Genomic DNA, 144,179 nt, shown 5'->3' on the forward strand with positions numbered 1-144,179 from the left:
GTCAACACCCACGTCCATCTCGCAACCAACCAACCGACCTGAAGCAGTGGTGAAACTATCACTCATGCCACCCCAACATTAAACACCCAAAATGAAGCCACTGATTGTTTTTCCGAGCACCCAAGAAAACCGTTAGGAAACTGGAGAAGAAACACTAGACGTTAATGTAGCTTTTTCACCCCAGGAACAAAAGTTCGACACAACTGAAAGAATGAAGATGCAAGTCTGTGTAACATTATGTGCCAACGGCCGCAATGGGTTATGTATGAGATGAAAGGATCTAGAAATGACAAGGAAAAGAACACGGACAAAGTACAGGGATAATGGTCTCATGATATCATATTTACACCTTTCCCGTTTAATATTCAAAGTCTTTGTGTATAACTCGTATTTATTTTTTCTTTGTTTACTACGCTTCGTTCAGTATATCCATTCATTATCCTCTAGCTGTTATCACCCACAATCACTCATTCCTCCTTCTTTCAACAGATTCCGAGTTGTATTTGCACGATATACTCCGTGTTACTCTTATAAACTACACTATATATTCCTAATTTAGTCACTAAACTTGTTTTCTTTACTTTCACAAATACATTCCATACATGTATCATGACTCCAGAGATTCCACCGCGCACTCCCAGTTCATGCACGTGGTCACAAGTCAACCCGATGTATGTTGTTTCAGTGCAGCGAGATAAGAAACCAGCATGTTTGGTATGATACGCAATGTCGTCACTCACAGTGGTAAATACATATTCGCTCTATAAATTTGGTTTAATAACTCCATTACAAATCTGACAGACTACAAAATAAAAAATAAGTGCAACGGTGTGACTCGTTTAATAATAATGACTTGTAAGTAAAAAAACAAACAAATAAAGAATTAATAGAATCAAGGTCAAATGTATCAAAGTTTTAGAAGGTGATTAAACAAGTGCGCACAAAGCATGCAGTAACTGCACGATCTCGTGCTATCAATGGTATGAATACTTCAGATCGTTACTGAATTGTAGTGACTCAGAAACTTTCCATTGTTCCAATTTTATGACTGAAGCCTCTGATGATATTTTTCAAACTTCTATCTTGATGTTGAAGGGGTGTGTGTGTGTGTGTGTGTGTGATTTGGATTTTAAACGTAGCTTTAAATATATTTAAGTCCACGGAAGTTTACGATATCTGCAGTGCGGCAGTTTATAGTGATGGTCTAGTACTGGGGCATCATGCCGCAGACATGGAACATGATGTCCCACCCAGTCACATTATCCTGACACCAGGCTGAACATTCTAACACAAACCTCTTAATGTTGAGCGCCTATCGAGGCAGCTGTTAGTACAATTTTTCTAAGACTTTGGTATGACTCGGCTGGGGTTCGAACCCGCGAGGTACTTAAGTTCTAAGTGGTATCCGAACCCTAAAATGCCAAACAATACTACTCCAAATAAATGTCTTAATTTAGTCAAATTACTTGACGCGATATCTCACACCGGGCACTGTCCTAAACAACGGGGTGAAAGCATTTTCTTTCCGTTACACAAAAGGTATCTTCAAATGACTCTAATAAGTACAGGGGTATCTCTCTTTTTGATATCTTGAATACAATTTTTTACCAATATTTTAAATCATTCAATGATGCAAAGATAATAACAAAATTGAAAAAGCTCAGGCCGGATTCCTGAAAGGCTACTCAGCAATTGATAATGTTATTTCACTTCGAAAACATTGTTTTAGTAATACTCGAGTAAAAATGAGGTATTTTTTATTGTCGACTGTAGACTTTTTTCAAGGCTTTAGACTGTATCGATAATGTAAAATTAATGTCTTGATTAGTCAACACAGTATCGGCGAAAAGCTGTTTAAGTTTGTTGACTCAATGTACAAAAACCTACATTCATGTCATGGGCACCCAAGCCCCACGATTTCATGACTGGTTCATCCGTGCAGTTGAAAGGGCAATATACAGAATTCTTCGCCTGTAATATTGGCACTGTACAAGACTGAGTATTACTCTCTCTTCTGTTCGATCTTTTCATAAATGATTTAGTATCAGACTTCAGATGAAATTGTCATAATAGCATCTTTATTGCAGAAGAAATATCTGACATCATTGCGCTCCTATCTGCTGATGACGTTCCAGATTGTGCAGATTACAGTCGATTCTTTGCAAAAGCAAATTAATTTTGTGCAGACAGTTCGGAAAACAGTAAAATGTGTGTTAATTTAGATAAAACTTAAACTATTGTGTTCGGAAATGGTGCATTTTTGAGGAGTAACGGAAAGTGGTATAACAAGGATAAAAATATACAAACCTTGTCCGGGTGAAAATGCATGGTATTATATTTCACCCCTAAACTTATATGGGCGAAAGCAGTTCAAGAAAGTCAAGTCTATATACAGTGAGGATTATTCAAAATGTGTTGGGGATATTTTCTGTGACAGGAACTTTCAAACTATTTGATGCTATGAACACACCTATAGTAACGTATGCCGCTGAAAATTGGGTTATAAATATTCGCATATAATTGAAAGGTACATGGTAGAGTCTGCGCAAGACTTCTTAACCTTCTAAGACATATATACTCCCTCTGCAACAAGGAGAATGTCGAAGACTACGTCTTTGGTTTGATTTTTATTGAAAATGTGTTCAATAGTAGATAAGGTTGATTAAAATGGGCGATAACCGATATCCAAGACAATGTTATATTATGCTGAAAGAAATGGACGAGTCGGGTAAGATTGCAGGTTTCGAAAGTTTCTTTATATTCGGTTCGAAAGGATGTAGGAGATATAAAAGTATTTTTTGTTGAATTTTAGACAACGACTTAAGGACAGTTGAAATCAAGACTGCAATTCAGCCGTAAAAAATCACACAAGGCATATCACTATAGTAAATTGTATGATACCTTGACGTTCAGCTTTATAGAACCATTACTTTAACTACCCATCTAAAAATATATATTAAGTAGACTTCGTTGTTCCGCTCGTAACTTCGCTCCAGCGGAAGAACATCATAATGGCATCTCCCCAAATCAAAGTACGTGTATGTTATGTGATAAAAGGCCAAATAGAAGATGGATATCACTTTGTTTCACAATGCCCCTTTTATGTAGGTCTTAAAAACAGATTCAAACCAACAATATTTAGCGAAAACGTCCATATGAAGACATCTTCCATTCGCTGATGAAAACAACGAATCATGTTGTAATGTCTCAACTTACACAATACGTCTTTTCAGCATTCAACAGAGATGAAATGAATGCGTAACTAACTTATTTTATTTTCTTTATTTGTCCCTACTACTCGTTGAAAGTTTCTAGGAAGCAACTTGATTCAACAGTAAGAAAAGTTCAAAGAAAATTATTTGATTCGATCTTGATAAATAATTAACTAAATGTAAGGGAGGTATAACAAAACACAAAAAGATTACCCTTAAATCCATATGTGGATCATACAGTGTGTGCCTAAAAAACGATTTTGACGTGAATCGTTTTTTTTAAATATCTGATATTTAGCGATAGACCACCAAGAGGAGCAATGGCACATTTCGAGAATAGCAATGAGAGAAAACGGAGGGTACTTGTGGATATCAACAATATCAAGCTGGTATTGTGTTGATCCTAACCTTGTGACGTGCAAATTAATACCGAGGGAGGTCTACTGGGTTCAATGTTTGAACCGATCTCGATAAAAAAGGGACTAAACATATGAAATGTAAAACACAAGCAGCATGGGGATTAGAATTTACGTTTAGAGTCCCTATTATATAGGAAGTATAATAATAGTTCTGACCATTGTTTGACATTTATACAATTGGCTCAAAAAAGAAGTCTTGTTGAAATTCGTCAAGAGGAAATAAGGTGCAGATTAAGAATAACGAGCATGAATAACACTTAAGTTGTCAATCGATTCTGGCAATACTTTGTACTAAGCGAACCCTGCTTAGAGGATTTCGATCTTAATGCCTCTTAGACACTTGTTAGTTATTTAATTTGTTCCAACATTATGCAAAGTTGGAGACAAATGTGTCAATCATATTACCAGAATGAGGGAGCTCAATATATTTTAGGTATAACAAAGCAAACGGACTTTCGTTGATCTTGTTCGGCTCGAGTTGCGAGGACTACAGCCGATGGTGCCTGATAGTCGACACAGTGACCCTAGCCTTGAGAATCGTTGAAGGCATTCTCATTGCAGTCGAGTCAACAATGTCCCCTCTGTAGCTAAACTCCCTTATCCGCAACAGACAGGCGGTTCTCGCCCTTTCAAAGTTGTTTAGTCTTACCTTTTACCACAAAAAGTGAGCTGATAATCAAATCTCAGACTCCTGCACTCCAACACGGGCAGTCTGCTAATATACTTGGAAACGAAGGACCTGTACTAGAACATGGCAAAGGATGTGAGACACGAATGGCTAACCAGCTGGTCACTTCCGACGCAACGACGCCAACATAAAGGTATTGGCAATGTCAATGATGAATGCAATGGCACTCAAATAGCCGAAATGTTCTCGATCATGTGGGCCGACAGGACTATAGTCATGAAATCCATTTGGGTGACACAGGTCACGCTTTAGCCTGATCATCAGATACGACCTATAGGGCTAATGTCGCTGTGGAAAATAGTTCAGACATGCCATGGCCACCAGTCACATCAACCATATCAGTGTAAGGGTGTTCCGACCCGCTGATGCGAACCTTACTCTTCCCTTCTTTGTCAAACAAGAAATTGGTTTGCACCAAACTGAGTAAAAATCATCTCATATGGCCACTTCATGCTAACCAAGGAGCTGCACGGGCACCTTAACTAGTGCCTTTCAGGAGCTGTACGGGGACCTTAACGACTCCTTCATTTAGTTCAGAACGTCCACAATATCAAGAGGCATAACTTGTTGCTCATTTATAACGATCCCTTCTAATGAATGGTTCACGGAGAGCTGACCCAAGATGTCAAACTGCTTAGCCAGGCCGCGTGTTTCAGGCGACCGCTCGGGGTAATAGCGTGACCCACCCTCGATCTTTCCAGGCATGTATAAATGCCTTACCATGTCCCGTGAGCCAAGGTGTGGCCTCACCAACCTCCAAAGGTGCGCTGCATATTCAACAATGGAGACACGTATGGTGCAGACTGACAGTGTGCTTGCAAGTCAGGTACCCCCCCCCCCCCTCTTTTAAGATAGACATTATAGCCGGCAGCAGTCAAGCAAAATTGACGCTCCACCGACCACCACCGCTCGAGGAAGTCTGCAAAGTAACAGTTCTTGCTAGCGACGATGCCCAAATAGCTGCACAGTTAGGGTACCAAGATGCCCTGTGAAATGTGTATGCACTCCTTTTGCCGGTTGCAGTTCTTGGATCCAAAAATATGCTAGATCGTTCTGCATCACGTGTCATCCATACGGTTAAAGGAGATTTCTATGAGCACGGGGCGGACGTAGTTGTCTAGCCTGATGTCTAACATCTCGCCAGGTACACATTACTTGTGCCGTGGTAGGCACTTATCCCCAGCTTACATGCTCTACGGCGGTCTTGACGGTTTCCTGAGGCTATCCACGATGAGGACACCGTAATCCCTACATGCCTTCGTGGGCTTGTTTTCTCCGCAGACCTCTCAGAGTCTTCAGAGTTGGTATATTTCACTGGCACCGAGAGAAAAGAGCAGGTCATTTTAGTAATTTGCTTGAAAATCAGGTAGAACGTGGATATTTTGGAACTTGTCTCTAGCAGTTGACTTAGTCTGCTTGCTGTCGCTTGTCCAGCCCGGTGGCGAGAAGACACAGTTGCTTGAATACCCTGACGCAAATGATGAGGTTCAGTAAGGTTAAGGTGGATGCGTCAAGTGCCCACGACCAGAAATCCTATGACCTGGTTTGACAAATCAATATCGTATACTGTCAAAGAACAGGGTGATATGCTGAACCTCACTAATCCATACACCCATATCCCGAAGTAGATATTGATAAGGCAAACAATGTTGTTCTCTCTTCCGGGACCGAATCTGAGCGCCCTGTGGAGCCGTTGACAGTGACGTTTGTTCCACCCTTTTATGAATGAGGCTATGACCCATCACTACCACATACCTTGTTATTGTGGATCAGACAAGCAGTGGCTCAGCGAATATTTTAACAAACGTAGATATAACGCAAAGAAATTAAAACACGTCGGTGTCTGCCTTTTTGTTGAAAAGTCTTTCGAAAACATGACAAGTATGGTGGACAAGATAGAATACCGGAGGGGCAATCTGATCGCTGTATACTAAATTCAGCCAGAAATACTTGGCTGGCCTTCGCCCGATCATCCAAACCAGCCTTGAGAACTTCGACCCGGTCAAGCCGTCCGTTGTGTATATGTTTTCCAAGGCCTTCATCGGGCGCAGTCCAACCTTAGACAATAAGGACGTCTCCGTCATCCTCACAGACAAAACGATGTTGTTCGATGGTTATGTATATAATGAATGTGGTCCAAACCCCTATCAAATTTGAAATCCATCCACGCCACACACAAGCACACGATGTAAACAAATATACAATTACACCATCGATTAGCTGACAAAATCTGGTAGGCCGTCCTGTGTGCCAAGCTGAGGTTTGGCTCTTCTGACCTTTACGGGCATCACCAAGTCATTACACACATAAGGTGACTCGCAATATAATGTGCGGTATCGACTTTCATTACTTGTCTATGTTCGTGACAGCTCCACAGATTGAAAGCGGATTTTTCCTGTGCTCTCTGGTTGCCCTTATGTCTCTATCGATTACGGACAGGGCGCAGATGACCGAGGCCCATGCGGCCAACGTCACAGCAGGGGAGCTTGGCGTGCCAGCACTGATGGCCATTTAGAAGTCCGAAAGGTTATGGCTCCAGCCCAAGAAACAGCTATGGCGTTGGGTTGGTGCGGCGTTGAGGGACATATCCAATATTCACCGGCTGTGCATCGGCAACCACCTAAAGCACATGCATGGTGTTCGTATACATGAAGAGCATGGTGCCTTGCCCGGAAGATGTGGACAAGAGGTCGGCATTATCAACCTAGACACTGCTAAACCTGCTTTATGCTAGCCTTCTCTACTTTGGCTCATGTGTCACGGCATATACCTCTGCCAGGCCTGCGATGTTGGCCCTCAGTTTATGCTCCTGTGTAAAAAGGGCACATTTGCCTTTTTTGCTTGCAACTGTCTGTACAGATACTGAAGGCATTGAAAAGCTATACCACACTCGGTGAGTTGCTACGGGTGGTACCATCACTGGGCCGCCATTAATTGGAAACCGATCGGATCACTGCATGCATGCCATGCTTATGGACCACTTCAGACGCTCAGTACGTAACTATGGCCGAGCTAAACGCCTACAGCAACGATTTCAACAAATCAGATCTGGATGAATGGTTATTGTTCATCGAATCCTCCAGGAACCTACAATTATCTGGCATATATATTTTTCGGGCAGGTAGGCGTGGAGGCGTCAGGCATGCTCGCTTTTATAAACGGCAACAGATGGTCCGTGTTTGGGAGGCAATGAAGGATGGCAGGCGGGTCCTTGGCAGTGTAGCTGATCCATATATGTCGTAACGGGCCACCGCAAAAAGATCTGTTAATCATCGGGACAATACCGCAAAGATGTGTGGAAACAACCAAGACGGGATTAGAAAGTTATATCTCGTAACAACGATCGAGAGATTATGCAAAATAGCAACAATGTATATAGACGGGTAAGGCGTTTTAAAAGTTAACTAGGCTGGAGACAGCATGTCCAGTGACTTAAACAATACGGCAAATTACATTAAAAATAATCACAGTCCTGGCGGTCTGAACAGGAGTAACAATGTAGCTAGAAAATAATACCTTGACCCTGCAGTTTTTACCTTAGAAGAATATGTGAACCGCCATTTCGCAATCAAGGCTACCTAGGGCGAGGATGTCATTGTCAGCTCCCTGGATATGGACACAAATCTAATCATAAATTTGTCCTAAATCCACAGCCCGCAAAACGTGGTTAAAAAGGCATATGTCGAGAAAGTTACGTGACCCGCAAACTTCGCAATCATCTTCATGACATAACATGCTTACGCTGACAAAAAGATATTCTGGTAAAAGCACTCATGTTTTCTATGCTTTTCGAATGTAGCCAACGTGATTTCTACATGTCCATCCAGACACCAATTGACGGACTTCCTAAAGCCCGACGCGAGAAAATATGGAGTTCTCAAAAAACAGCTCGCAATATGCCTGTGGACATATATGGTGCTAACAATGTTCCGTCCCTCGCCACGTGATTTCGTCCAGTGCGCTACTAAAGTCGACTTCGCAACTTTTACAACTAATGGATTCCCAGGTGTAACAACTGTCTGCTTCACAGACAGTTCCGTCATGGTGGTTGTAGCTACGATATCAAAAGCATCGGTTTTGTTTCTAGATGGAATGCAACGCAGCCCTTTAGTGATTTCGTCCCAAGTAACAACGCCGACACTTTCAAAATCACTGGCGCAGGCTTCTGTTTATAAAACTCCATAGGGGCCGCCTCGATAGGCCATGGGAGTGTATACCATACACTTGAGCTGGGACCTGTATTGCCCAAAATGAAAGAAGCATCGGATAAACAGCTTCACGACCAGCTATGCGTCCACGCTCAGCGTAGTGGACGCAATTCGGTGATTTGGCCTGAACGTCTACTCGCAGGTAACCGCCTATTTTGGCAATCTAGATGCTTTTGGTCTCTGCAATAAACATTTGTCAGAGCGGCCACATACTGTGATAACGACGTGCTGTCGAAACTATAAAAATAGGCACCAATATTGGCAGGGGTAAAATGCTGTTGGTGCATGAGTACCTTTGTCAATACAGCGAGTATCATTTCCGGCTACGGAAAGACTAGACCGCTGTCCAGATCAACATCGAGCAGTAAGGCTATTGCGACCACTGGAATCCAATCCAAGTTCAGCTGGATGTATTCGCCCACTTCCTACAGACAAATGTGTCTCATTCGCGGTTACTTTGAGGGCACGATTATCACTACAATCACAGCGCATATTTTTTCAAAGAACTATGAAAGTCAAAATATTTTACGGGTAAACTGTAGGGTGCACATATCAAATAGAAAGGTAATCCCCTTGTGGGCATTGTTGTACCTATCATATCTTGAGATTCTATTTCTCGAAATCAGCTCGACGAATTTTCTTCAAACGCTTCTGACTGTTGGAAGAGATCTCTTGCTACAATCTGTCTAAGAAGCGTTGAAACACATGACATAAATGTAAGGAGTTTAGCTAGTACAAAATATTTATATAATGATTCATATTATTGTATGTGTTGTCTGGAATCTGTACCTGTAGGCTAACGCTAATTACGATGATTCTTCCGGACAAACTTTACTAAGACCTCTTTCGTGGCTCTAAAATGTCCCTGGAATTAACATTCTCAAAGAAGGGTCCATGTCAAAGCTGTCTAAATAGGGGATGTTAGGACACATGTGCAAATGCACTATTTAACCTGCCTGTCGCCTGTGTAACCCCATCCATATAGTTAGCCTCCAATTTCTCTAAGTCGCCTCCATGAATCTTTTATTAACGTTGTCAGTTATTTGAACAGATCCCTAATTTATAACTGTCAACTGTTGGCTGAAATCAAAATGCTCTTTGTGGGTTCACCACACGTCAGTAAGTATGACTTCAATCTAACCAAAGATTAATGGTTCAAAACTGCCAGTATCCGTCAAGATCCTCCCGGTTCTCCGATTGACCTCGACAAACTTCGCCATTATATATTTTGGAAGTCCAATGCCTGACTGGCAAAGCAAATGCAGGTAAATATCATTTTAGAGGTGAACTGTGTTGAGCACACGTGATCTGGAAAGGTTATCTCTGTCTGGGCTAGTTATTCCTACCATATATTGAGCTCCATATTTAGACGAATTACATTGTTATTCTGATATAAGATGTCCCTACCAAGACACGTTCCAAGGCCATGCCACACAAAAGTAAAATATTTTCCTAACAATCTCCAATGGTTCTGGCTTCTGCAGATGGTAATGGAAGGTTTTGTTGAATGCTATATCCCTAAACACAAATACATAACAGCTGATATACTACTATGTGAAATACAAATTAGTTTTGGTATAAACGTAACTGATGGATAGACCAATGTTTAGAACTCATCAGATCACATCAGAAGAACTATATCAAGGACTTATCTCTATAATAGCAGTATCTTATTATGTCTTGTAGATTTGTGTACCATCCATAATATCACATGTCAATGGATTTTACAATGTTAATGCACATTTTGCTTTATTCTGATCGTTATTTAACGTATTTCCTTTTTATTATCTGGCTAGTATTTTTCTCATCTCACACTCCTCCAATGTGGGTATGTGAGAAAGCTTGCCAATAGCTTCTCGTGGGTCGGTGGTTCTTCCCGATGTTTTCCCGGGTTCTTCCTCCACCATTAATACTGGCCGCTATGCATAGCCTATCGCATACTGAAAAATGGCGTTAAAGCCCACAACAACAACAACAACAACAACATCTCGCACCCCTATGTTGGTATGCTTCTCTCCAAAATGACTTGCTGAGTATATGCAAGATATCAAGGTCCAACCCACTTTCTCAAATCTGGAACTATTTATAGAATACACCAGGTATCACCAACACGTTTGGCATAGGGATTCAGCACTAGGATTACGAAATAGATACACCACAGTATCCCTTTCCAGGAGTATGTAATATGAATCAATATTAACTCATAATGTTCCAAAGATGAAAGAGTAAGTTTGTATGCACAAATTTGAATCCGCCTCAACCTGATTATTCAATAAAGTTGTAAAAATGCACTAGTAAGTTCATACAGGCTTATATTTTGGGATAGCTCTAGTAAAACAAATAAGAATATCAATCACTTGACAAGTGAATGTAAGATCATGGCACAAAAAAGTTATGTATCCAAGCTACAAATTCATAAATGTATTTTTCAGGTCTGACAGTCAATTTTTAAACAAGGTGATGGTCACAGTGTCAGTAAAAGCACAGTTCTTCTGTGATAAGTTCAAAGAGCAGTGTGCACTACAAAAAAAAAAAAAAAACACAATGCAGTTCAGAATAGTTGTCATCCTGGCAGTTTTTGAGATATTCTGATTGTCTTGTACCAACATGTGTACAACTGTGGTTGGCTGGCTCCGCTTCCTATCCGATATTGGTATTTCACTGTCTACATATTCAGAAAGTATGGCAGGTGTACATATTTATTTCCATTTCAGAAAAAGGCAGAAACCATCTAATTTGCAAATATATCCATAGCTTTATTCATAAAAGCTTAACAATCTGAAGCCCATGGTTGGCATGGTTGAATAACTTATAGCATCTCACTCTGTCTCTCTCTGTCTCCCTGTCTCTATCCCCCTCTCTCGCTCTCTCTGTCTCTCTCTTTTTGTCTCTCTCGCTCTGTCTCTCTCTTTGTCTCTCTCTCTTTCTCTCTCTCTTACGATAAAGTTATTGTTTTTCCCAAATACATATGCAGCTGACAACCGTATAAATTGAAAGTATTTTAGAAATCCCGACCTTCTTGATAATTTTATAGCTATAACCATATATGTGTAATTGTATTAATAGTAATCGTTAAAAAAGATAACTGCACATTTTCTTCACTTGTCACAGAACTAGCTTGTTATATAGAGCAAGACTGGGATTACCCTTTCAAACAAGTGGACACGTAAGCGAAACAAAATCAATTTGAAGAAATAAGTCGCTTAACAGCATCTTGGTGTCCTCACAGGTGTGTATCGTCATGAGCTTTAAAGCATACTGGTGAAATACAACAAACTTTTTCTACATGTTTCAATATGTTCTAATATGCAGGAATAAATAAATAAGATGTAGCGGTAGATAAAGTAAAAATATAGCAATCTCTTTTCGCTATGCGATATAATTATTTGGCATGGGTTATTTTCACAAACGTCTCGGTTGTGTACGCAAATACGAACAATGCAACGCTCAATGTACCACCTTATTCTACCATTTTGTTTCCCAAACAAACCTTTGTCAATACCATTTCACGACAAAAACCTGATTTAGTCGTCGAGAAGGATATTTACTTCATCTAAATGCCACATGGATTATACTTTAATTTAAGTGCCCCTAAAGCACGAAAAGATAAAGGTGGAAGTTCCCTGGCTTGTATAGAAAGACCAAATAGTAAAATTGAACAACAATCATACATATTGCTATCAAATAGAATCGGGGTTATTTCTAACAAACATATATAATTGTGATTTTTAAAAAATATTTTGTACATCTTGAAAAAGTATTTAAGGACATTGATCTTCATAGCACAATATCAGTTACGGAATTCAAATTTCATGGCATGTGTAATATACCAAAACTTTGGAGCTTTGTTATTAATAATCTTCGATAGTAGTTCCGATAAAATGATTTAATATGTATCAAATAACTTCACGTGTGTGCATGCATAACGCATATGAATGTATTTGTACCTTTCCCTGCCTCAAATAATACACGGTTTAAGTCATTATATTTTCAGCTGTTTGTTTCTTTGTCTGGATTTGGATTTCTTGCATATGTCTCGGTTTGGAGGTGTGACCATGTGTCTAAATATGGAGGTTTGAATTCTGAGATGTAACTGTGGCTGTATTGCCAATAACGGTGATGTAGAGTCGTAGTATTTGGTGGGTTCCTGTATAACTCATGTGCTCCTGTCTTTGATGCCGTTGACTCTGAGGAAGATAGTGGTCATCTAATGTTGAGGGACCACGGCTTCGGAACCAACAGCTCTCCAATGAACATGCAGACCTCTCCTTGTATCCTTCAGCAGACTGGATGTAGTGGGACATGCATGATGGCTTCTTTATCATCCGACAGAGCGGTAGGACTCAATATGCTTTGCTTTTGCCGAATCAAAGCAACGTTGCATTTTTTAAACATTTACCAGTATCACATATATTTGTAAACATCCAACTTGTAGATCAAATATTACGAGCATTTGCACAAATTCCATACTTTATTCACCACTGGTGAATAACCGCCACATTTACATAACTGCGTAACTTCGTATTTTGAGACCCTGACAGGTAAATGTAACACTTGATTTTATGTTAATTTATAAACATTTATCACCCATAGTGATAAATCCATAAGTCAATCAGTTTTTGTAATATTTTCTCTTCATTAACTATTGTAGATCGCTTGTTTAAGTTGCGTGTTATGATTCGTTCCGTTTAGAAACAACATTATTTTCCTTATATTAGTTGTGTAGCTCAGTGCGCGCCATTTGCAAAATCCATTCTTGGATTTTATGCGCACGAGGTTGGTGTCAGATTTAATCATTTTAAATCACAGTATAATAAACATCTCATTCACGATTTTTTTTTAGTGTTTATGCTGTAATCTAGCCCTAACTATAATCATCATTTTGCAATGGTGTCGGAAGTGGGGTCAAATTAAATGAAATACTAACGTTATTTTACATGTCTTAAATGCTTTTCTTGTGTTTCAGACTAAGTCCTTCCTGACAAGATATAATGTGGTATTTGAATAATCGTCTCGTGTACCTTGGTTATTAACTATGGTTGTGATATACATTGTAAATAAATGTGGTGTCCTCGTTGATTGAATATACGTATTATTTGTACAATTCCATATTTGTATACTTTCGCATGGTAGTACGCTTAAAATTGGACATAACATCAACTGGATAAAACATATCTTTACTAAAAGATCTGATGAAGATGCGCAAGACATTTTAGAAGGAGTCCCTTAAAGTCGTACAGGAAGGGCAGGCTCGTGAACTGTAGCATAGGATAAAGGGGAAGGATATAGAAACTGAAACATTAGAGACAGAGCTGTATACGGAGAGGGAAATAAAGGAATACGAGGAAAGTAAGATGACGTTCGAGAATTATACGATATCATTAGAGAAGCTGGCAGAGAAAGAGAAATGTAATTAGATAAGTAGATGGCATTAGATTAGAAGGCAGAGAAGGGACAATGGCGATGAGAAAAGGGACAAAGAAGGATATGATAGATCAAGTAAGGGTGTAGATGAAAGGAAGTTAGGAAAAACTAGGCAAATATAGAATCCTAAGAGTTAGAAGACCGAAATATGGATAAGGAGCATACAAGAATGTTTGATTTATTATATGCGAAGAGGGAGGGCAGACGCAATTCTAATCTGGGGCAGTTAAATGTCCCAAAACTACCCAAACTTAAAGACAAAAAGGATAACAGGGACAGTTATTTCAATGGGTTTGGAACGTATGCCACTGTCCAGAAGTGGAAAAGGAAAGATTGGTTGCTCCACCTCAGTACATTACTAAAGGTAAAGCGCTAGATGTGCATTCTCGTCTACCTGCGAACGACGCACTATGACATCACTCATTAAGAGGTACGAGCTAACCGAGCAAGGGTTTTGCAAGATGCTTAAGCACAGCAAATCTGAGAGGGGAGAGACATTCACCTCTTTTGTCAGTAGAGTGAGTCCGATGATAGTTGTAGCAATGCCAAAATTACAAACATGCTTCGAGTTCTTTTCCATCGATAAAATGACGTACGTTGTCAGCAAATCTAACTTTTTACCGCGGTCGTAATTAGTATTAGCATGAGCGTTTTGCAAAAGGTTTCTACACATTTCTAAGAGAACTTTACAAGGAAGGAAATGCCGATACGGGTACAAATAATACTTCAAATTGTTGTTGCATTGCTCTATCTGCAAAGGCGCGACCATATCAAAAACGGAATTAGATATTGTTTCATATATTGCCATCAAAGTTTTTAATGTTATCAACGACTCGCAATGCTTTTAGTTTAGCGATCAGTGTAGCGAGTGACGAAACGTCTGTGAGAACCTTTAGTGCGCCTGCAAAATGATCCCTGGACAACATCCGCAAGACCAGAACCGTAATATATCATTCAAACAGGTTTTCTCCTGTTAGTAATATGTTCTTGTACCATGTTTCCCGGTATGATCGGCATTATATCCTGTCGATTTCTAACGTAGTTATATTGTCAGGGTATACCCGTGCAGATCAAGAATGTGCCTGGCTTCGCCTATAAGAGTAAAACTAGGAATTGTGGCATGGATGATGCACGGAGAATTTGTTGATTTTCGAAAGTATCTTTGGGTCAAACAAAAACGTCTCTAAATAACGACTGTCTAATCTTACCAATATTTTGCAGTATATCATTCCAGATGCCAGAGCTGAATATGGGCTCGTAGTAACGGATTAAACTTTTAGAGTCTTTACCAGTAACCCAAAACATCCTTCGTCAGACCTCATCATTGATTAGTTCAATGACGTACGTAGCTGTGGGAAGTTCTACCTTACCCCCAGGTTAGCCACCGTCTGGGTAGACCACCCATGTTTTGATTATTTGACCGGATCAGACTTGATGTGTTCGAAAACTTGCGTTGCTGATAACGACATTCCAAATCTTTTGCAATAACAACCGGTCTACGTCTTTCGCCTTTCTGATGCTATTATTATCATAAACGAATTCAAACATCAAGGTTCAACATGTCTAATACATATGCACCAACATGTATTGGCCTTGCCAATTTCAGCACTGCTTTCTTGCTATGGACGGCTGCGGTTCCAAAATATATTTTGCGTGACTGAAATGCTGAGTAAGCAAATAACGTGAGTATGATTTGCATTTTTAAAGTAGCTTTAACAATCTTCCAGTCATATCGCTACGATATCTAGAGTGTGACAGTTTATAGCTATGTCTAGCACTGGGGCATCATGATGCAGACATGTAGCATCGTGTCCCACCTAGTCACATAATCCTGACACCAGGCCGACCAGTTCTAACACTAACCTCTTAATTGCTGAGCGCTAAGCGAGACAGCTGCTTGTCCGATTTTTAAGTCATTAGGATGACTCGGCCGGGATTCAAATCCGCAACCTCCCGCATCCAAGGCGGACGCTTTAATCACTAGGGACCACTACATTGGCCTAGTGGTTAGAGCGTCCGCCTAGGATGTGGTAGGTCGTGGGTTCGATCCCTGGCCGAGTCATACCAAAGACTTACAAAAATGGTACTAACAGCTGTCTCGCTTGACGCTCAGCCTTAAGATTTTAGTGTTAGGACTGGTCGGCCTGGTATCAGGATAATGTGACTGGGTGGAACATCATGATAGATACCTGCAGCATAATGCCCAAGTGCTAGACATCAATATAAAGTGTCACACTTCAGACATCGTAGCGATATTGCTGAAAAATTGTTTAAGCTACGTTAGCAATCCAGATCACACACACACACACACACACACACACACACACACACACACACACTTGCCACTAAGCTACCGGAGCGGTCGAGTAAGCAAATACCAGGTAGATTTTGTTTTGTTCACTGTCTCGAACAGGATCAATGCGGATTCTTTTCTAAGATGTTCCGTTGTTTAGCTAACATGGAATTTATCGACAGTCTGATGTTTTTTGTGGGTAGATCCGTATTCCTTTGTATAGACGGCATCATCCAGTGGCACTGGTGGAACTCATGAACTTGGTGAACTTCTACTACACATATTGCGAGCCGCGAATACAACTGCAGTTTTCCTAAGATGGCTTCATAGCTGTTTTCAAGTCCAAATATTCGAGACAAGCTTGTGCATTCGGTAAACTTCCATTTGCGCTCCTCCACAATCCACACTTATACGGGGACAACCAACCTTTAGACACTACTGCTTCTAGAGGCAACGATTATCGTTATGGGTGTGGAGAATCTCATCTTGACACTCCATATCTACTTAAAAGAAGAATCCATGTTCGTTCTTACTGTCGTACTCATTTACGTCTTTGCAAATGTCTGAATGATCAAGATCAAGCCATTCAAGCCCACCAACAGGCATGGACTACACCATTACCTACCAAATGATTGCTTGTTTTACTATACACGATTTAGCTGGTTAATATGTCAAGGTTCTAGGCGGCAACATTTGAGTTGTTTGCTGGAACAAATTGGTAGCTTACCAAAGCAACCTCACATCAGATACCCATATTCCACAAACTGATGCCGGTCAATATTAGTGAGGAGTTCCAACCCTATCTGGTTCTTGACAATACAGCGTTCCAGACATTTCTTGGTGAGGGAACGTAGAGCGCGAGATTAAGACCGTAAGCTTCTCATTATCGCGTAACTCCTGAACGGCGAACGTTCCATCATTGCCAAAACCATATTAACGAGAGACTACTAAACGATCGCTACCATTCACGGCGAGGCTACTCACTACTTCATCCAAGCAGGAATTGAGAGACTCCATCCATTCAATAAACTGCAGCTGGCCCAGCCTAAACACAATGTGTTTTCCATTGTGTTTAGAATGACGCTTATTAATGCATTTGATGATGTATTGTGTGAATGAATTCGTAGTGTCTTACCGAACTAGTGACCCCTCCGTGTCGCGTAATAATAAATCACTATTGTAATGCGTTTTTCACCGTCGATCTTCGATATAGATGTATGCCGTTATTCCTAATAGTAACAATAATCGCGACATTAGGACTAAACCGTTTAAACGTACTGATGTCAGTAACTTGTACGAGAATGCAATCTGACCAAAGTTAAGTCCGTCTGGGTATTGTTTACATTTCCGAGGTTGGTTTTTATGATGGCTTGTGGGTTACCGCTTTAATATGCAAAACACCGTTTGTCAACATTTTTCACATTGCGTAGTGGCAAATACTTCGGAGGTGGTATATAACTTGATACGCGAAACGGTTCGTACGAGGTTTTGTTTGATTGTTGTGGGGTTTAACGCCATTTTTCAGCACGCGATAGGCTATACATGGCGGCCAGTATTAATGGTGGAGGAAGAACCCGGGAAAACACCGGAAAGAACCACCGACCCACGAGAAGCTACTGGCAAGTTTTCTCTCATACCCACATTGGCTGAATCCTAGACTCGAACCGCCGCACACAGAGGTGAGATGGCAGTGATCCGTAACGAAGAGCGCTTTAGACCACTCGGCCACTCGAGGCCCCTCGTACGAGGTAATTGAACATCCATACATATTTAACGTATCCATGTGACGCTCCTCTTGAGTATTTTAAAAGGTTTCCTAAAATCTTCACAGAAATTGTATCGATAGCATTATTAATTTATTGGCGTTTTTATTATACAAGATTACACAGTGTCACTATGTAGTAATGGCTGTGATGTTTTAGGTGGTGCAAAGCCATGTTTTGTTAAATGGCCAGCATGATAAATTCCGCCATGAGAACAAGCTCAACCTTGAATCGGAGCGCAGTCTCACCTACGTGCTGTAAAACGTTGATATAATATTTGAAAAACAGTTGTACAAGGTTTCTGTTTGGCTTATATACGCTTGTAGGTAACCGCCAGATAATCCGGAAGTGCGTTTATACAACTTAAATTATCTGATTTTGTGTAGGTAGACACAAGCAACCACTTCAGCGGGGATAGCGGCTACGATTTGTTCACGATTTAGTTAAATCCTCAACTATGCGTGCAATTTCCACCCGGTCAGAACCACCGACCCTCGAGAAGCTCCTGGCAAGCTTTCTCACATACCCAAATCGGCTGAATCCGAGACTCGAACCTACGCAGACAGAGGTGAGATGGCAGTGATCAGTAACGGAGAACGCTTTAGACCACTAGGCCACTCGCTTATGTATGCATGTATGTATGCATGTATGTATGTATGAATGCATGCATGCATGCATGCATGCATGTATGTATGTATGCATGTATGTATGTATGTATGTATGTATGTATGTATGTATGTATGTATGTATCTATTATAATGCAAATGCTAGTAAATTATCTATATGCTAGTAAATCAATCTGCATCGACTACATAAAGAAGAAATTATGATAGCAATATAAAATTTATCCTCCCTTTTGTCAGTTACCCTCCCCTTTGTCAATTACTCATCAGAGGTAATAACACTTCCCTGGCCATTATATTACACATCATAATAATAACATTTCACTGGCCATAGTCATTATTAGTATTATTGTCAGTAGTATTTAATTAATTATTTAATTCATAAAATCGGGATTCGGAAAATCTGATTCAATCAATTATAAATGTTTGCATCCTACTGGTAGAAAAAGTAAATCAATAACGTCGAAATCATTCATAAATACGACCTTTATGTTTTGATTCAAGTTTAAGACCTAATAAAAATTATTAATACAGGGTAATTATGCAGGTGTCTGTCATTATGGATCTGTCATTATATTAGAAAGCTTTAAGAATATTTATTCAAATTGTTTCTATAAAAGAAACGTCAACTTCACAAACATTTCAAATTAATGCATGTAAAACTCTCATACATGGTGATATTCTAGCGTGTACCTGCTTTAATAAAACAGTATGAATAGTGTCCAATTATCACTGAGCAACATCTCTAAATAAGAACTCGGGTACAAATATAAAACCGGTTTTCACAAATACCCATTATCACGATGAAAATATGTATGATCCAAAGCTGGAGTCAGGGGTTAATTTTTTTCTTCACATTCATGTTCCCAGAAATCTGTTTGGGAAATCAGAATGAAATTAATTTTCCTAACTCAATGCACGGACTGTTAATGTAATATGATTTATGTAAGTTCTTCTACTTCTTCATCAAGCCCAAATTCTTGATAGCTTTATACTGGTCAGGTATTTCCATGAGAGCACTGAGAGCGAATGCGGCCTGGGGATTCCTGGATTTTGACATTATCTCGTAAAAATTGACAAATTGAAAATTGTCAAATCTCCTTTCTGGCAATCGGTCGTCAAATTCGTCCATCGATTCCCACGGACCGTCGCCCACGCCTATCATGATGATCGACAGTGGGTATTCGGAAGCATTCTCTATCGATTTCCTGGTCTCCTCTTCATTACTGACCTGGCCGTCGGCAACGATCACCAGAATATGGTACTGTGGAATAATAATAATAATAATAATAATAATATATTTTCAGCCCTAAATAAAGAACAGTTTGTGCAAGTTCAGAGTATGCAGTTTTCAAATTAACTGATTAAGAAACCAATTCATAGATTTGTCGATGCATTTGCATGAGTGAGAAGAAGAAGGGAGAAAAGAAAGAGAGAGAATGCGAAAGGAAGGGAGGATGAAAATGACTTACCATATTACCTGAATGTTGGACAATTTCAACAGCTTTGTTAATTAAAGGGGCAAAGTTTGTTGGTCCACCTAGCCGTACCTTGGGTGTTACTTTCTCATATACCTCCAGTACCTCCATAAAACCTCTGCACTCTCCCTGAAAAAAGAAATTCACGAGAAACTTGTACTATAAGTGAACAATAGAGAGAATAATTGGCAATTTTTTTTTTCTTTCTTCTTTTCTATATTTTCATATGTGAAATATTTATCTTTAAATAAAACTTCCCATCATGCCATGCAACTCTTGATTATGTATGCTTTACCACCTGCAGAAACACAAAATTAATACTCTGTGAGGTAAAACAAATAAATGAAACTGCCTTACTTTACAGACATGGAAATGTATTCTTTGATAAAGAAGGTTGACCAGATCCCGTTTGCATCTCTCCTAAGTTATTTCCCCTTTCTTCCTTGACAATAACGTTAAACCCGCTGCGATGCATAGATGAATCGGACTCGCACTGTTTTCAGATATGGTCACAAAGTGTACAAAATGACAAAGATAATTTAGTCTGACATATGAGGTCAGTAGTGAAAGGGGTCACTTTAGCGACAATGGGAATTAGCATTACAGACACCACCACCCCCGGGTCACTTTAGCGTAAATGGAAATTTAACATGGAGAAAAATCGTGGGTCACTTTAGCGACAAGGGAAATTAACATGGGAATAAATCGTGGGTCTGTCTAGCGACAAGGGAAATTAACATGGAGAAAAACCCTGGGTCACTCTAGCGACAATGGAAATTGAATATGGGATTATTTTTTTAAAAAAAAATAAAATTTAAATTTAAATTTAAATTTAAATTTAGGCAATTGAAAAGTCATTCTTTTTTCGAGAAATATGGGTGGCCCTGAAAAGGGCCTTTGGGTTTATGTTAATGTATTCATCAACATAAAGGGCACCGCATTGGTCTTCTTCTTGTCCTTAGGCTGCGTCTCACTGTTGGCCCGTAAATCAGCACTCTTCTGAGGCATCCTTGTCTTTCTAAGTAGATCCTACGTATCCACAGACTGGTGTTTGTCCTGTGGACAACGGTCCACTTGGATCGGACATACATGAGCATGTCCGTCCTAAACATCATGGAAGACACAAGGGTGGATGACTCAGCTGTGGTCCACATCTTGAAGCGACGAGAACAGGTGAATCAATGCAGTGAACTGCGCTTATTTATAGGTAGAGGTAGGATTGAAACGGATTGAGTTCATTCACCAATCCAAACACGCGTTACAAAATTCAGTCAGCTCGCATCCAATCCGAAGAGAACAGTCTGTGACGTCACGTGGTCTATATAGATTCGTTAGCGCTTGTGTGCAGTCAATCTATGCGACAGTGATTCAACATGACGGAAACTCAGAAAACGATCCATTGGGGTGCACCAGCAGGGGAGACTGCCCAAGGGAACCCGGACTTACTTTCAGAAGAGGTGAATTGGGATTTTGTGGATTTTCTCTCCTCGCAAGAATGTGTTCCGGAACCTTCGTTACCTTCTTCATTACCGCAAGTGGAGAATTTTAGACAGAGACAGAAAGAAGAATTGGAGAAATTTATACAACGACAAAAGGAAGCGGAACAAGCTTTTCTCCTACAGCAACAGCAGCAAGAAGAAGAGGTAAGAAAAAAACAACAGCAACAACAGCAAGAAGAAGTAGCAGCAAAGAAACAAGAGGGTGAAAATCAAACCGTCACGGTACTGTTGGACATTTTAGCGGAGTTAAGAAGTCTGAAACAAATGTATCAGACTTCTTTATTACGACCGAAGAGAATACGACCTTCCCGAGCTAAACACGTTAACCCTGTGACTAAGCCTACCGTACCACCCTTAGTGATTTCAACCCAATCATCATCATCATCATCATTACGCAGTCCAGAAGTAGGCCTTGGCCGTGGCAAAGGCTTAAGGCAGTTAAAGTTGATTGTTTAAACTCACCCCTACACCATAAAGAAAAAAAGGCCCTTTTCAGGGCCAGCCACATTTCTCGAAAAGAGATAGCCTTTCAATTTGCCAATAACTCAAAAAAAAAAACACCCATTTTACCCTTATAGTACGTGTCTGTGAATGAGTGCGTGAGTGTCCGTTCTTATTTTAAAATCATAACTCAAAGACACTTACCTTATATCATTAATTTATTCTTTTCTCCATTGTTACAATCCAATTCACAATTCAAAACATAACACTTTAATTGAAAGTTCATTGACTTCTTCTTTCTCCTTATTTAGTCTCTCTGTTTTTTAAATTTCGTCACCGTTACACTCTTTTCCTCTTCTTCCTCCTCACTTTCTTCCCTTCTTCTTTTCTTCTCCTGTTTCTTTTTCTTCACCTGTCTGCTTTCTTCCTCTGAAAAATCCCTCTCTTCTTCTGAAGAATTCCCCTTTTCTTCTGACTCCTCTTGTTTCTATTTTGGGCAATCTGGAGACCAATGTCCTTTTTCTTTACAATAATAACAGGTATCTTGACTTTTGTCTTTTTTAGTCCCTGTTTTTGTTCTTTTTTGACGGTCTGGACACTCTGAAGACCAATGCCCTTTCTTCCGACAGATATAGCAAGTATCTTGACTTTTATCTCGAAAGGAAGGAGAGTAGTCCGTAGGCTGGTCTGAAGAGAATTTTCTAATGACCCCTCACAAAGCTCTGACGAAACGTTCGATTTGGTTAGTCTCTTCCATCGTTGTGCTCGGCTTGAGAGTGAAATGAATAGTGAAACGACAAGACACACACCCTTTTATATACGCTGGTCTGCCATGACTATAAATTAGTCTATGGTGTTTAAACTTGAGTCATTTGACGTTTTGCACTCAAGATGAAACGATCCTATTCATTCGAGAAGAAAGAAGAAGAAGAAGAAGAAATTAAGACGCAGAAACGTGATCTATCGCCTCGTACCAGGACTGAAATCTTGGCACAAATTCATGCCAGTGATTTTGAAGAGGACATGAGTGAACCAGAATTTGAAACCTCTAAACCAAGTTCACCACTCTTAGTCAACCCTGAAAAGTACTATTCCATTCGAGAAACGGAAAAGCGCTCCTCTAGAAAATTTAGAACCACGGCTTACACCTACACGGTGAAGTTTAAAGATTTCAAGTCCGACGTACCATTGGAGAAAGCAGAAGGGTTTATCACCGAGATGTGGGATTCTTTGCTCACCTCACTCAAGCGACAATGTCAACCCAAAGAAGACGATCGCTTGACACTATCCATAGATCACGACAGCTTGAAATCCCCTGTTTGGATCGAGTTTAGCAGACCCGCAGAACTGACCCCTTCCAAACTCATGGACAAGATACAACACGTACAACAATCCAATGACCAGTTTGACATCACCGATGGTAAAGCCACACTGAAAATGGCTCACGTCTCTCTTCCTCAAGGGACAGGACGCAAAAAGGTCTTATTGGTGAACGACCTTCGCAGCACCATAAAGAGTCTCGTCCAAATTAACAACCCTCAAGACCAGATGTGCTTAGCCCGTGCCATCGTGCTGGGACGAACCTATGCCAACAAGAACGACACGGTAGAATGGAAAAGAGCCTGGAAAACTATTCAACGATCCGATCGAGCCAAACAACGAAATGAAGCTGAACTCCTGTTGAAACAAGCTGGCCTGTCCAAAGACACACCCTGTAGCATTCCTGAAATGCAAAAATTGCAAGATGTCCTAGCTCCACGCTACACCTTGAAAGTGCACCCTCAAGAAATGCGTGGACCTTTCTTGTTTCGAGGTCAAGATTTTAAGGACGGAAAATACATTCATGTTTATTATCACGATGACCATTTCGATACCATTACCACTATCACCGGATTCCTGGGATATGTTTATTATTGTGAGAAATGTGATTATGGTTATAACAATCGAGAGCAACACAAGCATTGTGGATGGAAATGCCCAGGATGTTTGGCCTCTCCACCCTGTCTGAGCGAAGAACCAGTGCCTTGTTCAACTTGTCTGCGCACGTTTGTCAGCCCTACCTGTTACCAACAACATCTGAAGACGCAAGGTTCACAGCAGAAATGTGCTTGTCAACTGCTGAGATTGTGCCCTACGTGTGGACAAGGCCTACGTGCCAATAATACCAAGGCACACGTATGTTCAGGAAAAAAAATGTCACATTTGTCATCACATCGTGGACTTGAAACACCAATGCTACGTGCAAAAATACCAACCCCAACCAGAGAAAGAGGATGGTCACAAGAAGAAAAGCAATTTCATCTTTTTCGATTTCGAATGCATGCAAGAGACTGGCATTCACATTCCTAATTTCTGCGTGGCTCATCGAGCGTGCGAGAAGTGCATTCAAGAACCTATCTTCAGTCATTGCCCTCACTGCAGCAAGATTCCCGGAGGGCGTGAAAAAATCTTTCGAGGACCGAACACGTTAGCCGATTTTGCCCAATGAGTCTTAGATCCCATCGACAAGACGTGGAGCCAAGAGGACATCGAACGTTACCGAGATTGTCATCGTCATGCCACAGTGATGGCTCACAATTTCTCCGGATACGATGGACAGTTTCTTCTCAGATACTATACGGAACAAGGCACCGAACGTCCTAAAGTCACTTTGAACGGAGCCAAAATCATTTTCATGCAAGTGGGACAAGTACAGTTTAAGATTCGATGAGTTACTTGGCCATGCCTTTGAGTCGAATGCCTAAAACGTTTGGAATGACAGAAATGGCTAAAGGGTACTTTCCACACTTTTCAATACGGAAGCCAATCAACATGCCGTTCTACCCCATTTGCCTGAGGCTCACTATTACGACCCCGACAACATGCATACCGAACAACGAGAAGATTTCTACGCTTGGTACCAGGCTCACGCCTCGGACCCTTTCGACTTTCAGGAAGAAATGTTAAAGTATTGTCGTTCCGACGTGGACATTTTACGACGTTGCTGTGGAAAATTTCGAGAACTGTTCATGGAACACGGAGGGGTCGATCCTTTGAAAGAAGCTTGCACCATTGCCAAAGCGTGTTCCTTAGTGTATCGACAACGATTCATGCCTGAAAACACTGTGGCTGTCATCAGTCCTCAAACGGCCCACTTTGTCAAACGCCAGTACTCGGTCAAAGCCCTACGTTGGTTACATTACTTGTGCGACAAGGAAGACAAATGGATTCAGCATGCCCGCAACGAAGGGGGTGAAAAGACCATCGGAACGTATTCGGTCGATGGCTGGGACTTAGAAAACCCCAGGATCGTGTATGAGTTTAACGGTTGCTTATTTCACGGATGTCCCGTCTGTTACCCTAATCGTAGCACTAAAAATCAGTTTTTGCAACGAACCATGGAAGACTTGTACCAGGACACTTGTCAGCGACGCTTGAAGTCAGAACAACAAGGATACCAAGTGGTGGAAATGTGGGAACACGAATACGATCACCGTTTGAAAACCGATCCCGAGTTTAAACGCCTCGTGGAAAGTTACCAGTTCATCGACCCGCTGAACCCGAGGGATAGTTTGTACGGAGGAAGGACCAATGCCACCTGTTTGCTGTACCAAGCCGACGAAGAGAAAGGAGAAGAAAACAAATACTTGGACGTGTGTTCGCTGTATCCCTACGTGTGCAAATATAGTCGCTTTCCTACAGGGCACCCGCAATTGTTAACGGAACACATCGACCTGAAAAACATTCGACAATACGAAGGCTTGATCAAGTGTAAAGTTTTGCCTCCCACGAACCTATACCATCCCGTCTTACCTCACCATTGTCAAGGCAAACTGATGTTTCCCTTGTGCCGTACTTGTGCCGAAACGTGCAACCAAGATCAGCCTTGCCATCACAGCCAGGAAGAACGGGCCTTGACGGGAACCTGGGTCAGCGTAGAATTGTTCAAAGCTCTGGACATGGGATACCAACTGTTAGAAGTGTACGAAATTTGCCACTTTCCCAAGACACAACAGTACCACAAGGGTGACCCTACTCAGAAAGGCATTTTCGCCGACTACGTGGATGCCTTTTTGAAACTGAAACAAGAAGCCAGCGGCTATCCTTCCTGGTGTCACACTCCCGAAGACCAAATACAATTCAAAGAGAAATACTATGAACAAGAAGGTATCTCTTCAGACCACATCGAGAAAAACGAAGGCAGGCGATCGTTTGCCAAAGTGATGTTAAATTGCTTGTGGGGTAAAATGGCACAACGACCGTGTTTACCCAAGACGGAATATTTGACAGAACCTTCCCGCTACTTCCAGATGATTCACGACAAAACCAAATACATGAAACACGTGGACGTCGTTCGCGAGGATTTGATCTTGGTCAATTACGAAGAAGATCTGGACTTTGTACAAGACGACCCTTTTGGAAATGTCATCATTGCGGCTTACGTGACAGCCCATGCTCGCTTAAAATTGTACGAAGCTTTAGAACTGTTAGGGGAACGCGTCCTGTACTTTGACACGGACAGTTGCATTTACATCCATCACCCGATTCAACATCACCCTGACATCGAAGGAGACCGTTTAGGAGCCTGGACAGACGAGCATCCCGACGACAAGATTCTAAGTTTCGTCAGTGACGGTCCCAAAAATTACGGCTACGAATACCGTGACAAAAAAAGAGAAGTGCACACGACGTGCAAAGTGAAAGGACTGACTCTGAATTATCGTACCAGTCGAGTGGTGAACTTTGGGGTATTGAAAGAAGCCTTGCAATCGGGAGAAAATGGAAACTTTAAAGTGACCACTCACCAACCCAACAAGATTGTACGTTTACCCACTCACCACATCGTCAGTCGGCCCTTGGAAAAAGTCTATCAAATCGTGTACCAGAAGCGAGTGAGACTTCCCAATACGTTGCCGTATGGACACGTCGGTATTGGTCTGTATATAAAAAGGAACTCTAGGCAAGATAGATAGTTCATTGGGACTACCAAGACCGAGCGAACAAGATGAATACTTTCAGAGAAACACAGAACAAGTTGTTTAGAAAGGCACAATTCAAGTGTGAGGCTTCGGAAGTGGAATGCGATTGTGAACCTTGCGATGGGTACGATGCTGTACGTTGTGACCTTAGCGATGCCTTAAAACATCATGGGAACTTTAGTGTCACTACCCCTATCATGGAAAGGGATGCTGTGCGTTTCAAACCTGAGGGATGCGAAAGTGATGCCGCTCGTCCTCTTGGACATTTTACTGGGTTTCGTTTCAAAGGGGAATGTTCACCTTCACGTCTAGCTCCCTACGGATGTCATCCAGCCCTGAGCAAACTCCTGCCCATGTCACTCAACCCTCATCGAAACGAACCTGTGAAAGACGAATATTCGTTTCCTGTGCGTTTGTCGGAATACTGCGACTTTGAAAATCGTCTTCAATCGTTCAAAGGAAAATGACCTAAGTATCTGGGAGGACCGACCCCCGAAGAATTAGCCAGAGCCGGATTTTTCTACTTGGGCGAAGGAGATAAAGTCAAGTGCTTCAGTTGCGGTGTGTCACTTCACCACTGGGAACCGCAAAATTCGGCCTACGTAGAACATGCTCGATGGTCACCGAATTGTCATTACTTACCCTTAGTGGGACCAAGACATTGAAGTAACTTCTTACCATAATCTGTTCATGGATACTTTACAAGAGAACATTCGTGCTTTGCCTGTGGAGTTGAGAGAACGCATTTACCGAGAACTGGTCAAAATACAAGTGAAACGTAAAGAACAATTGCATCCGTTACGTCACCGGTGTTTGAACCACTGGTACCTTCAGGCTATACAAGGACTGATTGAGTTGAAAGTGTTCCATTGGACAGACATTGATCAACGACCCCTGGTTTTAAAAAGGAATGGTTCGGTATGGACGATTCTATCTACTACATTGTAAACGTACTGCATCGAATTCCAGAGGAAGAGTTAACGAATTACCAACATCTTGTACACAATGTCAACTTGGTGAAAGAAGAAACTTCTGAACGAATTGTAACGTGTAAGTTAGTAACTAAACGATTTAGATTCGACAATGAATTGAAACCATGTCTGTGCAAACAGTACATGTCTTGTGTCAGACCAAAGAGGATTTAGTATGACCTATTCATGGATACTTTGCTAGAGAACATTCGTGCTTTGCCTGTAGAGTTGAGAGAACGCATTTACCGAGAACTGATCAAAATACAAGTGAAACGCAAACTCAAAGTGATTCATCCGTTTTTAAATTATGCTCTGTTCCAAAGTACAAGAAGACTGATTATGAGTGGACATTACATTAGGCACAAAGTTAAACGAGGCTATTGGCCACCACCCAACGATTCCAAAAACAGTGCATATACTTATGGATACTTTACAAGAGAACATTTTGGGCTTCCCTGAGGAGTTGAGAGAAAGGATTTATCGAGAACTGGTGAAAATACAAGTGAAACGTAAAGAACAATTGCATCCGTTACGTCACCAGATCTTTAACCACTGGTACCTGAATGGTATAAGAAAACTGATTCGTCAGAAATTGTTTCAGTGGTCAGACATTGTTCAAAACTTTAAGGTCGCAAATGATGTACATGTTCATAATTTTGGTTACTTCGACATTCACTTACTGCAACGTATTGAGGAAGACGAGTTAAGGATTACCAACATTTGTTATGTGGAATCTGCTTAGCGGAAGACGAAACTTCTAAACGAACTCTGACGTTTCGGTTACAGTATGTAACATTTAAATTCCCTACTGGAGAACGAAGATCTTTGGCAAGAAAGTACGTGTATTGCATCCGAAAAAAAGAGAATATAAAAACAGGCTGCCATGCCACGACTTATGTCACATGTCATTGAACAGATTCCGTGGAAGGAACTCAATGACCATATTCAAACCGTGGATCATTACCATCGATTATTACAAGAACTGTATGCATTCAATTTGGGACGACAAGTGGTGTGTGTCTTAGTGACTTGTTTTCTGGGATTTCGTTTACCAGCCGATTCTTTGTGGACTCTTTACGATCAGTACTTACCACCTCAATGGCCTTAAATGGTCACGAAAAACTCCTTTTGCTCAAAGCCTTGCGTTTTCATCTGAATACTTCTCGACCTCAACAGGAAAAAAAGATTCGTCAACTTTTAGCTACCCAAAACGTGTATGACGATGTGTGTGTAGCTTGTGACTTACATCCCCATTGGACAGATGTCCGTGCCTGGAAAGAATGGGGTTTTGAGGCTTGGACCCAAGAGGTGGCCCAGTATGTACGAGAGTTATTCAAGGAAAAAAGTTACTTTTCAACCCGTGTTAGTGACGGTGCCAGAAGAACCCGTCACCCAGGACGGGACTGTCGTGGACAGACCTGAAAGACCCTTTCGGGAGGACACTTGTGTGATCTTACCCCTTACTATAGAACTGGTTAGAACTTTACCCAAAACATGTTGTTGTACAGACATTTGTTTTTATTCCACGTTAATGGTTATCATGTGCCTTTTATTCTTGTACTTAAGCCTTTGGCTTTTATGTATTTTTGTCTTTCGTATTCATGTTTGAAAAAAAACATTCAATAAACGTGTTCTGAAAAAGTATATAAACTCTTGTCTTGTTTGTTTTCGTGTCACAAGTGACATTTCTCACACAATGGCTACCTCTGCTGTCTCTGCTCCTTCTTCCTCTACTGTCAAAGTCATCGACGAACACTTAGATCGTGCCAGTTGGGAGGCTTTGTATCTTCGCCATCCCTTTAACATGCTCATTGCTGGACCTAGCGGTTCAGGCAAAACCGAATTCGTCAAACGTTTGATCGAACATAAACATCATTTGATCGATCGGCCACCTCAGCGGATCGTGTAGTGTTACAAAGAGTGGCAATCGGCGTACAGCCTCTTGCGAGAAAGTCAAGGCGATTCCATCGTGTTTGTGGAAGGCATTCCTAAAGAAGACGGCGGCATCGTCTCTGACTCCCGTCAAACCCATTTGGTCATTTTCGACGACATGTTAGGAGAAGACGAAGAAGAAATTAAACTGTGGTTCACGCGCAAAGGGCATCACCTTAATGCCAGTGTCGTTTACATCACCCAAAATTTGTTTCAACAAAGTAAAGCCCATCGCACCATCAGTCTCAATGCGCATTACGTGGTCTTGTTTAAAAGCCCTCGAGATAAATCGCAAGTGCAAGTCTTAGCCAAACAGTTAGGAACGCCATGGCTGACTCAGGCGTACGACGATGCCACTCAAACTCCACACGCCTATTTACTCGTCGATTTGAAACCTACGACTCCCGAGGATTTGCGATTTCGTACCCACTTGTTTCACCACTGGTGCCAAGACGGAGGGCCTGTCCTGTACACGTCTCCGTCCTCGACTTCATTTCACTCTACATAAAAAAATCTATAAAAACCTCAGACCTTTTTCGTCTGTCTCACACAGTGTGAACATGACGTCCCTTCAGTCGCATCTTCCCGTCAAATTGATTCGTGCCTTGTATGGCATCAGTCGAGAAAAAAATCCACAAACACGAGCTCGTGTCTTAGAAGCTAGTCTCAAAGAAGTCTTACGATGGTTCACGGTGACGGCACGTCAAATACTCCAAGGAATCATTCAGATTCCTCATCAAACCAAACGCTTTTTCGATCGAAACAAAGTCGCTTTGACCCAACTGGCCGATCCCCGCATCGACACTCAAACCAAAAAACAAATCATTTTGAAACCTGGAGGGAGCGGTACTCTAGGAGGGGTCATCATTCGCTCTCTCTTAAGATGGGATCCTAATGCCCCCAAAGTTATACCCAAGAAAAAAGTCTAACGAAGCCCCAAGAAGAAAAAGACCAAGTCCCCAAGAAGAACTTCTCCAGTGGCGGGACCCTTCACTGATCAGACACCACCACCCCGGAAAAAGAAAAGAAGCTCCCAGAAAAAGAAACAGAGAAAAAGTCCACAGAAAAAGAAAAGCCCACAGAAGAAAACTAGTCGCAAGAGAGGCACTTCGGCCAGGACGCAACCTTACACTCGCAAACCACGATCTGTCACGGCAGTGACTGCGTCTCCGGCATCCTCACGTTCATCCACTTCTCCGTTGATGACACCAAGAACTGAAGAGTACTTGGAGACGTTGATTACACCAAGAACTTCTCCGTTAATGACCCCCAAAAGAACTTCCCCAGTGGCAGGACCCTCCAATTTAGTGGCAGTGGCTGCTGCTCACAAAGTATCTTCTCCCAAAATCAAAGTCCAAGAAAGATCGGGCATGTTACAAAGTTTACTGGATTTGTCCAAGCAAGAACTGGCTCGATTTAGTCCGTTACGTACCCCTGCACGACGTGTCATGCCTGTCCTCAAACTGATACGACGTAAAGACAATCAGTGGCGACGCGTTCCAGTATAAAAAAGGCGTGTGATCAAGTAGGGTATCAGTGTTTTTTTGGTGCTCCTGAAGACTCAAAGATGTCACCCTCCAGAAAACCCCAAGTAAAGAAAAGGAAAGGACTGCCACCACGTTTAGTCAAACATGGGGTCATGTTATCTGTACTGTCCAAAGCTTCTCCACCTCTACGAAAACAACTCATTCAATCGGCCTCCAAAGAGGTCATCGATATCGTGTGCGAATGTTGTTTGAACGTCTTGAAAGGCACTATCCTTTTGTCCAAACACCAGAAACAATGCTTAGGCAAACATCGTCACGTTCTTCGCTAAATGGTTCAAAAGAAAATTCCCATTCGTCAAAAAAAGAAGAAGTTGGTCCAACGTGGAGGTATTTTACCCCTCTTGTTAGGTCCCATACTGAAAGGAGTCTTGGGAACCATGTTGGGAGGACTGGTGGGAGCAAGATAAAAAGGCCCTCGGAAGTCCCAGATCTCAGAATCGACCCCTGACAACCCTATGGAAGGACGAAAACTAGCTTTAGTGCCTTACAAACGATGGATGGAATACCATCGGTGGCAAGAACAACGCACCCGCATTTACCTCCCAATCCCCATTTGAGCGAGATGTCCCAGTTACAACACGAATTGCAGTCCTTGATGGATCGCCAAGATTTGTCCGAAACAGAAAAATCGCAAAAGTACGGTCAACTCTTGCAACGACTGCAACTCTTTCACCAGAAAGCTTTAGACGAAACAGCTCTACCCACTCTGAAAGATTTTAAGAGCTTGATGAAAAGTCCAGCACCATCAGAGCTTGATGAAAAGTCCAGCACCATCACCAGTACCAGTACCATCACTATCAGTGACCAAGACAGAAAAAGGAAAAGAAGAAGAAGAAGAAGGGTTTCAAACTCCACCAGAAAAAGTACGCAAGTTAACAACACCACCTACCTCCAGAATTGGATGGATTAAAAAGATGATGGCCACCCCTTCTTCATCACAAGAGAAAAAGAAAGTGAAGACAGAAGTGAAACAAGAACCGATATCCCCCGCTCAGACATCCTCCTCTTTAACACCTATTGCCGGTCGCACACGCAAAGCATTGCAATCCAAGAAAATACCCCAAGAGAAAAAGAGTAGCATCCTCCAAGAGTGGGTGCCTTATTAACACACCAACCAACACAAAAAAAATGGAAAAAGTCTTAGCCAGCATTTACTACGATCCCTCGCATCCTGCAGGTTACGCAGGAGTTCAAAAATTGTATCGTGCTGCCAAAACGCGACTGAAAAGTCTCCGTTTACCTCAAGTGCAACGATGGTTACAAGAACAAGCTACCTACACTTTACACAAACCCATTCGACGCAAGTTTGCCAGAAGTCGCACCCGAGTGGAAGGCAACGATCATCAATGGCAAGCCGATTTAGCCGATGTCTCTCATTTGGCCAGCTACAATCGTGGCTACAAATATTTGTTTTGTGTCATCGACGTCTTTTCCAAATTTGCTTGGGTCGTGCCCTTGACTTCCAAATCGAGCAGCGAGTTAGTGCGAGCCCTGCAACGGGTGTTGAAACAAAGCGGTCGTCACCCTCTTCGATGGCAAACGGACAAAGGCACCGAATTTCTGAACCAAGCTTTCCAAAAAGAATTAAAGAAACGTGACATTCATTTTTTTACCACCGAGAATCCCGAAACCAAAGCCAGCATCGTGGAACGTTTTCAACGCACTTTCAAAGAACGCATGTGGAAATATTTTACGCATCACCACACTCTGAAGTACATCGACATCTTACCGCACCTGGTGCAAGCGTACAACCAATCTTACCATCGAAGCATCGGACGTGCCCCGCAAGACGTGACTCCCGACAACGAAGTGTTGGTGTTTGAGCGCCTGTTCGGTACGTCCCCGACGAGGGCTATCCCCAAGAAAAGTGGAGAGTTGACCGTAGGAGATTGGGTGCGCATTGGCAAAACCAAACGCACTTTCGACAAAGGTTACTTACCTAACTGGACGACCGAATTGTTTCGCGTCACTGGACGAGTGCATGCCAAATCTTCGTGGTGTATTGTGTCATCGGGGCAGCCATTGCCAACTTGAGTTTGCAACAAGGAGACAAACAATTGTGGACCATTTTATTGAGCAGTTGCATCGGTTACCTGCTTCCCAATCCCTCCCTGAAATTCTCTTCCAACGGGAACCTTGTGTCCAGTGCCAGTGTCAGTCACCACTCCAACCACAATCAGAACCCCATTTTAGACGGAGACACGCCTCTGACGTCCAGTAACCCTCGGACAGCCACAGAACTCTGGAATTATGAGTCACCAAAACCAATCTTACTTAACCTTACCCAGTGACAGTTCCATGGAGGTGTTTCCCCACAACACGTTGTGCTGTTACACGGCCAAATTACCTCAGGCCATCCCCTTAGATCACGAAGCCCATTGGGAAGTGGCTTTAGTAGAAATCATTCACCCGACCCAAGTCCTCAATGTCCTTCCCAATCAAAATTTTTTTGATGTGGAAGTTCATGACGAGCAAATGCAACAGTGGATGGATAGCAATGTCAAATATGACAAGAAAACCCGTACACAAAAGTACACCACCTATCACTTGTTCATTCCTCCAGGCTATTATTTTAGTGGTCAACATTTGGTCAGCACCATAGCCACCAGGTTTAATGGCGTGTTTCTGAAAGCTTTGGAACATATCAACAAAAGTGTCACCATGGAGTACCACAGAGCAGCTCGTCGCTTCTCGATGAAATTTGAACGAAGTAAAATCATGTCCATTTTATTTTGTCCTGAATTGTATGACATGTTGGGCGGAGACATGAACATGAGAATGGTCATGCTCAAGAAAAACGAATTACCCATCGTTTACGACAACGAGTCGTTTAGCAAGTTATTTCGTACCCCGGTAGAACTGAACCAAGGACTGAATTTGATGTTCGTGTATTCCGATGTGGTGGAATACAACGTGGTGGGACACACCTCCGTACCGTTACTACGTGTCATTCCTTTCAAAGTGGATTCTGCCACGAACGCTGACGAGGAAGGTGGAAACACTTACCACGTCCACCGCGAATTTGTACATCCTCACTATTTGCCTGTCAGCAAGTCGTATTTGGACACTGTCAACATTACTATAAAAGGAGATTTGGGACAAAATATTCCATTCACCAAAGGGAAAGTCACGGTGAAACTCCATTTTAGAAAACGGTTCTCTCACGACTCGTAAGTCATGTATCCAGTGTACCGAGGGGTTGCACGACAACGAGGACACGGTTTAGGAGATATGTTAAAATCGGCCTTTCGTTTGGTGGCCCCGGTGTTGAAAACGATGGTGACACGCGGATTGCACGCCTTGAAAGATGCGGCACTGACGCAAGGCAAAGAATTTCTCCAAAATGTCATCATCGACAAACAAAACCCTAAAGAAGCTTCATGAGGGCAGGCAAAAATGTCTTGCTGCAAACGGGCAAAGACATTTTAGGCCGACGAGACACACCTATAAATGCCCTGCACGCTACCGAGTCAGGCATTCAGCAAGGACAAGGCAGAAAGAGACGACGAAGAAAACACCCTTTCACCAGACTTCAAGCGAGAAAGGCCAAGAAAAGAAGAACCGTTCGAGACTTAGACGTTTTCGATTATTGAGAAAAGAGACAAAAAAATGATGCACCGAGAATCTTGCGCTTGTTCCAAGACGGAACTAGACCTGTTTGCCATGCCCCCCACCATGATGACGATGCAAGAATCCCAATGGGTGGAATTTCACCCCGTCTCCTCACTGACCGATTCCGCTCCCATCGAGTTTGAAATCAAAGGACAGCCCGAAGATTACATCGATCTGAATAGCAGTTACTTGTAGCTGAAAGTCAAAATTCTAGATAAGACTGGAGGTCCTATAGACGATGAAGCAGTAGCTCCCGTCAACAATTACATGCATTCCTTGTTCAGTGGAGTGGACTTGTACTTGAATAACAAACGGGTCAGTAGCAGCATGGATACTTACCCTTATCGTGCCTACCTGGAAAATCTCTTGACGTACGGAATAGATGCCAAGAACACTCATCTCAATGCCTGTGTGGTATGGGAAGCTGACGAACCTACCAAGTTTGAAATATTGGAAACTGATGAAAAGAAAGACAACAATGATGGATTTGTAGAACGAAGAAAGAGAATCACGGGAGTCGACAAAAGTTTAGAACTGATGGATCGTTTGCATTTGGACATGTGGTTGCAAGAAAAGTATTTGCTGAACGGGGTGGATGTCCGCCTGAGACTGAATCGAAGCAATACCGCTTTCCATTTATTGGCTGATAGTGACGGTTACAAAACCAAAATCCAAGAAGCCAGACTCTACGTCCGCCGTGTGGAAGTGTTACCTAAAATGGGAAACGACATCAGTCAGACGTTGAGCAGAACGACCGCCAAGTATCCCATACGACGCGTGGAAGTGAAAACCTTCACCATTCCCAAGGGACAGCGATCCATGATCGAAGATCATCTGTTCCAATGACAGTTACCCAAACGTTTGATCGTTGGTATCGTCGAGAATACAGCCTTCAACGGAGCTGCCGAAAAAAATCCTTTCTACTTTCAACACTTTAGCGTGTCCAAAATCGAAGTCAGTCGCGATGGCAAAACCTTGTGTACCCGACTTTTTGAACCTGACTTTACCGAGAAGAATTACTTGAGATCGTACTTGTCCTTGTACGAAGCCACCGGACAGTTAGGAACCAATACCAGTCACGGTATTACGTACGAGGATTATGCAGGAGGCTACGCTTTGTGGGCTTTTGATTTCACTCCAGACCAAGGCAGCGACGAGGGACATTTCCACCCTATAAAATCCGGCCAGATTCGTGTGGAAATTCAGTTTAAAGACCGATACCCTGATGAAACGGTGAACGTCATCCTGTATGCAGAATTCGATAATACCATAGAAATCAACAGTTTGAGAGAAGTTATTCTAGATTACTAGAAACCATGGAAGACTGTTATCCCTCTTTACCTAGTGGAGAAACTTTGGACATGAAATGTGAGGAGACCGTGGAAAAAGAAGAAGTGTTCATGATGAAGTCAAGATGGCCAGAACAAGAAGCCCATTTAGTCTCCTGTTTTGCCAAACACTTGGTGGAAAAAATGGCGGAATTGATCAAGAAAAATTGTTATGGATGTCAAAACGATCATCCCAGTCAAATTCAACACGATAAATGCCTGATGCTGAGTCAAGAAGAAAAATTGGACGAGTATCTGGACGAGGCTTGGAGTCTCATCTCGGACAAAGACGTGTTGCACCAGTGGTATAAAGACTTGCGTGAACATTCTTGTCCACCATTAACCACTCAAGAGATCCATCGTATCGAAGCTCTCCTGAATCAGAGTGAGGAGACGAAACGAAGAAACGGTTATTCGTCAGACATTTTCAAGCAAAAAGTCAGGATCGAATTGACGACTTATTATTACCTGTGAAGAAGAAAAAAAACACACAAATCAATGGACACCTGGGAACTTTATTACCTTTTGAACCACAGTTCGTATACGGCTTCTTGGAATCCTGTCGTCTGTGCTAAAGATGAACTCCCTCATCGCAAACCTCAAGACCATCTAGCTTACGTGATCAACACGGACGACAGTCATCTCCCAGGAACCCACTGGGTAGCCGTCTACTTTCCTCAAGAAGGATGTGTGGAATATTTCGATTCGTACGGATTGCCCCCTTTGGAAGACGATATCATTGACTTTATGAGAAGAAATGCTCAGACCACCCGATTCAATAATGTAAAATTACAAGGCACAGATTCCTTGGTGTGTGGACAGTACTGTGTGTATTTTCTGCATCATCGCAGCCTGGCCTATTCCTTAGAACATTTAGTGACTCATTTTTATCCTCGTTCTTCTTCTAGAAACGATGTGAATGTAGATCGATGGTTTTGTGACCATTATGCTTATCTTTTGTCTCAAGATAGGAAACGTAGTGTCCATCAATGGCCTAATGATTTCCAACAGTGGAAATCACAATTTCATTCACAACGTTGTCAGCCCTGTTTAAAGTAGATTGTATTTGAAGAAAAAAAATGTTTGATGTTATCATGTTGGATTATTGTTTAAAATATGTTAGAGTTGTTGTTTAGTGTTAAGTGATTTTTGAATAAAAAATGTTGTGTTTTGAAAAAAAATGCCTTTGTGGTTTGTTTAGCTATAAGAATGTTGGATTGATGCTCTTTAATTTCTTACTATCCCTGTCATGACACTCATTGAACGTTGCGACTCGAAAACCGTGTGGGGATGTTTTCCTTCACGTCCGCGCTTTGACTTTAAGAACCGGGTTGTTTCCAGTCTAACCATCCATTGTCGACTCATCCTCCTACGAAGATGTGCTCCTAACTAGCTAAGCTCAACGAAGCCTACGTGAATTTGCATAGGGTCAGACACAGTCTGATACCGAAGCCAGAAGAAATAGAGAATGTGAGAATGTTAAAAGTCACTGAAGACCTGATAGAAGAGCTCTTCAGAGAAGAAATGAACAGGGAGAAAGAAGAATGGACAGAGAAGTACAGACTTCAGAGACAGCAGCAACAGCAGCAACAGCAGCAGCAACAACAGCAGCAGCAGCAGCAACCTGAAGCTGACAGAGGCTTTGTCGATTGTCGTATCGACACCAAAGAGTTCTTCTTCTCTTTCCGAAGAAGCAGACCTATCGCCAGAAAGTCTATCCTCAGAGGACATCTCATTCTTAGAAACTAAAAAAAGATTGCCATAGCAAACAAAAAAACAGCCCTTTTCAGGGCTACCCCAATACTCTAGGAAAGAAATAACCATCAATTTGCCAATGTGTGTAGGTAGAGTAGTGTGAATATAAACACTAACTCTTTTTAAAAAAATGTGAGGGTATGTGTTTGTGTATAGGATTGTGTGTTTGTAAGTGCTCACGTAAGTTGGTATGGATAGTAGATTAAAATAATGTTTTTTTGGTGTTTGAGGTGTAGATTTGGGGTTAGATTGAATTGCTTTGCGTATGTAAATAGTCTATTGAAGTGATTTATAAAAAAATTTTAAAATAGTGATGGGTAGCATAAAAAAGTGAGTGAGTGTTTCTTTTAGGTCCGCGGGTTGTTTTTTTTTTTTGGTCATGATCTAGGTAAGATCAATTTTATGTTTTTTAGGGGGATGTTTTCCATCACGTCCGCGCTTTCAGTATAAAACTAACAGTGTTGGCCATTGGAGCCCATGATTCTGATATCTGGGCTTTGCAGTGTTCTAGGTATTGTAATATGTCTCTCCACCTTTTTTTGCCATTGGTATAGGTGTCTGCCCTTGATGCTGTTGTCCCATGTTTGTTGCCATTTATGGTTGATTTTCTGAGTTATTTGACTATATATTTCTGTAACGCTATATTGCATGGTCAGATAGGTATTTTTTGTGAGGCTGGATTTTGCACTTAGGTCTGCTTTATCATTTCCTGGTAGGTTAATGTGTGAGGGTACCCACAGGAATGTTAGTTTCTGTTGTTTGGTATCTATTTCCCTTATTGTTTGTAGCGCTTTTTCCATGAGATTTGCTCTACTTTTGGAAATACCAGATTCTAGTGATTTAAGTACACTGAGGGAGTCGGTGATGATTACGTGTTGTTTTGTGGTTGAAAGTGTAATCCAGTTTAGAGCCTCATTTATGGCCCAAAATTCAGCTGTGTAGATTGAGCAGTCGTCTGGGAGTCTTTCAGTTATTTCGATGTTATATTCTGGGATAACCACAGCTGCTCCCGTTCTTTTTAACTCTTGCGATTTGGAGCCATCTGTGTAGATTTTAACATGAGTCGGGTACTCTTCCGTTATGATCTTTTGTATTTCTGCTAAGAGTCCTATTGGGTTTTCGTTTTTGGATCCAATTTTTTGTGCTGTCAGGTTGATGTCTGGAGTCCTATTTTTCCATGGTGTTATGTCTATTAATTGGTGTTGTTCAGCTTGTAGTCCCCATTGTCCTATTTCGGTACAGAGCGTATGTACCTTATTGGCTGCCGGTGGATTTGGGACAAGTTTTGGCCTAAATGTTAGTCGGCATTTGGTGATTGTACTTTTGGTGGGGTTATTATCCGAGTGTATGGAGTTCCTGGTGGCATACCTAAGGGTTTGTTCCTCCCTTCTTAGGTATAGGGGTAAATCCCCTGTAAGGATTTGTAGTTCTTCTAGGGCAATGTTTGGAAGTGTTCCTGTGCAGAGCCTTAGTGCTTTATACTGTATGTTGTTTAGTTTGTGAAGTAGTTTTGTGCTTGCCGATGCATATACCTGGCAGCCATAGTCTAATTTGGATCTAATCAGTGACCTATATATCATTAACATACTTTGTTGATCTGCTCCCCATGTTGTTCCCTTTATGTTTTTAAGTAGATTTAGATCTTTATTGCATCTCTGTATGATGTTGGTAATATGAGATTGCCAGTTTAATTGTTCATCCAGCAACATTCCTAGAAAGTATGTATTTTTGACAAAGTTTATTGGTGTTTTTTGTAGATATAATTTAGGGTATGTTATTTTACACTTACTCGTTGGGGAAAAAAGCATTCCTACAGTTTTGGTTTTGGATATTTTGAAGCCCCAATTGTCAGCCCAGGTTCCTATCTTATCTAGGTTGAGTTGAATTTGTTTGATAATTTCTTGGCTGTTTGGGTTGCCTGCTTTCCAGATACCACTATCATCAGCAAATTGTGAAAGTTCCACTTGGTTGGTGTTGACGTATTTGCTGAGTTCATTGATCATGATGTTGAATAGAGTGGGGCTAATCACACTCCCTTGTGGTGTTCCATTTTCCAATGTGTGTTTTTCTGAGTGTGCATCCCCTACTCTTGTTTTAATCTGTCTTCCAGTTAGAAAGTTAGAGATCCAGCAGTGCATGCGTCCTGTAATACCATACTGGTTGAGTTTGGATACGAGTCCTTTGGTCCACACCATGTCAAAGGCTTTTTCTAGATCTAAGAAGATCGCAATAAGATGTCGGTCTTTCTTCCTTTTTGCATTGAAAGCAAGTTTGATGTTGGCTTCTAGCCGGATGAGTTGATCTATAGTAGATCGTCTAGGTCTAAATCCGCTTTGATTCTCTGATAATAATTTGTTTTGTTCTAGGTGGTGTTTTAATCGGTTATTTATCATAGTCTCCATAAGTTTACACAGGACCGCTAAAACCTTACTCAAGGGAAGCTTTGGAAGACATCTCAACAAAGGAATGGACAACCACACCCACTGTCCCCATTGCACCAGCACAGAGACCCTGGAACACGTTTTTAATCAGTGCACCTATTACCACTCGCACAGAATGGAATTTCAAAAACAACAAAAGAAAATCGGATCGCCCTACAAATATCCAGACTTCATAAATCCCAAAACAAACAGCAACAAAGACCTAACATACAAAAACATAATAACATACTTAAAACAAATAAACAAGTATGACAAGATATAACCCAATGAGTTGAAAGCATTAATTGCTAGCTGAAAAGCACACTCAAGGTTAAAAATACAAACAGGATAACACAAAATACAGGCTACCAAACACACATCAATAACGAGAACAGGTACCTTTGAGAAGTCCCCAGGACCTGATTACTCAGCAAAGGTGCCTCCATACTCGATATATAAAAAAGAATAACTAACTTTACAAACAATACAAATCTTTACAAAAAAAATAAAAAATTATTAAATAAAATAAAATAGCAATTTTAAAAAATAAAAACTAAAAATAAAATAAAATAAACTAACGAAAAGGGAAAGGGAAAAAAAAAAAAAAAAAAAAAAAACGAACAAAAAAAATATCTTTAAGAAAATGGGGAGACAGGCACCTTTCATAAGTCCACCCGGACCTGAGTATTCAGCAAAGGTGCCTGCACCCATAAAATTATTAAAATACATGCATGTACCAATCTTCCCTTCTCTACCTTCCAACTTTGCATGTATATATTCTGACTATAACATCTAAGGTCTGACAACAAGAACAGAATACATTAACTCCCTAAATTTAGATATATAAGGTGACATAAGCCCAGTCATCAGGACCCTCCGCACAAGGCGGAACTAAACTAAAGTCACAACAAAACTTATCATTAATAACACACTACACAGGGAGCACAGGACTTTTTCAGACCACGTGCTGACAATTTTAACTATTAAAAAAAAAAAAAATAAAAATAAAAAAAATAAAAAATAAAAAAAAATAAAAAATATTATTATTATATTAGAGTTTGAGGCACAATGATAATTAAGATAATGGTGTGTGGCAGTTGAGCAGAAGGGGACTCCAACAAGAAAAGACCAGCAACTCACAACAACGATGACAGAAAGAAGACACAGACATCGGTCAATTGCCTCAAAAGAAGCTCTCACATTGGCTATTAGAGGGCTCTTCAGACATACCAAATTTTTGTGGCCCTAATTCAATATGATCATTTTTGGACACCGCCATCAAAATTCAAAACTTAAAATTACAATACAAGAACTGAAAGTAACGGGTGACAAACACCTAATTGATTGGCATAATTTATGTTTTTTTTTTTTATATACATACACAAAAGTACACTCTGTACATAAACAAAAGAAAAGAAAACTGCTATAGGTTAACATAAACAAATCTAACAACTATCAAGATCAGGATAATTACAGTGGCTAACACGACATTGATATATTTAACGTCCATTAGTACAACTGGACTCGATTTGAACAATAGGCTTTGGCGTTTCTAACAACATGGACCTGTGACGTCGGGCTCCTCCTGGACTCATGCCTTCCCTCCTTTGCCACGGACAGACATTTTAATTAAGTAATGCGGTCATCGCATATAAACACGGGGATGTAGTGGCACCATTCCTACAAACCCGATCAAATAAATAGCCTGGTCATCAGGCATTAACAAGACGCAAAAGTACTAGTACGTAAGCGTCTATAATTCAATATTCATTCATTCATTGGAGCCCATCATTCATACATCATCATTTGAGAGTGAGGCAGCTGCAGCGCACGCTCCTTTACTAGCGAAAAAAAGAAACAACAAAAATACAAGATCAAGAGGAAAGAAGACTATCTATAACAAGAATAAACAGAAGAAAAGAAAGAAAAACAATATTTACATCAACTGGAAGACCAAAAACATCAAACGGAACCGAAGCTGACCCATAAAACAGAAACCATAGCAGGAAAACAGAGCAGCAGCATAGGAACAAAGGGATTCCATAGCGGCGTGCGCGGTAAGCACGCTAAACTGCCACACCACCAACAATAAGGTAGGGGGTTTATTTAAGCCAAACTAAACCTACGGGTAACATTGTGCCTTATAAAACCATTAAATAATCGAATTCTGAATACAGTTTTCTGAACATAGTAACTAATAACTACTAATACTCGAATAAATAATCCTAACCCCCACCCCTAATTTTACCTAACCCAACTTTTTCCCTGACTAATTTTAATAACTCCCGACCACAAACGGACTAATGCAGGCCCAAAACAGGAGCTAGGAACCACACTAGCAATTCCTGGTTGAGATCCTTGAGACAACTTGTTGTCAAAAGATTTCTCATCAAGGGCAGCAAACGACAAAGTAATTCCCTTTTTTTTTTCTTTCTTCTTTCTTTCTTGTTTCCTTTATACCTTTTAATAATACTAGACAGTTTCCTCTTTAATAATAACCAAACTACAACTGATTTACTATTTAATAATACATCAAACTAATCAGCAATTACCTAATTAAACTAAACTATCTAATTCATACACCAAATTCAAGTTTGAATATTAATTTCATGGTTTTACACATATAAACAACCACGGGCGGTACAACGCGAGTATCAAATTACTGAAACAACGCATTCCACTCCACTCGCAGACCGCCAGAATCTAACTAAACTAAACACTCGACGACCAATAGAAATCATCGTCTCAAACCGATATAGAAGACCACTTCTCCGCTAAATTAAAAAGCGCAAGCACTACATTAATCAAAAGCAAGTGCAGCTTACCCCGCTCAAACAAATCCGCGACCTAGTCTCCAATCAAACACAACCTAGCATCGCCCACTTCGGGTGATTAGTTAATTCCGCCAGTAAGATATATCGGAATCACTACATTAACCACAAAACAAGAAATAACCCCACGCACATAGAAAAATAAATAAATAAATAAATAAAATAAATAAATTAATAATAATAATAAACAAATATATAACTAAAAACCAGAAACATTAAAATACAATAAATAATTATAAACAGAATGATATAATAACAAGAGAACAACAAACAAGCAATAAATAAAAATAAATTCTCACATAAAATAAAAATAAACGGAAAAAAGGGGGAAACACAAAACAACATAAAATGGCCACTAAAATAAATAAAATAAGACTTGATGACCAAAAAAGACAGGAAAGAACAAAACAAATTAGGAGAAAACGAAAAATGGATAAAGATATAGATCAAATAAATAAAAGCGCAGACATCAGTCAAACGGAGGTACAAATGGGAATTTACCACAACAGCTTAGAATCCAGAGAAATAAACATCCAGGAACTACAAGTACATACAGACACACAGAGGGAAAAAAACCAAACAAGCAGAATCACTAGATCAACTATTAAAAAAAATGAAACACAAATCCAGACAATAGAGGATGCTATAAAAAGCAAAGTCACAAAGAATAAAAAACCAATTAAAACACAAACAGAATTAAACATACATCATAACGAACAGGGACAAACAACAAGCGTTAGTCCCACACCTACAACGACGGAAACACAACCAACCAGGAAAAAAAAAATAAACAATCTGAACTAAACACAAAACGGACTGCAATCTCAGAATCAACAACTCCCAAAACAACACTTACACAAAGCAAGGAAGTAACACCACCAATTAGGAAACAAAATAGCCCTAAAATAACATCAGCAATAACACCAACAAATAAACAAACAACAGCAGCAACACCTCAAAAACAAACAACAGAAGGCCAGAACACATCAACACCATATCTAACAACATCACCCACAACAGCACATCCGACAACAACACAAAAGAAATCTAAAATACCTACACCAATAAATACTAAAAAGAGAACAACTACAGGAATGACAACAATAACGACAACAGCCATCCCAATGATTGAACAACAAAGAATCATGGCAACAACAACACCAGGGACAACAGTCACATCAAAGACTAAACAACTCAACCCAGCAACAACACCCAAACAAGCAACAACAAAGAGAACAACACCAAGAACACCATCTACAACAAAGACTCCCCAAGAGATAAACATATCCACCACTACTATTAAACCTAATACTAATATTACCAAAGTAAACAAACCAAAAAACAACACAATACACAACAGTCAACAGGCAGGCCCTTCTACAAATATAACAACCAATGAGATGACAGTAACTGAAGAGGCATCCACGGAAGGGGACAAACTTAAACAAGACAGAGGAACAAGAACACCTAATTACACTATTCACAACAGTCAACAAGCTGGCCCCTCGATGCACATAACACCACAAGAACTGGAAGAAATCGAAAAAGCCATCAGAGAAGCAGATCAACTCGAACAGATGCCAGCCTATCACAACAATCTCCACAATGAGAATCACGAAGAAACATGCTCCAACAAAGGAAAAAGACCAATGAACAAAAAACAAATAATCAAAAAATCTGAACCACTTCAGCCACAAAAGGACAACCCAAACATACTAAGCAATATCCAAACGGAAACTATAAGGAAACAAACAACTCAGACCCCAAACCACCAGAAGCAACAGGAAATATCAGGTAAGAAAATAAATTCTCTTTCAGACAATCAAATAAACCAAGACAGCGGATCACAAAGAACTAAAACAGGGCAAAGAAATCAGAACAACAACAATCAGCAACAACAGAAATACCCGTACCATCCAACTGAACTTACACTATATATCACAAGCCCAAACCCCAAATTCATCAGGCTAAGTAGTACAACAATAGCCGCATCTCTAAACAACAAACACCGAGGGACATACAGAATTATAAGGCCAAACACTGAATATATAGTGATATGGTGTACCACCAACAGGCAGGTGGCTGAATATTTGGAGCTAGACCAAATGGCAGGAATGAAAATCAAGATCCAAAGACACCATGCCGTGAACAGAAAAAAAACAGCCACAACAAACATCAGTACCAACAAAAACACTACCTCAAATATCACACAGGACGAGCTGAACAACAGCAGAAAATCAATCCAAGGAACATTCAAGAATCCCACAGATAACAGCTGGCAAACCACAAACAGCGGAACCAGACACACAGACACCCCAAAAGCAAGCTTCAAAGCCATACTGAAACTAACGGGAACCTACAAGCACTACACAACAGCAGACATCGAATATGATCTACACTATTATAGCATACCATACAAGAGAGCTATAAAACTTAAAAACAAGAAGGGACAAGAAACTACCACAGTACTACTGGAGTTTTACAACCCACCACCAAAAAACATCAAAATAGGACCCCAAGCTAAATTGAAACAGCTCAACAAATATATAAATAAACCTCGGTTCTGCACGAATTGTAAAAGATGGGGGCATTTCACCACCAAATGCCACTACCAAACCAGGTGCTATAAATGTGGAGGTCCACACAAACAACAGTGCACGTCAAAAATACAAAAATGTGCCAACTGTCTAGGAAACCACCACCCCAACTCTTACGAATGTCCATATACAAAAATAGAACACGGAACAATAGAAATAATGGAACAACAACAAATACCCTATTATGAAGCAAGGACAAAAGCCAAGAAACCACAACAAACAGTCACAGAAACTGCAGCAACGACAAGACCAAAGGAAAAAAACATAACATCAGATATTGAAATCAATCCGCCAATACAAATACCTAACAAGCCGATAGGAAACAACACTCAAAGAAAAGATAACTCACAACTAGAGAAATATCCAACTAAACAACCACATAAACCAATAACCACAAATGTGGAACTACAACAACAAAACACAAGTAATAATGAAGGTTTGATAGATTCTAATCTAATACAAAAGTACATTGGGGCATTACAGAAAGGGGTCAAACAAATAACAAAAAACAATGAAGTACAAAAACAGGACTTCTTACAACTTTTAATAAAACTCATTGGAACATTCTACCCCAACACTATTTAAAACTGAAAACTAAGGAACTACATAAACGCACTAAAATCTAAAATGGATACAGAAGACAGCGCAGACAGTGAAAATAGGATACTCATTTGGCAATGGAACTGCAGAGGACTAAAAAAGAACCATGGGGAACTTTCTGCAGCCATTGCCAATACCAATCCTAAACCAAGCATTATTTGCTTGCAAGAAACCTATCTAACCAATGCAAACAATAAAATACCCAAAATTAGTGAGTACCATACAACATACACAAAAAATAGAACCAATAACACAAGAGGGGGAGGATTAGCCATTTATATACACAACTCGGTTACCGAAACTTATGAAGCTAATCCTACCATAGACCTAAATGGGAGTCCCATAGAGTATCTAGTCATAAATATTAAACTTAAAAATAAAACAATAAACATATATAACATATATGATCCAGGTAGCTCTAGCCTAAATCCCATACAAAACTATATATATATATTTAAAGAAAGGGGTCAACACACAATTATCTGCGGAGACTTTAATGCACACAATCCAGAGTGGGGAGGCGACCATACTGATACCAGGGGGAAAAACCTAGAAAAGTACACAATGGAACATCAATTAGTAATACTAAACACAGGAACACCCACCAGATTAGACCCAGGAACAGGAAAGCTAACCCCTATAGACATAACTATTGCCACACCCAGCATAGCACTAATCAGCGAATGGGAAGTACTACATCAAAGCACCCTGGGCAGCGACCACTTCCCCATATGCACAACAATATACACACAAAAAACTAAGCAACAAACTAAAATCATACCAAAATGGAAAACTGAAAAAGCTGATTGGAATACATTCTACAAGTCATTAGAAAAAATTACACTAGGGGAACTACATAACCAAGACAGCAGCCAATTTTATGAAGCCATAACTCAAGCTATCAACAAAGCAGCTACAATCAGTATACCGAAAACACAGAATAAAATAAAACAAACACCTATACCATGGTGGACAGAGGAATGCCGAATAGCAATTCAGGCCAAAAAGAAAGCACTAAATCGGTTCAAACATACTAAAGTAACAGCAGACTTCCTCGAATACAAACGTAAAGAAGCCATAACTCGGACTACAATTAAGGACTCCAAAATCAACTCATGGCGAAAATACTGCTCCACACTTAACCATCATAGCAACTCAAAACAAGTGTGGGGAAAGATTAGAACCATGAAAGGAAACACACCAAAATCAACACCAAAAATTCCTGGTGCGGACACTAACGAAGAAAAAGCCAAACAACTGGCCCAACATTTTGCAAACTCTAGCAGCAACAGCAATCACACCAAGGACTTCATGAAACAAACCACCATTCTCGAAACGGAATTCCCGCACCTATTTAACGATCAAACAAACAACGAAAATACACCACTAAATGATTTATTTAATATAAATGAATGGAGAAAGGCGTTACGTAACAAAAAATCAACATCTCCAGGTGAAGACCTGTTAGGCTACGAATTTTACAAAAAAATACCTCCAAACATGGAAAATATAATTCTCCAACTAATTAACCAAATATGGCAAACAGGGAGCATACCAACGACATGGAAACAAGCAATAGTCATTGCCACACCCAAACCCGGGAAAGACCCTACAAATATTAATTCCTACCGCCCAATCTCCCTGACCAACACCCTGTGTAAACTTATGGAGACTATGATAAATAACCGATTAAAACACCACCTAGAACAAAACAAATTATTATCAGAGAATCAAAGCGGATTTAGACCTAGACGATCTACTATAGATCAACTCATCCGGCTAGAAGCCAACATCAAACTTGCTTTCAATGCAAAAAGGAAGAAAGACCGACATCTTATTGCGATCTTCTTAGATCTAGAAAAAGCCTTTGACATGGTGTGGACCAAAGGACTCGTATCCAAACTCAACCAGTATGGTATTACAGGACGCATGCACTGCTGGATCTCTAACTTTCTAACTGGAAGACAGATTAAAACAAGAGTAGGGGATGCACACTCAGAAAAACACACATTGGAAAATGGAACACCACAAGGGAGTGTGATTAGCCCCACTCTATTCAACATCATGATCAATGAACTCAGCAAATACGTCAACACCAACCAAGTGGAACTTTCACAATTTGCTGATGATAGTGGTATCTGGAAAGCAGGCAACCCAAACAGCCAAGAAATTATCAAACAAATTCAACTCAACCTAGACAAGATAGGAACCTGGGCTGACAATTGGGGCTTCAAAATATCCAAAACCAAAACTGTAGGAATGCTTTTTTCCCCAACGAATAAGTGTAAAATAACATACCCTAAATTATATCTACAAAAAACACCAATAAACTTTGTCAAAAATACATACTTTCTAGGAATGTTGCTGGATGAACAATTAAACTGGCAATCTCATATTACCAACATCATACAGAGATGCAATACAGATCTAAATCTACTTAAAAACATAAAGGGAACAACATGGGGAGCAGATCAACAAAGTATGTTAATGATATATAGGTCACTGATTAGATCCAAATTAGACTATGGCTGCCAGGTATATGCATCGGCAAGCACAAAACTACTTCACAAACTAAACAACATACAGTATAAAGCACTAAGGCTCTGCACAGGAACACTTCCAAACATTGCCCTAGAAGAACTACAAATCCTTACAGGGGATTTACCCCTATACCTAAGAAGGGAGGAACAAACCCTTAGGTATGCCACCAGGAACTCCATACACTCGGATAATAACCCCACCAAAAGTACAATCACCAAATGCCGACTAACATTTAGGCCAAAACTTGTCCCAAATCCACCGGCAGCCAATAAGGTACATACGCTCTGTACCGAAATAGGACAATGGGGACTACAAGCTGAACAACACCAATTAATAGACATAACACCATGGAAAAATAGGACTCCAGACATCAACCTGACAGCACAAAAAATTGGATCCAAAAACGAAAACCCAATAGGACTCTTAGCAGAAATACAAAAGATCATAACGGAAGAGTACCCGACTCATGTTAAAATCTACACAGATGGCTCCAAATCGCAAGAGTTAAAAAGAACGGGAGCAGCTGTGGTTATCCCAGAATATAACATCGAAATAACTGAAAGACTCCCAGACGACTGCTCAATCTACACAGCTGAATTTTGGGCCATAAATGAGGCTCTAAACTGGATTACACTTTCAACCACAAAACAACACGTAATCATCACCGACTCCCTCAGTGTACTTAAATCACTAGAATCTGGTATTTCCAAAAGTAGAGCAAATCTCATGGAAAAAGCGCTACAAACAATAAGGGAAATAGATACCAAACAACAGAAACTAACATTCCTGTGGGTACCCTCACACATTAACCTACCAGGAAATGATAAAGCAGACCTAAGTGCAAAATCCAGCCTCACAAAAAATACCTATCTGACCATGCAATATAGCGTTACAGAAATATATAGTCAAATAACTCAGAAAATCAACCATAAATGGCAACAAACATGGGACAACAGCATCAAGGGCAGACACCTATACCAATGGCAAAAAAAGGTGGAGAGACATATTACAATACCTAGAACACTGCAAAGCCCAGATATCAGAATCATAAATCGAATAAGGACCGCTAAAACCTTACTCAAGGGAAGCTTTGGAAGACATCTCAACAAAGGAATGGACAACCACACCCACTGTCCCCATTGCACCAGCACAGAGACCCTGGAACACGTTTTTAATCAGTGCACCTATTACCACTCGCACAGAATGGAATTTCAAAAACAACAAAAGAAAATCGGATCGCCCTACAAATATCCAGACTTCATAAATCCCAAAACAAACAGCAACAAAGACCTAACATACAAAAACATAATAACATACTTAAAACAAATAAACAAGTATGACAAGATATAACCCAATGAGTTGAAAGCATTAATTGCTAGCTGAAAAGCACACTCAAGGTTAAAAATACAAACAGGATAACACAAAATACAGGCTACCAAACACACATCAATAACGAGAACAGGTACCTTTGAGAAGTCCCCAGGACCTGATTACTCAGCAAGGTGCCTCCATACTCGATATATAAAAAAGAAGAATAACTAACTTTACAAACAATACAAATCTCTACAAAAAAAATAAAAAATTATTAAATAAAATAAAATAGCAATTTTAAAAATAAAAACTAAAAATAAAATAAAATAAACTAACGAAAAGGGAAAGGGAAAAAAAAAAAAAAAAAAAAACAACAAAAAAACTATCTTTAAGAAAATGGGGAGACAGGCACCTTTCATAAGTCCACCCGGACCTGAGTATTCAGCAAAGGTGCCTGCACCCATAAAATTATTAAAATACATGCATGTACCAATCTTCCCTTCTCTACCTTCCAACTTTGCATGTATATATTCTGACTATAACATCTAAGGTCTGACAACAAGAACAGAATACATTAACTCCCTAAATTTAGATATATAAGGTGACATAAGCCCAGTCATCAGGACCCTCCGCACAAGGCGGAACTAAACTAAAGTCACAACAAAACTTATCATTAATAACACACTACACAGGGAACACAGGACTTTTTCAGACCACGTGCTGACAATTTTAACTATTAAAAAAAAAAAAAAAAAAAAAAAAAAAAAAAAAATATTATTATTATATTAGAGTTTGAGGCACAATGATAATTAAGATAATGGTGTGTGGCAGTTGAGCAGAAGGGGACTCCAACAAGAAAAGACCAGCAACTCACAACAACGATGACAGAAAGAAGACACAGACATCGGTCAATTGCCTCAAAAGAAGCTCTCACATTGGCTATTAGAGGGCTCTTCAGACATACCAAATTTTTGTGGCCCTAATTCAATATGATCATTTTTGGACACCGCCATCAAAATTCAAAACTTAAAAATTACAATACAAGAACTGAAAGTAACGGGTGACAAACACCTAATTGATTGGCATAATTTATGTTTTTTTTTTTTTTTTTTTATATACATACACAAAAGTACACTCTGTACATAAACAAAAGAAAAGAAAACTGCTATAGGTTAACATAAACAAATCTAACAACTATCAAGATCAGGATAATTACAGTGGCTAACACGACATTGATATATTTAACGTCCATTAGTACAACTGGACTCGATTTGAACAATAGGCTTTGGCGTTTCTAACAACATGGACCTGTGACGTCGGGCTCCTCCTGGACTCATGCCTTCCCTCCTTTGCCACGGACAGACATTTTAATTAAGTAATGCGGTCATCGCATATAAACACGGGGATGTAGTGGCACCATTCCTACAAACCCGATCAAATAAATAGCCTGGTCATCAGGCATTAACAAGACGCAAAAGTACTAGTACGTAAGCGTCTATAATTCAATATTCATTCATTGGAGCCCATTCTACGGAATAAGCAAACAAGAAGATGCCAGCAGCTTCAGCTTTATACAACGATCTTATGGGAAGTTGGTATTGGATGGTGGATGGATTGAGTGTAGCAGAAAGGGTTGAACAAGAATGGAGGTATGCAGTGACAAAAGACTTCGTCTCAAGACAGCCTCCACTTATCCGTAAATATTGTAAAAGAAATGATAGAGGATGAGGAGAAGAGAATCAGAGGTTTAATTAACCCACCGTATGTGAAAGTGGGTAAGTTAAAAGAAGCGATAGTTCATGTGACGAGTGCAAGGTGCTTTCTAGAAGACATTGTAGAATGGACAGATTGGTGTTTCGCGAAGTGGGGGTTAGAAAAACTTAAGAAAGCGGAAGAAGTAATGAGGAATGTGCTGACCGAAGAGGTCAAGAAGATCAAAGAAAAGTGGTCAAAGGAAAGAAAAGAAGAAGAAAATAGAAAGAAAAAGGAAGAACTAGAAAAACTAAACGCAAACTGGATGAAAATCCAAGAGAAGTTCCGGGCCATGGGCCACCCGGACTGGATGCCGGAAACAGAAAAGAAGAAGAAAGGAATGATGGACAAAATAAGAGGATGGTGGAAGAAGTTAAGAAGTTAAAAGAAGAAGAAGAAAAACCCAAAGGCCCTTTTCAGGGCCACCCATATTTCTCGAAAAGAGAATGACTTTTCAATTGCCTAAATTTAAATTTAAATTTAAATTTTATTTTTTTTAAAAGAAAATCCCATATTCAATTTCCCTTGTCGCTAGAGTGACCCAGGGTTTTTCTCCATGTTAATTTCCCTTGTCGCTAGACAGACCCACGATTTATTCCCATGTTAATTTCCCTTGTCGCTAAAGTCACCCACGATTTTTCTCCATGTTAAATTTCCATTGTCGCTAAAGTGACCGGGGGGGGGGGGGGGGGTCTGTAATGCTAATTCCCATTGTCGCTAAAGTGACCCCTTTCACTACTGAGGTCAATCCAATCCTACCGCTTACGTATATGATTAGTCCATGACAGTACTGTGAATTTAAGAAAAGGGTGTGTGCGTGAGTGTTATATATATATATATATATATATATATATATATATATATATATATATATATATATATATATATACTTGTTGTTGTTTCTGTTTGTTATTCCTTTATTTTGTTTATTGTCAGTTGTTTTGTTTGATTTTTTTGTTATTGTTTTTTGTTTTGTCTTTTTGTTATTTGAGTTTCGGGAATTTTCTTCCTCATTACTGTTGTTTCCATCAGCTCGTCCGACTAATTACCTCTTCTGGCTTAAGTTTGAAGATGCTTTTGTCCTGCGTAATGCTGTCTCCAAAGCCAAAGGCAGGTATGGCCCCGTCAGGGTCATTATTAAGTGGTTCTAGAACTTCTCCCAAAATGCAGATTACCTGACAGTTGAATAAGAACAAACATCACATGTGATTGAAAAAAGGACATATACAATTTGATTTGTTTTAAAGAAATTACATAGTTAACAAGGATCTATCAAAATCTTAAAGATGAACATTAATATTAATATTGGCAATCTTACTTGGTAAATTTACGCTAATATTTTTGGATGTTTTAAAATCAGTTTTCCTGTCTGTAGTTAATACAATGTCATTTTAGACGGATTAAAGTAACCAGACAGTTTATTTCCCATGTCAAGATGGTTGTTTATGATGCTTATGTTGAGGAAATTGCAAGACAAACATGATCAGCAAACAATGCTGCAAGCTAGTTCACATTCTTTGCCATATAAAGGCACTGGTAACGTCCTTTAAGGAGCTTTTAAATGTTCATAAACTCGCTCTTTTATCATACTCTTTGACGAACTTTACTCGACAAAGGATTGCTAAATACATCTTTCAAATGTAGCAAACTGAATTTGACTGAAGCTTTATAAACAACCAAGCAATCAGTTGGTTCATCTGGTAGAGTATCCAACAGATTTACCTATCGCGATATATTCATAACACTTATATTTAAAACGTTTGGTGCTTTTACAGGAAACTTGCATCTTTGTTGATGTACGTCGAGAATTTATGTATCATACATACTAATCTCCAAGACATCTCTATAAAAATAAGTCATCATTATTGATTGACATATAGCTGTTGTCAATCAACGTTCCTAAATGTGTGTATAAAATCAGCCAGCCTAAATGTGTGTATAAAATCAGCCAGCTTAAATTTGTGTATAAACTCAGCCAGCCTAAATGTGTGTATAAAATCAGCCAGCCTGAATGTGTGTATAAAATCAGCCAGCCTAAATGTGTGTATAAAATCAGCCAGCCTAAATGTGTGTATAAAATCAGCCAGCCTAAATGTGTGTATAAAATCAGCCAGCCTACATGTGTGTATAAAATCAGCCAGCCTAAATGTGTCAATAAAATCAGCCAGCCTAAATGTGTCTATAAAATCAGCCAGCCTAAATGTGTGTATAAAATCAGCCAGCCTAAATGTGTGTATAAAATCAGCCAGCCTAAATATGTGTATAAAATCAGCCAGCCTGAATGTGTGTATAAAATCAGCCAGCCTAAATTTGTGTATAAACTCAGCCAGCCTAAATGTGTGTATAAAATCAGCCAGCCTGAATGTGTGTATAAAATCAGCCAGCCTAAATGTGTGTATAAAATCAGCCAGCCTGGATGTGTGTATAAAATCAGCCAGCCTAAATGTGTGTATAAAATCAGCCAGCCTGAATGTGTGTATAAAATCAGCCAGCCTAAATTTGTGTATAAAATCAGCCAGTACAGAGAAGATGTAATTTATCCTAACATTTCGCCATAAAGTAGAAGCTGTGTTCTAAGTTACGAGTGTTATACGTTGTCCTTGCTGACCTCTTGGTATGGGTTCAAACTTGCAAGATCATGCAGGTTCTTCCCACCAAATGTGTTCTTTCCTTGGCTCCGGTTGCTCATCGTGTAATCAATACCTATGAATAAATAAAACGAAGTACAAATATAAGCTGCTTATTGCTATGTAGACCTCATATTAGACATATTGGATTTAATTTATAATTTTAGAGTTCTTTTATTAACATATCCTTCAGAATATATATATATATATATATATATATATATATATATATATATATATATATATATATATATATATATATATATATATATATATTGATTGCTGAAAAGTGTGGCAACATCTAAACACAAACATTATAGCTAGTATAGGGTAGTTAGTAGTCCAGTGTTATCTACAACATGGTATTGTTATGAATAAGTAATTTAATGATATGTTTGTTTGGATTTTAATTTATTTTATTCCATTACATGCTATTGTAATGCAATTTTATTTACTGGATCTGATACTACATGCCAGAAATTAGGTTCAGTTCTCTTTTGACTTGACTTTTTTATTTCATTGATAAACACCTAATGATAGAAACATTGTGTCTAGTTTCTGACCTTGATTCAGAACCAGTCATAGTTTTGGAAAACACCTTTTTTAAATAAATCTTTTATTCTTTCTCAGAGTAAGATTCATGAATTGAATTTGAGGCCATACCTGGAGTACGTGATATGAAACAAGTATTTATTGTTACAAACTTCTAAATTGTATAGAAGGTTGACTCTCATCCGGGAATCTATTTTGCGTCTTAAAATTGTATATAACTGTTGTATTTATAGAGAGCGTTCAGTCGTGCTCCAAACATATGTTATGACCAGTTTGAGTTGAGATTTTATTGTACTGAATTTCAAGTGAATCTTTACTCTGGAAATACATAAGTGTTCTTACAAAATTCTTGGATAAAGGCAAAACTATAATAATATTTTCTGTGATTCAAAAAGAAACAGTTGACATAATAGCACTTCGCAGGTTACGACAGACGTCATCGTCTTCCATTTTGGATTTCATCGGGATTCGAACACAGTTTCATTCAGGACTTTTTATTACTAGGACATCTCATTTTTAATTCTTTGATTATTTTTAGATTTGATTCGTAACGCCGGAAGATTTTTTCTTCTCATTTTTCACTTGATGTTGTGGGGAAACAAATTATTTGCTTAATTTTACAAAGCTTGTTGTCTTCACTCTTTTGTGTAACTTTATGTAAGAGACTAGACTCCTAACAATACAGAGTAGTCTAATGTTATCTACAGCATGGTACAGAGTAGTCCAATGTTATCTACAACATGGTATGGAGTAGTCCAATTGCATCTACAACATGGTATAGAGTAGTCAGTGTTATCTACAACATGGTATAAAGAATTCCAATGTTACCTACAACAAAGTACGGAGTAGTCCAATGTTATCTACATCATATTATAGAGTAGTCTAATGTTGTCTACAGCATGGAATAGAGTAGTCCAATGTTGTCTACAACATGGAACAGAGAAGACCAAGACCAATGTTATTTACAATATGGTATGGAGTAGTCCAATGTTATCTACAACATGGTATAGAGAAGTCCAATGTTATCTACAACATGGTATAAAGAATTCCAATGTTACCTACAACATGGTACGGAGTAGTCCAATGTTATCTACATCATATTATACAATAGTCCAATGTTGTCTACAACATGGAATAGAGTAGTCCAATGATGTTTACAACATGGAATAGAAAAGTCCAGTGTTATTTACAATATGGTATGGAGTAGTCCAATGTTATCTACAACATGGTATAGAGAAGTCCAATGTTATCTACATCATGTTAGAGTAGTCCAGTGTTATCTAGAACATGGTATAGAGTAGTCCAGTGTTATCTAGAACATGGTATATAGTAGTCTAATGTTGAAATATGAGAAGGTGGTGAGTTGTACAATGTTAACTGATAGAAGGTAGAATGTATGTAGTCTTGAGAGAATAAAACATTCTCAGGCAAAAAAATCACACGCAACACGAATTGCTGATTCTCTAATGCCAATTCGTTAATTAATCAAATCTTTGAATTTGACTTTCGAGTGACTTTAATGTGACAATTCAATCTAATTATATCGCGATCAGAATCTGACAGCTGCTATTAGAGGCAGTGAAAACTATAGGAAACAGGGCGCTGATATTTCAGTTACTTTCTTTGGGTCAAGCAAAATATAAAACAATTTATTAAGTTTTGCATCATAAATTGATTAATGCATTTAAAATGTAAGCGTAGTTTGTCAGCCATTTTGTTTTACCCAGGTGGACTCGAATCATGATTATTTCCCACTATAATCACTATTTATGTTGTAGCATTAATTACACTGCCCAAACTATCAAAATCCTCATAAAGCATTTATCAAGACCGGATATATTCAAAGATAAACTCAAGTTGAACTTGTAGTCAATATTTGTTGGGCATTTGTTAAATCTGCATTTTAAGGAAAACAACGTACATCTGGCCAGGTCAGGTCATAGATTGTTCCAGGGCATCGTCTTTGCCTCGTTACTAATTATGCTTTATCACCAAAATAAACCCAGACCGTCATGGTGTTCATATTTTGGGGACGAGTTATTTCCTTTAAATCAACGGTAATATTTCAATAAGTCAGAGCAAGGAATTACGATGAAAAGGAGAGATGAAAATTTGCTCTTAAAATGTGACAGGGCCTAAATTCGTGACTACTGACGTGGAATTAATAATAATGATTTGAGTCTATGTGTGCATTGCCAATCGTCATGTGATTTACGTCTAAACAAGATGCATTGCTTATACAGTTACATATAACTGTATCTAGCTTTCTTTTACAAAATCATGTAAAACATGCTTTCGATCGTTATTCCAGGAGTTGTTTTTTACATGTCCAAATATTCTGTCTCCAGTCAAATGTAATGTCGTATTTGTAATTTTCAAAAATAAACATAAGTCCTCAATATTTACTTAATTTCATAACCATCCTTGTGACCTGATCTATAGGTTGCAGATATGTCATGGTTTTCGATCACTACTACAAAAGACATGCATTTAAATATGGGACTGCGTACCCGTTCATGTTATCTCGCCTGTGTTTTCGGATAAAGCGTTGTGATGTGAAAGGACAAGAATACTTCCAGGTTTCTTAGATATGTAGCAAATGCATCGTTTTGGATATTTTGTCGTGCATTATTGATTAGACAAATTATACGATCCCTGACACTGGATTTGTCTCATTCTTGTGTGATGATTAAAAGCTGATTTCCTTTTTCAAATGTCATATTTACCCTCTTCATGCAGCGATTTTTTTTTCATCTAAGGAGAGAGAGAGAGAGAGAGAGAGAGAGAGAGAGATACAAGTACGAAATTGCATATGTAAGTTCAGAAAGATGTTAAGGCTAACCGAAAATCAGCCTGCATGATTCTATGCCCTCTGCTTTAATGCCAGCACGCACTCCGTCAAGGGAGTTAAATCTGTCTTCATTAGCGCTGAATTCTATTTTGTCTTCTGTGTCTTTCACCGTCCTGGGTACGCTGAGCTCATCAATCATTGTGCTTGAAAAATTGAACTCCTCGTCTTCCATGTTAGGAGTAACTGACGTGTTTCTGTCCCTGAATATAAAAAAAAATGTTCGCATTGTGAATTTGCAATTGATCGTAACACATCATTATCTAAGTTAACAATAGCCTATCTACCTCATTCTGCCTTGACTTATCCGACCCTGTAAGTATGCATTACAGTGCGTAAAACGTTATGCACGCCAAGACGTTACATACGATATGACAATATTTTGTTGACGATAACAGAATATTTTCTGGACGGACACATGTATCTTCCTATATTTGGCAGGAGATATTTAAGTTATTCGCAAGTTAATTACTTATCGTTGCTAGAGACTCGAGACGGTGTGGACTAGTAGTTCTAGTAGTAGTAGAATGCTAGACACGCATCCCTATCGTCGTGGGTTGGAATCCTACCGTGAAGAGCTCCAGTAAGATGTGGTATTGTTTTTCTCCCTGGGCAAGGCACTTAGCCTCATTACTAAATTCTTTGGTGTACCGCTGTGCCGCATAAACCAACACAAGAAAATGAAAAGGAATGCTGTAATAACGTCAGTACGTGGAAAGAAGATATGCGGTCTTCTAAAAATCAGCAAGTTTTGATAATAATGTCCGTTGCGTGAATGATAGTTGATTCACTTGGTTTTCTAAGAATCAAAAATAATAACGACTTTGCTGAAGCAGCAGAAGCGGGGGGTGGGGAAATCTGACCAAATGGCGAAAGAGGTGGGTGGGGTGAAAAGAATCAGCCAAAAAATAGACATGGAACCATTGGAATGACCAACGCATGGTAACATTAACTATATTGTGCGTCTCATGTTTTTTTCAAACATTCAAGACAGATAGCGATGATACTTATTGATACCACAATGGATGACGAACTAGCGGCTAATACTATTAATAATCTTGTTGACAACAGGATGTATTTTCTGAGGATAAAATTTACAGCTGAGCAACAAATATCCAGATGGAACACAGTGGATCATACGTGATAAACTCGACCCTGTTAAAGAATCACAGCGACATAACAATGTCGTCATAGTAGAGAAAAAGTATAAAGCAGGTATTTTCACCGGAATCGACAAACCATACTACAATAATGCATATCCTGTTTCCGCAGTTGTTTATGCGCTTTATCGTTTGAATGAACCACACATAGTTGCTTTTGCTCCCATGAAAACAGGCTGGCTAAATTGTGTGGCTCAACGTATCAGAGAACATTTTGCAAGCTCCAAAGGTGGAAACGGACTTACTCTGTCAGGGGTAACAAAAATATCTCAGCTACACAGAGTTGTCAATGTTTTGGAACTGACAACAGCATCACAAACTCTAACAACGTCACCATTAATTTATCAACGCAGTAAAGAAAAATTGGCAAATTATGCCCGAGATGACAAAAATATTACGCCAGTTTGATCTGGATGTGGAATTTGTAATGACACTAAAACAACAGCAAAATAATCAATGCGCCTACTGTTACACAATAATGATTTCGTACTGACGTACGACAGTTTACCGTGGACAGAATCGATAGCAGTCTCGGTCACACATGCAACAATGTCTTTCGGACATGTCTTGACTGTAACAGAGGTAAACGAGCTTCGTTTCTTAGCGTGTGATTCTTGGTAGCGCGCTTTGTGTAGGAGTTCGCTAGCGACTGCGAAGCAGTATCCAATCTGGTGATAACTGGGTGTTTTCAGGAGTTGCCTGTAATTTTACACGTACAAATCCACGCTGAGGGGCTGTTGAATCTAATGCATACACTGCTGGCTGCGTGGTAGATCTTACCATGCTGAAATGTTATGTGTTGTTACACTCCACACGCAATTGGTTGTCCTTGCTGAATCACCCTCAAGTTCGTCAGGTTCATATAAATGCATGTGTCTTTACTTCCCAACACTGGTTGTTATAGCTAATCAGGTGATTTTTGTCGTGGTACGTCAGTTCTTTTGCAACTGCATCAGCAGGTTTCATATTAATTCCGCTCGTGACCTCGTTGTTTAGCGCGGGTACCAGAACCCATTCACGAGCTCTGTCCTGAACATGCGGCAATACTTGGGCATATTATGTCGAAATGAATCGCTGTGTAAGCGTTTGACTAAATCGTTAAATGATTGCCTGCATGCGAGGTATCGCGGCGTGTCCACGTCTGATCTTAACTTTTTGTTGCTGCATCAGCGTCGTTTCTACACCAATAAATTCTTTGCCAGGATCAGCTTGAAGTGATTGTAGCCAGCGCAATGGTCCTCACCCATAAATTCATTCAAACTCAGCTGCGAGTTCAGTTGCTGTTTGAGTCGATAAAGGTTCATCTGCTTTGTATCTACTACAGTCGACGAGTATTTGTATTTGCGCCATTTACACACGTCATGTGGTATAAATAAGATAACTGCCTGATGAACTTCGTTGGGTGTGCTGACATGAAACCGTCCATATCGAATCGTGTTGGTACATGGAAGATAAATTTGCCATATGGCTTGTTGTGACAACAAATCTGCGTCTTACAGCTCGTGTGACACCTGCAGCATCGTCGAGTGTTTTAATTGCCGGTGTACCTCTCCCTTATCCGACTGGACTATAATAAATCGAGTCCATTATGTAGTTGTTGGCGTTTAATTGTCAGCTCCCAACATTATTATATCTTTCATGGCCGATCTTATCAACGATTCGAGATTGATTCTCGTATGTTTTTATTCTTTATCGAATAAAGGGTGTGAATAAAAAACTTGATTTCCGCGATATTTCGTTGCTGTAGATTTTTATTTTTATACGCGATATCATGAACATGACACTCATGATCAATTACCATTTATCGGAACTTCACCTGATTTTGGTTGATTTGTTTTCGTCAAGTATAATATCAAGGCGAGTTCCAGGACCACAATAATTATGCCCTGGAGGATGTTTGTCCTCTTTATACTTAGTCCATGGCGTTCCATGTGCTTTCCCAAGTGCCTTATCAATATTACCACCATGGATCGCATCAACGTATAATATTGTGTGCCGCATTTTACGCGTGTGCCTGTACGTGGCCGCGTGTTATTTTGCAACGTGGTTACTCTGAGAAATGTTGTGCCGTGACCGTTTTGCATCAAACACAATATAATGGCATGATTATAAACAAAATAGTATATCTATAGTATATCTATACAATATCAACGTTATTGACTGTTCAGCGGCACGTGAGCAAACACCGGTGAAGCATCATCCAGTGTTACTCAATTCCATTCTTGATCAATCTGGGTCAGATAGAACCCAGCTGTTGCTCAACCGGATAATGATGTTTCCAATGGGACAAACTTTATTTAGTAGCGCCATCCGTGGATGACCAACGATGTCACAGTGTGCTTAAGAAATTTAACGAATCTGAAGCGGCCGAACACGATGTTCCTGAATTTATCACATACATACATGAAGCACCGTCCATCAAGGATCTTAACGAGGATATCAACAATCTAGTGGTTTACAATGATGTCAAGCTTGACAAACAATCAAATCCAGCCAGAATAGATTCACGGAGCAGACACAAAAACACATATGGTATTTATGTCACTTAGTGTATAGTCAAATTTCCAAAGAGATCAGATATAACTGTAATTTGTAGGTTATGTTTAGCGGGGTTGATACACATACGCTTCGAAACAGTCCCGGCGACATGGACTTAGGTAAGTTTAGAAAACATCTTCGCACATGGTCAGAATATCCAACATGGATTCATCACGATAAGTTTACACGATCCAGTAACACGTTATCGAATTGGTCTAGATAAAATATTTTTATTAAATAAATACATCTGCTGTATAATGGACCAGTCAAACATGAACGAGATTATCTCCACGATCGAACAATTTCAGTAAGATGGTCTCGAGGTTCATCTCAGTGTTAAAAAATCAACGATGATTTTGAGACGATACAGCAGCAACGTGAAGAGGGCATATATACACTAGGAGTCGAGTACAGATTCTTCAAATTACTCCAACGCGAAATGGAATTGTCATTGGCGGATTTACACGAACAACATGGTATAGCTAAATTTGTTCCATTGGCAATCGCCATTGAGGAAATACGATCAGATCTGACTCGACCAAAACCTCGAGCTGCTGTAAGTGCACGAGCGAGACAGCTAAAGCGGCATGGGTCGGAGTCTATCAAGATTACCGCAGAATCCACCAAGGAATCCACAGAATAGCGACGTCAACGGTACCAAAATAATGAGATCGCGAAATTAAATTAACGACCAATGAATGCTATTTGTTTGTAAGTTTTGTTTTGTTGTTATTGTTTTCCATCATGTTGTACCGTTATGGTCTGTCACACACATACAAACTAAGAGACAATTCTTCACCCCGTGCGTCCAATAAATTACCAACTTGGTCGGTTAGACGAAAACATATTCGTGACAGCGATGAATTATGACATGGCAAATAAACAGGGTTATTGGTCACCCACATAATCAAGTGACCCGGCGGGACATAGGGAGGAAAACTGTAAAGAACATAGCCCTGCTGGGCCTGCTTTAATGCTTGCCGAGACGCGGTACAGCTACCGTCGACTGCTTAAACGACTATATTTACTGAAATCGTCGATATGATATTGACAATGCCAGGCGACACATGACGACCAAAACCTGTTGGATCTTTATTATGTCGGAGAATATCTCCCATGCTTCAATAATTTTCGGAAGATGTTCGTCAATTATGCTTTCGTGATGCTGCTTCATTTTATCAATATCCAAACTGGGTAGTTTGGACGAAGATATTTGTTCAGCGGTAACCTTAAAATAATCAAGAAATAACTGTTTGTTTGCATCACGAGGTAAGATAAGTTTTTAATTCCGGCAATTGCTGTTTCCAACACAACATTTTGAAAATATTCTGTATCAATTTTCACCAATCTCTTAAATGACATTAACGATTTGCTGCTTAAGTGTATCATTCGGATATTGATTTATATGCCTGTCAAAAAACCCTCTCAGATTGCTCTGTGCATTTGTATGTTCCTGCGTTATTTCATCAATAAATTATTTGCTAGAAAACTCCCAATTTGTGGTTTCTCTTAAATTCTGATTTTGTCAATGTTGCATCGTCATAATACCATTCTGGTTATATTTGACCTCTTATAACATAGTATTCCTCATCTCCCTCCATGTAGCTCTCTTCCAGAACGTTTCTAATGTTTGTGTCAATGGCCAACAAAGTTCACTATGCTTCTTCTGTGAGCGATGGGGTCATTACTGGCATCTACAACGCAAGTTTTGTTAGTGTTTTATACGTGCAGCTGCAGCATTATCTCGCCAAATTGAATCGTTGTCATTTGATTTTCGGACTAGCTCAACTGTATGTTTGGCCTCGAAGATAACTTTTCTAACATGTCTGCAGAATTAAAAGATATGCGACAATGGTATCACGCAGCTGAATCTACCTTGATCATCAATTTGAGATCGTCATTCCGCAAATCCCAAGTTAAATGCTGGATTGTCGCAATGGGCTACAGGGAGCGTCGGCGTTAGCGTTGTCGGCAACGTTTCTTGGTCGCCTCATCTCATACTGTATATGGTCAGAATGGTCAGTAATATCCTTTGAGAACATCATTGATGAACCAACACACCTTCAATAATCATCGGAATATCTTGAAAAATCGAGTATCATCGTCGCAACATCGACGTCATTGTGGCATACTTCGATTATTCTAATATCAATCATATACACGGCACTTTTAAATAACGTAATATCACTATTAATAACAAATTCAGATCTAGTTTCTGTATCCGATTTTCTCCTTTCATTTTATTTTTATTATTTTAAGCTGACTCTCCTTTTCTACATATTTTAAGGGGTTCTTCTACTTCGACACGTATCTTTCCTGCTTGTCTGAAGATTTCATATTTTCTTTATCATCATTGAGATGACTTTTTGAGTGCCGAATTATTCTTGGTTTACGTATCGATCTCTAATAATATATCCAAACGCAGCAATACTATTTTATTTTAATCCTTGATATCTTTAATTCATCTCTCGGTAATATTTTTTATTATATTAGTTCTACTCTTTGGCAGTAGTGATGGTTCAATATCGTCGGATCCATCTTCTGGTTCATCTTCTGTTTCATCTTCGGGTTCATCTTCTGTTTCATGTTCTGATCCATCTTCTGGTTCATGTTCTGATCCATCTTCTGATCCATCTTCTGGTTCATCTTCTGGTTCATCTTCTGATCCATCGTCTGGTTCATGTTCTGATCCATCTTTTGGTTCATCTTCTGATCCATCTTTTGGTTCATCTTCTGATCCATCTTTTGGTTCATCTTCTGATCCATCTTTTGGTTCATCTTCTGATCCATCTTTGGTTCATCTTCTGATCCATCTTCTGGTTCATGTTCTGATCCAGCTTCTGGTTCATCTTCTGATCCATCTTTTGGTTCATGTTCTGATCCATCTTTTGGTTCGTCTTCTGATCCATCTTCTGATCCATCTTTTGGTTCATCTTCTGATCCATCTTTTGGTTCATCTTCTGGTCCATCTTTTGGTTCATCTTCCGATCCATCTTTTGGTTCATCTTCTGAGTGCCGAATTATTCTTGGTTTACATATCGATCTCTAATAATATATCCAAACGCAGCAATGTTATTTTATTTTAATCCCTAATATCTTTAATACCTCTCTCGGTAATTTTTTATATTATGTTAGATCTACGCTTTGACAGTAGTGATGGTTCAGTATCGTCGGGTCCATCTTCTGGTTCATCCTCAGCGTAAAATACTTTCGACTCCTTGATTGGTCGTCTGATTTTAACCTTTCTTAATGTTTCAAAAACATGTTGTAGCGTAAGATACGTTGGACTCCCTGATTGGTCGTCCGATGGAAGCTTTCTTAATGCTATTGATTCAAACTCCACGTATGTTTTCTTGTTCTTTGTTACTTGATTCGATAGTTTAAACAAAATTTGTGTTTCATTTGGACTTTTAACATAGCGTAAACAATTTTTCAGTCATATAGCCATGTGGCAGTTTATAGTGATGTCTAACACGGGTGCATCATACCGCAGACATGTAGCATGATGTCCCACCCAGTCACATGATCATGACACCAGGCTTATCATGCCTAACACTAACATCTGAATGCAGAGACCGTTACGAACAAAAGTTAGAAAACACGTGTCCGTCTACAGATTTGAGTTTCTTTGCGTAGTTATCTACCGGGTTCTATCGGCCATCACAGTATTTCATATTGATGATAAATACTTCTTTTTCGAACAGACACCTTCACTTTTACCAGTCCTTGAATATTATAAGAACAATTGATCATAAATTAAGAAAGATATTTATACTTGAACAAATGTCTGAAAATATGACCCACATAAATTTGTGGATATTTAACAAAAGTGCAAAATGATGCACATGCTTAAAAACGTTGCCACAGAGGGATACCAAAATATTTTAATTATTTTCTGACAGTTGTCTTCCATTTGTAGAATCTCATTTGACGATGTATAATGAAATCTACATCTGGAGAAAATCAAGAAATAAGAACCCTTTATCATTAATGCAGAGGGTTCCTTCAAATGAGGGGCAATATGACAGGAACATTTAGGGATTATATATTTTGAGACAATATTCAAAAATGTCTGTTGAATAAACCTCCAATATTTAGCAAGCACTGAAAGGATTTATTTTCGATCAATGATAATATCCATGTTGTAGTACCCAAGTCTGCATGCAATGTGACAATTGCCTACCAAAACCTCGCTATAATAATGTGTTAGCTGAAGTTAAATATTTAACTGGCTAATAAGAATGTACATCAGAATTCAGAAAGTGTTGTATCCATGTTGAACAGGGTCTTTTTATGTAAGGGACAATTTAATAATGTATCTCTAGATAACGTACATAAAAGCTACCGGTACTTTGGTTTCCGGTTTCAGAAATATTGCAAATCTGTTATGACTCTATGGACATAGACTAAGTAACAGACAAGAGCAAAAACAAGAAGTATTGTAAAACTTAACAACAATGAATTATCAAGGCTATACATAAAACATGTGAGAGGAACTTAACAGTATTATGAAGTGAATCCAAACTAATCTTTCTAAAGGTCTATGAAAATCCTAAATGAATGAAACGTTTATTATAAATATCAAAGCCGGACATGGACTGGTCCTCCAAGAAAAGTGACGTCGTCAAGAAGGCGAGGTTTAAAATTCCTTCGAATAATTTATAACAGTTCCAGAATAAAATCATGGTCAAAATGATGAGCACTTTTTATTTCCACTGAACGGTCATAACAAATGTTTTTCCTCTCGGTTAATATTTAAATACAACATAATAACATCTACAGAAATAAAACAGAATCACACCAAATGCGAATGACTCCAAAGTTAGAAAGAAACCGAAAGCCCAGCTCTCTCCTTATATAATCCTTTAATTGCGACTATATTTCGCAATAGACCCAGGGTGACCGAATTGGTACATTCATGTGACCTAGCCCATCCAAGGGGAAGTTACAGAAATATTCTAGAAATATCGAAATCCCAGCCCTTGAGAAAGTAAGCTATGGGTGTCATTGAAAATTATTATTGAGGTTATTATTAATAATTTTCAACACTTGCGTAAGCGTCTTTTTATAGATCCTATATAATAATAAACTCTTTAACAGACTCGGATCACGTGTGCCAAGATTTAACTATAGATATTCTGTACAACTTACAGCCATAAAAGAAAATTAAGAAAATTAAATAAGATCATGTACCAGGAGTTTAAATATATAGATATAAGTAGCATATCAACAAAGCCTCCAGATAAAAGTTTGAATCTTAAACCCGCATGGTAACCTCACGCCCTCAAGGGACGGACAGGAGTATTGTGTGCTTTTAATTCTAGAGGGATTCTTATAAATATCTCCGAAAAGGTCCCATATTAGAATCTACCCTGTTTACAAAGGTAATTGTGTTTGTTATTTTGTTGTTTGGTTTTTTGTGGGTTTTTTTGTGGGGGGAGGCAGTGTCTTTCATGGCACAATTTAATGCTTAAAAAAGAATCGAGTTTTCAATTATTTTTAAAAGTTATATTGACACACCATTTTAAGACGGATATTTTCCTCTAAGCATCCTTTCGCAATCAAAAAATCGCTAAAAGTGACTGATACATCTCTACCCAGGGTGCTAAATTCGCCCGAATCTGAAAAAAGGTCACTTCAAACGGTATGTATATACTTCGATATAGCACTTACCAAGTACGTATCATCGTAACTCTAAATAAATAAGACAATTTTTATTTCACAACTTTTCAAAATTAAAATGAAGTTTGAATCTTTTGAGTGAATTAATAACGTATTGCGTTAGAAAGGTAAAGTTTACCTTGTTAAAAATTAGATTTTCTTCCTTAGAACTTTCTTTCAGGACATTTCTATTGCAGTAATGTTTTCGCAATCTATTATTTTCTGTGCACTTTGATCGTATCGACTTTTCGCATGTACTAAAAATCTTATAACGTCACGTATGTTCGTTCCTCTTTTCGAGAACAGATGTTACATTTGGAATAATAAAATGGTTTCAGGCATAATTGTCTTGACTGAGAAGCACTGTCTCATTTTTCCTCCGGTGCTGTTTTTGCAGTCTTTTGCGTGAGGGTTTTGCGTTTAGTTTCGTTTCTCAGTAACTGAGGTGTGTGCGGTAGTTAATGATTCCATCCATCTTAGCTCACCACGGGCAAATTTAGGTTGCAATGAGCTACATATCGAATTAGTGGCAAGCGTTGGATCAATGCTAGAAATCAATGTAGTGTTAAGAGCATGGAAGACAATCTTACAATGAATGCTGCATTCTTGCTAACAAGAATTGCAGCTTGTGGTCGTTTATAAACTATAGTCGCTTGCTGTCTGAAACTGTCATAGACTGTTTTAACGCGTCAGATCTAACAAATTAAAACACAGACACGTTTTTGGTCCAGTTGAATATTTTTGAAGGAATCAATTGTCTAACATGCAAATAGCGCTCTAGTCCGTGCTGAGAAATCAGTAATCACTAACAGATCTCTGAGGTTCTGGACGTTATTTCGATGTCATCAATTCTCTGGCAGGTGAATCTTTTAAAGAAGAGAAGTAAACATTTATTCAGCACTGTATGACCCTTGGCCCATAATACAATGTACAAAATACATACTTAGCTGACAAACATCATTTGTAGAATATACTTATCACTATATATTATACAGTGACTAGTTATTTATTGAAAAACATAATATAATGTGATGTAATATAATATAATATAATACAATATAATATAATATAATATAATATAATATAATATAATATAATATAATATTAGACAAATTGTAGAATAAGCTTGTAAAATCTCATGCTTGTAGAAATGTTGTACTTTTTATATTTGAAATCTATCGTTATCTTATATACGGTGTATTTAGCATTTTATATTCAAGATGTAATACGTATGATTTATACGAATGCATCAGAACATCTCCAAATGATTGTGAATAAACCGATACTGTAATAGCAAGGATATTATATAATGGCGACCAAAGTGAAAGTGGTAATGTGGTACTTTCAAGTGATTTGTTTCGTATAAATAAGAAAATAACAAAACATTGAATCTGGTGTTAAAATCTATGTAATATATACAATGCACCTTGGCCTTTCCCATTAATGCTGCAGTTCAGTGAAATTATCTACGCAGAGTCGGACGTATCGGATTCATTACTAAAAATAGTGTTGTGCATTTGACTTTTTATTCATTTAGTCAGGTTAGGAAACAGAATTCAGTTAATTGCATATCCACTTGGTATATCCTTAATTATAATGCCATGAAAGGATTAAATTCAAAACCTGATAGTTTACATCGAGTATTAAAATCAGAGTATTCTTATTATGATATTTCCATAAAATATGTGAGAGAAGCGGTTGCTCATATGATAGGGATTCTGGCTCGTAATACAACGGAAGCAAGGTTTATAGTCTCGAACATGCTAATGTGCCAGTGGCCTTGAGTGTGATAATGTGCAAAGCCTTTTGATGTCTCACAATACTAATCTAAACTGTTCTTATCTGAATTCACTATAAATCTAAACCAATGTCCCAGTCCAATAATATTATTGGGTGCTTTTTAATTCCAGTGTATATTAATTTAGATAAATAAATCCACCCTAATGAAAACCTAAACACAACAATAATATTGACGATGCCCCAGATGTTACGGCAAGAATAAGTTATTTTTAGATAAATCAAATTACATACCTCTCTACTTTGCCTAGGTGAATACTACCATTTTCAGGAAATACTCTGTCACTTAAGGAATATTTTTCATTCTAAAAATGTCTACAGTCAGAAGCAAGACTGTATCCCTTAACTCAAATTCAGACAATTATGCTTAAATTAATGATGATATGAATATTTAATCCACGCTCATTGACTAATATTATTACATATTATGTTCTTTACAAAATAAATGTTACTGGTGAGCTTGACTTTGGGCAAAGTCAAGTACAATATATATAGTATATGGTATATGTTGGTAACTAATTTGATTAACAAATCTAAGCGTACCACATAAAGAAAACATTGCCGTTCGTAACATCAGTTATTTTCTTTGCACGTAAGGTTTTGTATTTTGAGATGAAATACAGTCTCTATGATATTCTAATGTACATTGTTACATTGTTGCTGTATCATATGTGAGAAATACTCCTTAAATCTTTATTAACTTTGGAATTAAAAGCAGTAGTTAAGACGTCATATACTCTGTACATTATTTTTGAGGTGACACGGTCACAGGCATTTTCGAATTTTCTTTTATGATTGTGGATTCACATTACTGTACATACAAAATGTATCCTCAAAGCTTGTTGAGCCACATTACTGTACGTCCACAATTTATCCTCAAAATCGGGATACATGGAAACCTACCAGCTAATAGACGACTTGAAAGACTTGAAATTCAATGAACTGAAGCTTATAATCAGGTCGCACAGCCAAGATGTCATCCAACAATTAGCAAATTTTGCGGTAATTATTGTTCTTGCCTGATTTATTGTTTATGTTGTTCTTCTTGTTTTTGTTCTTATTGTTACTTGTGGTAGTAGTATTTGTTGTTTTTGTTGTATTAGTTTGACCAATTTATTCTCTGTGTAACTATATGAATAAGGCGGACTAATCGGGACACAATGCCCTTCATTTGTATTTTTAACAAACTTCTGCTCATAATTAAAATAGCAAAATACTTCAGAATACAAATCAATTAATGCCTATATTTGCTGATAGAACTTCGCTGTTTTGTCCAGTGATATGTGTCCTTTTGATGGCACAACACTGGGTTCGATCCTCGGGACTCGCTTTCTTCCACTATCGTCCGACTAAAGTGAAAAATGGTGCTATAGATATGTGCGTCGAAAGCGTTGTCTTGTGAATCAATGGTGGAATTCGTGGACGCAAGTCAAGAAGATACAGTGGGCTTTAGATGGGGTGGTCGGGCCATGGTGCAGGGAGAGACTGTCAGGATATGTCATGTTTCGGGACATTTAATAATCGTTAATATGGTTATATGTGTGTGTGTGTGTTTTGTGTGTGTGATTTGGATTTCATCGTAGCGTTGACAATTGTTCAGTCCTAGCTGCAGTGTGGCAGTTTATAGTGCATCTAGCACTAAGACATCATGCTGCACACATCTGGTATCATGACCCACCCAATCACATTATCCTGACACCAGTCGGACCCGTCCTAACACTAACCTTGAAAAGCTGAGCCCCAAAGCAAGACAGCTGCTATTGCCATTTTTATAAGTCTTTGGTACGACTCGGCCGGGGTTAGAACCCGCCTCCTCCCGCATCCGGGGAGAACACTCAAACCACTTAGGCTACCAGAGCGGTCGTTAATAGGGTTATGAAGATTTTTGGTGTATATGGGATTTTTATGAGATTTGAAAACGGTGTTGGTTTTACCGTTTCCTGTTGATGTAACTTTCAGAAGAGATTCTATGGATGATAGTACAAATCTATCCACACCTATATATTTGAGATCTCGATGTTGCAGCTATGAGCAAAATAATGCTTCAGGGTGTCGTTGGCAAGTAATTTTAAGGAATTTTATTGGCCAATTTGGCCTAGTATGTAAACGTGAAAGATGGTTCAGTTATGCCTATCTTCATTGTTGCAAGATATGGTAAGCTCTAATGAATAACTTTACCATTCTGCAACTGTTACTGTACAGTTCTGTACTTATGAAGACAATTTTTTATCCATTGTTGATCAATACTTTGCTTACATTAGCTAACGGTTTCTCCATCTATTACCCGTTGTTGAACAGTTGCCTGTATCCGCAATTCTATTTAACAGCATCTTTCCTAATGTATTTTATACAATTTTCTTAAAATATGTTTCAACCTAGCATATCGTCAAGGTAGAGTAGGTGTTTATTTTGTGGGAAGCCGGCTATGTTACATTGATTCAACTTTCTGTCATGACAAACTGTTCTACAAAAGGGTACATTTTATTGCTGAATAGGACGCGGTAATTTACTTTTCTTTAATTATAATTTGGTTTTCATTACATTTTCAACACAGCTTGGACACCAAAGAGTAATTTTGTTTTGAAATACAATACAGGGACTTCAAACAGTTTGATGAGGAAATGTTTTTAAATGATTTAGCTTGCAAACCCTTCCAATCAGTCTGCACTATAGCTGATGTCAACACTGCCTTGGACAAATGATATCATATGTTCAATGCAGCCTTAGACAAGCATGTCCCAATTAAAACAAAAAGGGTTAAACACCAAATTACACCCAAGTGGGTTACCCCTGAGATCAATGTGGCTAGGCACCTAAGAGATAATTTCCACAAGAAAAAAGACATGAAAAGCTATAGAAAGTGGAGAAATAAAACTAAGCACCTGATAGATAAGGCAAAAGAGAAGTACTATAAACAGACTATTAATGAAAGTAAGAGTACCAAAACATTCTGGAAGCATCTAAAAGAGCTGAACCCACCCAAGAACAGCTGTCTTCCCCCTAGACTTCAGCAAAATGATGATATAGCAACATCTGTACAAGACATTGTAAAAATCTTCAACAATTTCTTCATAAGAATCTCCAGTACGAGTATTCAGAACCAGACTAACATTCCAATTGAACTTGATGCTCTTCTATTATTTATAAGAGCTTAAATTCATGATGATAATTATTTTTCAATAGCTAATGTTATTGAAGCGGATGTTTTTGATATGCAAATCAAGGTTAATATTAATAAATCCTCTGGATTGGATGGCATTGGTCCACGAATTCTTAAAATTGCTGCACCAGTAATAACAAAGTCACTAACGCATATCATAAATTTAAGTATAATGAGTGGTAATTTTCCAGAAACATTGAAATGTGCAAAGGTTACACCTATCTTTAAGAAAGGAGAAAAGGAGGATCCAGGGAATTACAGACCAATATCAATTCTACCTGTATTGTCAAAACCATTTGAAAAGCATGTAACCATTCAGGTCTATACATTTTTCGAAACATACTCTCTATTTCATAAAGCGCAATCAGGATTTAGAAAGTACCACTCGTGCCAAACAGAACTCACCAAATTAATTGATCTTTGGCTGAATGAAATGGATAATAGACATATGACTGGGATTGTTTTCCTTGACTTCAAGAAAGCCTTTGATGTTGTTGATCATGAAATTCTGCTGCAAAAGCTGAACGGTTACAGGTTTGACAATCCTTCTTTAAACTGGTTTAGATCATACTTAAACCAAAGGTCTCAACAAGTAAGCATTGGCAATATTAGCTCTCAAACTCGCACTATTCATTCAGGAGTCCCTCAAGGCTCAGTTTTGGGCCCTCACCTCTTCCTTATCTATATCAATGATCTACCATTAAATAATGAATCCACAAACACAGATTTGTTTGCAGATGATGCAACATTGTATACATCTAGTTCTGATACTGAAGTTATCCAAATGAGATTAAGCTCAGACCTTATTAGAGTCCAAAACTGGGCACAACAAAATATGATGGTAATTAATGAAGGTAAAACAAAATGTATGATTTTGGGGACATCACAAAAGCTACACAAGTCAGGGAACCCAAGACTATCTCTTGCAATAAATAATCATCCATTAGAAAATGTCAAACATGAAAGGCTTGTAGGTGTGTCTGAAGATAATAATTTATTATGGAATGGCCATATTGATTTATTCAAAAAAGGGGAGGACTTAAGATTTAGTATGATTATGGACTAAATGTCTGAAAGGCAGTTACACATTCCCACAGAAGTACAGACTAACAATGAATAATACATTTACAATCCCAAGAATTGAAAAATATGCACGTGTCACATGGGGCTTAAAGTAATAATAGGTTGATGGCTACTTATAGCTATAAGATACTTGCAATTACGCTGTATCCCACAATGATAGATAAGGTGGTTTGTGGGCAATTTAATAATAATTTAATAATAGTAAACTGAACTGTATGCATTGATGAGTATTATTTAGAGATATACTTGTTTCCTCCTTCATGATGCATGCACAGGCATAATTTATAGTTTCCATGCGCAGTTTATTTCTTGCAATTATTCGACCATTTTTGTAAATAAGAAATGTTAATAAATATAATTATACATATACTCTCATTCTATGATGTGTATGTGTGTGTATGTGATAACTTAAAGTAAATTTCATTAAAGTTTAAAAGTGTTCATTTTTCTTTTAGTAGTTTTGCACAACCCCTTTCAGTTCTTTTCATTAAGGTTATCACTCATGTAACACCGTGATTTATAAAGTACGAAGGATTTTTATACCGGCTGGTCATTAGAACTACTGTCACCGTTTTTTTGTCTTATTGGTTTAAGAAATAATTTCATCCATGATGTATTTTGCTCATGATAGCGTTGACATGTCATTATTGCTCTTGATATCTGACATTACGGTGATGTAAAATAATGGTTTCCCAATATCATAAATTATAGCCATGTGAAATTCAATTTGCACCTTCTGTGTTATTGCATTATCTATTACAACAATAAACATGGTATTCTTTTATAAAAGAATGAAAAGGTTATATACCCTAATTTTTAATGTTAAAAATAACACGTTTTCACTGAAGAATCAGTAAGGGTAATAATAAAAGCAGCAATGTTTATATTTGGCCTCGTGTCTTGATTTCCGTTTCAACGTTTCCGTGAACACAGAGTTTTGGATTGTGTACGTGATTCTGCAGTGCATCTTCAAAATACGCGAGAGTATACCCCAAAACTACCTATAGTAATCAAAGGTTGGGAGAAAGATGGTAAAACAAGATCATCTGATTAACCCAAATTTCTCTAGGGAAGGAATAACCAACTTTGGAGCGCAGGTATTTCTGTGAACCAATGTCTTTATGATGATATTAACATTCAGATTATAGCATGCCTCCGCGAGTACGGTGTACCTCGATTGCATAAATATTTTTTTCAGAATCAAACATTGATTGAAAACGGTCTGCATGGTCCATGGAGTTGGAATATATGCAAGTAACATAGTCATATTGGAAAATTTGAGGGAAGAACCCGTAATAGAATAATTATAGAAATAGTATAATAATAGCAATTATTAAATAGAGAGCCAGTGCTTGAAACAGAAATATAAAGTAGCCCGATGCCCATAATCCCTCCAAATCTAGACCAGGTATTCCATACATTCTAAGACAGTTGCTTGTTAACCTTGTGACAAAACATTACTATTTAATTTCCTCAACATAACACTGATCGAACATTTTCAGGTAATTGACACACACTGGCTAATTATTAATGGCTATCCACCTGCTGCCGCATAGATCCATTATCTTTAATGGAATGCATCTTCTAGCATGTGCAAAAAATGTAGTATGTGGCCTATGAATGGCATAATACAATGTATGTTCTACGTATTTCGGTGGCGTGCATTTGACACCAGCAGGCTAGTACTTGTCTACTTACAATTGCAAAATGGTGTTTCTTTGCAGATGCTTTTTAGTGTAAAATAGTTCCAAATTGTGCATGCACTGAGAAATATTAATATCAAGATCTGTTATTAACGCATACAAGGGTATACGATTACATGTTACAATAAACAAAGAGAGGTGATTACATTAAATTTTAATCCATTTAGGTTAGAATCTGTAGATGCACAGTCTGTAAATATACAGAATTGGTGTGTTTTGTAATTGTGATGCCTCCATTAACCCATTATATTATGACATAACCTAATTATAAAACTTGAAGCATAAAGGTGGTATTTTCAATGATTGTAATAAAGTGCTGACCAATGGCTCTCTGATTTTATTTGTTTTTAACTTCAGTCGAGCATGTGGAGATTTGTGCATCAGATAGAAAATTAAATGAGCCAGTCATCATATGATGACACAATAACGACAGTGCCTGACATGAAGGCGAAGTTGAATGAACACAGAAAGTCGTTCCAGAAGCAGAGGCGCATGCAACAATTATTTTAAATTTATTTTATTTTTATTTTAAATTATGCAGACGATATGAAATTGTTGAAACTCGGGTCAATACAGAATGTGCATGAGGGTTCAGTCCAATGAGCAATATAAAAAGTTTAAAGCTGCTAGTAACTATTTAACGCAGGCCACACTTCAACAGCATCTCTTCTCAGGTAGACATTAACAGAGTAATATAGTATTTATGTACTGAAAATGGGTTTGCATCACAAGGTTGAACAACAACACTACCTTTAATGAAATCAAATTAAAAAAGTTCATAAAACAAGATCACGTGTTTTTCCGCTCTACTGGTCAAAGACCTAAAAAGCTTAAGGGACAACCATCCTTTTTTATTTTTACCTCTTCATCTATCTATCCATCCGTTAGCTCAAGTTTGTTATCGGTACATCTGCTTATGTACTTGGAGGGCTGCCACGAAACTATACACCTCAGTCATTCCATAGTCTAGTGGGACTTACATGAAATCGGTGTTGCAGTTTTTACTCCAATACATATTGTCATGTCTAGGTGGCCCTAAATGAAAATGGTCATTACTTCCTCTGCATCCTTCTTGAAAATTTTGTTATGTTCTAAACGGAAATTCATATCGCCGTCGGTTTTCACCAGAGACTTCTCATGATGTCGCGTCCGTACCACATGGATATACAGTAAGATCAACACAGTGGCCATCTTGCCAATTTTGTTAAAGCTTCTCATCATAAACGTTCGGTCATATGTGTGTTTCACCAAAAGACGTCTTATCATCTTTAATGTTGGTCTTAAGTGTAAATGGTGCTAATGGGACTACCATTAAAGCCACAACGACTGCCATCAATAAATCTTGCTAACGCTCTCCTCGTCAATGAAAGGTCATGCTCACATGGGATTTTCACCAACAACTTACAATAATTTCTGCTTGACCCTACGTGGAATGTTAACTGATTAAAACGACTGCAGCAGCAGTCACTTTAAAATTATTCCTCATGCCCTGAACAATCAAGGATGGTTTCAAACACACATTAGTTAAAAGAACGGTACAGGTCTTTTCCTAAATTGCTGGAAATTCTGTTCGACCAGCAGAGTGTCAGTCCCTATAATCAGACTGTTGTGACACAGATTTAGGTACAGAGAGAGAGAGAGAGAGAGAGAGAGAGAGGGGAATAAAGAGATATATGTTTACTATTGAACCAAGTCTAAAGGACCGTTTAATTCTCACTCTCATTGGATATATATATATATATATATATATATATATATATATATATATATATATATATATATATATATTCATTCCTTCTTACAGTTAATGATTAAAATGTTCAAATATAGTCCTACAATTGATTTTTCTGTATGTTAAAATCTTAGAACCAAACTAAAGTCAGGTTGAAAATGTGCAAATTAGAAGCATAAAAGGGCAGGACGGTACCTGTACCTTCTTAGCACGGACAATGATCATACTTACACGACTTCTGATAGTTATCAGTGGCAAACATATTTTTGAAGGATGACAAACGTTGTGAATTAGTCCACTAAGCTAATGTGGTAGTGTCTTGTTCACCCATAACGATCTGAATTCCTCCAGGTTTATTTATCCTTAAATTTGTGCAAGAGTCCCAATAAAGACTCGTTCTAGTTTAATTATTGTTATCTAATCTGAAGTTGTATTTCATTGTCTGCTAAGTCGTCAATCAACGATTTACAACTGATGAAAAATTAATAAAATATACATTTAAAATGACATTGTCAAGTTTGAATGAATAACAAAACCAGTGGCTGATGACTGGGCACAATGGTCTTAGCTGCTGAACCAGAGAATATTAGCACCCTTAAAACACTGTTGTTCCCTTAATATATTAGAAACTGTAAAAGACAATAAATGTGACCTTTCCTTATTTAATTACATTCATCTTTCTCACTTTTTAGTTTCCACACAATGTCCCACGTGCGCGGGATTTCACATAAATTAGGTATGCAACCATGCAAAATTGTCTGAATTTGATTGCAAGCGTCTTATATTATCGTATAATATATAAATATTTCCAATAAATATTATTAGATTGAATCTAAATTAAGTAAACCATTAATATCTCAGAATTGTGACCCTCCCCATTTCAGCTTTACGATTCTTATTTATGACAGTACATACTGGAAATAGTACATACAGATGGTAGAAATACGTGATCCGTGTTCACTACAATGCAAACAATTACAACATTAATTTAAATAAAGGCAAAAAGATGAGATAGGTTATCTAATATTTTAAAGGTTTATTTCTAAAGTTATAATTTTTTTTTGTCAGATTAATATAAATAAACAACTTTAATTTCGCTTTACATGATTTTCAATATATGACAGCTACATTCAAGGAATTGCTAGAAATATAAAGGAAATTAAAAAGGTAATTTTCATTATCAGTACCAACACAGGTACAATTTTTTTATGTTTTGTGATTTGCTGTGTATTGTGATTTGCTGTGTGTTGTGATTCACTGTGTACAGATTGGGAGATTGGCAGTTACTTTCAATAAGCTATTAGTAAATCCAAATACAATGAGAATTTGGCATAGGACTGTAATTGACATTTTGCTCATGTACAAACATAGATGTTGTAGTCAATCTATAAATACTGCCATTGTACCTAAAGACAAGATAAGCAACTCATGCAAATCAATTACAAAGGTTCATTTTGTGTTTCAGCACACAGAACATTGATGTCGTACAATAATGGCATTGTAACAAAAGCTGGCTATGATAGGAGACGAATAAAGTTGATATAATCTGATTATTATTGCCTATTACATTTAATAATATGGGATTAATCAGTATTTACCTGTGTACAACAGGGAAGAATTTAAGATTGCTGCACAAACATTGTGGATGTCGTCGATCAGAGTACAACACCCCCCTTCATCTTTGACATCTTATACGAAGCACATAATTTAAGAAAGTCCACTGCATATGATGTCCTCCTGCATGATATGACCAATCATGTGTGATATGACCAATCATGTGTTATACACGCCATTAACAACCAACTAAAACTGAATATCAATAAAACAGACAACAATCTGACAGTCAACATGACCATCAATTAAATATTGTCCTCACTACTTCTAAACAGCTAGCCATAGAGTCGTTCAGTTTCACTCAACGAGCTCGAAGGTGTTTCTATATCTGACATTTAAATGTGGCCACCATTTTAGACTTCTGAAGGTGTCTAGTTGTTTTTAAAATAAATTGTACATATCTGAAATCGACTATGTCGCTGCAGTGGCCGTTTTGAAACTCGTACTGCTGCACCTATTTATGTGTAATATTAAGACAATATATGATATGCATTGAAGTATAATAAAAATTAAACAGTTCTTGATTAGTTAATAGTTTTACTCATACATAATATTATCTATGGTTTATACCTTGCTTATTTTTTGCATTAGATTTTATGCCAGTCTTGCAACATAAACGTGATCTGAATAAATTGCAGACATTCTTCATCGTTGAAGACAATTCAAAATAGTGTACTCCATGGTGGAACATCTTCTGTTTTCCTGAAACTAGTAGACTTAAATCAAGTAGCAGCTCTTGGTAATTTAATGGAAATATTTGAAAATGGTGTCTCTGACATTTTAGAAAAGATACATGACAAATAAAACAATGATTCAAAATGGAAGCAATCGAATATAAACGTATCCTAGCATGATAATTAGCCAAATAATAACACTTTGATCAAAATAAGCCTGCAAAAAGATCTTTAGTTGTATAAATTTCTTATCTAGATTGCAACTGAAACATTTTGCACCGTAGTTATTCCCCGTCTTTGCATCATATTTTCTTCTCAAATGTTATACTCGTGCTCCATCTTGATGCTTTACGACAATCTGTCATAATTAAAACAGTTTTAGCTTTGTTCTTATGCATCTTACAAGTCCTTCCTGCATTTTCCGAGACATGTACAGTAAGTTAGCTAACGTAATGCCAGACATTCAAGGGAATAACGGTCTTTATACGGTACATTGCTACTTAACAATTTGCAAGATTGTGGAAATAATGATATAATGGAAACAAGTGCATTATTTTTTAAACAATGCTCAGATAGTCTTTCAGAATTTTTCTCGCTCTATCACAAGTATTTCAAGTAGCTTCTTGATGCATTTTACAAGCATGTTTGACATCGGTTTGACTGCATATATACGAGCAATAATTGTATAAGTAAAACCCTTGCTAGAGCCTATTTTGTACTGTAAGTAATGTTACGAAGCACACGCACACACACACAAATACGCAGTGAAAACAACGTAAACCTTAAAATAAATTACTTTTGATTTAGTTATTTTCAATGTCCATCAATTTTACTGGTTTTGTGCTGGTATATAATTTATGGATTAAAATGATGCTTTATCATTTCTACTGATAAATCATTATTTGTTGTGTCTCATAATCTGTAGTTTTATTAACAAAGATACCAACAAAACTAATTTTAGCAATAATAATGTCAAGTTCACCGTATTTACCGAACGGAAATATTCATGATTGGCAAAATGTTTTATAGAAGCACTGTCAGAATGTAAACATCGACTCTCTAAAGAATGAGAATAAATCAAAGCTGAATGTAAGCTTAAATAATTTGTAAGCATGTGATAGACAATATGCGAGTAAAGGCAATAATGTCGATATTGTTCAGGTATTCAAGTTTAAAACAGATATGAATTTTAAAACCAGTAAAATATAGCTGGTACCGGACTATAATTATGACACTATAACGTTGTCATCACTAAAAAATAATTTTCCACCATAATTGTTTTTAAATGTCTTTTAGTTGGTTGATTGCGGATTTTACGGTTTACCATCATCGTAAGGTTATATAGCGCCACCAACATGTATGCTGATCTGCAGTTTGACCTGCAATATTACATATGGAATGAGTTGTTGTAAATATGTACTGTTTACTTTTGACACAGTTGTGAGAGATTTCTCCATGAAACATATTAGTCGCGATGTCTGTCAATCGATGAAATTTTATTTAAATTAAAGGAGTCTTATATTTGTCTCCTTTTACATCTATGGATCTTCCTTAAAACTAAGTCTTCATCTTCATGAGGATGAAAGCAGGATAGATTATAAATTTACATAATTTTCTAACCTTAAACTACCGACACTGTACAATTTTAAATATTTGTTTTTCTGGGTTATACTTTCATTTTGTTTTATTTCAGCATCTTGTCTTCGATTTACTTCAACAGATCATATTACAATCATCATACATGGTACGAAAGCAAACCATTCAGGTTTAAGGTGCTAATGTGTTCAGGAGCATAAAGGAGCCATAGGGCAGTTCATTCTTTTTTGCTCAAATATTAGCAAACTTCAAGCACAATATTATACATATTTTTCCATATCAATTACAGATACATGTTCATTGATTATAAAGTGCCAATCAAAATTTTTATTTAATAAATATGCGCTCATGTAGCAAAGGAAATTTGATACAAACCTATCATGCTAATAACTAGGTCAGACTAGCTGAACCAGGCCCGAAAATGTACGACCGTTTTTTTTAGCTCTAGTGCACTCTCTGGAAAAACAGGTGGAATTATCCATAGTTATTTCCTATCCATAATAAAAATAAAACAGCGATATAACTTACTTGAACAGATCAATCATTCTGCCTTTCTGACTAAAGGTGGTGTTTATGTGGTATATATATATATATATATATATATATATATATATATATATATATATATATATATATATATATATATATGCCCATCTGTTGGTAATATACATCCTGCATCACTGAAGACACATACTTAAACCTAGAGATCGAGATGTAAATACGCACATTAAGATTGTGACACTATCTTTATTATCATACACTGCACACATGTGGCCTTCTTACATGGGTACAATGTATAGGAATTATAGAAAATTGTTCCATTAGAATGAGAATTGTATACATTCAAACTGATGTTTAGCAAATATTATTCTGAATGGTCAGCTCACTTGCCTTCATTCATTTTTGCATTCATGCTTTTGTAACAAATAGTTTACCCAAAAATAACAAATGGGGTAAACATCGGTCTCTATATATCAGGATGAAGGAACAACCAACACTCGATATTGTAATATTTTGCATGCAAAGTATGTAAGATTGTATTAGCTGGCAATTTAAATTAGTTAATAGTTTTTTGCCATATACTATTTCATTGGTGTTTAATAGTTTGATAAATTCTCGTCTGATATTCTGATTGTATTTTATTTGACAAGATAAATTTTGTTTCTAATACCTTGTGGTCAGTGGATGTTTCTAACGTCATCAATAAAAACTAATGATAATTGAAAATTCGTTTTGTGGGATAGTTTCTGTGTTTGGATTTTAGAATGTTTATTTATATTTTATTCTTACTACTGCTCCAAAGTGCAAAATGTTTCTTATTTAGCAACTAGTCTTAGCTGAATGTTATAAAATATTTCCACATCAAATGGTTCAAGATAAATAGTGAATGAAGTTCCGCATATTCCTTTTGTAAGGCTGTACGATGTCGTTCAGTTATATTTCTTTAATTATTTGGTCTTCCTGGTTGTGATTTTCTAATGGATGCTAAAGTGGAAAAATAAATATATTAATAAACAAACTGAAATTAATTTACTACTTTAGTCTATGCTAGTTGTACATCTTTTATCTGTCCTATCTGAACTTATATAATTGACCTTATCAATGTTCAAGTGGACATGACCTGCATTGGATCAGTGGCGATAGGCGTGAAAATTGTACTCAGACCCGCTGTCATACCAGATATCTTTCACGAAATGTTTTAAAGTGGTCCCATCGTTAAAGAACATTTCAATAGTGCGCAATGCAAGCACACAAGGGGGGTGTGTGTAGATTGCATAACACATTTTTAATACATTATGCTTTCACCAGCAATAGTGTGTTACCGGTCCGTGCAAATGCTAACCCTTCATGGACTTTCCAAATAATTGGAATGAATCACTGTGAATCTAAGACTATTCATTATGTGGCACGCGTACCTTAATCTTTGATTATGGGGTTAAAGTCAAAGGTATAGAAAATGCACATTAGGACCTTTGCTACATTCTCTTTCGTTCGCTTATATTTCATATTGACTCAGTAATGGCTACGTTACGCATCCATGTGACTGCTTAACCACCCTGCTGCAATGTCTGATTCTATTTATCTCATTAATGACAATTCGTAAATCTGCACGTTTGCATAAATTTAGATTATATGTGTGATTAACGTTTGCGTTGTCTTCAACGTTATTATTTAACAAAACAAACTTTGACCAAAGTTTTAAACTAGCATTATCTCCTGATACTGCCAGCTTTGTTTTTGTGCTAAATTTATTTTAAAAAAATTAAATTAAATAGCACATTCTTGAATGATGCGGAATTCAGTACAGTGTGGCATTGTGTCAGCATTTATATTTCGCAAAATTAATTATTTGTTTGTGTTCGCTGCACTTGGGCTCTAGAAATATTTAATTTTAGTATTTCATTGTTGCCGAATCTATACACTAGTGAGTTGATTTTGTCGGTATACATATATGGGACTTATATGAACTCATCAGCAATAAAACCTGCCGTCCAAAGATGTTTGCAAGGAAACTATCTTGCTTGTTCAAAAGAAAAGAGGCTGATCTGCAACGCGTGTGGGAATGCACTGCTACCAAGCCATTATCTAAGGTCACACATAGCTGCTATGAGTATTATCCTGTGCCGCTTAATCCACACAAGTCTGCTTTATTGTGAACAAAGGTGGAGGTAGGTATGCGGGACTAGCATATCACAAGTCATTCCTTAAAGTCACACGTAGATACAATAATGATTATCTGGTACCACTTACCCAACACAAATCGGCCTTATTGTGCAAGATGGATGGGGTGGGATATGGCGGTATGTTGATCGAGACATGTAAAGCAATCAAGTCATTCTCTAATGCTACACGTAGATACTATGATTGTTATAAGGTAACAACTTATCCCGAACAACTCTGCCTTATTACACAAGGGGTGGGGAAACGTGGGACAACATAAACACGAAGCCATTGTCTAACGCCACTTCCAGTTATTATGATTATTAACTGGTACCAGTAACCCCACACAGCTCAAACTTATTGTGCAAGGGGTGGGGAAAAAGAAGGACAGCACAAGCAGGAAGTCATTCTCTAACGCCACATCTAGTTACTATGCTGGTGCCAGTCACCACACACAGACTTATTGTACAAGGTGATGGGAGTGGGAGGAATCGGACTAGCACAAATACCAAAGCTACAAGTAGATGTTAGTATCATTATCTAATAACACTTACCCCACACAGCCGTTGTGTTGTACAGCGGGATGGAAGTGTCGGAGTTGGGTAGTGACAAGCACAACCACCAAAAGTTACACCGTGATATTATGACCATTATCTGGTGCCACTTACCCCACACAACTCTAAATAATTGTATGGATTGTAAGGAAAGAGAGACAAGCATAGCTACCAGGGAATTCCCTATCACTACGAGTAGATGCTATTATATGTTACCGCATACCCCAAACAACTCTGTCTTATTGTACAAAGTGTGTGGGTGGGAGGGGGAGGGACAGAAGAAGGAGAAACACAGCTACCAAGCCATTGTCTAACTCTACGTGTATATACTGTGATGAGTATCTGGTACCACGTGCTCCACACAACTCCACCTTATTGTATTCGAATTCACAAAAAATGTTTCGTACAATATTTTTTAAAAGTATAAGTTAAGAAAAGCCGATGAAAAAAATGTTTGCATGTTTAAAGGAAAGATTACTGACAGTTAATATCTTACCTTAAAAATAGTTCAGCAATATAAAGAAATACAGCTCATTGCCGTTTGTGATGTTTGTGTCGTTAGTTTCAAACACGGGCGAGACGAAAGATTCATGAGAGAGTCACTTGTATTTAAGTAAGTCTCTACAGGTGCACATTTATCTAATTGGCTACCTAAGATGAATTATATCTACTCAGATACTTGGGCTGGGAGGTCATATGCCAATGCTATGGATACAGACCTTCACCGGAATTTGTGCTATGTTCTCGTGGCTTTGATAGGCCATTATCGGGTTTGAGAGATAGAGCTCACACTTCGTTATCCAAAACGTGTTATCTGTATGGAAACGTATGTAAACATCATATGCACACGTAATATTTATAGGTTTTCTGATGGGATGCTGACTATACTACTGTTTGCTAAAACGATGCAGAATATATATATATATATATATATATATATATATATATATATATATATATATATATATATATATATACATCTTACACGTAAATTGTCTTGTGGCTATACAATGTACAAAAACAATAGGCGCTTCATAACGATCCACTATATTGAACGCTCGGAGTCAATAGTACTAGTAATTCTTTACCGTTCGCAGTCGTTCATTTTGTCTCATCTAAACAAATACAAAGGGTAAACGAAGATAAATCTATTTTTGTAAGAGCTACTGTGATTGTTCAACCAGAGCCATATATATATGGCATCATTCTCTTTCTAGACAGGACCATGCAGCTGGGGATTTTAATCTATTCGCTACAATTTATTCCAAATGGGTCTGGATTTTGTGTTAATATGGGCGTACGTTTATTATATGATATCAACGATGCGTTGAGTAGTCTTTATAATCAATTGCCCTTCTGCTATATTTTCTTTTTCTGTTTTGCATGATATTATGACAGCAAAGTATTTCGAAACTTTAATAGTTATCTCGCAAACAAGTATCGTCCTCAGTGCAAGATGATGCACTGAAATATCATTCCCCTTAGAGCTCGTGTTTGTCTGTCGAAAGTTATACCATCCTTAGGATCTGGTTGCTCACGTGCCATCGCACCTTCCTAAGCGAATGGATTTAGTTTTATGGAAAACATTGTTCTAATGTCAAAATCATTATACCATGTTCTCGCTTTTAACTCACTTGATTCGTTTCTTCACGGGTAAGGAAAGCCGTTTCAAATACAGATACAGACATTAATACATTGTGCATTTTGAAAATAACATTCTTTGTTTATTTTTTTTAAAACCAAGAATAATTCGAGTAATAAAATGGGGGATAAAATCATCAGTTGCAGTGCGCAAATAGTACCTAAAGCACTCATGTTAATAACTTACATGCCCGGTTTGAGCAATTTAAATAATATACAACAAAGGACATAGGTACCTCCGACAAGGTCATCTACGTGGGATCGGATACCTACATCTCATTCTACGGTGGAAAAGGAGTGGCGTTCTCCAATTTAGTTCGATGAGTTTGGACAATTTCGGTATGTATGACTTTTTAGAAATTGATTTCGAAGTTTACAGATCTCAGTCTTTTGATAAGGCTTTATTTCTGCCCCGCTTTGAAAACTTTATAATAAACAATTCTTTTACAGTAAATCTTCTAATGAGAACGCTATAGAGAGTGTTTATATATATGGCTTTAGGGTATATTCCTCATCGAATTGTCACATTTAGATTGATCGACAGACTAGGGTATGAAACACATTGTGCTTCCCAACAATGAAATGTAACTGAAGCAAACTCGTAATCGTCTGTTATAAAAATGTTCATCGTACAACCATCAGAACTGTATCCTTACCAAATTACAGGGAATATTAATTTATATGTAAGTAATGATCTACCTACTTCTCATTATTCTGAACTTTTATCCTGACTTTACTATCAGGATTTATTATTTACCTTCTTTTTAAGAAATTATTATTTATCTTCCTTTTGTAAAAGGTATTTGACAAGCTGGCATAGCGTTAAGAGAAACATTACTTTATTGCATGTAAGAGATTTTTTCAGAAGCCTTATTTCAGTTCGTATCATTGCATGGAGATACAGCTGTAACAAAATTTCGGAGTCCTTACAATGTTTGCATTAATTCCAATGTCCTAATTCTACTTATGCAGTCAGTTTTAATTGATACTGCGATGTAAACTGATAGACGCCAAGTCGGACCTTGTCTAAATCGGCAATCGTTGTGTAAACGCAATAGGTCATATGTTGAACGCGGTGAGATGCGTATTAAGTCATGTTACTACATGAATGTTGTATGAATATTGCGAACCTGCTATTTGTTTGAGGTTTAATTTAGATAGTATATGTAGGTTGGTGACTTGCTATATAGTTGTTACTAATACCTTGCAAGTACAACACCTATTAATGAAGTTTGGATTAGTCTCCAAGCAAGTAATATGGATTAACTAGTGTGCAAGAGTTCTTCTTTACAGTTTGGTATTTTGCACAATGGAAAGCTTATTTGTGATGTACTCTCGAATTCTTTATAGCAATGTTAATTTAAAAGTATATCTTTGACTTTTCCGGTATAATAATATAATAAAAAGTGAAAGAAAATCTGGAAGTACGGCACAACACACGCAATGAACTTCTAACTAACCGACATGTGTAATAAACCAGTCCTAAGCTCATTTTGGTTTCCTTTGTTTACTTTTAAGACACGATTTTTAATACATATTTGATTTTATCGTGCCGAGGAAACGGAAACTATTTGTCGTTTGGACCGACATGCAAGAGAACGAAACCGGGCAGACCTTGGCGGGTATCGAACTCGCTACTTTTGGATTAAGAGTCTGACACTTTACCAATTGAACTGCCTCGGTTCCCTAGTTTTGGTTCTTTATAAAATGTATTGTAATGTACATAAATAAAATCAAATAAACAGGACAGACTAGTAAGAACGGGTACTCGCATCGCTTAATGATAAAATAATCAGTCGTTAACATCAATAAAGCAGGCAGTGTACCCGTGGAAGCCCACATAACGCAGGATAGTTAGATTGTATCGATGCACTTGATATGACTATGGTCTGGTTTATGAGTAATTTATCATCTCCTATATTGAATTAGTTGATACTAGAATGTTATGAGGTACACGTCTGTGCAGATCGATGTGATATAACTACTGTCTTGGTTATCATCACTTTAGCATATCGTCGTGGTCAGTATACAAAGACGTTATAATTCACAAATCAATGGCAGGTAAAGATGATATGATAGCAATTTAGACAATGTGTTGATCTACTTGATGGACAATACGTGGGTGGGAAATATGCTGCAAAAGCTGACTTAGGTTTTAAATTTATTTTGATTTACACATCTGTCAATAGTGGTCATTTGTCTTTATGCATAAGTTCACATACATGAATAATTTGTTTTCCAAATTATGCATATTTTCACAAAGTTAGTATTAAATTAATCGGATCGTCTCACTGTATTTTACTGCTGCATAACTTACATTGTAACTTGTTCAATTAACTTTGCCACTACTGTATCTTAAATTCATTGAAACAGAATAATGATTTTCTCTTATCATATATATATATATATATATATATATATATATATATATATATATATATATATATATATATATATATATATATATTTGTGTGTGTGTGTGTGTGTGTGTGTGATTTGGCTTTGTAGTGTAGCTTTAACAAATTTCAGTCATATCGCTACGATGTCTGCAGTGTGGCAGTTTATCAGGATGTCTAGCACTGGGGCATCATGCAGCAGACATGTACCAACATGACCCACCCAGTCACATTATGCATACACCGGGGCCGACCAGTCCTAACACTAACCTCTTGATGAAACGTGCCAAGCGAGACAGCTGTTTGTACCGTTTGTGTAAGTTTTTGGTACGAATCGCCCGGGTTCCAACCCGCGACCTCCCGATCAGAGGCAGATTTTCTAACCATTAGGTAACCTGAGCGGTTCAAATCTGGCATCTAATGTGTTTGATTGATTTCTGCAAGTTGCATTGAGGTTGATTCTTCATACACATCCATGTGTTTTGTGAGGCTGATATTTGGTAATGTATGCTTAGAGGCATTGATATCATTTGTATTTGGTTTAAAATGGCATGTGTACATACACGTAATACATTTATGAAAATCTGAACGGTTTCCTGAATTCTTTATGTTATTCTCTACACTGAGTACATATTAAGATACGGCGTTGACAGTTAAAATATGAAATATTTCCGCAAATCACAGTAGCTCTCATATATATATATATATATATATATATATATATATATATATATATATATATATATATATACACGACGAATAGTTGTGTTGCCTCATAGTATGCTATTGGAAAACAAATATTTAATAATTCAATGGAACAGTCTTCTTTGCCCTTCTTGCAATAAATATTTTTCAACATCTTTGGGAAATGCTTTTCAGGAAGATAAGCATTAACTTTGTTTTCTCAGACGACCAATGCTGACTGAGAGTACAATTTAATGTTTGATGCATCCGTATCAAGATGCGAATAACTCTCTCTCTCTCTCTCTCTCTCTCTCTCTCTCTCTATATATATATATATATATATATATATATATATATATATATATATATATATATATATATATATATATATATATACGGGGTGGGGTGGGGGGGTTTTGCGTGTACTTCGGACTCGCAATGCTCTACACAGTTGTTATACGTTTGGACGCATCCTTGCATGTGCGTTTAATCGAAAAGCCTTTAGGGTTGGTGCGAGCATCGAAGACGATGGGTACCATAATTCACGGTTACGGGTTCGATTTTCACAGTAGTTGACGAATTATAAGTCTCTAACCTGTACAGTAATATTCGAGATGTCGTTTCATGGGAGTCAACTATTCTGAGTGAATGTAGTGAAAAAGCAGAAATAAAAAGTATATGTTGATAAAACAATGGATTTGTTATTTCTTTTTAAATCGGTGAGGGGGCATGATCCCCTTCCCCCCCCCCCCCCCCCGATGCGAACGCCCCATCTACACGATTTAATTGAGAGTATAATATGCAACTGTTAGTTTTAAAACCAATGAAAGTATTGATACACGATGATTATACCACGCGTGCCACAAGGTGACACGTAAAGGGGCTTTGGGTAGAACGCAAAGGGCAGCCATAACTCTCGATTTTAACAGTGCTACTCTCTTACTGGTGGAACGCTCTCATTCATTTGCTATAAACAAATGTGAAAACGAGGTTATCTACCCTATCCGCTAGACGGCGCCGATGCAGACATAACTTCCAGCAAGTAGTTTCACAGTAGTTGACGAATTATGCAAGTGAGCAATGGACTAATTCTGCCATTGCTTGTGACGTAAATGTAAGTGCATGTGTTCACATGCCTGTCTATTTAAATAATGTTATTAGTTTTATAAGAGGCGCATATTAGTCATATCATGTCATTTTTTATATTGCTTTGATGACGTTTTGTACATAATGTATACAACGAATCAGAAACACTTTAGTCTATGTTTAAATAATACGGTCAACTAGTTAAATATGTATAGATGATAACCTTTCATTGAGTCAAAGAAGCCAGAAATTTCAGCAATTCATTCATTGATAACATAACATATCAGACAAAGGATGGTAACCGTATGTTATCATTCAGTGTCATTTCTTTCATTTAGTATGTCTTTCATTCATGGACATGAAAACTTAGTATGTCATTGACAATCAGGGGAGTAGAAGGACAGCTACGCCAATTTGTTTTAGTATACACATTGTGGTTGGGTAATATTTTTCATTTTCTTAGTGAAATTAATACGTCAGGTGTATGTTAAATGTTAAAAGTTGTGATTTAAAAATAAACAAGATCATTTAATGCTAAACAATTTTTAACGGTCATATTTTTGGCATATATATATGATAAAATTATACATTATGCACATTGTGAGTTTGACATATGTCTGTGTAAACAGTTTGCTTTGGACCGCCGTGTTGACCGCGATGTACCGGTGAATATGTTGTTCAAGAAGAAAGCATACATAGTTATATATTAGTGTGTGACTGCACAATTATATTTCTAAACTCATAATAAAGACACAACTGGAATACTATGTATTTTATTAGATTTCATTATTCTTTAAGCTCTAATAGTGGATGTAAGTCTTGGATGTAAGTCTTGCACAAAGTTTCCATATTATTGACGACTGATTCGCTATGGATATTGGCATCACACCCTGCATGATAAAAAATATCCTTAACTACCATAATGGCATCAAAATGCCACAAAATATAGAGAATTGCTTTTCTCACTAATATGCACTGCTTTTATCCAAATGTTTTGTATTTTCGGGATCAATGAATTCCTGTGAAAGGCAACCTTTTGTCTATCTATCCACTTATTACTGTGACCGGAACAAATGCATTTTAGTAGTCAAACAAATCAACTCATGCTCTAAATGGCATGACATTTATACTTGGTTTTACAGGCTCCTCCGATGCAAAAGAGTGCTGCCCTTAAGTCAGATAAATCACGTTTTCACATTCGTCTCTACTGACTACTTTTCCTCCAGTATACAAATTAATATATTACAGACTGGCTCAACTATAGGCCCGTGGTCCAAATGTACCCGCGTCAATCTTTTTAAAATTTTTTTTGGGGGGTGGGTTTGTCCCAAGTGGTCATACACGTGTCACGTGTATGTATATTTTTCTATGATGTTTTGCACATGACTGTATATATTTTGTGTTTAACCTTTTGCTCGCAGATTGAAAAACAGCTATAAACAGGTCCTTACGACCATTAATAATACTATTTATAATTAACCTGTTTACAAGATTGGGGTTCTTTCCTATTGGATTGGTCGGACAAGTGGGTTCGTTTACAACATGGCTTATGCAAAGTATCACATAGTGAGTAGGATAAATTTGTGTTTTTAACCCGTATGTGTGTAAATAAAGAGAGATCTTTGCAATTAATTCATTCATATTTTGGACTCTTATTTTATATGTTCTTGTGTTAATATCAGTCTGAAGATCTTTTCAATATTGAGTTTAGATAATTTAAAAGGATAAATTTGCTAGGATTATTCAATGGAATTACAATGTGCTCACTGGACGAAACTATTATTCTGGTACTATTGTGACTTATTCGAATGAGAGCTAGACAATGACATTACGATACACTAGGAATGATGCACTCGTTATTTGGGCTATGGAGTACATGTTTTATTACTCCGTGTTTTTCACTCGTAATTTGGGCCATGGGGTACGTGTTTCATTCCTCTGTGTTTTTAACTCGTAATTTGGGCCATGGGGAACGTGTTTTATTACTCCGTGTTTTTCATTCGTAATTTGGGCCATGGAGTACATGTTTTATTACTCCATGTTTCTCACTCGCAATTTGGGCCATGGGGTACATGTTTTACTACTCCGTGTTTCTCACTCGTAATTTGGGCCATGGGATACATGTTTTACTACTCCGTGTTTCTCACTCGTAATTTGGGCCATGGGGTACATGTTTTACTACTCCGTGTTCTCACTCGTAATTTGGGCCATGGGATACATGTTTTACTATTCCGTGTTTCTCACTCGTAATTTGGGCCATGACGTACATGTTTTAGTACTTCATGTTTTTCACTTGTAATTTGGGCATGTTACATGTTTTACTACTCCGTGTTTCTCACTCGTAATTTGGGCCATGGGGTACATGTTTTACTACTCCGTGTTTTTCACTCGCAATTTGGGCCATGGGGTACATGTTTTACTACTCCGTGTTTCTCACTCGTAATTTGGGCCATGGGGTACATGTTTTACTACTCTGTGTTTCTCACTCGTAATTTGGGCCATGGGGTACATGTTTTACTACTCCGTGTTTCTCACTCGTAATTTGGGCCATGGGGTACATGTTTTACTACTCCGTGTTTTTCACTCGCAATTTGGGTCATGGGGTACATGTTTTACTACTCCGTGTTTCTCACTCGTAATTTGGGCCATGGGGTACATGTTTTACTACTCCGTGTTTCTCACTCGTAATTTGGGCCATGACGTACATGTTTTAGTACTTCATGCTTTTCACCTGTAATTTGGGCATGTTAAATGTTTTACTACTCCGTGTTTCTCACTCGTAATTTGGGCCATGGGGTACACGTTTTACTACTACTTGTTTCTCACTCGTAATTTGGGCCATGGGGTACATGTTTTACTACTCCGTGTTTCTCACTCGTAATTTGGGCCATGGGGTACATGTTTTACTACTCCGTGTTTCTCACTCGTAATTTGGGCCATGGGGTACATGTTTTACTACTCCGTGTTTTTCACTCGTAATTTGGGCCATGGGGTACATGTTTTACTACTCCTTGTTTCTCTCTCGCAATTTGGGCCATGTGATACATGTTTTGCTATTCCGTGTTTCTCACTCGTAATTTGGGCCATGGGGTACATGTTTTACTACTCCGTGTTTCTCACTCGTAATTTGGGCCATGGGGTACATGTTTTACTACTCCGTGTTTCTCACTCGTAATTTGGGCCATGGGGTACATGTTTTACTACTCCTTGTTTCTCTCTCGCAATTTGGGCCATGTGATACATGTTTTGCTATTCCGTGTTTCTCACTCGTAATTTGGGCCATGGGGTACATGTTTTACTACTCAGTGTTTCTCACTCGTAATTTGGGCAATGGGGTACATGTTTTACTACTCCGTGTTTCTCACTCGAAATTTGGGCCATGGGGTACATGTTTTACTACTCCGTGTTTTTCACTCGTAATTTGGGCCATGGGGTACATGTTTTACTACTCCTTGTTTCTCTCTCGCAATTTGGGCCATGTGATACATGTTTTGCTATTCCGTGTTTCTCACTCGTAATTTGGGCCATGGGGTACATGTTTTACTATTCCGTGTTTCTCATTCGTGCTTTACCGTGGTGTCAAGAATAAATTATTTTATGTTTAGAACGATTTCAATCCAAAAATAAGATTTTGCCAGCCGCTTCCATATTAATTTTTGGTCAGCAATGCGCATCCATTTTCTTTTCAATATGTTTAGGGAGCGATTTTCATATTTTAAAACTCCACAAGCTCTTCTTTTAATTAGTAACTGGTAAATAACTGTCACTGCCATATACATAAAATATTTCCGTTTTTATTCAGTACATGTTCTTTATGGGTTTAAAACTTTAGAGTCTAAGATACTTTTACTCATTGTAGGGTTGGGGTTGGTTGATGCAAAACTGAGAAAGTTATAAAAAAAAACATATGGATTGGCCTTGTCATGCCAACCCTTACACTCATTCAGTTTGACGAGTTTTAAAACGTATTTATGCTAATAGGTATGGATCTTCATTTTGAAAGCGGGTGGCTTTATCGAGAGGATAGGATACAGCCCTGACCAAGGTATCTATCTACCATGAGACTTACATTCACAGCCAGGTGGCGTTGCGAGTCCTGCATATTCCGAATATACCGTCAGAGTTTCTGCTTTGGTGAACACACCCACCTTGGCGTGTGTGGCCAGCGTTTCAAAGATTGATGGCGGCATGTGTTTCGTCACTCGAGCCACGGTAGTATCAGCCTGGACATATATGACAATGGCGCAAAGTTTGAGTTGAGATCAATATGAGAATATTTTTTTATTAAATGCAGTAAATATAATTAATAATAATACATTTTATATACACACATACACACACATGCACACATACATATATATACATAATTATATACATGCACATGCATACATACATACATACATGCATACACATGCATACATACATACATACATACATTTAGATGTATATACATACATACATCCATCCATCCATACATCCATACATACATTATATACATACATACGTTTCAAACACTTACGACGTCATGAGCATAATCGCTAACATAAAGCGTGGCTGCGAATTCGATGGCAGCGTGAGAGGTATACGTTGAGGAAATCATTCCATTGCTCTGTACGAATTTGTACTTTAATGTCGCTCCTCTTCGATACAGTGTGCTCGTATTGTTTACTACATGCTTCAATGAACTGTGTAAAAAGGAAAAGGAGACTTAAAGTTGGCCTTGCATGACAATGTTATCAAGCATTCTTACACGATGTGTTCTGCTTCATCAGCTTCGACGCGTGCTGATTTGTGACGTCAGCAGTATCGGGCAATAAATATTACTATATACCTACGTCAGCCGTTCTGAAATCATCATAACAACGTTCTTATGTTAAGATACAGACAATGTTTTAGCAAGCTTTTGTTCTTGTTATTTGTTATATAATGCAAGTCTCTATGCCAATCATACACGGTTATGAGAGCAAGCATTTTTGTTGATATTTGTTATATAATGCAAGTCTCTATGCCAATCATATATGGTTTTTGAGTGCACGTTTTTTTTCATGAGTACTCAGAAAAGATTTTATACCTTTTGAATACACTTATTTTTATACCTTTTGACTAAATTTATTCTATACCATTTTACTAAGCATATTTTGGTTACTAAGGCAAACGTCTGCACAGAACAAACCGTTGATAAATTCTTATAATCTATGGGTATAATTACTGAATCGCTTTCCATCATGAAATCTATCGATACGAAAGCGTTGTGTTCTTGATTAAATCGAGCTAGGTGGGCATTACTATATTATTAATGGATGACAATAGATTAATGTCAATGTTACATAAATAAAATAAAACTATTAATTATATTGTGTCAAGTAATTTTCAAGTACTTTATCGTGTCTTTCATCATATGCCTACTGTAAATTATCTTTTTCAAATATCAGTCTGTCGAAACTATATTGACAGTACATGTCAAAATGCACATATGCGGGGTATCCACATACCGTTACCGGCTCTAATAGATTTTTTAAGTATTAATGACAATTAGATTGACACGCATACACGTATATACACGCACGCGCGCGCGCACATTTGCACACAAACACATATACACATATACATACACTTATATATACATATGTACACACTTACACACAAACACATATATACACTTGCACACATAATTATATATACACATATACACATTTACACACAAACACATATATACACTAACACACATAATTATATAAACACATACACACATTTACACCCAAACACATATATACAAATTTACACATACACATATTCATACATACGCATATACACATACTTATATATACACATACACATATATAAATGCTTATTGTACCTATTTAGTTTTCTTACTAAATTATTTTCTTTGCATCGAGTCAAATGGACATAGTACACAATTAATTTTACTATGTGTTCTCTACATTTGTTTCTCAGTACTGACCTTTCCACTGTGTGACAATCAATGCAAATCATATGTTAATCTAAAATACCTTCAAAGATGACTTCACGGTGAAGTTCTTGTCAAAGGTTGACCTGCTCTTTTTTTAAATGATTGACTGTCAACATAACAGCATGTAAACAGAACACATATTTCACTTCCGGATCATCACCAAGGCCTTATTACTCACTGTGCACTGTCGTCAAAATACATACAGACAACAACACCCTGAGCTCATATTATCAAGAATAAATAGTTACCTTTAAATTCCTACCAAAAATGCATAAATAAAACTCTTCTATCACCACCAAAATGAGAGAGGAAAAAATGTTCTAAAAATAGACTAGAACTACATTCGTGGGTACTGAACTGGAAGTATTAATTTTGATGTAATTCCATATCTACCTACCTTCCCTTCTGAAGAGCCATCCATTCTTTAGGAGTAGGCGGTGGAATTGTCCATGCAATTGTAATTAAATCGAAAAATATGTAAACAATTGCCTCCTTTTTGCAAACTTTCAAAAAGCTATTTTTTTAAATTTGATTTATTTTGTTTATATGAATACAAATAGTACTGAATGCGTGAAAATGGATAGATTCTTCTTTCAAAAGCAACAAGGAACCATACATGATCTGTGGGGTGGGGGTGGCAAATGCATACACAGCATCTATCCGTCTGACGGTGTACGGTGTACCAGACTGCGGACACTGTAGTATATTTTCACACTGGATATTTGATTCCAGCCAACTTTGTTGTAGGGCTTCATTTGAGCAAGGGCTCAGATGAATTTTAGGGTATTTTTAAGAATGGTTATTTCGATGGCTTGTAATGTTGCAGCATTCACAGTTTCTGTATTTCAATCAAATTTGATGTGAAACAAATTTGTTTCGAATGAATACCATAACGATCAAATTGTAACAATTTACACATATATAGCCTTCGCTTGACATAAATGTAGCATCACATTGGAATGTTAACAACGTCTCGCATGAGTTTAACGATCATTTATTACATAGTTATCGCTAACATAATAGACATCTGGAAAATACTCAATCTAATATGTCACGTTTTGTTTTTTATCAATCATTTTTTTTTTTATTAGGCTTCATTTTATATGATTTCTGCTATGTTTGTTGATCTGCGAATTTTGCAATATCGCGAGAGCAAAATGGCATAGAGTTATGACCCTTAATCAACACAGCATATCCAAATAACCAGTCGAAATCTTAGCAGTGGCGCTTATCTTTGATTTCAATCGTGATGTTATACAAATTATGGATGATATGAATTATAAGAAAGATTTGACCTCATTTTCATAGAGTAACTGCCCTTGATTGAGTAATGATGCAAACATTTTATAGATGCTCTTGCAATGGTCAGAGTGACACGCAAACGCAAACATTAACTTTGACGTATGGGCTAGGCTCGGAATAAATTGCTGTCTGCGATGGATGTTATAAGCTGTGTTTGGTGGCAAGATTGGATTTTCATTAGGATCCTCAAGGATAACAGTCCGACATATCTGCTAACGTAAGGTCAAGTAGAGGAAACGACAAAGTAGAGATAATTTTTCACCAATTTAAATAAGTGACATACAATGAAATTTTCTAAACTAGTTATTAATATAGGCGGAATAGAGAGAATTATTCTAGCTTGGACGGGAGTGTTAAGTTTTGGTGGTTAGAGACAGATAATTATGATTGGCTGAGCGAAACGAGCCAGAATTTAGTTCCGGAAAATAACAAGTATTTCTCATTAAATCGTCCAAGGGTCGGTGGTCCTGAAGAATTCGAGAGACCCAGAACCATACAGAGATTTGTCTGCACAGAAAGAGCTATTCTCGAAAGGGCACAATGGGGAAAATAGCTCCATACGTATGTCACCTATTGGGCAAAAGCGCAGACTGCAACCAAGTCTCGGTTGATGACCCTAAGAGGTTGGAGAGAGAGAGAGAGAGAGAGAGAGAGAGAGAGAGAGAGAGAGAGAAAGAGATACGGAAACGCTGACCTGTCATCAGCAACTGATTTGGAATGGACCGGAAGAATCATTGGTATGCTGACATGCTGAAACTTTTCGAGTTCGATCATTAACTGAAAGCTATGATGAAATTTTTTGATCGGTATAACAGAACGGACAATTGCATCTCTCACATATTTTGTAATTATATTTCATTTAGATATGATGTTCAATTTTATTTTGTTTATTTAAATGATTACATTGTTATATTTTACTTATTGTGGCTCTTATTGTTCTATTCTATATCATTGTTTGTTATTCCATTCATTAATTTCATATTGTATGTTATTAATTACTCGATCCGGGCCAAAACACCGTTGTCGATCATCTCCTTGATAAAGATAACCGAAGCACTATAACTGGTTGGGGGATATCATAAACCAGCTCTCCCCCATTGACTTATCTCCCCTAGATCATACCTACACTTTACGCTATAGCCATCTGTCGGCAAGGGAAATAAACCATGATAAATGTAGCTTCGTGTGTTTAATCAACGCTCATATTTGAAGAACATCAATTATGTCATATCTCTGTGTACACATATATATAACATCCGGTAACTATAACATGACTTTTAAAGCGTTGGTTTAAAACAATTGGATAAAATAATAATAATAATAATAATAATAATAATAATACTATACAACGTCTAATCTTTTAATCTTCAGAAGCTCTAAGCGCTTTACAATTTTAGCTAACACAAAAGCATACACATGGACGAGATTATAAACACCATGAAATAACAAAACAGAAACATGCTGAAAATGATTAAGCCAGTGACCGCTCCGGTGGCCTATTGGTTAGAGCGTCCGCCTCGGATGCAGGAGGTCGTGGGTTCGATCCCCGGCCGAGTCTTACCAAAAACTTACAAAAATGTTACTAACAGCTGCCTCGCCTGGCGCTCAGCATTTAGCGGTTAGTGTTAGGACTGGTCGGCCTGGTTTTAGGTTAATGTGACTGGGTGGGACATCATGCTACATGTCTGTGGCATGATGCCCCAGTGCTAGACATCACTATAACGTGCCACATTACAGACATCGTAGCGATATGACTGAAACTTTTGTAAAGGTACGTTAACAAAAAAATCCAAAAAATCCAAAATTCAGCCAGTAAACATCTAAGTCTTTTAATCTGTTCTTGTAGTCGAAATAGGTGAGTTTTAAAAGCACTCTTGAATGAGATCTCATTGTCCTTGTTTCAAAGATATATGGGCAATTCGTTCCACGTTACTGTGCATTGGTAGGCTAGAAAACATTGTCCGTATGATTTCGTTTTAAGATTGGGAAGAGGAGAGTAAGTTTCCACATTGGCTGCACACATGTGTATGGTCAAATAGGTATAGTGGATTGGAGTCAGTCAACGAAATGCAGCATAGTGAACACATTTTTTTAAAATTGATTATGGATGGAACGGGTAGCCAGTAATTGTTATGGAGCAGTGGGGTTTGTGTGCCCAGTTCTTCGTACTCTAAAGATGATATGAGAAGTCGTGTTTTGAATATTTTGAAGTGTTGTTTTAGTAGATACTGAGATGAACCAGATAGGGGTGAATTATGATACGCCAATCTTGAACGTCTATATTATATATACATGCCTTGGGATGATGATAAAAGCAATTTGAAAGGAACTATATGTTCTTGTTACCTTCGACTATAATCCATAGAGCCAGATACAACAGGATTAGTGCCATCTTGGAACTGGTACTCTGACCCAATTATTTATCTTATCATTGAACTTTAACACAGAAACACCATTGAGTCATGCAGGTTCTAACTTTATCTGCCAGAAACATGCACACCTACAGATCCCGAAATTTCATTTTGTCTTTGTAAAACAATGATCGACCGATAGTCATAAGTGCTGGTTCTAACTTTAGAAGAAACATGCGCACGTACAGATCCCGAAATTTCGTTTATTCTTTGTATGGCAATGATCGACCGATAGTCATAAGTGCAAAAGTAACACTCCTATTTACAGCTGGCAGACTCTGCTGCCAGACTTAGGAAAAAAAAATAGGTTTTTGTACTACGATACATACTGTGGTGTTTATATATATAATATATATATATATATATATATATATATATATATATATATATATATATATATATATATATATATATATATATATATATATATATATATATATATATCTGTGTGTGTGTGTGTGAGCGTGAGCAGCAGAGAGGGCGAATCCCACAAACTCTTTCTCTTAACAGAGCCTTCTATCGAGAACATTTTAGATAGAGTGATTCTTTTCACAAAATAAACCCTCCATTCAGAAAACATGACAAAATAGGTTTTCTCTGCTGACCTGAAGGGTTATCTCATGAAAATATCTACCTATACAACTATTTCTGCTAATACAAGGGTCTATCTTGCGAAAACACTCGGTATTGTCCCGCCCTCTCTGCTGCTCTGAATTAAAAATTGTTAGCTGTTAGTGTCGTCTCTGATCGTTTTTGGTATTTGTGTGTTACATAAATCACGTCTGTGTGTCTGCCGCGTGAGAATATCCTGGCATGGTTTGCCTGTCGTCGCCCCTCTCTGCTGCTCTCTAGCTAAAAATTGTATCTAACCCAGCTCGATACGGTGTTCGAGGATCATGTAAAGTTATCGTTACAAATCCATGTGGTTTTGCCTGAGCACGACTAAAGAAATTTTTAAACTTATTTATGTCCATATCGCCGCTGCACCATGTCTGATGTATATTTCGTAACGTGTGTGTGTCAACGCCGTTGAACTGTGCAAGGATGTTACAGTTGTCCCTGATCACTTTCGGGATTTGTGTATATCGTTGAGTTACATAAATCACATTAGTGTTTTTATGTCTGCCGCGTGAGAATATCCTGGCAGGATTTGATTGCTTATCCAACATCACATCATCGTACACGACTAAATTGTTAATTCTCCAGTCAATATTATCAATACTCGGTGCTTCATCGATGTCAGTGATAAATTCAACAACATCATCACCGTCGTTTAGCGACTTTACACTTTCATTAAAATCTTTTAACACGCTGTAGCATCGCTGATCGTCCACAGATGGAGCTACCAAATACAATTTATCCCACTTCATCCATTTCATTATTAAATTAAGTAACAACTGTATTTTGCCACTTCCAGATGGACCTATAATAATCATTCGAACAGAGTTTGGTAGCACCGAGTTATGTTTGATTGGCTCTCGTCGTTTTGTAGCGGAAAAGTCAGTGATCTCCATTAGATATATTATAAAATAATATGGATTTATATTGTGTGAAATGTAGAACACGTACCCCAACTGCGAACATAACAACCACTACAACAAAAAATAGTCGACAAGCGCTTACAGGCAAGTGTGAACGATGCGGCACAAGCAAGTTTAGATTTATTCCGTCGAGTAAAAACAAAAGCGAGGCGGTGATATCGCAGCTAAGTTACGAGAGTTACCAGGAGCTCCGTGGGCTAAATACCCAGGAGAAAAACACCTCCCAGGATATAATTACTGTGGTCCTGGAACCCGACTTGATATCAGACTTGATGCCTTAGATCGGCCCAATCCAGGTGAGTATCCGATAAATGTCATCGATAAGGCGTGTCATGTGCATGATGTAGCTTACCGAAGTAAGGATTTGCAACAGCGCCATCTCGTGGATGTGAAATTAATTCACGCGTTAAATGCCATCCCTGATAACTATTTCAAGGACAGGTTAGCTAATTGGTTAATAAAATCCGGAATGAAAAGTAAATTAGCTCCAGGTGCTGCTAATTAATTATAATGGAGTCGATTTATTATTCCCCAAAAGGATATTTGAGAGGTAGCGCAGCAGTTAGTAAACTTACTGAAGCAGCAAAAGTTACACGTGATACTGCTAAAAATTGGTTATCCCGATAGACAATATGGCAAATTTATCTACCGCGTCCTAAACAAATTCACTTTGCACATTTTAATGTTAGTGTACCAAATGAAGTTCACCAAGCCGATATATTATTTCTGCCACATGATACTATTAAAATCCGAAGACGTCAAAACACATATAGGTACGCGTTAACTGTAGCTGATGCTGCAAGTAGATAGAAAGATGCGGAGCCGTTAACGACTAAAACAGCATCTGAGGTTGCTTCTGCTTTTGAACGAATTTATCAACGAGGACCTCTACGATGGCCACAGTTGTTACAAGTTGATCCTGGCAAAGAATTTCAGGGTGCAGTATCATCGTGATGAAGCAACATAATGTCACCATCAGATGAGGGCATACTGAAATTCATCGTGATCAGGCAATGGTTGAGCGATTGAATCGAACACTTGCTGAGCGGTTATTTGGATATCAATACGCGAAGGAATTCATTCAGGATACGAGATCTCGTGAATGGGTTGCAAGATTACCAAGTGTGATAGCTGCGCTAAATAATGAAATAACTCGAACAACCAACATGAAACCTGCAATCGCGATCACAAAAAAAAACATATACCCGTACAACGTGATTCTTCAGCACAACCAATATTAGGTAATGTCACTGTGAGATATTTATATGAACCAGGCGAACTTGAAGGTGGTAAAGCGAGAGCGACTGATCCTATCTGGAGTGTTACTACACATAAGATATCTAACATAACAAGATCCACTGGTAGACCAGCAATCTACAGGCTGGATTCGACTGCTTCTGAACGTGGATTCACACGTGAACAATTACAAGTAATTCCCGAGGACACAAAATTACCACCCAGATCACTTAACTAGCACCAAGGGTGTCAGCACCCAAGGCGCTGGCGCCTCTACGTCGATTACACTCAAGACAGGTCAACATCGTATTTTCTCGTGTATGACCGCGGCTGTTATCTTTTCTATCTACGGTGAATTGTCTTGGATTATTACTCGAATACTGCCACAACATTATACAATTACAGCTCGCAAGTAATTATTCTGCTGTTGTTTCAGCGCAATGACGAAGTCATTGTCGAGGTCGAAATCGCGATTATTTTTTTTTGTCACTCTGTTTGTAACCGGCTAGTTTTCTTTTTATTATGTCGCTGTTTTTCGCGTCGCTATCAGTGTTTGACTGTTCCAAGACAATTCTTCACAGCTGAGATATTCTTCTGACTCTGGACACAGCCAAGTAGACCAAGTTTGACCATTCAATTCGATCATCAACGATCCAGACAGTTGTATCACTGATAGTCAGTCCTTGAGATGAATGAATTGTCATTGCGTATCCTAGCGTCCACTGGGATTTGTTCATTTTTAGTGCGTCTTTGACAGCATCAATGTCAACTAACACAATATCATTCAATACTAAATTCTGTTTCCTTGACTCTGTCTCAGGAATATCAACATCTATATTCTGTAACCGCGTATCAGCTGGTCTATAACAGAACGGCACTGGCAACGTTGGAAACTTTTCTTGTTGTAATTGAAATAACTGTTGTTGAAGTGTGTCTCTAAGTATCTTTCTACTTGCCACTATCAAATCGTCTGGTTTCCATGTTTTCCAAAAGTCGCTCATTGAAGTTTCAGGAATCATTTCGCGCATGATTTCACATTGAATTTTATTCGGTTGTAATCTGATTAATGTTTTAAATTCCTTCAACGTTGCATCAAGTGCTGTATGATTATTAGACACTACTTCGTAATAATCAACAAAATCTTTTAACCAATCATGTGGAGATGGACCAACAAAAGGAGGTGGCTGACAGTGATCGCCGCACATTATCACTGCAGTATTCGCTGTTAGCAGCCAATCCAGGAACAATTTTAATATATCTAACGGTACCGTACATATTTCATCCAAAATTATTTTCCCGGGAATATATTTTGTTCCCATTCGATCTGGAGTCCATACACCACCGCTGTATTTGAAAAAGCTGTGCCAAGTGCAAGAATTAACTCCTCGTTGTTTCATCTCCCTGGCGAGTCTGTGTGTAGGTGTTAGCACAATCATATCTGAATTTCGAAATAATTCAATCGCTCGAGTTGTCTTACCGGACCCTCCCGGTCCGTTCAAATAAACGGTTTTGTGTCTAGTGATTGGATCATACACAGATGGTGTAGAAGACATTTCTGATAATTCTGATTTGCAATAATCATCCTTAATCGTAACATCAGCGGATTCACAATATCCATGCAACATCTCCGCTTTTATTCTCCACGAACTCCATGATTCATCAGTGCTTGTTAAACGAGCCAGTGATTCTGAATATCTGCTACTGATATAAAATGAATCCGTTGCAACTCTAACTGCGGTGTCAGGAAATCGATTTATCATTGATAGCAAATTTATAGAAACATAAGTCAGCATCGAAGATCTTGAATGTGTGTATTGAGGCGATTCTCCGCTAATATAACTTACAATTGTGCCCAACTTTTCCCCGTCGGACAAGCGCGCGTCCTCCCGATTACAAAATATATTTTTCGCACTGGCATCAGCAATTATAAAATCCAATTAGCATCATCGACAATCAGCCGCGAGTGACGTAGTTTATGATCATATGCACCACCTTGAGTAAATTTACCGATTATTCTTCGTCGGAGATCTTTTGCTGTTTTTTCACTATTGCTGAGTTTGATCTCGAGAATTTTAGGAGCTTCTTTAATAATGACATCCATGGGAGTATTTGGACTCTCTCGTGCATACTCTTCAATGACATCATCGAGACTGATATGCTCCGGTGTTGGTAACCAAACTAAAGTCTGCGGTCGATATGATATGATTGCTTCACTGACCGTCAACGATACTAGTATTCGGCTGTCAAGCACATATCGCAATAACACTATTAGCGCCCAACGCTTTTCACTAAAGTGTCTGCCAAACCAAACATAACAGCACGGATGAAGTTTTTCAGCAAATTCAAACGAAGTTACATGAGCAAATCCTGTCAGGGGAAAATGGGGTAAAGGACCGTTTATAGCAACTCGTGTCATCGAGTTCGTGGGATGTCCAAATCGCTTAAAATATTCGCGGCACTCGCCCATCCCAAGAAAGCTTCCCGGATAACACGCAGTCATATCCACGGAAATCATATCCCGGTAGTCATACCGGGTATTCCACAATCCGCCATGTCCATACTTGACACAACTCAATTGTATATCCGAAAGAAACTCACTTCGGGTTGGTCTCCACGAATTTCTTTCTCTTGCAGCGTGGGCGACAACACTCGGAACTGTAAAACAATTAGGCAATAACTGCTCGGTGTTTTCTTCGATTGCATATTTCTCTGCGAGTTTTTTCATTTGTTGTTGCAGAGACTCCGTCCGGTATAATTCGCCGTTGGGTTTTACAAATTGATCATACTCGCCATCTTTGGAACTTTTAAACAACCACATCGACACAGGGTCGGTTTTACTTATCTGTTTAATAAAATCAAATATGTTCCCGTGATAATATTTTACAAGACGATCCCGAGGAAATATCGTAACTGCGTTAGTCCAAGTGTGAGCGTTATGATCAATGATATTTATTGGAGCTCCGTATCGATTATATTTCGATTTGTATAACACTTCCTCTGTTATCGTTGTTACCGTTATGGGAAATCTTAATGCTTTTTCTAGCTCGGCGACATCGTTTATTGATGCTCCTGTGTGTTTGACCCGCTCAGCCCACGCTGTTATTTTGGACTGTCTTAACGCAGTCAGACCGTTTCCCCGCATCGCATTTTTAAAATGTTCCATTACTCGCTCGGCTACACAATTCAGCCCCGATGACGTAGTCATTGACGAAGTCGTCCTCATCGGGGTGAGTTTATCAATTTTTGGTTTTTTTATCGGATAGATTCCATAAATGACCGCGGTCACAGGATATGCTCGAGCGTAATATGGTTTATCAATCCCGGTCAGCATAACTGGTTTGGAATCTTTACTTAACAGAATGGTCTTTCCGATAGCAAGGACAGGGTCACATTTATCACGGATAATCCAAGTATCGGAATCTGCTTGCACAATAAATTTTATTCTGAAAAACTATTTATGACTGCCTTGATGTTCATTAAGGGGGAGGTAATCAATAATCGTTTTCGCTCGTGTATCATTCATTGTAGCATCGATGACTTCATCAATATCGACTCTGTCAATGTTGGGTATAATTTTAAATGACGACGACACGTGAGATACGCCATCGTCGCGGAATTCCTTTTTGGCATTCCTGATAATATCAAATAGATCAGTTAGGTCTCGTCGTCGCGAGTCAGGGGTTAATCTGTCAAGATCGAATCTCCCGGTGCCAATGGTAGATAATCTTTCAAATTCCTCCATAATATATTTAAGACAAATATTTAAATAAGAAAATATTATATATAGATGAATAAATGCAAGTGGTTTCAAGTTGCATCTGTAATTCCTTGTTGTTGTTGTTGTTGTTTAACGCCATTTTCAGCACACGATAGGCTATTCATGGCGGCCAGTATTAATGGTGGAGGAAGAACCTGGGAAATCCCCAGAAAGAACCACCGACCCACGAGAAGCTACTGGCAAGCTTTCTCACATACCCACATTGGCCGAATCCGAGACTCGAACCCACGCAGACAGAGGTGAGATGGCAGTGATCCGTAACGGAGAGCGCTTTAGACCACTCGGCCACTCGGGGCCCCTTTAATTACTTGTAATAAATCATGAAGAGGTGAATTCTGCGGGGGACATTCCCAAAGCGTCCGATGGGGGAGTTTAGGGCCAATACCATGCCTGCGATGTGGTGTTGAGGTCAGGGGTAAAACACAGTAATGTGCAAATGGCGCAGGAAAACGATACCGTGAACTCAAGCGATATTACGATAAAAATAACGATGTTGCGCTAAAATCCTAGAGCGATTACTTAACTAAGTTTTCAGACAAATTATAAATTAGACAAATATATTATTATATAAATGAGCCAAGAATTTGTCCGACATCCAACCATTAAAAATCATGAAGCGAATCGTGATGGAATAGTTAGGAATTGTAGATTGAAAAAACCAGTTGGTTTTGTTACTAATGCTGGTTATTTAATGTTTACTGTTGGAAAGAAAAATTATCTCTGTCATCGTTTCGTGCTCGAGGTATTTAACGGAGAGATCGAAGACGGTCTTGTGATCGATCACATCAACGGTGTTAAAACCGACAATAGTTTATCCAATTTGAGGGTTGTCACACAAAGCCAAAATTGTAGGTCTGGTAATACTGGCCATAGTGATAAGAGCGCCAAGAGAGTTGTATCCATAAATTTAGATACGAATGAAGAAATAATATTTCAATCAATGAACTCGGCTGGCAAGTATTTTGATATTTGCATACCATCAGTACGAAGAGTCGCAGAAAATATAACCAAATCCGTTCTGTCAAAAAAATATAATAAACAAAAAATTCTTTTTCATTAATACTAAAATCCGAGAATTTCCAATGGGAGATAACTCAGTTAAGTATATCTCATGCAATCAGTTCCCTCCCTTTGTCAATGTGATTGTGCAACACTCCTTGGGATGTCATTATGGGTAAATTTATCCAGCGGGGCAGAGCGGTATATTATTTTTTTGACAGCTGGTCTATAACACTTCCGCGTTCACAAGTACAGGTATTTTTCAAATTCTATGTTAAAATCCGGTTCAGAATTTAAATTCGGCTTAGAATTTGTTAACGACTACAGACGGGTAAACGGTTCTCCGTGTACAGGTAACACGGTCTCCAATTACCCCCCTTTGAATTTGTCAAAGTGATTTCGTCAAAGTGACTTCGTCAAAGTGATTTTGTCAAACACGGGCGGGTGTACAATAATTTTTTCGTGGATAAAATCTTTATTTTATTACACTTATTCGGGGTTATGGTTCATACGTATTTTCCACATGATCATTTTTAAGAAAAAAATAAATAAAACATTTTAAACAAGTCACGCCCATCGAGTGAGCTATTTTTGAACTTTCAAGTATCAGTCGGTTTATATACGATACGATCTTATTAGAAGACGGAGTCTTCGAAGCTCAACAGCAATCAATACCATCTCGTCATATCCGCTCATGGCGGATGCTTTTTGCGTCATCCAGAGGCTGATTTTGGGGGGATGGTGTACCCGCTGTTGAATGTAGAAAATAACTCCGTTAGGATAAGTCGTCTTACTGTAAATACCGTACCGTCCTACTGTAAATACTATAAATACTATGTGTCTGTACCGTCCTAGGATAAGTTATGTATGGGATTGTAAATAGTGTAAATACAATGCTGTAAATATGCTTCTATATGTACTGTACCGTCCTAGGATAAGTTATATATGGGATTGTAAATACAATGCTGTAAATATGCTTCCATATATACTGTACCGTCCTACTATAAATACTATATGTCTGTAACGTCCTAGGATAAGTTAGAATTAAGTTATATATGGAATTGTAAATATTATATGTCTGTGCCGTCCTACTGTAAGTAGTGTAAATACAATGCTTCAGGGTCAAACGACTCACATTTTTTCTTTTAAATATATAATATTTATATAAATATGAATTACGAAAATATCAATAATGTGATTGTTGCTGTTAAAAAATTAGAAGAGCGCGGATTTAATATATCACTAAATTCTGAAACAATTATATCTGATTTTGAATCACTACATGAAGCTAAATGCGCAGGGCGTTATATTCTTCCTGCTCAGTATCGATTCATAAAAAAAATTCAAAATAATTTGTATAAATCGCTGGCTACAGTAGAAGAAGCACAAATAAATGAATTTGTTTCATTATCTCGTGCAATTGAAAAGATTAGGTTGGCACTGGCTCAAGAGTATGAAATGAAAAAGATAATAAATACTCGGGTAAGGAAATTAAAAAATTGCATGTCCCTTGATGAAATCAAGGACGAAGTCAAGGATGACAAAGTCAACGACGAAGTCAGCGCTGATTTCATCAAGGATGAAATCGAGGAAGTAAATATCTCACCTTGATTTACTTGGAAATCACCTTGATGAAATCATGTGCTTGGAAATGAAATCGAAAGTAAAAAAATATATCACTTTTTTTTTTACTTCCTTGATAAAATCAAGGTGATTTTATCCTTGATAAAGTCCTTGATGAAATCAAGGCGATAGTAGTTTCATTAGTCGATGGGGTTTAATGCAGGAATGTGCATAATTGAGAATTTGATCTCTGTCACATACAATTGAAATAATATGCTCGCGTCTGAGATTATCTAACTGTTGCTGTGTTAGTAAGAAATCTTCGTCTCCGTATTCGTCAATAATGAATTTAACGTTAATTTCTTCTTGGGCAAATGCAGCCCTAACTGCTTGCTCGAGCGCTTGTTTGTCATACACAAAAACATCTGTGTGGTGGTACATATAAATCTAATCAAAGATCTAAATACGCGTATATATTAGAGGATTTGATGTATACTGCAATGCGCGATCACAACATGATCTTTTATCAATACTTGTAGTTGCGCATCAGTCAGCATAAAATCGTCATTACCGTATATATCAACAATTATTTTTTTTTCCGGGGTAACTTTTCCGGTTTTGACAGCTTTATCAAGAAGTTCTTTATCATGTATGAAACATTTCACGCGATGATACATTATATAATGCTTGCTTGATTAATTGTGAAATCGTTTGCGATTTTACCAGGAGACTAATATGTAGTGTTTCATTCCGTAAATCAATAAGATTCCCACGCTGGTCTGTCAGCGCGAAATTTATTCTGGTCAGCCACGGATTATGACATCGTAGATAGACCGGATTGATCGGCTCTTGCACAATCAGAAATCCAGGCGGTTCTCTCGGAGTAAATGAATAAAGAATCAATCCTTGCTGGGCTTGATTTGATACTGTCGTGTCCGTACTGTAACTGCCATCAATGACATCACACACAAGATTGACTGCGACCACTTCAGTCATGTTTACGATACCCGGGGATATATGCCGGCCTTGCCCTTCGGGGTCATTGTTGTGTCTGAGGACAGTTGCTGGTGGTAGTGTTATCTTTCTGCATGCAGCGAGTATTTTAGGGAAGTTTTCATTGATTAGATCATTGACAGATTTTCTTAGCTCGGGAACATTATACCCGGAAAATTTAAAATTTGGCAGAATGGCTTCTGTTAGCGAGTATCCAAAAATTGTCGCTTAAAGGAAGATATGTCATCATCAGTGTGAACAATTATTACCTGAATTGCTCGCTGGTTAATATATTCCATGTCGGATACAAGCTGATTTAATATTTCAATCTGCGTGATGATTTCGCTGCGTGAACTTGTTATATCAAAAAGATGTTCTGCAGTAGTAGCTCCAGTTGTGTTTTATGTAATTGATTAATTATTTTAAAATATTCAATAATATGTTTTAGTTTAAAATTTATAATATTAAACACCCCGGGATGGTTTTGGGGGTCCACCAAATCTCGTCTATCCAGTTGTTTTTTATAGGATGGTGTGATTTCGTGATATGACTTATTATCAGTGACATAGTCAGACTTTTTAGGTTCTGGTGGTATTGGTGGCGCCTCGGGTGGAGTTTCAGGCCATCCTAACACTGTTCTGATTGAGCTGTTGTATATATCCACGGCGCAGTCTGGAGTGTTTATTTCGATCGCGGATGACAGCGTTGGCTCATGAACAGTTATTGCTATTTTGGATTCCTTTGTCGTGATATTTTTTATTCGACGTTGTAATTCCTCATTGATTTCTTCGATTTGATAAGACCCGGTTGGTAACCCAATGACTTTCCAGTCTGGTGTGCCATCGGGTTTATTTTATATGCAAACACAAACGAATTATTTGATCGTAATCCACCAACCGATTTTGATCTGATATTGGGCCAACTGTGATATACTCGTAATTGTACTAACGCGATTTCGCTTACTGGAATCGCAGTTGGAAAATTAATATTGAATTTTGGGTTAGTTGAGGTTACTGTTAACAAAGATGATCGCGCCGGGTTTGTATTTGCGACTATCTGCAGAAGTAATTCCGTTGACATTGTTGTTATTTATCTGCTGTCGTTTCGAATCGAAGTACTTTATACTCTGGGTATAGTCGTTGTATATCTTTGCCATTTGCGCGAATTCGGAATCTGACATTGTTGTATCGTCAAGACTGGATGATATCAGCGCCGACAATTTCGAGTAGGTGCTCGTGGCCGCGTTGTGTAACTTTTCATATTCGTGCAATTTTGTTAACGCGCACGAGGATATTTTTTTCGCAATAACATTAGCAACTCCTGCAATTTTCGTTGATGTTGAAACTGTAATTGCGACCACAGCTGTAGCTGTCACTGGTGTTAGCGCTGATAATAATACTTCCGTGGATGCAACTATCGCGGATACCGAATACACTATTGTGTCTAACACGGTTGCACGCCGTTTATACTTTTTTACCTTTGCTGTGTATTTGTTAATAGTATTTTTTAACTCTGATTGCCATTCGCGTACTTGATCATATCTGTATTGTTGCGCAGTTGACTTCGTCGTTGACTTCGTCGTTGAGGCCATTTTATTATTTTACGCAGTAACCAACTGAGGCGTTTCAGCTACGAATTCCAAACACCACCAGTAAGATGTTGCGGTTAATTTCTTGTCGGCGGATTCCAGTATAAATGTTTCTTCGGTTCCGCTATTTAATATGATAGTCACAACCCCGGAATACTTGTCGGTGGAATGTCTCCAGAGATATGTTGCAAAGATTTCAAATTTATCGGCACTGAACACAGACAGTCTGTGCACTCCAGTGGCTGTTGCTGTATATTTGATAGTATTATTTTGTTTGGACCATGTTGCAAATCCAGATGATACCGTGTATACTATATTGGTGATATGCCCGGGAGTAACTCCAGTGAGGACTTTAATCAAACTGGTTTTGTTAACGATCTCAGGAATCTCCGCTACGATGTTTTGCTGTGTTTGTTTGATCGTGTCAATGTTGGTCTTGATATCAGAAAGTTTTATGCCAATGACGGGAGGAGTTCCAAAGAACTTATCCGTGGCATCATCGGTTTTTTGAAAGTTTATTTGAAGTCTTGTAAACGCGTTTACATGAACATCATACTCAGCCCGCAACGTGGTTAGTTTGCCGTCAATGGCGCTAGTGCCTGTATCAACATAATTTTTTTGTTGCTGCATCTTCCGACGATGTTGGATCCGCTAACATGGTTATTTTGTTACCGCTGAGACTGAGTTCACCTGTCATTGTATCACCGGTCTCTTTTACACGTTCCCCTACAGCTTTTTGCGTATCATCTCGCAACGCCGCGATTGATATCAGCGAATCTCTGATTTTTCCGCCATCAGTAAACACAGGGATGTTACCCGGAGTAGCTCCAATAACCCTACGAATTATTTCATACCATTTGATATCACTGGTTTTTAATTTTCCTTGTCAGTCCTGAAAAATAACAACCTCATCTGGGTCTATCCCGGTCAGACTTAAAAGATCATCGATTTCATCTTTGGTCGCATATTTTGATAAATCCACGTCGGCGCGTTTTTTTGTCTTTGTTTCGATAAGAGATCTTCCGTAAATATCAACCATTATTTGATAGGAAACTGTTCAAATCAACCCATGGTATACTCGTGTACGACTTTGTGAGGTGGTTTGGTTGACGCTGATATCGCATCAAGAACATTCAATACTTGCTGTTCACATATCGGAGGATCGGTCAGTGTTTGTGTTGGTAGAGTTGAATACCACACTTTTGACCTTGACCCTGACGCGGGGATGTTTTTTGTATATCGGAGAAATTCAACTGGTGGTGCTAACCCATATGAATCAAAATAGATAATTCCACGTGGATCGATCGCGTAAGCAACCCAATGAGTTCCTGGACCATCGCTGTTATCAAGATTAATAATTCCTGTTTCTGGATTATTCGGTTGTTGTGGTAATTGATCTCGCATCAAGACCCCTCTGAAATTTTTTTATATTTAATTGTTTAACAGCATCAAGCAAATCAAAATTGGACATCGGTGTGAAAATACTAGCATTTTTTAAAACCTTTTTGGGTACCATGATGGTGGAGTTCCTGAAAGTCTTAGCCCTGATCCGCGAGCGGATCTCCCCTTTTCTGTATCCTTTCCCTGTGGCTTTCTTTAGCGCCATTCCAGCAGCGGTTCCAACGGCTCCTAACGCGGCGGCTTTAGCAACTACGGGAGCAGCAGCGGCTCTCAGTGCTGGTATTGCCGCGAGAAGTGGAAATATACCACCGGTTTTAACCATATCTTTGACCAAGGCTGGAGAGAAATCAAGCTGAGTTCCAGTTTTCGCCTGCTTTGCTTTATTGAAATGTTTTAGTTGGGTTTTAGTCAGCGATAACTTGTTTGGACCGCCAGTAATCTGATCATTTTTTAGTGTTATCGTTGCCCCACATGCGCTCGCGTTTTTCGATTGTAATTTTTTCACCTGACCAGAAGTCAGAATAACATTAACGTGACTGTATGACATTTCTTATAACTTTGCGATTGATCTAATTGTCTACACATTGTTTTAACAATGTCGGAAAACTACATGTTTTGTACTGGTGCATCAGCGAATATCATTCGGCCGGCAGCACCTTCAAGCAACATTGCTTTATCAGAAAGTATAATAGCAACTGCTCTGTAATTATCTATAACGCATGCTCCTACTAGGGGTCTATTCACGGTAGCCCGAAAGTGTATATCAACGACAGACTGTCTAGTTAAATCAAGATGCTCTAACGAGAAGTAATAGATTGGATAATGAGAGATAAAATCCAATTGTGATATTTGCAAACCAGTATCGATATTTAGATCGCGCGCTAGATATTTCGTCAAGCGTTGATATGCACGTGCAACATGATTATTACCAAAATCTAACAGTATGTTCTCAGATGGTTCTTGATGCCCGTTTATTCTCAGAGAAACGTCAGTGATACCAAAATGATCAAATATCATATGCGAACGTGTTTCATTATCCACCCGTGTAACATCCTTAAGAGCAATAAAAATATGTCGCGGCGCGGAAACTCCCTGCTGTGATGCTATATGCCATGTAAATAAGCCGTTATTGGTATTTTGAATACTATCTGTGGTTGTTACAAGCCACGATAACAACACTTTACCGCCTTGATCCATAAAAGAAAGCAGTCGCTGTTCTTCAGTAATTGCAGGAGTCATTACCGGCATCCACAGTGATAGTTTTGTTATGTTTACCTTACCCTCGTCACCTAGGGGTCGCCATATAGCATCATTGTCGTTGGCTTTTCTAACAAGCACGACCGTATATTTTGCTCCAAAAATTACCTTTCTGACATTTCCGCAAAATCCAAAGATATGCGTTTGCGGAATGGCACATGAAAAATTTCTACGATTACCTTTCAACATTTGCCTACGTGCAGCGAAACCTAAATTAAATTGTTCATTAGCACCATGAACCACCGGCCACACATCGGCGTCAGCGTTATTAGCAATGTTTCTTGGTCGTCTAATATTGTACTGATCACTGTTAGGAAAATTAGAAGTGTCCTTGGCAAACATTATTGATGGACCAGCTGATCTTGTATAATCATCAGAATATTTTGCTAGACCAATTATTGTTGTAGCAACATCGACATCCTTCTGAATCGATTCAATATTTGTTCCATCAATCATGTAGATAGCACTATCAAACAAGGCCATAATTCCGTTATTGACAAAACCGATTTTAACCTCAAGTCCATATTCTGCATTGGTTGTTCTTATAATTTCTCCTTCTACTTCAATAAATGCTTCAGCGGGCAGGAAATATTTACTTGTATCCTGAACCTGTAATTCAATTCGTCCTCGTTTATTTGGCTCTCGTGCGTCTTAAGAATAATACTGATAATCACGCACTGATTCATTTTTAAGGACCGGTTCGTCTCTGTCGAATGCTGGGTCGGATTCCAGTTTAAACATTTTATTATAGAAGTTATCGTCTAAAACGAAGACCACTTCCCGCCACCAAACTCGTGTTTATTTGTTCAGGATTTATCAGCGCTGCTAGTTTTTGATTTGCGGCTTCATTTATTACTTTACTAACATTTGCAGGCATGTCTGTGGTGGCTGGTAATTTTACCGGTGGAGGTTTTCTGCGTATTAATCGCGCTAGTCTATCCTTGATTGCCAAGAATACTTTACTGGCAGCGCTACCAACAGCGCCAGTAGCTTTATCTTTGATAACGTCAATAGCTTTCATTGATAATTGTTTTGCGATCGGTATTGCTTTAGGTGCCATCCTCGCGAATAAACCCCGAACAACATCGCCGAGTCCATTTCCATAAGTCGTCCTGTATACGGGTACTCGTGAGTTTACAACCCTGACAATGACTGGTCTACGATGAGAATTGTGTACGATCATTTTATTTAATTAGTTATTTCTCTAATCGCTGTCCGTGAGTTCGTCAATAAGTTCTCGATAAATGTGAGAATCCATGATGCCGCCGCAAAATAATCGCTGACAGATATCAGCTGCTTCATTAATTTTTTCCGGAGAGTTGTTTCCGGCACGTCTTCCTCCTAAGAGAACTTCTAACCGCGATACGTCATTGATGATATTATCAGGACAAATATTTAAACCTTTTCCAGTTTTTGGTTGTTGTCGTACAATTCTCGGGGTTAAAACATCTTGCTGTAAACTTTCAGGAGATGTTGTTAAACCAATTACACTGGACAACAAATTTTTACAAAAGTCATGTTACTGAAATAAAATTAGTCAATTCTTATCAATTTTTATGTGCTGAACACGAATATGACAGTCAAATTGCAAAATTGGCTCTAGTTTTTTTGTAATCTGCAAGAAATTAATGTTTACATAACGAAATGCATTCCAATAGTAAAAGGTCAACTGTAATAGCCTACCTATAAAAAATCAAGTCATTGACTACATCTTAGATTTCTTCGCCTGTCTCTTGTACAGCTGTTCGGGAGCATCTCTGAGGAGTGTCCAGCAGTAGTCAGCCAGCATTGTAGTGGACCATTTTCCCTGGTATCTTTGTTCCATTGTTGCGATATCTTGATGAAAACGTTCGCCGTGTTCATCACTAACAATACCACAGTTGCTAGGAAAGAAATCCAAATGGGAATGAAGGAAGTGAATCTTTAGAGACATATTGCAGCCAAGTTTCTTATACTTCATCAACATGTCTTCTACTAGTTCCTTATAGTTTTCTGCCCTAACATTTCCGAGGAAGTTTGTAGAAACTAGGCGAAAAGCATTCCATGCTTGTTTCGCGTCACCTTCCAGCAAGTTGTTGAACCGGTCATCTTTGAAAAGCTCTCGAATCTGAGGACCCACAAAAACTCCCTCTTTAATCTTTGCTTCGCTGAGTCGAGGGAATTTTTCATGCAGGTATCGGAATGCTGGCAAAGTCCGGTCAATGGCTTTCACGAAGTTCTTCATCAAACCTAGTTTGATGTGAAGGGGTGGTAGCAAGATTTTCTGAGCCTCAACCAGAGCTGGGTGTTGGATATTCTTCTCTCCAATGGCTACATTCTGCCTGTGAGTCCATTCCTTCCTCATGTAGTGCATTTCCCTTGCTCGGCTATCCCACTCGCATAAGAAACACACGTATTTTGTATATCCTTGCTGCAGTCCCATTAAAAGGGCAACTACCTTCAAATCACCACAGAGGTGCCAGATGTACTTGTTATACTCAATGGAATTCAGTAGCTGCCTTAAGTTATCGTATGTCTCTTTCATGTGGACAGCATACGCTACTGGAATAGATGGAAGAATGTTTCCATTGTGCAAAAGCACAGCCTTGAGACTCAGTTTCGAAGAGTCCACAAATAGTCTCCATTCTTGTGGGTCATGAGTGATTTTTAAAGCATTCATGAGGCCCTCAGTATCGGAACAGAATATCAGATTACTTTCCTTTCTGAAGAAAGGCTCCAATTGCTGGTGGCGCTTTCGATATGCAGTAATTGTGACATCTTCTTCTAGAAGATTCCATTGTTGGAGTCTTGATCCTAGCAATTCTGCCTTGTTCTTTGATAAGTCCAAATCACGAATCAGGTCATTTAGTTCTTCCTGTGTTATTCTGTGTGGGGTTGATGATGCACCACAGTGAAAATCTGGATCACTGCATGCTGATGGACCAGGAGAAGAACAGGTCGACTCACCTTTGTCTTCGTCAGATGAATCAAGAGAATATTCTGCTGGAGGTTCTGGAATAGGAAGTCCCTCACCATGTGGAACTGGTCTCAATGCAGACGGAATGTTTGGGTAGACTATTCTCGACTTCTTTCGCTTCGTTATTCCGCCGGAAAGAGGAGGAACCAAGCAGAAGTAACAGTCATTTAGGTGGTTGCTTGGCTCTCTCCACACCATTGGGACTGCAAACGGCATTGATGACCTTTTGCAATTCAACCACTGTGAAAGCTGTGTTGTACATGTAGCACAGCATATATGCGGAGCCCAAGGCTTGTCTTGGTCACCAACCTTGCATCCGAAGTAAAGATGATATGCCTTCTTCACTTGAGAATTGATACTTTTCTTCTGGTTGGCAAATGTCACTTCCCCACAAATATAGCAAAAATTGTCCGCGGTATTAACACACTTTCGAGGCATTACTGTTCTTTATTGTACGTAAATGGATAAAATAATAAGTTTTATGTAACAGTAGCTTGAACTGTCTCGCACAACGTCTAAAATATTTTAAATGCTGAACCTATCTGATTGGGCTTTATATAGTACACTGCTTACGTCAGCTTCAGCAGCCTCCTGGCATTAGTATAATAGGCCGACACATGTATAGTACACTGCTGACGTCAACTTACTTCAGCAGCCGCATGGCATTAGTATTGCATTGCATCAGAAAATGATGCAATCAACTGTGGATGATGTGAGCATGATGGTATTATGCAATGTTACATCATTATTCCGGATGTTGCTGCAGTCCTACTGGAGAAATTTACACAGTGAAACATAGAAAATGAGGTATATGAATATCTTCAAAACGAGAGCCAATACAAATTTTTCACGGTTATATTCGTGTTCGGCACACCAAAATACTACAGATTAGGGCCTTTTCAAGTCAGTAATGATTTCACTGTTGACCAGTGTTATCGGCGACCTAGTTGGCTCGGATTTTTGACGACGTAGACTTTGTTCAGATGCAACCTCATATTCACCTAACGGGATTAGTCAGGGTCTATTATCCTCCGCCGTGGTTGTTGCAAAGGTGTAGAAGGTTTCTGCTGGAGGGTTTCTAGTTGTTTTACATATTCGTCATAAACTCTTCTTACTTCACCGAGGAGACCTCTGTATTCTAAATCATCGTCTCTGGCTTGTTTTTTTGTTTTTATATATACGATATATCCATTTAATAAAATTATCATCGTTTATTTTTTCAAAACCGGGTTTCAAGATACTAGATTTATTAAACATACCAATTAATATTTTTCTGGGCAATTCTTCTCTTGTAGTATTTTTAATATCTTCAGCAAAACCCTCCCTAAATTTTGCAATCAGTCCAATATTTTCCTTTATTGGTTTAGACGCGAGTTCAGTACGAATTTGTCCAATACCTTCAAGTATTTCTTCGCCGACGGGCGGAGGTTGAGCTGCAGCTATATTAGTCGGAAGATCTCGGAAAAGTTTTTTGTTTTATTAGTTCTTCTAGCAGTTTTTTCAGTCTCCTCGACGGTTTGTTTTAGCACTGGAAGAATACCCTTTCTTCGTTCTTCTTCCTCCTTGATATCATCCTTGCGATCTCCCAGTAAAGCTCTTTCAGTGACCACCGCAGCTTTCTCAGTAGCTGTTGTAACGGGTTTAAATAATTCTTCTACACCTGTCGCAAATTCAACTTGCGCTTGCTGCCGCGCTTGTAATTTTTGTCTTACAGAATCTCTCACAGGAAGAAATTTTTTTATTGCTTCTAGTCGCTCTCGAGCTAATCTAGCGGAATGTGCTTCTCCAATGTTGGCCATTATTGTTAACTTAAATTTTTAATTTAGAGCAGCAGAGAGGGGCGACGACAGGCAAACCATGCCAGGATATTCTCACGCGGCAGACACACAGACGTGATTTATGTAACACACAAATACCAAAAACGATCAGAGACGACAATAACAGCTAACAATTTTTAATTCAGAGCAGCAGAGAGCGCGGAACAATACCGAGAGTTTTCGCAAGATAGACCCTTGTATTAGCAGAAACAGTTGTATAGGTAGATATTTTCATGAGATAACCCTTCAAGTCAGCAGAGAAAACCTATTTTGTCATGTTTTCTGAATGGAGGGTTTATTTTGTGAAAAGAATCACTCTATCTAAAATGTTCTCGATAGAAGGCTCTGTTAAGCGAAATAGTTTGTGGGATTCGCCCTCTCTGCTGCTGCTGTGTGTGTGTGTGTGTGTGTGTGTGTGTGTGTTTGTGTGTGTTGCTGACACCGGTCGATGTACATGGTTTTAACCGTAGTTAAGTTAAAATATGTACAGCTTCCTCATTTCTTTATTTGGTAAATGCGTGCCCACGATCTAATAACCACTTCTGGCTACCAAAAATGAATATGGCAAAGGAAATAGGAAACGCTGAGAGAGAGAGAGAGAGAGAGGGAGAGCTGATACAATGTATTTGTCAACAGCGTCTCTCTCACATAAACAACACATTTTCACCATTTTGAATAGCATTATTTTACTCTGTATTATGAATTTGATGAAACACAAGCGACCCAAAAATGAATCACGATCGTTAGATATCCTGGCCGTGATCATGACGTTTTCTGCACGTTAATTCACATACCACCATGACAACAACATTGCGATAATTACAATGATAGTCTTAGACTGACTTCTTCTAGTTCGTCGTTTCATAATGATATCTTCAATTTTCATTGCTTTTGTCTTTGGCTATAGATTGTTTAATGATCTTAAGCTGTAAAGTTGCGGATAATACAGCACGGTGTTCCGGTTTTATTCCGAAAATGAACGATATGAAAAATATTCAGGAAAGCGTTGGATTTTTATTTGTTGTTTCAGTTGTGTTAATAATTAATATGCTTGTGTATGTATGCAATACAAAGGTTAATTGGTTAGCATTAAAATGTGGGGCACTCCTTCATGTGGCAAAAACGTACACATCGAGTACATATATATTGCATTCAAATTTTCTGCTGTCTTAGCAACTAAATGTTAAATAGTGATGGATCTTTCATTTTAATGTTTACAGTCAATGGTTAAAGAAGCAGGACAAACCAAAAAGTCATTAAGGTCAAAACACTTTTAATTAAGTGTAAGTGATCTAGTGCTGATTAACATCTTGATCGTATCTGTGCAGACCCATAACGCCAGAAAACAAAAAACTACTCTTTCTTTTCTTCGCATTTCGCATATGTTTGTTAAGTTTGAAAGCTTGTGTATGTAGGAGTCAAACTTATTTTTTTCCACTTTTGTTTCTTTTCTCCTTCTGGAGTGTGCTTTCTCCTGTTTTGATCTTGCAGACCAGTTTGGGAGGCCCTCTTGTTTTGATCTGTGCAGACCAGATAGGGATGCATTCCTGTTTTGATATTTGCAGACCAGATAGGGGGGCCCTCCTGTTTTGATATTTGCAGACCAGTTAGGGATGCCCTCCTGCCCAAATTTTACATGTTGTACTATATTTTATGAGTTGTTGTTTATTATTATTTTTTTTTTATATATTTGTAATATATGAATCTTTTGTATGAATATATATTGTTACGTGGTTAGGCTCGAATAAACAGTAACACAGAAAGAGTGAAAACAACAAGCTTTTACAAATTTAACAAATAATTTATTTTCCTGGAAAAATTCTGTAAAAATAAAAAAGGAGAAGAACTTTCAAGAATCAAATCTAAAAATAATCTAAGAATACTCCACGAATTAAGTTGCAAAGTCCTAATAATAAAGGGTCTAATAATTCCAAGTTCGAATCCTGATAGAAAATCCAAGATGGATGACGATGACGTATGCTGTATTCAGTACTGTGCTTATCTACAGTTCCTTGTAGAAATACAAATAATGGCAAACAGGTGTTGGAAATCCAAATTAACTTTGTAAGCAATGTCTTTCCCAAATTTCTGTGTAAGCACTCCTCAAAATATTTCCAGAGAAAAAAGAATTAATCCTTTTGAAATCCAACTGATCTGAAGAAAATTATAGCTCAAAATCTGGCCACAACAAACTAACTTGACATCAGTGTAAAAAGCCCCAAAACTGAGAGATCTCTCTCTAAACAAAGGTTACATTGTATCATAAGACGCAGTTTCGAAATCTTTTTAAAAGTTATTTACTTCTTAACCCACTTAGTCCCATCATGACCTTGACAACAACCAATCATATTAAAATAAAAATAGAACTTTGTTTACTAATTTTGGATCAAGGCCAGCATCCAGGCCAACATCTGTTTGTTTATGAAAAGAATAATTTAGGTCAACCAATTTTCTGGAAAAATATCATCTCCAGTGAATAAATTTACATTACAGTAGCATGCAAGAAAAATAAAAAAAATGTAAAACTGAAAAACAAACAATTAAATTAAAATAAATATATATTAAATCAGATATACGTAACAATATATATAAGGCACTCCCAAATTGTTAATATTTTTTGTTTTGGTGTATGTTTTATCATATAGTAAAGTTTGTTTCTAGTCATCGAGTTTGTCATTAATAACTAGAGACCGCTCCGGTGGCCTAGTGATTAGATCGTCCGCCTCGGATACGGGAGGTCGTGGATTCGATCCCCAGCCGAGTCATACCAAAGCCTTGCAAAAACGGTACTAACAGCTGCCTTGCCTGGCGCTTAGCATTAAGATGTTAGTGTTAGGACTGGTCGGCCTGGTGTCAGGATAATTTGACTGGGTGGAACATCATGCTACATGTCTGCGGCATGATGACCCATTGCTAGACATCACTATAAGCTGCCACATCACAGACATCATAGCGATATGACTGAAAAATGGTTAAAGCTACGTTAAAATATCAAAATCACATCACAAAACATTAATAACTAGATTGTAATGAGTGAGAGTTGTGCATAGCTGGATAGAATTGACAAAATATGTACGTACTATATTTTACATCTCAAAGTTAAGAATCAATAACCAATAATTAGTTTCTTGTTTTGTCTCCTAGTCCATGCACTATTTGTTTTCTTTTGGACTTGATATTAAATTATAACCTCATTACCATACTAAATGCATTCATTCTTTAAGGGAGCTAATTTATTTCTTTAAGGGAGCTAATTCATAAACAGAAGAATGGGCTGTTGGAAGTGTTAAGGCTCTGTATATTTTATGCTAGAGTGGCGTACTTTTATTTAAGTTGGCTATGTTATCCTTTTTAATGGTTTTTCAGCTTTTCTACAAAAGTTAAATAATCCTCAAGTAAACGAATTTGCCTTTAAATATGGTCAGGTACATTGCAAGTTTTGCAAATTTGAAATCATGGTTATTTTCAAGTTATTTCAGTTCATTATAATATACGTTGGCTATGTAAGTTTATATTAGGTAACACCATTTTAGTGATTTAGGTAAGAACTTATTAGCATATCATAACGTGGAAATTCTAGTTATAACTGAAAATTGCACAATTACAAATATTGACCTCCGAATTTGTCGTATGTCAGACCTACTGACCTTATACCATGGAGATTGCCGTTGCTTAACATAAAATTACAAATGCCATAACTATAATGTTAATCATTCACTAGTTCTGCTTAAGAGTTAGATTATTTCGGATAGGTTTCTTATCAAATGTAAAATTTCTAAAAATAGCATGCATATAAGGACACACAGTATCTGAGCCATGAAGATTGGTCATTTGATGTGCCTGTAAACCAGTTTGAGATTCATCATCATCATCATCAGCAGCAGCAGCAGCAGTATTCTTACTACTTTTCTTCACCTCCATTTTTGTCATTTTCGTTCATCCTCCTTTTCTTTTTCTTTGATGATGATGATGATGATGATGAAGATAATTATTATTATCATTATTGCTATTATAATTATTATTATTAGTAGTAGTAGTAGTAGTATTGTCGGTGGGGTTTTCCCGGGTTCTTCCTCCACCATTAATACTGGCCGCCATGTATAGCCTATCGTGTGCTGAAAAATGGCGTTAAATCCTACAACTACAACAACCCTACATAAACCGTTTTGATTTTGAAAATGAACTCATTTGCAATTTGCTATCATCATTTGATTCCTTTGTTACATGCTTCATATTTAAATATTGCTTTTTATATTCAATTTAACGAAAGACAATATGAAAAATTAATCTTTCCTTTGTTTGATTTCAGAAATAATGACAGACATAGAAACCAGTAACTTGCTGTCCAAACGTTCGCTCTTCCTGGTGCGAATAATACATAATGGTGGGGTGAACAGAAAGATTATGAGGGGGCGAAAAAGAATCTTTACACAAGTAGCAGAAATGGACACATTATGCAGTTCGTACAATGAATCCGGCGCCGAGTGTATCCGATTTGAAGCGCACATATTTGGGAGCCAGGTAGAAGGAACCACAACTCCTGGATCGAAATCAGACATCGATAATGCGTACCTCGATAAGATTATGCTTGCTGCTGAGAAATTGCAGGATTCAATATCAGGATTTCTTAATGTATTGATGACTGTGGATGAGAACCCATACCCCGGTTATTTTAAGCTACAATACTTGCATGTACCGCTGTTTATATGGGCTATTGAGGTCACTATGGGATTTTTTGCTTACTGTAATGGACGCATAGTCCTGAAATCTTCAAATTTCCATTCCAAATACTTTATGGCAATGACTGGTTTGTGGACAATATTATGGGAATTGGAGTCAAGAGTTGGGTACAACAAGCAGTTTCCTGGTTGCGACTACCCAGACTGGATCTCCAAAGAGGAATTTAAGTACTTGGTAAAAACGAAAGCATTTCTTGTTCCCGTTGGATGCCCCTCAGCATTGAGCAAAACCTTGAATAGAGAATTTCTTGTACTAGGGTTGAGAGGGAACTGATGTGGAAACTTAACGTAACACAGATGGCTTGTTATATTCTGATGAAGATAATCATTAAAGAATTCGTCAGACCAATCATTGTGGAAGGCTTATGTAGTTATCAGCAGCAGGGAAGTTGTACAGACCAGGTGGCTCAGATAATTTTAACCCTCCTACCAAACATTTCTCCGTAGAAGCCTCAGATTGCAAAAATAACGCCTCCTACGCAAAATAATCCGTAAAATTTCAACCCAAGATGCATTTTTAGGCATAAAAAAAAGGCAGTTTTTTTTTGGGGGGGTATTGTAAAATTTGTTTGTGATTGCAAGATTCTGGTTGCAATTTTATGAGTAAATCTGATCAAGACCGATTCGATATCTACTACGTGGATCATGAAGATTAATCGTGACAAAACCGTGTGGTGTTGCCTGAGCGTGACTGAAGAAATTTTTAAACTTATTTATATCCATGTCGCCGTTACACCAAGTTTGATGGATATTCCTCAGCGTGTGAGTATCAATGCCATTGAAAACTGATAAAATATTACAATTATCTCTAATTACCTTCGGAATTTGCGTATATCGCTGCGTCACGTAAATCACATCGGTGTTCTTGTGTCGGCCACGCGAGAATATCCTGGCCGGATTAGTTTGTTTATCCAGCATCACATCATCGAAAACGACAAGATTATTAGCATCACCGTCTAAACTTTCCACTGATGGAGTTTCATTTATATCCGTTATAAATTCTATTGTGCCATCCTCAGTATTATCGCTAAATTCCTTTAGTACTTTATAACATCGCTGATCATCAACGGATGGCGCAACCAAATACAATTTATCCCATTTTAGCCATCTCATTATCAAATTTAGCAACAATTGTGTTTTTCCAGATCCTGACGGTCCAATAATTATCATTCTAATCGAATTCGGTAACGCCTCGGTGTGTTTCACTTGCTCGCGTTTTTTCGTGGCTGAAAAATCAATTACATTCATGTTATTAGAATATTATGGATTCATATTGTGTTAAGTGTCGCACTCGAACTGCCACGCTAAATCCAATCGAAGTTGTCACACGCAACAACAGGAATGCTATCAAGGGAGAATGCGCGGTTTGTGGGACAAACAAATTTAGATTCACAAAAAAAAAGATAGAAGAACCGGAGGAGATATTACAACCTCCATTAAAAATCTGCCAGGATTGCCCTGGGCAAAATATCCCGGAGAAAAACATCTGCCAGGATACAACTACTGCGGACCTGGCACAAGACTAGATATAAGACTTAATAATAATGATCAGCCAAATCCTGGTGAAGAACCAGTAAATGCTATTGATAACGCATGCTACTATCACGATCTCGCATATCGCAGCGGAGATTTACAACAACGGCATCTCGCTGATGTGAAGCTAATTCACGCGATAGACGCCATTCCTGATAAAAATTTCAAAGAGAAATTGGCAACTTGGTTGATAAAAGGCGCGATGAAAGGTAAATTAGTTTTAGGTGCTGGTTAATTTAATAATGGAGCAAATATATTATTCTCCGCGAGGATTTTGGAAAGGAAAATCAGCAATTGCCAAACTTGCCAAGGCCGCAAAAGTAAAACAATCCACCGCTGAATCATGGTTATCAAAACAAGCTATTTGGCAAATTTATCTTCCTCCGCCTAAGAAAATACCATATGCGAGTTTCTCTGTCAGCGTCCCTAATGAAGTTCATCAAGCCGATTTAATGTTTCTTCCTCATGATACCGTTAATGGAATCACATACAAATATGTTTTGACGATTGTTGATATTGCAAGTAGGTACAAGGAAGCGGAACCACTATCGAATAAAACAGCAACGGAAATAGCAAATGCATTTGAGAGAATTTATTCTCGATCTCCATTGACATGGCCGAGTCTTCTCCAGATTGATCCAGGACGAGAATTTCTCGGTGCGGTTACTTCATTGATGAAAAGAAATAACGTTAAAATCCGTCGCGGTATTGTAGGTGTTCATCGCAATCAGGCTATCGTTGAAAGATTCAACAAAACACTAGCGGAACGATTATTCGGATATCAGTACGCGAGAGAATTTATTCAAGATAAACGATCTCACGATTGGGTAACAAGATTACCTCACGTGATTAACGCACTAAATAACGAAGTAACACGAACAATAGCAATGAAACCCGCAATTGCAATTACAAAGACAAAAATACCACTAAAGCGAGATTCTACTATTCCATCTGTGTTAGGTAGCGTTATTGTAAGGTATTTGTACAAAGAAGGAGAAGCCGAAGGTGGCAGAAAAAGAGCAACTGATCCAAATTGGAGCGTTACAACGCATAAAATATCGGCTGTAACAAGATCATCAGGAAGGCCAGCGATTTATTTTCTAGATTCATCGGCACCACAACGAGGATTTACCAAAGAAGAACTACAAGTAATTCCAAAGGATACTCAATTACCACCGTCGTCACTTATGTGAAATCTAATTCTACCTAACTGAGATAATTTTCTTACTCGAGACACGGCTAGATAAACTAAATTTGACCAGGAAATTCTATCATCGACAATCCAGACTTGACCATCTACCGTTAATCCCTGTGACGAGTGAATTGTTGTTGCGTATCCGAGTTTCCATGGCGATCTTTCTGCGTTTATCGCATCATTGACAAGATTGATATCGACGAAAATAATATCATTCAAAACCATTATTTTTTCTTCTCCGCATGGCAAAATAACATTAATATTTTGTTTCCTAGTATCAACTGGCCTGTAGCACAACGGAACCTGCAATGTTGAAAATTTCTCACAGTGAAGCTTAAATAGTATTTCCTGAATAGTATCGCGAATAATTCTCCTACTAGCAACGATCAAATGATCCGGACGCCACAAATTTAGAAAATTATCCATCGAAGTCTCGTCGATTATTTTTCTCATCACATCACATTGAATTTTATTAGGTTGTAACCGAATCAATTTTTTAAATTCAGTCAGTAAAATATCATTAGATCTATAATCAGCATCAATCTCCTCATAATAATCTACAAAGTTTCTAAGCCATCCATGTGGAGATTCACCATCAATAGGATCAGGTTGGCCATGATCGCCGCACATTATTACTGCGGTGTTTTTTTCTTCTAGCCAACTCAGGAATGATTTTAACAAAACTAAATTTACTGTGCAAATTTCATCAAATATTATAATCTTGTTGATATATTTGTTTCCCATTCGAGCTGGATCCCACAATCCACCGCTGTACTTGAAATAGCTATGATAAGTACAAGAACTAACGCCACGTTGTTTTATTTCTCGCGCTAATCTGTGAGTTGGAGTCAACACGATCATATCAGAATTTGAAAATAAGTTTATCACTCGTGTTGTTTTACCACTACCACCAGGACCATTTAGGTAAACGAATTTGTTTCGTGAAATTGGATCGAATACTGATACTGCTGTTGATACTTCATCGCATTTATCTTTATGAAACTTATCACAATCTTCCACATCAGCGTCTTCGCAATAATCTAGAATATCCTCGTTTTTTATTCTCCAGGTTCCCCAATCCCCATTGGCGATTAAATTTTCCAATCTACACTGATATTTCTTATCGATATAAAACGAATCAGTTGCAACCCTTACCGCGATATCGGCAAATTTATTTATCATTGACAGTAAATTAATACTCACGTAAGCGAGCATCGATGATCTTAAATGAGTATACTGCGCCGATTCTCCATCGAGATAAGTTATCACTGTTCCTAATTTTTCTCCATCAATAATAATATTTTCCCTGTTGCAAAATATTCCACGCGATACTGTATCGGCAATAATAAAATCCATTTCAGCATCATTGATAAATAACCTAGCGTGACGGTGTTTATGATCAACTGATCCTCCTTGAGTAAATTTACCAATTATTTTTCTTCCGATATCTTTCGCGTTCTCGCAGTCCGTGGGTAACCACACTTCGGTTTGTTTCCTATAGGATATAATCGCTTCACTCACTATCAGCGATAGTAACATCGATGAATCCAACATATATCTCAACAGCACTATAGGGACCCATCTTCGCTGAGATAAATGCCGACCAAACCAAATATAGCAAATCCTGTGTAAATTTTCAGCGAGTTCGAATGAAATAACATTAGCGAATCCGGTCATAATAAAATCAGGTAACGGTCCGTTAATTGCCACTCTTGTCATCTCGCTGGTGGGATGACCGAATTTAGCAAAGTAATCCGCACAATCGCCATATCCAAGGAAACTTCCAGGATAGCACGCGCTCATATCAACGGAAATCATATCTTCGAAATAGTATTTGGTATTCCACAATCCTCCATGGCCGTATTCGATACAGCTAAGTTGAATATCATTAAGAAATTCATTTTTTGTAGGTTTCCACGAGTTTCTTTCTCTCGCAGCGTGAGCGGCAACAGACGGAACAGTAAAGCAATTTGTCAGCAACTGATCTGGATTTGACGAATACTTCTCCGCGATATTTTTCACCGAATCATGCAATATTTCATCACGATAAATATCTCCGCGTGGTAAAATAAACTGATCGTATTTTTCTTCGCTGGAAAATAACCAGACCGATATTGGATCGGACTTGGCTAATAGTTTGATATATCGGAACATTGCATCAGCGCCATTAACGGGATAGAATTTAACAATACGATCTCGTGGAAATATCATTACTGACTGAGTCCACGCATGTGAATTATGATCAACAATTTCGATTGGTGTTCCTCGAGAATTATACGGCGACGAATATAATATTTCACCCGATAGTGTTTTTACTGTGATAGGAAATTTAAGTTTTTTACTCAACACAGCAACATCGTCAATTGATGCGCCATCAACAACTGTCTTTGCCCATAAATTAATTTTATCTAATCTCAATTGGGTCAGACCAGATCCACGACGAGCATTTTTCATATGCTCGATAACGCGCTCAGCTACGCAATTTATCATCGGTGATTCTTTCATCGCGGGTAAATTTTTCGCATCAGGATTATTATTCAGACGATAAATTCCATAAACAACAGCACTAGAAGGATACGCCCTAGCATAATAAGGACCATCAATTCCCAATAACAATCCCGGTTTCGAATTTTTATCAAGAACAACATTTTTCTTACCGCCGCGTACTGGATCTCGTTTGTCGCGAATAATCCAAGTGTCATCTTGCATTTGTGCAATAAATTTTATTCCGAAGATAAACCGCTCCTCTTTATGTGAATTTTTTATATGCTCAATTATCTTCTTTGCTCGCTCCAAATTCATAGTAGCATCAATGAAGTTAGTTTTCCAAGTTGACCAGGTATGAATCGCTCCATCATCAAAAAATTCCTTCTTAGCACGATCAACTTCAGGAATGATATATTCTGCCTCATCAAGATCAAATAAATCCATTATTATATTTTAGACAAATGTTTAAATTATAATGAATCAATGTTCATGGATAATAGTTGGATCAACAAAATCATGCGATAAATCCTGCAGAGGTGAATACTGCGGCGCTCATATATACGAAGTTCGACGAGGTAACAAAGGACCACAAAGATGTTTGGTTTGTCAAGTTGGTACTCGAGGAAAGACAAGATTGTGTTTTTCTTGTGGAGGAAAGAAATATCGTGAGTTACGGAGATATTATGAAAAAAGATCTTCCTCAGTGATAAAATGCGAAGAAGATTATATTAATCGTTTCAAAGCAAATTATGATTTAAACAAAGAGAATATTGTATATGGAAATGAAATCAACGATTCCAGCAATGAAATTCTCACAAGAGTATAGGCCACATCCAACCATTGAGGGATACGAGGCATCTACCGATGGTACCGTCAGAAATATCAGAACAAAGAATCTTGTTGGTAGGGTTAGTAATTCTGGTTATCTATTTTGTAACCTTGGTGGAACAACTTTCTACATTCACAGATTTGTTTTTGAGTGTTATCACGGACTTATCAAGAAAAATTTGGTTATTGACCACATTGATGGAAATAAACTTAATAAGAAATTATCTAATCTTCGCGCGGTGACGCAAAGTGAAAATTGTAGGGCCGGTAATACCGGTGGCGTATGGCTACCAGCTAAGGCAGTCAAATCGATAAATCAAGAAACAAACGAAGAAATTGTATTTGAGTCAATGAGAGCCGCTGCGAAATTTTATGAAATTCATTCAATATCGATATGGCGAGTAGCAGAGGGAATAATCAATGCGACATTTTCTTATAATCTCGGCACTTGGATCAAATTCTCCTATATCCCAATAATATTTGATTCGGAGAGTGACGAAGAATAATTAAATACTACAAAATTAGTATAATGGATGAAGAAACAATAAATGACATCATTGTAGCCATCGACGATCTGAAGAAGAAAGTTGATCTTCCATCGGATCTAGACACAAATAAAATCAGATCGGAATTTGAAACTATTGTTCAAGGAAAACTTGAATACAAATATACGCTGCCGTCCGAATATAAATTAATAAAGAAAATCCAAATTGCGATATATCAATCACTTGCAACGATCGACGATGATCGTATAGAGGATTTTGTTAAATTGTCGATGTTGGTAGAAAATGCTAGATCGACTTTATCAGACGCGTATGAATCACGAAAAATTACAAATTCGCGTGTCAGGCAATTGAAAAGACTTGTCGATGAAAGTAAAATCAAAGAAACAAATTTATGAGTGATTGCTGCAAAACAAAAAAAAAGATTAATTTTTGAAAATTTCCCTGGGTTTTATTTATTTTTTTTGCTATTTTTTCCTCCGTGGACAGATTGACTATCGTTTATGATTTCACCAATAGGTTGATACTTAGCGTTTCTCCGCGTATATCAAGTAAATGTCCATTTTGATTCGTTAGTTTGAAATTTATACTTGATAATAACTTATTATGACATCGAAGATAAAACGGATTTACAGGCTCTTTTATTATCAAATAACCCGGAGAAACATTTGGCGAGAACGAATATAATATATATCCTTGTTTTGCTTGATTTGACAATGATGAATCAATAATGTAGCTACCATCGATAATATCCGCGTGAAGATAAACTGCAATCACATCTGTTATATTAACGATACCAGGCGAGATATGCCGCCCGCCTTTGGTCGGATCATTATCGTGTTTGAGTAATAATACCAATTGTGATTGTTTATCTACCCACGCGGCATATATTTTCGGAAAAAACTCATTTACGGTATAGACGATGGATTTTCTCATCGCATCAACATTATAGACGAAAAATTTAATATTTGGTAGCGTTTTCTCGGTTAAATTATACATTTTCATTATTTCTTCTTTCTTATTGTCAGAATTTTTTATGATTGTATCAACAAATATATTGTGATAATACTCAATATCGTTTGCAAGTTTATTTAATTTTTTTATGTGTTTGATTATTAGTTCGCACGATATTGATTTGTTTGATACACACTCGTTGAACAGTGATTTTAAGTTAAGATAACCTCTATGGTGTTCGTTATTAAAAGTAATAATACGTGTTTCTAGTTCGGTGTATTTGATTATTGTTTTTTTACGATTGACGTCATCCGATAAATACGAATAAAAATCTATATCTCCGTGCCCAGGTTCTTTTGGAGTGACATTATAAACACCAAATATTTTTTCGCCGGTTTTATGTTTATCAATTAATTTTCTAACCGATTCGATATAAAAAAGATTTTTTTGTAAAATATCGTATATTTCGTATGAGGCTTCGTCGGTGATAAAATCCGATTTTTTTGGTTCGGGAGGTATATTCTGCGATATATCGTCAGATATGGTATCTGGCCAACCTAATATGGATCTAACCGTTGATTGGTAAATATCAACAATATAAGGCGATGTTACTTCGATGATAGATGATAATGTTGGTTCGTGCGCAGATATTTTTATTCCTGGATCAGCATCGCCGGTTAAATTTGATATTCTTCTGGTAAACTCGCTATTCAGTTGTTCAATCTCATAACTACCCGTTGGTATATTAACATATTTCCAATCCGGCGTTCCATCTGGTTTATTATTCTTTGCAAAAACAAGCGAATTATTTGACATCAACCCATCAAATGACACTGATCTCACATTAGGCCAGCTATTGTAGACGCGCAACTGTGTTAATGCAATTTCGTTGACGTTGATTGGTGTTGGAAAATTAATACTAAACTCGGGTTTCTTTGAACTTAGCGATATTAACGTTGTTGTCGGCGGCGTCGTGTTTGTCACGATCTTGGCTAGTTCGGACATTATTAATATTCATTTGTTCAATCTCCGAGTAGATTTTTATAATCTCACAAAATTCCAAATCGGATATAACGCCGTCGTTGAGACTTTCGGAAATCATCGATGATAATTTCGAATACGCGTCGTTGACCTTGGTTAGTTTATTTTTGTATAATAATAATTTCTCACTTGTGCACGAAGATATTTTTTTTGCAATGATACTTAAAACACCGGCGATTGTTGTTGTTGACGAGATTATTATTGTTGCTGCGATCGGCGCTATCATTGTTACCGCGGATAAAATAATACCCGCACCGGCGACTATGGCAGATACAGTATATATTGCAACATCAATGATAACTAATCTGCGTTGATATTTACTTATTTTTATCTGATATTCGTCTATTTGTTTTTTTAATGAGTCCTGCCACGAGCGCGCCTGATTATAACGATAATTCGATGCGTTCATATATAAATAATTCTCTATATAATTCTGGGGGCGTTTCGGATAAATATTCGAAAACTACAAAAAAAGGAATTGGGGTTGTTATGGTTCTATCTGGTGGTTTCAGTTCGATAAAAAATTCTTGTCCTTCATCTAAGGGTACAATAATAAAACCGGGATAATATTCAGTGAAAAATGCATTACCGGTTTTTGCATTGAATTTTATCCTGGAGATAATATATATTCGATAAATACCCGTAATTGGCGCTTGAAGGAGAAATGGGTTAACCCCAGGTGTCCATATACCTTTATGTGTATTTACCACAAAAGGTATTTTACATTGTAGATTTTTTGTTTCTACCTCCACTGGTATCGAAATTCGCGATAATCTTCCAAGGTTCATTGACGATATTTTTGTGTTGATATTGTCGATTAGTTGTTTCTGATCCATCGAGATATTTAATTCGTTAATTTTGGCAAGAATATTAGTAATTTCCTCGTTGATTTTTTTTATTTTCTCACTGAGATCATCATATGATGATTGATCGGTTTTATAATTCATCGAGATATTTATTTCGCTAATTTCGGCAAGAATATTAGTAATTTCCTCGTTGATTTTTTTTATTTTCTCGCTGAGATCATCATATGATGATTGATCGGTTTTTTTATTTACTAGTTTGTTTAATTCGGAGAAAGTATCGCTGGATGTTTTTATATTCTCGTCAAATTTTTTGCTAAATTTATCTAAAATATCGTCAAGTTTTTTAAGGTCGTTATTTAGCCTATTAATTTTTTTTGTCATTTTGTCATGAAGATCGTCGTGTGAATCCTTATCAGTCTTTAGGGATAACTTCGTTATAATATCGGCGATATCATCAACAGATTTTAATACCATCTCCGATTGGCGAGTAAACTGACTAATATGATCGCGGTATTCGTCTTGTTTGATTATATCAGTTATTTTGACGTTGCTAGTTTGTAATCGCCCTTCTGCATTTTGAAATACAGCAACTTCGCCGGGATCCACCTCTGACAGTGATAAAAGATTGTTAATATCACTCTTGGTTGCAAACATCGATGTATCTATGTCGACTGTGTGTTTTTTTTCTTTCCTAAGGAAGGATCTACCGTAAATGTCAACCATGATATTTATCTACGGTGTATTCAAATAAAATTTTGCGAAAAGGACGAGATGATTTTGAAATTGCATCAAGGACGTTAATTGATTCCGGACCGCATATTGGTTGATCATCTGATGTTTGTGTTGGAAGCGTCGAATACCAGACCGGAAGTTTCAACGAAGAGATGTATTTGAAAAATTCGTTTGGTGGCGCTAGTCCATATGAGTCGAAATAGATGATTTCACGAGGATTAATTGCGTACGCAACCCAGTGAGTGCCAGGACCGGAATTTTTATCGAGATTTATTATTCCTGTCTCGGTGGGATTTGGTTTGTCCGGTAGTTGATCTCGCATAAATACGCCTCTAAAAAATTTTATTTTCTTTTTTTTTGCTTCACTGATTAAATCTAAATTTGAAGCTGGTAGCGCCATTTTAGGTTGGATTAGTATATTGGAGGTCGTCCTAACCGTAGGCCGGATCCAAACGAAGGCATTATTTCGAAGAGTTTCTCGAATACAATGGGAGGGAGGAATCCTCCTTTTTTTTGTAATTTTCCCAATATACTCAACAATATGGGGCCGGAATGTGATTGAGGAAGTCCATATTGTTGCAATATTTCTTTCGTTTTCTCCATGATTCTTTTCATATTCTCCGATGCCTCCGCTTGGGAGATATTTCCCCCTTGTTTTTGTGCTTGATATTGATACATCGATCTCATGATCATTGGAATAGCGAGCGCCTCTGGTCCTGTGTGTTTTAGTATTTTCATGAAACTCTTCGCCACGTCATCGAGGTTTCCTCCTTGTTTCTGACTATACATTTTTTCCAGCATCAATGGAATACCAAGTGCTTTTAATTCTGGTTTTTGTAGCATTTTTTCCAGTATCATTGGTAATATCATTTTCCCTCCTCTCTTTTTTTTACGATATTGTCCTCCCAAAACTTTTCGTGTTAATGTGGAACCTAATTCACTTAACGCGCCTAATCCTAATGTTTTTCCAATCGTTGTCACAAGAGGTATTAATGCCTGGAAAAATCCACCTATTTTCACCATATCCCTAATTGCACCCACTGAGAGATTTATATGAACACTAGTATTTGCCGATCTGGCTCTGTTGAAATGACCATGTTGACTTTTAGTTAACGATAGTTTGTTAGGTCCACCGTGAAGTTGGTCATTTTTCAAAATTAAACTTAAACCATGTCGCCCCGCCATTGCCGATTGAAGTTTTTTTATCTGACCCGGAGTCAGAGTTACACTAACGTGATCATATGGCATATTATAATCTACTTTATCTAAATTTAGAATTTTCTTACATTCGTTCTACGGGAGCATCAATGATTCTCATTCTACCACTGATTCCTTCTAGGATCATTGTTCTATCACTGAGGAGTATCGCAATTACTTTGTGATTAACCGCCCCGGTGTTAATTCGGGCCTTGAAATGAATATCAACAACCGATTGTTTTATCAAGTCGAGATGTTCCAATGAAAAATAGTAGATGGGATAAAGTTTATTAAAATCCAACTGTGATATTTGTAATCCGGTATCAATATTTTGATCGCGACCCATAAAACTTAGCAATCGATGATACGCACGGGCCGTAGAATACTGATCAAAATCAATGGATATTTCCTCGGAAGGTTCTTGTTGGCCGTTTATTCTCAACGAAACATTTGTTGCTGCAACTTTATCAAATACCATGTGATTAAACATTTGATGGTATTTACTGGAACGCAGAAACGCGATAAAGATATGCCTTGGTGCGGAGGTACCTTGCTGCGATGCAATACGCCAAGTAAAATCACCATTAATATTAGTTGTTGCGGAATCAGTTGTTGTCGTCAACCATGACATTATAGTTTTACCGCCCTGATTCATGAACGATAATAATTTTTCTTCTTCTACTATTGATGGGGTTATCGCTGGCATCCACAAAGTAAATTTTAATAAATTTATTTTACCACCATTATCTGCGGCATCATCGGCATGCGGTAAATTAGTAGCAGCATCAATTCTGCCATGTCGCCAGATAGCATCATCGCTATTTGCTTTTCTGACAAACGATATGGTGTGTTTTGCACCGTATATAACTTTTCTAAAATGCCTACAAAACCCAAATATATGAGATAACGGAATAGCACAGGAAAATCTTCTGCGATCTGTTATTAGCATAGATTTTCGCGTGGCATATCCAGCATTATAAGTTACATCGGGTTTGATCATTAAAGCTTCAGTGTCAGCCTCTTCGGCGGCGTTAGTAACTTTTTTGGGTCTTCTTATTTCGTATGGTTTACTATTAGGGCTATCATGAGTATCTTTAGCGAACATCATACTAGGGCCGGCCGATCTAGTAAAATCATCCGAATATCTTGCTAGGCCTATTATTGTTGTTGCTAAATCAATATCATCAGTGATTGATTCAATTTCTCTTCCGTCGATCATATAAGTAGCGTTTTTGAATAATGCCATAATACCGTTGTTGACTAATCCAACGTTAAAATCGGCTGCATAGGGAGCATTATTCGGTCTAACAATTTCGCCAACAACTTCGATATATGCCTCGGATGGAAGAAAATATCTTGTTGTGTCGTGAACTTGAATTTCCAATCGAGTACTTATATTTGGTTCAATCGCGATATATGAAAAATACTGAAAATCTCGCACAGATGTGTCTCTGCCTACGGGCTCATCCATGTCGAACACTTCGTTTGACACTTGTGCGAACATTATTAATAAGATCCTTATCTAAAACGAAGACCGCTGCCTGATATAAAACCTATATTTTTATTATTAATTTTTTCTGCTAAATTTATGTCAACAACTCCATTTGTCAAACCTGTCTTAGCAATTTCATTTACTAAATTTGTCTTAGCAATTTCATTTACCAAATTCGTCTCAGCAACATCCTGAGCTAGTTCTTTTATTTTTTTATTTGCCGCGCCATTTATAACTTTACTGATTTCAGGTGGCATTTCGCTGGTGATAGGTAATTTGACGGGCTTCTTTTTGCGTATTAAATTTAATATTTTATTTTTGATAAAACTGAAACCCTTACTGGCCAAATTACCAATACCAGAAATAGCAGTCTCACCAATCTTTCCTATTGCTTTTAATCCTAGTTGTTTGAATGCGGGTCCAATTTTGGGTGCTACTCGAGTAACAAGGCTTTTAACGATATCGCCAAGTCCATTACCGTGAACGTATTTATATACTGGCAATCTAGAGTTTACTATGCGGACCTGATTAGGTCTGCGTTGATGTTTGTAAATAATCATATTATTTCAATTGTGTTGTTTTAATCAATGAGCTCGTCAATAAGTTCTTTGTAAATATGAGAATCAATTACACCACCGCGGAATAATCGCTGACAAATATCTGAAGCTTCGTTGATTATTTCGCGAGAGTTATTTCCAGCTCGTTTTCCTCCGATTAATACTTCGAGGCGAGATACGTCGTTGACAACATTGTCGGGACAAACTGAATATCCGCTTCCTGTTTTTGGTTCTGATTCAAATTCCTTTGGTTCAAATTCTTCTGGTTCAAATTCTTCTGATCCAATAGATGAAGATAATAATTTTTGCGACCGATCAGTATAACTTGAGAGTTCATAATAACGTATATCATCGAAAAATTTAGCATAATCTGGATCATTAGATCTAACCGATGTGACGCCCCTGTTCACATAATATATCCACTTTATCCATTTAGCAAATGTTATATTTTTGTCCTCACCGGGTTTCATAAATTTTTTTCGTGTTTCTTTATCATAATTTTCTGAAGCAAATTTTACAACCTCATCCTGGTTCATTGATTTTATCATTGCAACTGCTTCATCGGTAAATTTATCAACACCTGAATATCTTCCTCTTCTTTCTTGGGGTTGATCTCGTTTTTCTTCTTCTCGTTTTAGTTGCGTTTGTGTTTGTGCTTGTTGTAATTGATCTTGCAAAATTTGTGTTTGTGCTTGTGCTTGTGCTTGTGCTTGTGCTTGTGCTTGTGCTTGTGCTTGTTCTTGTTCTTGACGTAATTGAGTTTGTTCTTGATGAATTTGATCAAGCTGGCCAGGAACAACTCGGGTGTGTTGCTCGATATCTCTTGTCATAGGAATAAGCCCAAGCTCTCTAAGTTTCTTATCTTCTTTTTTACTACCATATGCGACTTGTTCGATCACTCCGGTGACTGGACTCAACAACTTTGACGATACTTCACCAATATGATGTTGTTCATCATCGTACTCACGAACTTTTTTCTTAAATAGTCGTTTTGTCGGAATAAGCTTCTTTACTGCTGCTAGTTGCTCTCGTGCTAATCTAGCCGAATGAGGCTCTCCAACTGCGCTAGTTTTCCGACTCATCTTATTTTCAATGATATTGTTTTAATGTGAAATAAAATTAGCATCCGCAACCAGAATCTTGCAATCACAAACAAATTTTACAATACCCCCCCCCAAAAAAAACTGCCTTTTTTTTATGCCTAAAAATGCATCTTGGGTTGAAATTTTACGGATTATTTTGCGTAGGAGGCTTTATTTTTGCAATCTGAGGCTTCTACGGAGAAATGTTTGGTAGGAGGGTTAAAATTATCTGAGCCACCTGGTCTGTACAACTTCCCTGCTGCTCTGCAAGACTGTATTGTTCTACTTGATAGACAATACAGAAGGTGAATCTTGGAGACCAAGAAATCTGTTGTTTTGTTTGAATTTGATCCAGAGAACCATTTGCTCCTGGATGGATTCTGGATTCTGCCCTAACTACTTTCAACCCAATGAGAACATGTTTCTTGGCAAAGTGAGTGAAGCAGTAAGAGAGAGATTGTTCTGTGTTGAGTTTTCTCTAATCGACTTATCGAAATCTGCCTCAGATAATATGTGATGGAGTAGGGGTCAAGGCCATGCATGGGGACCTCTTCACGTCAGGGAATACAGCCTGATTCTGTAGAGTTTAACAGTGCTGTATTTAGCTTGTCCTTTCCTCCTAATCACAGTATAATACGTGTTATCTATCCCTATCAGAATTTTCTGAAACTTTGCGTGAGCCCAGAAGCACAAAGTCAACTCATAAAAATAATACACGATTATCAAAGAGGAAGCAAGCTTTAACGGGAAGGGTTATAGACATTGATTCTCTCTGTAGTCACATTGGCGATATACTGACAACACAGTATCTTACTGATGGAAACAGGTCATTGATATGCAGATTCCACACTCTTTACTTTGCATAGGCACAGGGTCGGGCGTGGTTTCTGTGAGACTTAGGTTGGTGGGATTTTACCTCAGATAAGGATATGCATCTCTGGCCGAAGAGGTACTTACATCAGTAGAACGTGATTTCAATCAATTCGTATCAGATGTATCAACTATAAAGTATAACGCAATCGAGTATGTAACCAGTCAAAGGTTTATGTCAGAAGACCTCACACTGGATTCAATGTTCAGGAAATACATAGCAGTATGCGTAGTGTATCTACCGTCAGAGATTCATTGCACTCTGCCTCCTTTGTGTTATGAGATGTTCCGATCAGTAGGTTCCAAGTCTGACCTGAGGAAACCAGTATCTGGTATGATGACTTAGCGCTGGTAGACGCCAAAGCTTGCATGTACATTTTCAGCACCAGACCTATTCAGCTCAAGGCATGCACAGAAAGAAACTTGTCGCGCTTATGAACCAGGCCGAGTGTGCAGTACAGAAGAGGATAATACACAGGGACACGTGTTTAAACCTAACTGCGTATTGTCTGAGACAGGAAAAGCTGACCGATAAAGATAAAGCTATGTTAGCTCTCGTCTCATCAATAAAGATCAAAGCACAACACAATGCTGCAATATGGCAAATCTGTGACATTTTTAATCAGATAGTCAATGACGAAAAGTTGATCTATACCAGAAACTAGGAAAGTTGTCATTGCGCTCGGACTAAAGTATTCTAAATATCTAACAGAAAGACAAAAAGAAAAATAAAACCAAGGCACGGTGGTACAAGTTTTTTGACAAAAAAGAAGTTTAAACAAAGGCATGGTGGTGAGAGATTGTTGACAAAAAGGAATATAAAACCAAGACATGGTGGTACGAGTTTGTTGACAAGATTGTGTTACGTATATTTGATTTAATTTATATTTGATTTAATTTTTGTTTGATTTGATGTGATTGTTTGTGGGTTTTGGAATCTTTTTATTTCTTTACATGTCAATGTAATGTAATTTTGTTTACAAGGAATTTGATATTTTTGAGAAAATTCAGTTGGACCTGAATCTTTCCATAAATATCTAATAATATAAACACTTGATTCTAGTTTTGACTTAGTTCCTGGCCTTGATTGAGGGTCAAGTAAACACGTTTTATTCTCGGAGTAAAATGATTGGTTTTTATCAAGAACATACAGGGGCTAGGTAGTTTTTTTTATGTACACATGATCACGTGATCCTCTGTTTCGCAATTAAGCATTTCCAAAATTGCGAAATGCTTAATATTACGAGTAATGTTTAGAGAGAGAGAGAGAGAGAGAGAGATCAGAGTTGTTTGCGCTTTTAAACACTTGATGTCAAGTTGTTTTCGTCTGTTATGACCAGTATTGAATTTTTGACATTTATTTTAATTTTTCGGATTCTAAAAAATCAATTAGTGTCTCTGAAAATATTTTTTGGTTATAGAGATTTCTTGAAAAACGACATCTCTTCTAAAACTTTTATTTTGATTTCTCAAACCGGATTATTATGTATTGTGTTTCTACGAGGAACTGTAGACTTCAAACACAGTACAGGCTACAGCATACGCCATCACCTTCCATCTTGGATTCTTCGTCGGGACTCGAACTTGAAATCATTAGGACATTTTATTATTAGGACTTCTACAATATTATTCGTGGATAATTCTTGGATTATTTTTTGGATTTGATTCTTAAAAGCGTAAGTTCATATTTTTTCATTTTTACAGTATTTTTTCAGGGAAATAAATTATTATATTTTTCAAAGCTTCTTATTTTCACTCTTTCTTGTGTTACTGTTTTTTCGAGCCTAAACACTTAACATAAAAATTATGTAGCTCGTCCTAATGATAATTTTGAATATTGCATTGAATATTTCAGAAAACTATTTTGTTTGAAATTTTATAGTGAAATCGGCAAGCTTTTTCTTAAGTATCATCAAAAGTAGAGAAATTTTGTTAAATTTTACTCAGGAGTGGTTGGAAATTTTTAAAATGGAAGTACAGTTAAAGAAGTTTGAATTAGAGATAAGACAGTTTCAATTTCAGATCAAAAAGCTACAAATGGAAACAGAGATGGAAGTAACACGAATGCAGTTTTGGGAAGAAGAAATATACATACATTTTCTTCGTTTTGAAAGAATTGCTGAGAGTTTTAAGTGGCCAAAAGAGTACTGGACTCTGCTACTACAATGTGTACTTTTTGGTAGAGCTCGTGATATATACATTTCACTGTAACTAAAGCAGAGCGCTGACTATGATATAGTTAAGGACTATATCTTGATGAGCTATGAGCTAGTCCCTGAGGCTTATCGGCAAAATTTCAGAAACTATAAAAAAGAAGCTGACCAGACCTATGACGAATTTTTGCATGGGGAAAAGCAGCTACAATTTGATAGGTGGTGCTCTTCTAGAAAGGTTAATAAAGATTACGAAAGTCTCAGACAACTCATATTGGTCGAAGAGTTTAAGAACTGTGTCTATAGTGACATTAAGGTATATCTGGACGAGCATAAGATTGAAACCTATTAAAATGCTGCTCGTGCCGCTGACAATTATGCTTTAGCTCATAAAGGTTTTTTTGTAAATAGTCCTCTGGCAGTACAGTATTTCAGCCTAATACAGCCCTTCTAAAACTCAAACTGGCGCAACTTCTAAAAAGCAAACTTCAGAGAAACTTGATTCAAGATCCTTGTCTCTTCCTACGTGTACCTATTGCTAGAAAAAAGAACACGTTATTTCTGATTGTTTCAAATAAAAATATTAGGCATCAAAATCAAGACAGACATATTGCTATTGCTCTTCTAAGAGGTCAAGGTCACGGTCATGTATTGAAATCAATACATTTGTTGGGTCTAATAAACCCTAGTCTGATTTGATTATGGAGAAGTATGCACCATTCATATCGAAGGGTTCTATATCACTCTTGGGTGATTCGGCCAATCCTATCCCTATTAAAATCTTAAGGGACACAGGAGCTTCTCAGAATATTTTATTGTCGGGTAATTTGCCTTTTTATTTTGAGAAGTCTTCTACTAATGAGAGTTACCTTATTCACGGAGTAAATTGCGGCTTTGTTAATTTTCCTCTCCACTGTAAATTTGTCATCAGTCTTAGTCTCAGGACAAGTGACAGTCGGCACAGTGTATGTTTGACCCGTTGAGGGCGTTCATTTATTGCTAGGCAAATACCTAGAGATGGAGACAAGGTTGTGGTTAATCCATTTATAACTGACAAGCCTTGCATGGATCAGAAAATTGATTCAATTGAAAAAAAGAATTCCATTATTTATTCCCAGCTTGTGCAGTTATCAGAGCTATGCAAAGAAAACTCTTGAGAATGATGTTGATAAGGAAAGTATCCACTTAGCTGATACATGTATATATCAGGCTTTTGATGAGGTGACTTCCAATCCTTGTTTGAATCAATCAGACTGTATCACATTAATCCTCTTTTAACTGCTCATTCTCTTTATTCTAATCAGGTTGATAAACGACACTCACTTGTAGACGAACAGGAAAAGGATCAATGATATATCCAGTTTGTTTCAATGGGCCATTAGTGAAACTGAAGCTACTGAAGTTCATGTCTGTTATTACATTAACAATGGAATTCTTATGAGAAAATTGAGACCTCCCGAGGTACCTGCTGATGACGAATGGTCAGTGAACTGTCAAACTGTACTTCCGAAATCTTACAGACAGGAAATACTTAGTCTGGCCCATGAATCTTCATTGGCTGATCATTTAGGAATCAATCAATCTGATCACAGTATCTTGACTCACTTTTACTGGCCAAAAATCAAAAGTGATATTGGTAAATAATGCTTATCTTGTCATACCTGTCAAATGTTAGGAAAATCAAATCAGAAAACACCTAAGGCTCATCTAGAACCTATTCCTGCCTTTGAGAAACCATTTAGTAGAATTATGATAAATTGTGTTGGTCCCTTACTTAAGACAAAGTCAGGTAACCACTACCTGCTGACCATTATGTGTGCGTCAATAAGATTTCCAGAGGCAATTCCTTTGAGGAATATTAAAACTTTGATAAAGTTTTTTGCTCAGTTTGGCCTTCCCAAATATATGCAATCGCGTCAAGGGTCAAATTTTAGGTCTGGAACTTTCCAGATTATTATGTTTGAATTTGGCATTCAGCAATTCAAGTCTAAAGTGAAATTATGGCTTGACAGAACTACAATGGAGAGAACTTTTGAACATAGTAATAATGGGGTTCTGTCTCTCTTGGTCATTCTTCAAAATTTTCTTCAGATTAGATATTACGGTCCTTACAAAGGTAAAAAGAAAATGAATGAGTTAAGTTATAATATTAGTGCCCCTGGAATCTAATTAAGTTATAGGAGCATCAGTATATTGAAAAATACAGCCAGATTAAACATGCATTTCATTTAGTTGTATCTGTCCCAATCAGTGAAGATTTTTGAGAAGGAATATCATCGGATCCTACTGATATTGGAGGGACAAAGCTTCGGAATTCAGAAATTATGAAAGATCTGGACCAGAAATGTTTACATTTGCAAGAGCAAGAAAGAAATTAACGTAAACAGTTATTATTTGAATATGAGCACATATTCCCAGTTGTTCCTACAAGTATAAACAACATTTTTCATGACGTTGAAATTCTAAGTTCCAAACCTGTGAAACAACACTCGTACAGGATGCAGCCTCTCAAACAGGAATAATTGAGAAAAGAAATACAATATTGTCAGGAGAATGATTTTATAGTGCCCAGTAAAAGTGACCTGGTTCACCGTATATACTTGTTCCAAAATCAGAAAAAAAAATTTCTGTATGTGTACTGATTATAGGAAGGTGAATAGTGTGAGAAAAACGTATTCATTCCCATTCTCAAGATTCGATGACTGTATTGGTAATATCGGGAGTGCCAAGTATATCACCAAATTTGACCCTCTGAAAGGATTTTGGCAAATTCCACTAACGGAAAGAGCAAAGGAAATTTCGGCGTTCGTGACTCCAGATGAAATTTACCAATATAAAGTAATGCCGTTTGGGATGAATGGGTCACCAAGTACATTTCAACATCTCATGAATATGATTACCTCTGATCTAGACAATTGTGATGCTTACATCGATGATGTCATCATCTACAACGACACCTGGAAATAACATTTAGCAACAATTCGGAAATTCTTTGACAGATTCACTGATGCATGTTTGGCTATTAATTTATCTAAAAGTTAGTTCTGCCGTGGTATTGTAACCTTTCTAGGACATATCTTTTGACATGGACAAGTTAAACATATAGATCCTAAGGTCAAAGCTATCTCTGATTTCCCTGTGCCTGCAAATAAAAAACAACGGATGCGATTTTTGGGTATGGCCGGATACTATCGAAAATTTTGTTCCGATTTTTATATAATTGCTGA

General features: G+C 37.9%; 1 protein-coding gene across 3 annotated transcripts; it reads right to left on the reverse strand.

Moving 5' to 3' along the window:
• Positions 1 to 19,211: 19,211 nt before the first annotated feature.
• LOC149783437 (uncharacterized) lies at positions 19,212 to 84,818 on the reverse strand. Of its 3 annotated transcripts, XM_089931674.1 has the most exons (7): positions 84,660 to 84,811; positions 67,729 to 68,455; positions 58,225 to 58,433; positions 54,812 to 54,906; positions 53,253 to 53,378; positions 20,103 to 20,237; positions 19,212 to 19,894 (listed from the first exon to the last, which is right to left on the reverse strand). In XM_089931674.1, the coding sequence occupies exons 3-7, from the start codon at positions 58,403 to 58,405 to the stop codon at positions 19,586 to 19,588; spliced, it is 846 nt and encodes a 281-aa protein (XP_089787800.1). In that variant the 5' UTR covers positions 58,406 to 58,433; positions 67,729 to 68,455; positions 84,660 to 84,811; the 3' UTR covers positions 19,212 to 19,585. The 3 variants fall into 3 exon arrangements, with proteins under 3 accessions (XP_089787800.1, XP_089787799.1, XP_089787801.1); XM_089931673.1 differs by lacking the exon at positions 67,729 to 68,455 and having other exon boundaries at positions 84,660 to 84,818; XM_089931675.1 differs by lacking the exons at positions 67,729 to 68,455; positions 84,660 to 84,811 and adding an exon at positions 81,324 to 81,346.
• Positions 84,819 to 144,179: the final 59,361 nt, after the last annotated feature.

Source organism: Sinohyriopsis cumingii, chromosome 14 (assembly GCF_028554795.1).
Source record: "Sinohyriopsis cumingii isolate HCF-2022 chromosome 14, ASM2855479v2, whole genome shotgun sequence".
NCBI classification, from domain to species: domain Eukaryota; kingdom Metazoa; phylum Mollusca; class Bivalvia; order Unionida; family Unionidae; genus Sinohyriopsis; species Sinohyriopsis cumingii.

Bases quoted from the DNA above. Each gene is read 5' to 3' on its own strand.
- LOC149783437 (XM_089931673.1), bottom strand. From the start codon at position 58,405: ATGGAAGACGAGGAGTTCAATTTTTCAAGCACAATGATTGATGAGCTC. The intron at 54,907-58,224 runs GTTAGCCTTAAC...ATTTATTCATAG, and splicing joins ATCATGCAGGCTGATTTTCG to GTATTGATTACACGATGAGC. The intron at 53,379-54,811 runs GTCAGCAAGGAC...TTCAACTGTCAG, and splicing joins GTTTGAACCCATACCAAGAG to GTAATCTGCATTTTGGGAGA.